Source organism: Mercenaria mercenaria, chromosome 11 (genome assembly GCF_021730395.1).
Source record: "Mercenaria mercenaria strain notata chromosome 11, MADL_Memer_1, whole genome shotgun sequence".
Lineage (NCBI taxonomy): Eukaryota > Metazoa > Mollusca > Bivalvia > Venerida > Veneridae > Mercenaria > Mercenaria mercenaria.
The window spans coordinates 66,444,347-66,588,525 of record NC_069371.1 but is presented as its reverse complement, the minus strand read 5'-3'; the positions used below and the strand labels follow the sequence as shown (position 1 = coordinate 66,588,525).

The following is a 144,179-nucleotide window of genomic DNA, read 5'->3' as shown; positions in this document are numbered from 1 at the left end:
TGATGCTATGTTGCCACGCAGGTAATAACTCAAACAGTTTAATACAGAATATTTGTTTGCTTTTAATAATAAAAAAAAAACAACATTTTTATCAAAATGTTGTTATACTTTAGTATCCACCGTCGTGATGGCATCATGCTACGCACCAGAAAAAAAAAGAGAATAGATGCAGAAGTCATTCTGAATCATTTGATGCATTATATAGGTGTATTGTGATATAATTATATACCGAAAATCACGCCGCCTGCGGTGTTATCATAAACTCATAGACATGAATCAAAAAGTTTGAATTATGCAGTTGTTTTAATCTTATCTTAACCGGACGATAAATATGTTTACGTGGAAATCAAAAAGTTTGAAATACGCAGTTGTTTTAATCTTATCTTAACCGGACGGTAAATATGTTTACCTTTTATCTGAGATAAAGAAAAATCACTTTACAAAAAGGCGACTGAAATGTGGTATGTTATGGTTAAAGCTAAACAACAGTGGTCGCCTGATGAACTTTTTTAGGCCTGCGATATCAAAACAGGAAGGATTACAGGTCGTGGTCTTTTACACGATACATCATGACTCAGTTTTCTTGTTTCAGTCTGCACAAAGCATCCGATCGGTTTTCTTTCATCAGTTTTTATTTACTTCTGTCTGATGTATTCCTTTTCATAATCTTGGCATTTAGCAAGGGAGCCCCTGGACCATTCACGTGTTTGTTATGGCGCGAGTATGAAGTGAACCGACTCCCGACTCTACATCTAGGCTACCAAGGTAGCCTCTTGTTTGTAGATACTCTGAAGCCTCAGGCCATATTATTGTTAATATTCATTAAAATACAAAACACCCTGAATATTTTACTTTGAAAACAAATAAAACATTCAAAGTTATAGGAGTTCTGTGGCACGTTTTCTATGTTTTTAGGGTAAGTTTATGTCTCATTCCTAAATGAGCTAAATTTTAATGTAAGTAATTATATATGCTTTGCGTTTGAGAATGTCTTACGTACAACTATCGCATATACCTTGATCTTACAATAGTGTGTATGTCCTTCTTGAAATGATTTAAGATAGTCATTGATTTCGCACAGTTTCGAAGAAGTATGCCCACTTCTTTTTCTGTCCTGGTTATTTAAAACTGTGGCTACCGTATCAACTAGGCATATTTAAATCATCTTCCCATGCGACCAGTACATTTAAGGGCAGGCATATGATCCCGATATCAAAGTATGTTATATAATAAAAGTCTGTGCTAGGTGCAAATTAAGAGAATATTAGTGTCATAGTTCTCAAAGACATTAGAGGATGCAAACCCGATGCACCTCATTTCACTACAAGTTGCCGAGCATAGAATTATGACAGCATATGCTTGTAATTTCGGTCATTTTGGAATACATGTTCGATCAGCTCCCCACGCAAATGCCATATCAGTAGATTTATAATTGCTGAAGTGGATGGTCTAAACAAAAGACATAAATAACGTTACAATTTCTTTCTTTGAAAATGTAAGATTTGAAAACATTATATTGTGTGAGCTATTAAAACTAATAATTAAATAAAATATACTCTAAATTGCACCATAGAAAGTCTATTTGCCAGTGTTTATTACTGTATACCCTTGAACCACCTAGAAATGATTTCACTTTTAGACTAAACCAAAGTCTTAGTTATAGGTCTTATAAAGGAAAAAAGAAAAAATCCATGTTTACCCCCTGCCTTCCTCTTGTTATCTAGGCATATTTGTATCGACGTTAAAATAAGAACTCCCAGACTGTAATCGGCATGTTGCAAATACTTTAATATGTCTGTTGAATATTCTTTAATAGCTGGTACAAATATACCGTGCCCGAAATCTATACACAAGAGACTAGTTTGGTCGAATTTAGCGGTCTCGCTAATTTACATCCCAACAATAATACAAAGGAAGTTAAGAAGAGAAAACGAACGAAAAATCCCTGTTTGTTAAAACTGCAGTGCGATTGGTGTAACGTTTTTTTTTTGTGTGTTTTTTTTTCTATTTACAAGGAAGATTTAAAATAAACAGATATACCAACAATGACCCTTGAATTTGTTTGAAATCTTAACAATCTATAGCAACACTTTTTGATCTACTAGTTTAAACAGATTAAGTATCACGCGACACCAAAAACAAACACAATAATGACATTCCATCTGAAACTAGATCAGACAAGTATATGCAAAATGTTAAATTATGTTTGGTCAATGTTAATATGGTAAAACAGATTTTTGTTGGGTTTTAGATCACATAGGTACAGTTATAGATCATACAACGACTTTCCAGCGTTAGAAGGTGGAGGACGATCCCAGGTGCCCCTCTGTTATTATTTCACCACTAGCGGGCACCTTGGCCTGGGTAGAACCACCGACCCTCTTCAAGTCAGCTGAATGGCTTCCTCATATGAAGAATTCAACACCCCGAGTTAGGCTTGAAGGCACATCGGTGAGGGCGAGTGAGTTAGAGTCAGCGATCTTGACCACTCGGCCATGGAGATCCCCGGAAAAGAAATGTAGTCAAAGTCATTTAAACAAATTGACCGTTAAATCATTAAGACAACTTCTTGCCCTGGTTTCTTCTCCACAAAGATGTTTTAGATTGCATCAACCGGTTGAGTATCCTATAAAAAGCCATATACAATGATGTTAAAAGAACACAGGCACCTAAAACGAAATCCCATAGCACTTTTTGCATGGACATATGTGAAAAACATCAGACAGTCAGCCAATGCGGAAAAAGGAAACAAATATATGAACAACGTGTGTCACCGCTTTAGAACGATCAGTGACCAAATGTGAAAGGAAATACATCTAATGTAACAGCAGCTGAAGATAATGCTTTGGGAATACATTTTTGTAAAATTAGGTCATTGCATTTGTATTTTTTGTTTTTGTTCAAGATGCTTTTCAAATAGATAGAAGTATTATACATTAAATGCTTATCTATATGCTGTAACATCGTAGAATTAATCAATTCAATTGTTCTTGAAGTATATGAAATCTTTAGAACGTACCATTACAAATAGTCCAGTAAAATCGTGATAAAATTCTTCAGAAAATGGGAAAAGCACATAACTTGGGACACAACTATTTTAGGGCAAAGCCAAAAAATGAACATGAGACCCACTAAAAAATACAATATGGCCAAAAAATCCAAGATGACCGCCATACATGTTGGAAAAAAGGTCATTGCCGCTTAATTAGGCAAATCAGATTTACATTTGCTATAGTTTGCTTTTGTCAAGTTAAAGCAAATTGCTTTGTTTGCTCGGGTGAACATTTTTTCAGTCATATAAATAACGCTGTCTACTTGTAACAGTGAGCACAATGCCAAGTTATGTGGTGCTACCTCACTAGAATATCATGCCGTAGATATGTGACATGATACTCCATCAAGTCACATTATACTGACATCGGGCTGACCAGTCCTAGCACTATGCTCTTAATGCTAAGCGCTAAGTAAAGAAGCTGCTAGTGTCATTCCATACGTCTTTTGTATCACACGGCTAGAGATCGAATTTCATAATTTCATGTCATCAGCATATAAAGTGTGTACAGTCACTAAGCTAGAGGCAGAATCTATTAGATCTACGAGGGTGTTCAAAATACGCAGAAATGTGCTGTAATATGCAGTAATATCTATATTTGGACATATTTGCAGAAATTAAAAAATATTATAAGTAAGGACATATTGAATACGAATATTTAAACTACAGTTTTCAGACTATTTGTGAGGTCATGTCTCTACCAACTTAGCTGTCCGATGTCAGAATGACGTTGCCCTGTCAAACAAAACCAGTACAACTCTTGATTGCCGGTGATTAAGGTTACTTGTCCTTTTATTCATTTTCGATACCTTCCTGCAAGCTAATAAAACCTTAATACTCCTGTGGTATTGATGAATAGGGACAATGAACTGAGAAAACTCGATCCATTTTTCTTAAGGAGAGCTTTAATTTTCAAAATACGACTCAACGTCGTATTTTTTCTAACGTTTGAAAAGAAATGCTAACTCTTTCATTTCATTTTTCGGATTAAGCTCAGTATTGTACATGAATCTACAGACAAACAAACCTCAGGTTTCTAATGTTGGCAGGGCCTTTTATGTACATCAAGTGACATCATGTTGTCTGGATGTATAATTGCAACATTCATTTGTTCCCAAGGAAAACACTACTTAACACTTGTGGCAAAAACGGATACAATGCAATTTCATGAAGTTTCTAGTTTGATCTGTCATTCTTTGATTTAAAGTTATAATTTTTCTTCTACATGCAAGCTTTGTATGATGCTTTGACTTCACAGGTTGTAATAAAAAACACGGGTTTTCTGTGTGCGAGGCAAAATAAATGCTTGGGAAACTTTGACCAGTTTATTTGATTTTACAACATCATTCTGAGTTTTTGTTGTTGTTGTTGTTGTTGTTGTTTTAAAATTCCTTTCTTAGCTCTTCTTAGATCAAATACCTAAGATAGAGTCTTTCAGTGCTCTTCTTAACAAAAGAATGTTAACTCAACAGTCAATACAGTATAATTGTTTTCTTCTAATAAAAAAGAAATACATTTTCATCAAAACGTCATAATATTTTAGTTTGCGATGTCATTATGCTACGCACAAGAAAATTGATTGATAATAGATGCATCAAACTGATGCATTATATAGGTTTGTCACATGTTTGATGTCGCGGAAGTGTAATAAAGCCACTATTTAACAATGATAATACACTAGTGTAATAAAGCTTTGACGTCGGCGTCGTTTATAGTATAGGAGACGTTGGTCGAATTGACCTGTTTATATTGCAAAAGAAATTAATATGTTTGAAGTTTCGACATGAAAAGCTAACATGTGATAAAAAGAATATTACATTTGTGATTTTCCACACTCGTTAAACAAACTCGATAAAATGCTCGGCAGAGCCTCGTATTACATTATTTTATTCAGCTCATTTAATAAATTCAGTATTAAAAGACACTCATGTAATATCCTCTATGTATTATATACTTAATTTATTAATCTTTATTTTTGGCAGTTTTATTAAGATTTACATTTTCTTTGTAGACCAATCATAATAACACAAGTCAAAATGCATACCACAGATATTTGTTATTGCATGACTACTGCATTGTTCATTCAGCGATAACACTACATTAGGTATCGACATAGATAGCGTAAGCTCAACAATAATGGCTGCCTTAAATTGTGTTTGGGATATTTTTGAAAAATATGGATACTCTCGTTTATCGGCAGACAAACGGGTAGAGATCTATAACAATTGTAATGAAATCGGAAGCTTGTTCTATAGACAAAAATCAAACGAGGATATCGATCTTGTAATTGCTGGGAGCCGTGGGGAAGGAATCGGATTACATTTCGACTGCGATATTGACAGACTCTTCATTCAGCGTTCAGCTATGGGTTTTCACTCATACCCAGTAACCTCGGACCGTAAGCGTTTTGATGCGGAATTTGAACTTGACTTTGACCATGCACCAAGCGGATATTGTCGATTAAGATTAATGTCAATACAAGAAAAAATAGATCCCGATTCAAGAAACGCAAGTTTTCTACAAAATATAGAAAATTCCCTCAATGAGCAAAATGGACATAAGTATCTACGGAATGATCGAATGCTGACATCTGCAATGAGTCATTTAAAACAGGAAGGGTGGCTGGAAAGGAGCTTTGTATATGATGTTGCTAAAGGGCCTGCGCAACCGTATGAATGCAAACTACCTTACACAAAGTTTTCATTAAACTTTGACGATGTATTGGCTTTACAATGCTCTTATCCCTCGATAGTGAATGAGTGGTGTGACCGTCGAAGACATCACGGGTGGCCAAGTTCAGATGTGATCGAAGAGGTGAGACGTTTAGATGTTCTTGCTGTACCGGTCGGAGAGACAGAAGATGACGTAATGCAATGGAGAATCAGCTTAGTGCTTGGAGAACTCGCACTAGTACGTTCTTTTAATGACACACAATTAAAAGTATATGGTGCATTAAAAATGCTTGCAAAGGCCGTTTTGAAGAAATCAAGTGAAAACCTGTCATCGTATGTGATGAAAAATGTTATATTTTGGATATCAGAGAGTACAGACATTCACAATTTTGAGAGAAATCAATTCTTACATCGGGTCATAGACGGGCTGAAATATTTGTGTAAGTGTGTGTATGACAGAAACCTTCCAAATTACATGATTCCAGGAAGAAACTTGTTGATACACAAGATATCAGAAAATGAAAGAGTCAAAGTATTACAGGACTTGGATAATTTCCTCTCAGACGGTGAAAGCGTACTATTACAATGTTCAGAGATCAAACATCTTCTTGGTCAAGACGCTCAGATAAGATCAAGGATGATTGACAAGAACGAAAACGCGGAGCAGGCGATTATTTCTTTGTTTTCACTCCCACCATTAAAGGGTTTAGAAATGATGCTACAGTTATTCATAATAAAGACAGGCGAAGATTTAATCAATTTCTATAGGAAAAACATTTTTCCAATCATAAGAGAGACAAATCCGTTTGAATTTTTCGACGACTTCAGCAGCAAGACTGACGAAGAAATTTTAGAGTTCGTAGAAAGGTAGTAAAATATATGTATTTACATTCACTATGTATTTTCTTAAAGAAAGAAAACGTTAATTTTCGTATAAACAAAATTTGTTCAATGCTATAAATAGACTCCTTTCCGGGGGATCAAAATTTGACGTCATTAAAAAAAAATCGGAAACAAAAATTTCAAAAAAGTATTCCATTACTGATCAAACTAAATTAAATTTCTGACAGGAAGGATCAAAATTGAATCAACACAACTAGGTGATTTTAGTCAATTTAAAGATGTTAAAGTTTATCAATTAGCATTATATCAGCTGTGTTGTTTTGCGAATTTCTAAAATAAAGAGAACATATCATCGAATTTGTTCTTTTATGGCTTAGGGTTAAACTACCCGGTTATGATAATCGCCTACTGTTAAAGTCCTCGGTTAAAAGTATCCCCAGGTAGAGCGTAAAAGACATATTAATCTCAATATAAATCTTTAATTGTACAGTTTTAAACCGAATCGTCTACTAAAGAAACAAATCATAATAAATAAATTTTGTGTAAACAATTCAAAACTTTAGAACGTCCCTTTAATATATCCAGCACTAAACAAAATAAATTTTTTAAAAAAAATTTGAAGGAAACAAAATCAGACAAATTACATGACCTGCAGCTACTCTACCGAGAGACATAAAACACTACATGAAACAATAAGCCATTTAATCACAATGACTATAGAGCTAATACGGTGCTTTTCATTTCATTGCATTCTGTTTATCATTGAAAGTTCCATGTACACCACCGTATGTATACTAGTACTTGAAATATGTTTCCAAACTGTCAAAATGCTTGATTTATCGAGAACTTATCAGAAAGTCACAAAAAGAACAAGTAAATGTTTCATAACTTTAATGATCATGAATATAATACAAGACACCTCGAGCAGGGAACAGGAAACCACATATCTAAGTATGTATAAAAAAACTGCTCTATCCGAAAACAGATAAAAGGCAGACTTTGATTAACTTCAATTCATTTTATATTAATATACAAATACAAAATATTGTCAGATTAAATCCAATATTCATTATGCTACACTGTCCTGAGCTAATATACACTTTACCAAATACGATAATTTACGAAAGAAACCTTATACCTGATCATTAAACGAACAAGTTAATACACTTGACCAAATTGTGAGTTTGTATTATTATCCGAATTCAGACATGTCCATACAATATTGACTATCTAAAGTTGGACAGAATAAAAATTGTGTTTCGTTTTTACTATCCAAATTCAGATAAGCAATTATGCAGTTCAAAAACCTAGCATTGGCTTTGCTATTTGAATTGAAATAACTATAAGTTTTGCATCTCATCAGGAATATATGGAATAGATCTTGTGTATGTATTATCGTTGTTATCCGAATTCGCCTAAGCCACAGCTTAAAACGATCTGGAACCGAATAGAAGAGAAACTGTGCTTTGCGTTTGCTAGCCGAATTCAGATAAACACCATTTGAGAGCAGGCAGTAGAAAAAACAGCATTGACTTTACAATCTGAATTATATAACTATAAACAGAGGAAATAAATAATCAATAAATGTGTCAATGTTGCTATCCGAATTCCGATAAGCCATTACAAGCGACCTACATGTATGTTGATATTGTATTCATCTATCTTAAATCAGATAAATAAAATGAGTGATAACATTGCACTCAAAATTCTAGACATTCTGAAATCTGATGAAAAGATGAGTATTGCTGTTGCTGTCAGAATTCAAACACTGTGTTAAGCACTGTGTTATGTAATCATACATGTATTTTCATTGAATAAAGAATAAAAACGACAGGAAAGCTAAGATAACGGGTAAAATTCTGATAAGTTTCAGAAAACTGAATGTCCAAGGTAACTGATACTGTGTGAAATAGAATACAAGTCCTTATGCATTCAACTTTCTGAAAACAGACAAAATACATGTTGTTTGCATGTATTGCCATTAGTCATCATAGAAAAAAATATAAAGTGTGAAAGATTACAAGATTTTCAATATATTCCATCATGATTTTTTTTTTGTGACTGTTTGCACATCTTACACAACGTGATATGGTTAGAATGTAATTATTGAATGTTTCTGTCCTGACATTTTCGAGAAACGTTATCATTTCACATTACGAAAACAAATGTCCATATATTTATAATATTCAAAGTAATACGAAAATACATCTACTTGAAAACACTATTCCAGTTAGGTAACGTGGTCGCTTTTAAAGATCCAACCTGAAAGTAATAAAAACATAATATTAAATATGATTTTTTAAAAGAAAAGTAGTTACTTTAACAGTTTCATCATGCGCGGTTGGTAAGAATAATACGGCTATTTTGATGTATAGGCTCTGATGAATTCATGGGTATTAACTTCCAAAATACATACCTTACCCTTATATATATTCATAAAGACAATTTATACGCTTGAGAATTCCTGGTTTCTTAATATATGACTGCATGATTTTCTATCACCTATCACACTTTCATTCTATAAATGCGAACATTTATTGTATAAATTGTGAAAGAAATTTTCGGAGCAGTTTATTGTTCAAAACCAGCTTTAACATGTTATTACAGAAGTATGAACGTTTTGAATAAAATGACTAAACACCATTTTTTAATCATTTATTATACACCTGAATAAAATTTGTGAATGTCAAGTTATTATTGGACAAAAGTGAATCAACAAAATCTGTAATATAAAGGAGGAAGACATTTTACTTACTTTTATTTATAATCTCAGAAACGACAAGAACAAATAACGATTTCCTCTAATACTGCATAAATAATGTCCGCTAAAACCGATGTATTTTATCCGAAATAGCTTTCAAGTGCGTTTATTGTAGTTAGCACTTTCTTATCAATTCAATTTATATTGGCGCCCTAATTTACAAAATAAATTTCAGTTGATTTTCTTATTTTGTTTACATTTTGGGAACATAAGCTAGTGTCCGTTGGTTTGAAGTAATGATAAGAATCTTGTAAATAAACATCCTAGTTATTATCTGTGGAAGCACAAGGTTTAACACGAAAAATAATCGTTTCAGGATAATGTTTCCGACTTGAGTCTAAATATATTATGTGCTACGATTTCCCGTGGTATAATGTTCATATCCGTGTGTAAATAAACATTCCGATGGATCGTCTAAATCAACACTGACAGTGTACAATGTATATAATCTATCATCATTTCGAATTGTATTCTTAATAAAAATTATTCTTATTACTTTTTAGGTATTTATTTCGTTTCATTATTTCTTGTATTATACCTGGCTAATCCTAATTGGATGTTTGTTCCTTATAATATTTCTTTTACTGAAACAATTCAAATCAAGATAATAACTACCGGAACATATGATATCCAACTTTGGTATTTTAAGTGGAACTTCAACAAGTGTGCTATAAATCATATATCATTGTATTGTCAATGAAAATAAAGCAGAGCAAAGTAAATTCTTTTAGCCATTAACTAGACACTAGACTGAAAATAAACAAAGATATTAAAACTTTAATTTTATAAACAATATTATGTAGTTTCACAGGAGTCATAAGCCAGTCAGTTCTGGAGATATCCCCTAGGGAAATGATTGTAAGGTTTATCAGTCTTGTCTGAAATGCTCTGAAAAGACATAATCGGCATTTGATTACCCACAGTTAATGTGGAACATGTTTGAAGCCAAACTACCTCAAAGTGTTATGCAGCGAACAGTTTCATATATTTCCCAACCCATCAGGTATTGACAGTTCTGACCGAAGAGAGAAAAAGCTTTCCTTTCATGGGGAAAATTAATCATTCTGTTATTTTCGAACTGACATGAAAAACATGTACATCAGGTTTCGTAAGTAGAAATGGCCGATTTTGTATTGTTACTTGTATCGTTACTTGAATACAAGAGCCGGATGTTTGTTATAAGATTTTGTATTCAACTGATTATCTATGATGCTTTTTGAAAAGGGGACTCCCACGAATTAGTAAATGTTGTGAAAAATGAATGAATGCTTGGACATTGTTCCCAAGAGACAGACCTGTCCAAATTTCCTGAGATATCTAAAATCAACCATCAAAGCTCAAATTATTATTATTTATTTTTTTTTTTTTTTTGAAAAAAAAAATCATCTATTTGAGCAAGGGGCAGTAAGTTTGAATATTTCAAAAATAACACTGATACGTGCGAAAATAAATCATAAAAAAGTCCAATATTGAAACATGTCTGTTTAACTCTACCACAATTAACAGTGTTTTATTGTACAATTTATTTGACCTGTCAAAACATGGACCAGGCTTTCCTTATTTTCTGTTCGAGCCTATATAAGATTAACATGAAAGTCGGGAACATGTTTTGACAGGTCAATTAAATAGTACAATAGTACCGTAAAAGCATCATTTTTATTATTTAGAGGATGGGGACATTTTTTATATTTTCAAAATGATGCTGTTCGCAAATATTATTATACGTTAAATCACGCCAGAAAATGATTAAAACATTTACATTTTTGTCTCATAGCGACAAACTTTAATTTTTGGCTCATTTTATGCATGAGGGGTGGGCAAGTTTAGACGCTCACATACAGACATCTTATCGTGCTATTGAAATCACTTGCATCTGGTTTAATTTGCGAATGATATATAGAAGTTAAAACCAGTAAAACTTGCTTTTGTTCATAAATAGCAAAATCATAAGTGAAATATTTTGCGCGTTTGTATATAGTTTACAACCGCTTGTTTGATATTTTAAAATTTCTGGGGACTACAAACGCTAATTGACGTCACAGCAGCAAAATTGTTGCTGTTTTTTAAAAAAAATCTTCAACTTAGTAACGTAAAAGATTCATTTTTATATTTTAAACCATCGTAGCGCATATTTGGCATTTCGTCATTCAGGGGACGTTTAGAGTGTGTGGACCTCATAAAATATGCAAATAGGGAGATGGGACATTTCATTTTCACAAAATGATGCGAACTGTCCTTATATCATTCCTAATTACGAAATATATTAAATTACGCTAGAAACCTATAAAAACAGATTTACTTTACATTCTTTATCTCATAGAGACAAATTGTAAATTTTGGCTCATTTTGCGCGTGAGGGTAGGCAAGTTTAGACGCTCTTATACAGACATTTTTTCATGCTATTGAAAACATATTTATCTCAGACAGGTTTAATTTGCAGAAAGATATACAAAAGTTCAGAAACTAGAAAAACTCTCAATTTTATTAATTGCAAAATCAAGTGGGAGGGTCCAATTTGGTATTTGACCCGAGTACATATTTAGAATGAAACAGGTAGATATACTTTAAAAGCATTTATATTCAACTTGTTGTTAACGGTGTTTATAGAACTAAGGATTCCTTCATACAAGTAATTCTTGCGTAAAATAAATATATGCTTGAATCCATTTTCCAAACGGCCGGGTCTAAAATCGTACATGAGGTAACGGAACTTAAACGGAATGGAAACTGTCATTCATCCATCCATCCAGATTTAGCTCAAATTTGTGAGAAAAAAACGGTTTTGAGGCACTGTTTTCCCAAGATTATTTACGTCTGGCCACAAATATTCATGCGTTAAAAATATCGTATAAGTACCTTTTTCGTGTCTGTTTTGCATGACCGTATGTACACTCAACAAAATTTCTAATTTATTTGGTCAGTTTATATTTTATTACTATTTTGTTGATAATGCATGTATTCACACGAAATTTCATATACCGACACTTGAATAGGTACTGCAGCTAGCTTTTGATTATTTTTGGCGACTCACAGCCGAAGTAACCGCATTAGGCGTTTTGACTAACATTGCATGTTTTGCACGTGCAGGGCATGTGCACCAACATGCACGTAGACGTTTACACTTTTGGCATTACTGACGAAAGTCCTCTTAGAAAAACACATATCATGGTGAAATTGACACAAAAGCAACACAATCAAGCTGTCAAAATATTGCTAGCCGTGACACATTTATGACACGTGTGTAACTATTTTTGCAATTTCAAAAGAATTTTGATACAATTTGTTTGTAGCTGTTACTTTGATGGTTATTTCCATTTTTAACCTTATTTCCGTTTACAAGAACCTTCAATCGTTGATTATCTATCATCCGCGCTCTTTTGGCAAAATTTAACCCAAGGACAATTCATTGAAATGACCGATTTTGAGTATTGTTGTAAAATTCCTACAGCCCGGGCGCGTTGCCCTTGTGTCAATTTCACAATAAAATGTGTTTTTTCTAGTAGGACTTTCGTCAGCAATGCCAAAAATATGTTCACTAACAAGTGCATATTGGTGTGCATGCTCTGCACGTGCTAAATATACAATATTGGTTAAAACGCCTAATGGGGTTACGCTGGCCGTGAGTCGGCGAAAAATAAATCAATAATCAGCTGCAGTATCTATTCAAATGTCGGTATTTGAAATTTCGTGTAAATACATGCATTAATAACAAAATAGTAATATAATATAAACTGACCAATTAGGAATTTTGTTAAGTGTATAAAATAACCTGCAACAATTCTCTAGGCGCTTGAGAAATTAATCTTCTGCAATTTATGAACAAGACAATAAGACTGCATATTTGAAATTCGCAGAAAATACAAGCCGCCATTATGATCCGGTTTAAAATTAATGAAACAATCGGTGAATACAGAACCGCAGAAATAGATCCCATCAACGTGAGAAGACAGACACCACAAAAGTAAGGTACGCAGAAATTTAATACCACCACATTTTTTGAAAAACAAATATATACTGTATATTAAGCCCGCAGAAGAAAGAACTTATACGATATACGTCTGTTTAGGTCAGTCATTTGTGAATAATACGGTACCGGTAGGGCAAGGTGCCCTGAACCGGTGTTTTACTCGTTTTCATCATCATCATCATAGAAACAACGGATTTATCACGCTTAAAATGTCACACGATAAAGTGCTAAGAATATACATTATGTTCGCTCAACACTTCCCTGGATTTTGTCAAAAAAGAATTTATTATCACTTTTTCTCCGCACTGGTATCAGCGCATAATACATTAACCAACATACGAAACTGGCCCCTGCCACTTAAGTGTGGGGTCATTTTTTGCCCTCAAATTTTATGTCATGAAACTAATATTCTAATTTTTTCTCAGCAGTAATATAGTTAGCAGACTGAAGATGTTATTACTCGCAGACTGATCAAACCCAGCTTAGGGAACTATATGATTGCGCTTTTTTCGACCGTCATTTCGTTTTCAGGTCCGTCCGTCTTGTCCACATTTCATTCATCATGGGATTTCAATATTACTTGGCACAAATTACTCAATAATAAGACAATGTGTCATGCACATTTTTCAAACTCCTAACTTTAAATGGTCAAGATCACACTTGGCAGTAAAATGCTAACATGGCATGAACAGGATCGGTTCTGTGCCCGGTCGACAGCTCTGTCGTCCATCAAGGGATAACAATATTACGATAATCAGACGACTTGTCATTTTAATTAAACAGAACCTATTTCATGTTCAATGTCACAGATGGAATTCAAAGGTTTTTTTGCTTTCAATAACTTTGTAATATTACTTGGTACAAATGTTTCCCATAGGGTGTAATGCAACACCCTTATCTCTAACTCAAAGGTCAAGGTCACAGTCATAAAACAAACGTCATTGACCTGATATCAGAATTAAGCTCCTACCGTATTGACGGACTCATTTTTACATCAGTTTCTTTCCAGACTGAATTTTATTACAGAGTCCAGTTTCGATGTTGCACAACATTTTTTTTTTCTAAACAGATTCTGTAATCTTAACAAATTTCCTTGAATATGGTTGTCTCTACTTTTATCACACAGACAATAGCACTGAATGACGTCATTGTGAAACGTTCATGATGACATCACAAAATTTACATGGATCGATTCTTGGGAAGGTTTACAATACACACAATACACTGTATGATATACTTATTCTTGATTTATGCCAAATTTAAGGCATGCACATTTTATTAAGTTTAAGTCTAGGATTCACTTCAGTGAGATTTTTCTAGTTAGAAAAATGTTTTTCTAAGTGTTTGTGTAAATTATTATTCTCGGTTCAGTTAATTAAAATTCATGCATCAGTGTAAAGGAACATGTATCATAAGGCACAATTTTAGCCCCAAATTTCGAAGAAAAAGAAAGTAAAAATACATCTCGATATGGATTATTTGAAAGAAAAAGGCTTAATCTTGCATTTTTTGGAAGATAAAATGTATTAGTTTTGCGTTAAAAGTCATGATCCATGGTCTAGTTTCATGTCATCAACACAGATTTTGTACATTTTTAGATGTTTCGTGCCCTTTATCAGCAAAGTACGATACGAGCGCAGGTGAGAACAATTTTAGTTTTTGGATGTGTTGAGGATTACAAAAACACGGTGAATAATACATGAAAGAAAATTGTTCTAAGGTGGGCTCGTAGTAAATTTTGAACAAAAACGGTATTTTTTCCAAACATTTTTACTCTAAAAATAGCCATATAAAGAGACAAAACTCTTGCTTTACTTGAACAGCTTGGTGTAATGGTACGTAAAACATCTTGTGACGTCATGCGTAAGTCATTTCTTTTGAAACTGGGTCGCGTGCGATCAAAAACTAGGTCAATAGGTCTAAAAATAGAAAAACCTTGTGACCTCTCTTGAATCCATACTCAATAGATCTTTACGAAAATTGGTCAGAATGTTCACTTTGATGATATCTAGTTCAAGGTCAAAATGAGGTCACGTGCCTTCAAAAACTAGGTCAGTGGATCAAATAATAGAAAAACCTTGTGACCTCTCTAGAGGCGATGTTTTTCATGGGATCTGTATGAAAGTTGGTCAGATTATCTATCTTGATGATATCTAGGTCAAATTCGAAACTGGGTCAACTGCGGTCAAAAACTAGGTCAGTAGGTCTACGTCGCCCGTGTGTCCATGCGTAAACTTTTGCTTGTGTACAGTTTTGCACACCAATCTTTAAACTGTCTTTCATTGTCCATAAATGTGACCTACTGATCTACTTTCTAATATTTTAGAATCAGTTTGAAACATGTGGTTCAATATACTCAGATGAGCGACACAGGGTCATCATGATGTTTTCTTTCTTTGTTGCTTCATAATTGATTAACAAACAAAAGGAAGTCCTTATTTATATTTTGTATGCAATAAATCTGGAAAACTGTACTAAATTAGAAAGGCAGCGCTTTTGAAATGCCATTCCCTACCGCCTCTTAACACAATACTTTGGCAGATGTCCTTGAAAGCTTGGTTGATTGGTAAGAAGTCGGTTTCAGCCACGATAGTAAGAAGTATACTAATGGCCTAAAATAAGGATAACGTGTGATTTATTATTGATGCAATATGCTATCACAGAATGATGTCAGAGTAAAATAACAAAGTATGTAAAATCTCTTCATATATACACTGTACATGTAGATAACTTTGCCTGTAGAAAACATTTCACATTCCAAATGTTTGGCCATTAGGCATTCCATTGGCCATCAAGATACAGACATCGCTAAGATAGTTTCAAATGATTGAAAAACGAAATGATCGGTATTATAAAAATATATTTCAGGGCGTAACAGTTTAAACAAAAGTAAATGATATTATAAATAATCAAGTGGTGTCAGCAACAATTACACATTAGACTTTTAATAAGTATTTAACTAGTTTACTTCCGAAAATTCTTCTGCATCTTTATATCAGGAAATAAGATATTAAAATATTTTACAACTTGCGATGTCTCAAGGGCCAATACGTTATTTAGAAGTTCCTTGTTCCGTTCAAGGGAAAACAATCATCTCAGTTGACTTTAAATGATCGAGAACAATCCACTAAATTTAGATTTCTTCTTTCGAAAAATTCGTGATCATTAACTGGAAGTAACGGCGTTTAAACACAATGCATCTCAAGTGCTGGTGTCATGTCCCTATTTCAAAAGTCCGTATGGATTAATTGTCTTTAACTATGACAAATAGTAAAACAAGGAAGACAAGTGTGGTATTCTAAGAAGACGGCTTTTAAACACAATGCATCTCAAGTGCTGGTATCCTGTCCCTTTATCAAATGTCCATGTGGACTAATTGTCTGTAAGAATAATAACTTCCGCATAGAAAGATTTAGATCACACTGAATTGAATTACTACAGCATTAAAAGATCTCACTGAACTGATTAACTACTGCCTAGAAAGATATTACTTAATGGATTAAAACATCATATAAAGATTTAGATCACACTGAATTTGATATACTACTGCATAGAACGAGCTCACAGAATTGAATAACTATACTGCCTAGAAAGATATCACTGAATGGAATAAAAACCGCATAGAAAGATTAAGATCACACTGAATTTAATGTACCACTGCGTAGAAGGATCTCACTGAATTAGATAACGATTGTCTAGAAAGATATCACCGAATTGACTAACTACCGCATAGAAAGATCTAGATATCACTGAATTGAATTACTACAGCATAGAAAGAACTTACTGCATAGAAATAGCTCATCCACTGGAATAATTACTGCCTAGAAAGATCTCAATGAACTGAATATCTACTGCACAAAAAGAGCTCACTAAATTGAAAAAAAAAAATTACTCATCTCACTGAAGTGAATGATTACAGTCTAGAACGATCTAACCGAATTAACTAACCAATGCATCAAAAAGCTCACTGAATTGAATATCTACTGCATGAAAATATTACTGAATTGGAAAAGTACTCAGTAGAAAGAGCTCACTGCTTTGTATTACTACTGCATAGAAAGAGCTCTCTCAATTAAATAACTACTGCCTAGAGAGAGCTCATTTAATTGCATAACTACTGCAAACAATGAGCTCATTGAGTGGCTTCTTAATGTTGATAATCTGTTATTTGCAATTATAAAAACATTATACTGTTGTTTTCATGTGTAAGATACTCAAATAGATCAGGAAGTGTGTACATTTCCTTTTCCATGTTATCATTTGTGTTTAAATATGTATGATATTATGAAGTTATTAAAGGTCTGAGATAAATAGTCTCAAATCCTTTCCTTTCGCCAGTGTGACGCCAAATAACAAAAACAGCATTGTCTTCTTTTGCATAATATTTGCATTTTTGTTAGTGTTTTGTCTGAAATGTATTTCATTTGAAAATTAATGTTTCCCTTATAAACACGCTTTTCTATTAAAGTTACCTCGGGTTACCCGAATTCATTTTTGTCTGTAGTTCACTTAATATAATATTGTACAATCTAGTCAGTCAATTTTATACAATGTTCGTTGCCAAAATAGTAACCGTCTTTTCATCGTTCAGGTCAGTAAGGCAGAAACATTTAAAACGATATATCATGGTCTAGGAGCTAGTATCTCACGGAGAGCATAGACTGGATCCATTCACTAGATTTAGATATAACAGACAGTTGTCCTAGCTACGTCTACTCTGATAATCGAAACTTACCTTTTTCGAAATAATTGCCATGCGAGTTTGAATTTTGATAATTCTTTATTGATTCTCCCCTGTATCAATAAATTTGTTGTTTTTTTTTTAAACTGAGTTCCGAGGAGCAATTATTAATTCTGAAGAACGACAAACTGACACTATTAGAATCCTAAGACGTTTATATAATTGAATTGCAAAATAGAATCCACACTATCTTATCATGCAGAGTAAGCACAGATGTGTTCATTCTGTTTATAGTTTAAAACGTATATACTGTATGTGTTACACTAACAGGACCACTTGAAAACTCGTGTCATATACTGCCCAGATAGCAGACATGCGTTGGCCCAACGTTGGGCCAACGGCAGACTCTTCGTTGGCCCAACGAAGATTTCCAACGTTTGCCCAATGCCATTTTGCTAACTGGCGCAACGTTGGCCCAACGGTTGGTACATCGTTGGTCCAACGACTGGAATCCTACACTTATCGTTGGCCCTCCATTGGGCCAACAACTTGTATCCTGCACTTATCGTTGACCCTCCATTGGGCCAACAGCATTTTTTCGTTTATCATGGTTGGTCCAGCGTTGGGCCAACGCTATCCCAACGATTAGGAAACTGAAAAAAGACTAAAACTAGCATTATTCATTACGTATTTTATTTTCAAATAGTTGTGATTTTGTTAAAGTTTAACAAAAAGAAATCTAACATTTATTTAAAGTTTGTTTGCAATTTTCCTGAAGAAATATAACAGAATATTTCATCACTACAACATGTCAAATATTGATCCCAGCCTTTTATAAATCTAAATATTTTTTCTTTTTTTCAGTCACTGATTAAATCCTACTAAAGTGAATTACTGTCTGTATATTAATTCATTATATATCCAAGTTCTGTTTGATTGTTTTTTTTTTTCTCACTGACGTTGCTGCTTTCTTTTTTTCTTCTTGTTTTTTTCTTGTGCACCACAGTGCTAGGCACTCTATTATTACTCTCTTGAACAGCACCCTGTAAAAAAAATAATGTTGTTTAAACCATCTACGTCAAATTGATAACAATATAACTAAAGAAATGCACATAAACCTCTGGACATAAACTTGCGTAAAATGTATGAAATTTATTTTTGTCTGTATTTAACCGAGAAAAATATGTTAGAATTAACGAGAATATGAGTTATTTTATTTAAAGAATTTAATACTCAACACAAGTGCCATCCGCTAGCTTTAGATAAAAGTATTTAACATATGTTCAAGTCACATGGATATTACTTGCATATAGGATAAAATTAAGAAATTCTCTGTTTACAAGATTCCACAACTTTATCAATAATATTCAAAAATTTCTACTTACAGTTTATAGCTGGTAGACCGGGTTTTTGTTAACTCTAGATCTATCACATGTATAATAGTTTCCTTTACTTCACATATATGCAGCTAGAAATCTGACCTAGAGAGTAAAATTAACCACATTTTCTGGGATTTCTTACATAACCCGGGTTAACGAGAGTTCATGTTCTGGAATACTCAACAGATTTATTGTAAACATTTTATGACTGTATAAAATTAGATATTTGTTATAGAGTTAGTAGTGAGTTGTTTTTTTTTTATCAATTATTTTCACATTTTTTTTCAAGGTAGTACATTTGAAATAGTTCAAAATGTCATTACGGCTGCAGATAAGTTTAAGGTTTAATAAGCCCAAATTTAACTGATTACGAATTGGTGCAGAAAAGTATTTAATTATTAATTAAATATTGCATGTTACACACACACATAACGTGTATACCTGTAGGGGCTTGTGATAAAACAGTCTCCTGTAAAATATATAATTATTATATTATTACTTCTAATGGGCCAACGTTGGGCCAACGATGTTTTCTCTATATAAGTCTTTCTCTGAAAATCAATATTGGCCCAATGTAAATATATCTGTGACTGAAATTCAAAGTTGGTTCAACGTTGGCCCAACAGCTGTATTTAAATACTTATTAATCATTGTTGGGCCAACAGTGGCCTAACCACGATTATCCTTTGACGGGTTTCCGTCGTTGGCCCAATGACTTCATGTTTACAGTGTGGCAACTAGGTCAACATTTTAGGACGATTTCGGCCATATTATCATTAACCAGCTGGACCACGTATTGTAAAAATGTATGTTGTTTTGATGTTTTTCAGTTAGTATATTTTAATACCCTTTTCACTTAAAAAATGTGTTTTCTTACATACATAGACGCATAGAAAGTGAAGTCAATTTAGATATCAGTTAACAATTTGCGAAATATTAGTTGATATATTCTATTATATAGTTTTCTCAATGTTTTTTTTTTCTTATGCTATCTAAACTTCATTCTTTTACATGAAGAACTAAATAATCAAAGCTATCAGCACACAGAAAACAGGTTTAAAATATCATAATGTAAATAGCTTTAATTTTCCATTTCAAGGACATCTTTAATTGCATGTTACGATATAGATATACAAATCATTTGTGATATCAAAAAATGAACATGAAATATAAAGTTAAGTCATGATATCATTAATGAGTGAACTATATGAAGACATCTAGATATCCCAGAAATGATATCTTTCTCCGGTGTTTAGGCATATATGTTATTTAATCTGTACGGGAAATCAGACAACTACAATAAATTCAATAATATTCACATATAATTAATACAACCGATGAGAAAAGAAAAAGTATTAAGTATTAAGATTTTTAACATAATTTAGTTAATCAGTTTCTACTTTCCTACTGATAGCAGAATCAAGAACAGGAATTTGATATAAGTGTTGTATTTATATGATTCTGTTTTTGAAAAATCTGAGAAGATATACAACTATTTGCAGTCTGCCAGAACACTTCGCTTTAATTGGCCTAAGTTGGGTTGCATGTGTAGGTAGCAACCATCTTAAGTGTTTTCATCAGCGTGGTTTCAACTTTTACAATCGAACTTTCAACTTTCATCCTTGTAGTTTCGAATTTCAACATCGTTGTTTCGACTTGAAAATCGAAATTAAAATGTTGAAAATCGAAACTTCGATAACGAAAGTCGAAAGCACGATGATGGAAACATGAAACCACGATAGTCAAAACGAGAAAAGTTATCGACTTTCACTATCGTAGTTTTGAGTTTTCAAAGTAGTGATTCGATTGTTATTATCACCTCATCGTAGTGTCGTGATTTCGGCTTTCGAGACATGTGGCTAAGTAATAAAAAATGATGGTCCAAACGGAACACAGTAAAACAATTTGACTGAATAACAATTGTAAAAAAGCTAGCACATAATGTTTTAAAAACAAGTTAACGCGGTAAACGCCTAAAACTACGTTCATGTGATTATTAGCTTTTGGTTGGTCTTTAAGGTTAAGGAGTAAATGGTTTATCAAACAAAGAAATATTTGATAAACAAACAACAGCTTTACCGACAGTCTACATTACATGTAATGCAGTGCTGTCCCGTACGATGGATCCTTGAAATATTTTGAAAAAGTTGTTCCCCTTTAAATCTAAATGGCATGAGTTAACTAATAAAAATTAATAACTGTTGAGTATGGTGGCACATTTTTAACATGAGATGATAGGTAGCTACACTAGCCACTAGACTGGTAATAAATATATTTCTACATTATTCCCTTTTTTGTATAAATCGATTTCATACAGACAAAATCCAGTACATTTAAGAGAATTACACAGAGAAATGGTGTTTCAATTATCATATTAAATTATGATACTGGACAAATGATATAGACTGGCTCAGTTCACTACATTCAATCATGAAAATGTAAAAAGATATATCATAGTCTAGGAACTAGTCTAATAAGTAGCCAGCGCAATACTTTTAAGAAGTTATCTTGATAAAGCGAAGTTATCTTAAAAGATTATCTCAATAGTCTATATCAATGCAATAATTTAAATAAGTATCTCGATTTTGTGTGTGTGTGTGTGTGTGTGTGTGTGTGTGCGTTAGTGCCCACAGTTGCCATTACTTAGCAAGACAGCTATGTCGATACTTTCAGCAATTATCTTGATATTTCGAGCTTTCCTGAAAATATCTCTCAATAGCCTAAAGTTTCCTAAAAAATGAAAAGAATATCTTAAAAAGTAATTTGTTACGATAATGTTTTCAGGAAAATGCACAACATTTCTGGAAAGCTTAGAATATTATCATGATAGCTACCAGGTATCTCGTGGCAGTTCCAAAAATTAACACAGCATTTTTGCGCTAAAACATTTTCAAAAATGATGCTGGAAACGTAACATATATTAGCAGAAACGAAAGTAGTCTGGTTGATTATGTCATTTGTAGTCCGTCAATTGTGGACTTATTTCAGAGTTTTAATGTTCAGGGACCAAGTATCTTGTCCGATCATTGTGTTTAGAATTTTACTTTACATTGTCTTATCTACACAGATGAAAACAGAAAAACCGATACCTCTTATAAATGGGATACTAATAAAACTGAAAAATATGAAGAAAAATAAACAGCGAGAATTTCATCTCAGAATTGAATAATTTAACAAGCTGTTTAAATGATGAAAGTAATCCATCTTCAATCGATAGAAATCTTTTACATTTTTCAAACATTATGCACAGTGTTTGCGCACCACATTTTAAAAAAGATTATAAAATCGGAGTTACGTAAACTTTCCGCCACGGATTTAAAATAAAACATAGTTTGATGAAGAATGTTAATTAAAAAGAGACAGATTTTATTGTGATTGAAATAGGTTTTGAGAAAATAGGTCAGATAGTAACAGAGTAAAACTTATTAAATCAATGTCGGATTATGAAAAGACTATAAGACAGAAACAATTTAATGAACGTAAGCGTAATACAAACAAATAGTTAAGAAGAAAATCATTTCAGCGTTTTATTCAGAGTTTAAAATATATGAATGTTAATAATTTGATATATAATGATTAAGTGACCTTGTGAAATCGATCAGATACAAGCTCTTGAAACTCTACTGAAATAAGATCTAAAATTCTGATAACTTGCAAACACATCTTTTTCTGTAGGTACTTTTTATTTACATTATAAGATGTATTATTATTAAATTTTGCTAAAGATATGTTTATATGTATTACCAAGCTAGTGTTTCGAGTTTTGGATGTAATGATAAGAACATAATTATGGGATGCATTAATTCCTCCATATGTAGATCAAATTTACAAATGGTCTTACAATTCTCTTTATCAGCAATATCAGAACCACATGTTTGTATTTATAAACAGAACTACTGGCCCCTTAAAACTCAAAAGAATCTTCTCACAGATAACATCAGCATCAAAATGCATGATGAGTGGCTGAGGTTATCTACATTTTACATAGTAACAGTTCAGTCAATCATTCTGTAGTAACCGCCTACTATGCACTTGCAGATGTTATTATCTAGGAAATGGCACAAGATTCGCCGAGGAAAATGTCTAAATCTTATACATGTAGAGTTTTCTAACAGTTTGCAAAATACATGTGACGGAATTAACGAGTAATTTTAACTCAATAAATGATGTTTTATATGATACTACGTTTTGGATTCACTGGGAGAAGCCAATAAAAAAGGTATTCAATTATTATCTTCTATTTTTTTTTTAAGATATGGATTCATAAAGAATATTGCATATGCTTGTTTGAATGTAAATAGTTCTTATATAAGTTAGCATATACAACTCATTAATAGTTCATACATATTGTGTTACAATTAATAGTTTGCATATTTATTTATAGAAATAAAGAACAGTAGCAATTAAAAGTAATAAATACATTACCGAGCATATAGTGCAGTTACATGTTATGAGCGTGGCTTATTCCTCACATAACACAATAACATAATGAATCATTTCTTCTGCTTTAAATATGTCCAAATTAAAGAGTGTAGGAAAAGACAAAGTCTGGTTATTGTCAGCAAATTATCAGTATTTTTTATTTCTATTATTGAATATAAATAATGTTCATTAGATCCATGAACCATATTTTCTTAGTATTTTTCCATCACATATAATATAAACTTTGTTTGTAGCATATTCATTACATTTTATGTAATACACTTATTAAATACGTTTCACATAGTTGTATAACTTTTAACTTTCAGGTTGATGTTGAACCTTCATATATGGTTACATGACAGGATGGGAAAAGATCTGGTAGACTGGCAAAAGAAGAATGTGAATATCTAACTGACTATGAGGAATCATGAACTATTTTCTCTAAAAGAGGAATAACGTTATGCTTAATTGTTTAACCATTTGCCAATTAAAGGACAGAAACATGTAGATACTTAATAATATTACAACAATATATTGTTGAGTAAGATCAAAGCTCATATGAAATAAATATATATTAAACTTTATTTCACATAGACATGCAAACATTTTCATAAAGCGATCATTCATAACATGTTTTGTTTCATCTTGTGTCACGTCATTTATTTTGCCTGCTCTTCCCAATACCGTAGCTTATAAGAATTTCGCCAATGACAACTTCAAGATTTTCTTATACTGAATGAGCTTATAAGAATTCGGATAGTAACAACATTACAAAGGTTTTTTTCTCTATCCAAATTCTAATTTTAGTCAACGCTCATTCTTTTTATAGCTAATTGTTAGGGCTTATCTAAATTCGAATAGCAACGCCATCAGTTAGTTTTGATTCATTCGATTTCAGATAGGACATTGTTGAAGCTTATCTGATTTGGACAGTAACGAAAAAACTCAAGTTTTTCTTCAGTACAATTTTAGATAGCTAAATGTTTTTGGCTTATCTGAATTCGGATATCCACTCAAACAGCTTATCTGAATTCGGATAGCCACTCAAACACACAGTATTTATTTTTGCCATTTGATACACATGTACAAAAATCATTTTATCTTAACTACCAAAATTCGTAGTGTGCATTTGTTACGGATGGTAAAACAGAACGAAAGTATGCGCATTATCCGATTTCAGATAGAGAAGTTCTAATATATATAGAAAGACATAAGTAAATTATGTTTTATGAATGAATATTTCCCGATCAAGATATTTCTTGAATTTTATTAATGCTTATCAAATATACGACACAACTGCTTGTTCTTTTGAATTTTCCGATAAATTCTTGATAAATCAAGCATTTTGACAGTTTGGAAACTGTCAAATACAAATGGATCGTGTTCGTCCCTGAATAGGCTTTATGAAACAGAGCCTGCAACATTTTCATTTATGTCATGTTGGGCGACCTGTGGTTTTCCACTTATTTTATTTTTGTAGTCGGTATAAAACAAATACAATGGAAAGAAAAGTATCAAACTGAAACAGCTATTTTTAGCTCGACTATTCGAAAAACAGTCTAGCTATTCTACCCACCCTGGCACCCTTTAACCTTGGTTTAAGTGTTTTCATGTAAGTAAATGTACATATGGTTACAATCTAAAGGCATATAGCTTTGAAACTTATTCCTTTTCTTTTTCTAGGTCAAATTACCAACCTCATTTGGTCATGTCCGATAACTCCCGCATGTAGTTTGGCCAAATTATGCCCCCTTTTGGACTTGGAAAATCCTGGTTAAAGTTTGACATGCAAGTACATATAGCTATTACTTAAAGGCATATAGCTTTGAGACTTATTCTCTATTTTCTATGTCAATTTATAACCTCACTGGGTAAACCCTTATAACTCTGACTTGTATTTTGGCCAAATTTTGCCCTTTTTGGGACTTAGAAAATCCTGGTTAAGGTTTTGCATGCAAATTACTGTCTCAAAAACTAATGCAGATATTGAATCGAAACTTCACATGTGTCTTCGGGGTTGCAAAAATAGGCAATAGCATCCAGTTCCATAACTCTGACATGCATTTTAGCCAAATTATATGCCCCTTTTTGTACTTAGGAAATCCTGGTTAATGTTTTGCATGTAAGTTACTATCTCCAAAACTAATGCAGATACTGGATTGAAACACAATAGATATTTTAACATTTTGGGTAATATTCCTGCTTCTGGGACAACTCAAATAGTCGAGCATTGGCTGTCATATAGACAGCTCTTTTTTAAAACATCCTTCTTTTGTCAGTTTTTGCTCTAAAGCAAACGTTAATAAATATGACTGTAAAAGTGTTTAATTCGATTGACAACCTGCACTTTTGCCTTTGATGTTAAAACTTAGAAGTTCTCATAGAAACAGAGTAACACAAAATTGTCAAAAATGTGAAATTACACATTTGAAACACAGAAGCAATCGTAGTTTTAAATTAAATCGAATAGGGATACTCACAGACAAATGGAGCATTAAGACACGCTGTTAACATTGATATAAGCAATATGAAGATCTTTGCAAGCACCAAACCAAATATTAGCAGTAGGTTTAGTTTGATTAAGACTGTTTATGAGAGGTTATAAAATGTGAAATGCACCTCAAGCACACATGCGCTGGATTATGCGAAATTCTATTATACAGATGAATTGAATGGATTTCATTGACTCAAAAGACCAAAACATATAGCAATACTGAGTCCAAGTACGGGAAGTTATGTAATTCTTGCAATAGTGATAACATCGGCATTAAGATCCTATTGAAACATAAAAAGCAACCAAACAAACTTATTGCGTCCTAGGTTTGCCTGAATCTGATCATGAGGGGTAGATACTCTTCAAGCCTTTAGCCCCGGCTTAAGTGGTACTCTATAGATATATTGAATGGACTTAACCATCCACAATAAGAAATACATGTAATGATAACAATCATTAACGTGATCGTATTTTGGCAACGTACGAGGTCTATGAACTGTTCATTGGCACAGAGAATATTTCTATAGAAAACAATGTAGATTTAATTATTGTACTTCATGTTTGTAACATATCAAATGAAAATACTATTTTGTCAAATATGTGCTGTCATATAGATCAGTCTGGTCCTTTTCACCAACAATTTAGCGTATACCATGTTGTTGATATCGGGACTTTGATAACCTTTAAAAAGAAAAACTACAACACACATGAAATAAAATAGAACAGAGATGATATCGTTAAATATGCTAGTTAAAGTTAAGAGACTTTTGTTTTACATTTTTCTTTACTTTCAGACCAGAGTCAACGCTCACCAGTAGCACAGAGGAGAATGTCTCGAAATAAGCGACTGAGATAGAGGTTTGTGAAGGCATTGATGCTTTGAATAAAAAATAGTCGCCGAAAGAAAAGAAAATGTTTGGTGCCAGCTGATGTACATAGCAAAGCTAAGAAACAGGAAACTATCGTTGAAAATACAGTTGGAAAGAATCAAGTACAGTATGAAGTTAAGATATAGATGCCAGCGCTAAAAGCATTGCATCAAATAAAACACACATATATCTGGATAAAACATTTAAACTGAGAAGTGATGTAATCTTTGAAAGATTATTGGACTCTTTTTAACAAATTATATATGTTTTACTTGTTTGATCGAATTTGTTGATCAAATGTAATAATATGTACAAGTCATCGCAATCCTCCCGCACCCCGCCCCCTCCCAGCAACGGTTTAAGCGGAATTCTATTACATATGAGAACTGAATAGACCCTATGATTTCTAAGGGCTAGGAATAATAATACTGGGCAAGAGGCTACTTTTTACTACCACCACACACCTCTGGGGATGTTACATACTCTTAATTATGATAAACCCTTTCTGTAAACAGTCGTTAGGTACCTTTCTGTGATTTGGAAAAAAAGTTTTAACTATGTAAGAACTAAGTAAGTGACCAGTCCATCAAACCCATCAAACTACTAAGATTCAAGTATGATCAAAAGTATAAATCAATGTAAAATGCAAATATTTATATAGACGATCACATACATATTTATTTAAACCAAACATTTTTCTTACCTAGCAAATACAGCATTCATGACGTATGAAAGTTTTGTAATGTTTAATATGGCCACTTAAGGTAGTTCTGCACGTTTAGATCGAAAATGTTTCTACAATGTAGAATTTGATAAAACTTAAATAAAACCTCAGAATCTACTTAGAAAATTCAGCAAATTAAAAATGATAGGGTCATGTGCTTGATTTTTTAGAAGACTGATTTGAAAATAAAGTGGACCTCACGCAAGTTTACATAATGAGAATTTGTGGGAAAATCACAGCTTTCATTACTTATTCGTGAATATAATTTTCTACAATGCAGATTTTAATGAAACTTCTCACATTTTGGTGAAAGAAAATGTAAAGGTCCTTGTGCTTATTTTTGAGATATTTGACCATGATTAAAGCGACCAGCACATTTCAAGCTTATTTTAAGACATATTTTAAATTATCTTACATGTCAAATGTTTTAACGTCATATTTTAACTTCAAAAAGATAGTAAGAGTGCCATTGTAATAAATTTAATCACAGGTTGCCATTAATTCATAAACTGATTTTCATTTCCGTACGCCGAATCTAGTCTTTATTCTACGTATTCGACGTTACGCTATCACTTCCGGTTTATCAAACGTGCAGAACTAACTTAACCTATCACATTATTCCCGATATTAGGCATAATTCCTGATATTGTGCAGATTATTTTTCATATGCGATTTTATAACTCATTTAGCTTAAACATCAGGCGATCTATCTAGAACCATCATGGCATTCTTGTTTTAAGCTTAAGTTATCACGAGTACTCGACTTATTATTTCTAGCGCACGACATAATGTTTTAAGCACGGGACTTATTATTTTGATCGCTCCAAATCTTATCTTATATGATGCTTACAGTAAAACTAAATGATTCTTACAATATATTGACCAAACAACCAATTTAAACTGATTGTGATGTTTTATATAAAACATCTTATTTATTAAAAACCTACCAATTGTAGATTGACTTTTACTTGCTTTAAAGGTTCAGCTGATATCATATCCCTACGGTAATTTAACAATATCTTATCCTGTGAAATCATTATTATTCGTGGGGGATTAATTTTCGTGGAATTTGTGGTTCAGCCCAACCACGAAATTAAGTCCCAACAAACAAATCGTGCCCGAGATAACGTAAATTGTACTCAATGTCGCCAAAAAAGACACCATAGCCGTCAATCTGGTCCGCAGTTGGGTCCATCTTGTGCCGTTTATTCAAACACTTATATACAGTCCGGCGGTGGCGGGTGGAGTGGGGGTTAGGAGAGGGGATATTTTTTGTCAGTTTTTGACAATATCGCATTATATATAGTGCTTATCGGGAAAAAAGTAATTATTACAACACTTCTTATCTAAAGAGCTACCTCTTAAAACAAACCAACGCAGTTTCGAGTGGGTCGCTACGCAACGCAGTCACGTGGATATCGTTCTATATCTTACTTGAAAAGTCTTATCCGTCATAAAAAGTCATTAGTATATTGATCCTGCCATTTCTAATCAATTACACTTTTAGATTTTTATGCCCGCTTAACAGTAGACGTATTTTGCGGACATTGTCAAAAAAACAAAACTTTAAGGAATATTGGATATCGATTAAGAGGCATGAACTAGTTCTTTCAAGAAAAGACGGCTCTGCGTGTATCGGTGCTATACACAAGGCACGTTAAAGAACCAGACTTCTTTCCGCAAAGAGCTAGGCTAAGTTAGCCGGACAGGCTTATATCTAAAAAGGATTTCCCTCTATCTGTTCTGGGGGCTTTATCTCACTCTGTCCCTCTGGTCAGATCGCTCTGTGTCTGTACTAGTAGAAGATGAATTTCGCACCCTGTGTGGCTGCGTTTGCTATATGTGAAGCGTCTTTGAACGAGTTTATCATGAAAAGGGCGCTATATAGATCTGGTAAAGTGATAATATTAATAAAAATATTATTAACTAAATATTAGTATTAAAGTAAAAGCAAGAACCAATTAACGGATTAACTCCACCACGCATGGTACTGAACAACGTAGTAAAACAGTCACAAACGGGTTAACTCTTTTAATCAGTATGGTAACATTTTCATCATTTTTACTCCCATGAAACGATGCATTGCTATTTCATTACTGATATATTGTACAGTTACGTTTTTCGTACAAAATAAATCAAATCTATGATCTATGGTAAAATGTACTGAGAGATAAATCACAGAGAAACAAAACGTTGAAAATGACGAGAAAACATAAGATTTTACTTGTCGTCAATGAAAAAAAAACAACGTCTAAATAAGCTTGTATGTTCACCATTGAAAAACTATAATAAACGGACTAGCTCGTATTGAGTATACAATATACTGTCTAAAGGTTAGGATAAGGTTTAACAAAGGTTTGATAGTGTACATTCAATGCGTACGTACACTGAATGCGGGAAATTTAATGCCGGCCGTTATTTAGTCGGTAAAGATTTGCTCTATTTCATTAATTAAACGTACCATTTTATTATTGTCTTCAGGAAATCATTTACCATACATATACTCCAACAATCATTGCATTTGTCTTATAAAGATATTCCATTGTTTAAGCAATACTTCCCTCTAGTAAACAACAAAATTACTACTATAGAAGTTACAAGTAAAAGTGCAAAATAACTATATCGTTTCTGCAGACGCTCATATGGTAAACGTTTGACTGACTTCTCGTTGATAGGTCAGCTCAACAGGGCTTAATCGAACAATCTTCGGCGTTTCCTGGGTTAAAAATAATCGCTCTCGGAAGAGAGTGGACTAATAAGAGAACAGCCAGGTGCAAATGTGACAACAGACTGAAAGATGAAGCATAATGATTTAGTTTCTGTTTTATAAGCATGCAAGTTATGTCTGAAATTTTGAAATGTTGGAGTGGGAGAGGGGAAAATTCTTTACTTTACCCATCCGGCCCCTATGTCTACGGAACAATAATTATAGGTTATTAACTTTGTATGTGGATATATGCACGAGTTCTGCAGCGGTAATATTGCGTGAAATTAGGTGCGCAATATTATCTGCGGAAAAAAACGAGTGTATATATCCACATATAAGGTTGATAACCTTTTTATTACATACCCGCTATCAAATGATTAATTCATGTCTAAATTATCGTTCTTAAACGAAAGACAGGAAAAATACGAAAAGAATTTCTCCAAAATGTAATAAACAATTCAAACTGACGCACATTAAATTTTTTCCGCGAAAATGTCGAAAAAAACATTCTACGTCCGATATGAAAGCGTTTCACGTCAATATGGAAAAGTATTGCACGATCGCAGTCCATTTAAACTCAATGGAAAATAACTTTAGGTATGTAATAAGCTAGATTTTCTGCTCTCCAGCTGTCGATTTTGATATAAGGCACTTGTAGTTTGTGTGGAAAGTTACTACGTCATTAGCATGGTAAGTCTGTGTTTACAATAATATGCATTCATATTATATGTATCGCATAATAGTGTACTTACATTGTTGTAATGTGATGCCGCAGGTAAACTGCATTCCGGAGTAAGACTGTGTAGAATTGTGGCTGTGATATAAACAGTTATTTTCAACACACAATTTCGAGCATACACGCTTTCATTGCACAACGAATACCTACTTTATTTAATTAAAACAAACCGCAGGCAAATAAGATTAACAAACACAGAAGAGCCATGACTGTACGTGATGCTTCTTTAAAAATCCAACATATTCGTATCCTTATTACGACAGCAAGAGAAAAGGATGTAGTAATCAAAATTATGCAAACCAAATAGCACCAGATCAAGGTACAAATAAAGTTTAATTTTAGCCCTCGCAACGGTCGCTAATAAACAAAGCGGAAAATTATCAGTATGCCTCCAGAATATGTGACGGATTTGCGTCTCGGTAACAATCTACCGAAATAGTTCACCAGTATCATCCTTTTATACTGTTGATGATTTACTAGTAGTTAAAAATTCACTTTTTACCGGGTTTATGTACGTTTCAACTAAATGACTTAAAACTAAAATATGTACAGAATGTTCCAATGTTTTCGTCTATGCTGGAAAAACTCGTCTTTCACGAGACGTGTAAGATGACTCGTGTATAGATGAAAATATGCTATAGACTTTAGTAAAATAGTATCTAAGAGAAATACACTATTTCCTTAGGATATCTGATGAGTACGGCATACAAAAAAGGAATTAATCACTGGTTGTTGGTATTGATTGCAATATCCGACACTCAGGTAGTTGTTTTCGTTAACTACAGAGCATCGTTACCATTTAAACAGTTACCCCAGAGCCGGATATTTCCATCTGCACCTACGAATAGTGCACTAGTTAGACGGAAAATAGAAAATGTGCTTTAAAATTTCTTATTTTTTTATTTTTATTTAAATTATTCTTGTCTTTGTTTTCTTTTGTTTTTTATTTATGTATTCATTTATATCTTTATTTGCTTTTCTAAAGTGTTAGGTTCTAAAATATCCTGAGAGATTATTTTAGAAGAAGGATGATATTCAATAGAATTGACTTCCTTATCAAGAAAGGAAACATAAATGCTGTTTATATGCGATTTTGTCACTTGATATACTCGGAAACGGTGACACGTTTTCATTTAACGCCAACGTGTAGTATTCTTGTAGAGATATTTTTATTTGTAAGATCTATTTTAAATTTCTATTCAGTGGTTTATGTAGAACAGGTTCCGAAAAGCGTTAGTCACCCATAAGAAATAAGATGTAAAATAGAAGGAATCACATGCTCATTTCATATCAGTTAGAACTGAACTGATATCAAAACTACTCGGGCGCAGTTTAAGTGGAAAGTTTGAACACAGTTGAAAACAGATGTGTACCTTACAATGACAGATAACAAAATAATTTCGAACAGGTGTGTAATCGACCGAAAACTGTTTAACCATGTTGATTATGGTCAAAGGGAATCTGTTCTTTTTCCATATGGTTACATTGTGTTGGTTTTGGTCATGACCTTTTACTAACCTTTAAACGTTTGATTCTTCTACCTAGGATGAAAGAACTATCCAAGACTTACCAGAAAACAACAAGAAATATACCTGCTGACCATCAATTTTGGGCTCTCCTTTCTTCCGGAAGCCGGTAACCCTCTGTCCGGCAGTAATGTTTTATTTATGATATGTTTTATTGATAAAACTTGAATATTTCTCACAGCAAATACACCTATCATGGATAAATCAGAAACGAGTTAACAGCATGATATGTTATATAACAAACAGACAATTGTACATATTACATGGTGACCACAGTCAGTAAATAACTATGATAATATTCTTATTTTTTATTGCTAGCAACAATTTGACGGTAAAGCTGATATTACGGACTTTCTAGCTTGTAAACAAAACAAACATTTAAAGGGAGATAAAAAGTGTAGCTAATGATACTGACTTTCTAGCTGAGTTGTTTCCCTTTGTAAGACTGCTTTAGATCACAGGAAAAAAAGCATTTACATATTTAAAGATGATAATCCATTATGTTGAAATATTCATATAAAACATATTTAGTCATTATCATTCTTTTAAAATTTGGTAGGAATAATTCAGTGTACCTTACAGTCATATTCTTATTCCTCATACATAGTTAAAGAATATATATCTGCAAAGGCCCAGCCAAACTGCTATCAATAATAAAAAAGATTATTATAAAGGTAAATTAAAATATAATATATATTAAAATATTTAAAATACTGATATGTAAAGTTGGCAAGTAGGGCGAAAAAGTAGAACACAGCTTGATAAAGATTGCAGAATCTTACATTGGGAAATAAAATTGGAAACCAGTGTAGGGTATGTGTAAAGAATCAAGAAGTATGTTACTATCCAATGATGACAAAAGCGTCTGTGACTACTTACTTCTTTTGAAACATAAGTTTGCAATTTCCAAACACTTCAATGTGAGGAAGCCATCCAGCTGGTTTCCGGAAGGTGGGGGGGCTTCCGTGGTCGAGTGGTTAAGGTCGCTGACTTCAAATCACTTGCCCCTTATCGATGTAGGTTCGAGCCTCACTCGGGGCGTTGAATCCTTCATGTGAGGAAGCCATCCAGCTGGCTTACGGAAGGTCGGTGGTTCTACCCAGGTGCCCGCTCGTGATATAATAATGCACGGAGGGGCACCTGGGGTCTTCCTCCACCATTAAAGCTTGAAAGTCGCCATATGACCTATCATGTGTCGGTGCGACGTACAATCCAACAATCCAAAAACTTCGACTATAAACCAATTATAACTTTTACACAAAATTTGATACACAAAATATAATCTTTCTCCTATACGTTAACCCCTTTAGAACTTTGATTTACACCACAATTCTTGAAAATATAAGACATTGATTCTGATAGATGTGATGCTTTTTTAATCGTCGACTGCTATTTAGTTGCTCAAGAACTACACTTCATGGATTTAGAAAATAAATGTCTTTCAACTAATATTGCCACCATTTAAGTAATATATTTGACTATTGAGTTTCAATGAATGATATGTAAACATTAGTAAAATTACCTGCTGTAATTTTCCAACACTATTTACAAAGTTTTGCCCCTTAAACTGCCTTTAGATCGATGCATATTTCTGTACTACTTATCATATATGGTGTACAAAACTGCAATGTTACAAAAGATGATTTGAAAATTACAAAACCATCGGTTATGAATAAAATAAGTATGTTTTACTGAATTCAATAATATCTATAATGCTATTAACTATATTATTTACAATGAACTTAATATACTTCTGTTACAAATGTACATTCTGTCTGGAACAACTGATACGGGGACTTCGCAATCGAAGCGTATGCCGTTATTAGGTTATTCCGCCATTATCCACCCGCTTACGCCATACAGTTTAAAGCGTCTTTTCAGTGAAAGTCACGGAAACCAAGTTTTGTATTTTTTGTTGGAAACAAAAGTTCTACCATGAAATTATTGCCTGCATCTGTTTTTGAATAGAAAATATCTACGTTAATGTTACATTTTGCTTTGTGAAAATGGCAAAATCTAGGCTTGTTTTACCCAGAGAGAAGATGTCGTTTTTATATGCTAATTGCCTTGTTGATTCAGGGTATTTAGATCAAAGATTTTATGACAAATTTTGATAAATCAAAGAGAATTCCTATAGTTTTTTTCCTTTCATAGAATTTTTTTAAATTCACATATATGATAGGAAAATTTGTGCTGAAAACAATAACCAAATTAAAACAATAGGTCACCAGGCTTGTTTTGTGAAAAATTGTTTTGAACACACCCACTGTTGCTGAAACTGCCAGCCATTTTTCAACATTTTCATAATTTTCTGCATTTTTATAAATACCAAGCAAAATATACATCCAGGCAGCACAATACGGGTTTTTCATTTTACAGATTTTATTATATACTTTTTTGATATCATAGTCATATTTGTAATACTATATCCTTACAATAATGGGTACAAATGAAAAAAAAATATTGTTTCATATTTACTTTTGTGAACTTTTTTCAATGAAAAATACCCATAGTAAAGAATATTTTTTTTTAATTTTGTAAAAACTCTTTCATAGAATTTTTTTTTGTGTATAGATACTTGTATTGTGAGCATAAAAATGGCTAAAATTGTATGGGTCACCAGGCTAAATTTTATGTTAAGACCGCTAGAATACAACACCTGTTCGGACGGAAATGGCGCGAACCTGGCCAAACTGATTACATGTATGTCTGCTAAAAGTTAAAAAAAAGTTTTAAAAATTCTTAATTCTTTCTATAATTGAATACTAAATAATCTGAAGGTGATATTGTCTTATCAGTACTAAGTCAATTATCTTACATTATATAAACAACACTGTCTTTGTACTAAAATGCGATGTGAAAACACAACCACAAAAATAGCAAGATACCTGTCAGGCATGATACTTGTCAATACAACATAAACCAGTATCAACATTTGATTACTGATATAACTTATGAAAAATGTTATTTCATTCAAAATTCCTCATATTTAAGATTGTCTGTAACATGTTTCAACAAGTGTTGACTTCAGTTCAGTTTTCCATAGAAAGTGTCGGCTGCGCAGAAAGATGCGCATAAAAAACAATAGGAATTCCCTTTAAGCAAGTTGTAAAACAGTAAACTGTTGCCTGAAATTATTTCTATCATACTGCTATATTCTTCACCATTTTAAAGTGTGTTAAACAAACTTAGGGTATTTTTCTGAAGATATATTTTCTGAAAGTTTGGAGTCAGTTAGTTTCAAAGTTCATTGTCGGCCTTTTCTTACATTTTCAGTGCAGTGGTATGATATTTTAAATCCATCGTATATTTCACATATCATATTTTAGATTGAATTATTTGTTAGAGTTTAAACATCAATCTTGTTTGGGTCATTCTCTACGAACAAAAATAATGTTTCTGAACAATAATTACTATAATTACTGCTAGGATTATAATCTACACCTTTTGAGTGAGAAAAGTGTCAGCTTTCTGTTGACATTTTAATTCTTGAAGTCACATGGTGAAGTATTTATATGAGCTACATACGTTAATCTAGCATGTGATTGATAATAGGGCAGTGGCAATAAACTGACCATTAACACTCAGCAGGTATATTCATAAAACGCGTAACCCTTATTTCTCTATCAGTTGTTTCTATCAGGCACCTGACAGATCATTATGTGATTTATTACCCACTTTAGGGACAGCATGCAGGGAGGCTGCCGCTTAGCTAATTATCATGTAGTTTGCGCTAGTGATAAGACTAACTGGATCAAAATACCAATCGCTAATGGCTGATCGATATTTACTGGTATGGCACAGATAAATGTACTGACTGATGTGGAGTGTCTACTCCCCGTATTAGACCTTCCTGATTCTGTTAAACACCAGTATCTAAAGGATGTGTAGTAAATTCGTTCTTATTTTTTTTTGTTACCCTAATAAACTGTTTAGTGTCGAATGGATTTTGTTGGACGTCTTGCATTGTTAGTGTAAAACCTTTTTAGTATACAAGAATGTCATCAAATGCAATTTGGCATGTCGGCCATAAGCTATATTTCACATTTAAAAAGTGTGCAAAGTTTTGATATTGCCATTTCGGATAAAATCAAGCTGTTGAATATTTTACATGCTAGTTTTTCCATTTCGTGACTAATATTGATTGAACGTTTTCATTTTTCTGATGAACATACCTATAACTTACTTTAGCCAGAACCATGAATTTATTTAAGTGACCAGTACATGTAAACTGTACAATTAAATGGATGGGAGCAGTGAAAATATTTGCCTTTTCGAAATTGAGTGTATATATGTGTGTGTGTTTGTGTGTGTGCGCGTGTGTGTGTGTGTGCGTGTGTGTGTGTGTGTATGTGTGTTATAGACAAAGAATCCAGTTTGTCCGGAAATTATACTTTTCTTATTCAATTTTCTAAAACTGATATGCGTTCTTGTTTGAATGTTTAATTTACACTTGCCTTCTCATTTGAAAATGAAACCTATGGTGAAAATAGGAAATACCTTTTTACACACCCTATATTGAACTAAACCAACTTAGAAATATATCACGTTCATCCGCGACCTCGTAACAATGACTGGTCGTTGGACCTGAATATGCCTATCGATTTATGCATATTTTCACACTGCAAATCGCCTTAGAGTCAGCCCTAACCCTACCTGCAACGTTACAAAGAATGGCTTGTAAATTACCATACAACAAGTCATGAATAAAAACTATTATCATGTATCTTGAAAAATAAATTTATCATGGTCCGTTCCGTTCCGTTTGTTTGTTTGTTTGTTTTGGGTTTAACGCCATTTTTCAACAGTATTTCAGTTATGTAACGGCGGGCAGTTAACCTAACCAGTTTTCCTGGATTCTGTACCAGTACAAACCTGTTCTCCGCAAGTAACTGCCAACTTCCCCACATGAATCAGAGGTAGAGGACTTATGATGTCAGACACAAAGTCGTTTATCAAATAGTCAAGGAGAACATAAGCCCCGCCCGAGGATCGAACTCACGACCCCGCGACCCGTAACCACGCTTTACCTACGACAAGCGGGCGGGCTTCCTTCCGTTGAATATTGTTACCTATATGGGTACGGGAAAAAAGAGAAAACAAAACAAAAAAACAAAAAAAAAAGGTCAATTTTTTCAAAACACTTACGACAAAGTTTGAAAACTGAAAAAGTCATTATCCTTAAATTTTTCTATTTTGCCACATCCGTTCCAAAGGTTACTCCGTTCTTCGCTCATAGTTAGTTTGTTTTATGCCCACCTTCTTCAAAGTAATCATGTAATGTTTTTGCATATTTCTTTTGATGATTACGCAATTGGTGGCTGTGTGCAACTTAGGGACTTTATTAATTGATGTTGTTTGGCAAAGGGGCATGCCATTGAAACGTCCTTTCCCCTTTCCCGCTTTTTGACAAAAAAAAGCACTACTCGGAATTTTCCCACTCGTTATTCATTCTCATATTTCTAACTTCTTGAGCAAAAAAACTTTCACCACACTGCAGCGTTTGTTCAAAAAGGGGCACGCAGAGAAAAAAAAACCGAGGGGCAAACAAATGAAAAACAAAAACCTGATATTTTTCAATCTATATAATTATTTTCTTTCTAAAGGGTTTATTTTTAAAAACATTTAATTTCAAAAAACAGCGTTTCCCTCTTTATTTATTCACTTAAAAAGAAAAAGGTCTCTGACGTTTTTTGCGTTGATTCGTTTTTTTTAGAAAAATGTTATACTGAAAAATGCAAAGTCATCACTTTGCCTTTTAAGCTTTAATGGGTTTGGGGGAAGATCCTGGGTGCCCCCTCGGGTGGGGCACACAGTAAAAACCTACCTTCCAACACAGCTGGAGTTTCGTGTGAATTTCAGAAGATTTGTACAATCACCAAAGAAAATGGTATGACTGCTTTGCAAAAATTAATACTATCTTTTTTGTAAGTTCTTTAAAATGTTAATCTGTGTTCTGTAATTCATTTATAAGCTTGTTATTATAAAAACTTTATTTGGCATTTGAAATCTAATTGACCTTGACCTAAAATCAAATAGCCTTATAACGCTCACTAGAGAAACGAGAATCATCTCTACTAACGTATTTTGAAATCTCGCTGTTTTAAAATGTTAACAAAAATATTTCCATGTAAGGGGAAAATTGTAAACAAACTACCCCCGTCCTCAACATTTCTAAAAAAGATCTTTTCCAAAAAAAATCCCCCGGGCAATTTACACCAAACTTCACAGAAAATCCTTGGGGGGGCCCCCTTTAAAATTTTGAAAAAATTTAAATTTCTACACAGAACTAGATATTTGGGCATCTGACATTACTAAAAGTTTGCTAAAAATTGTTCATTTTAATGCCCCGGGGTGAAAACATGCCCCCCCCCGTGGTCCCTAAAATTTTTTACATATAAGACATATATAGATAGGAAAAAGCTTATACAGCTTCTTGTCTGAAACCAAAATAATTAGACCTTGTTTTGAAGCATTACCGCTTGATCTTCAACCAAATTGTTTAAATTATAATCCTGGGGTAAAAGCCGTCTCTGGGGCCACAACTTTTATATAGATTTTTTATAGTATAAAAATATTCCTGAAACTGCAATCCTAGGTTTTGATAATGGAAATTTGCATCCCATGGTCTTCTACAAAAATTTTCAAATGATGCCCTTCAGTGAAAAAAAGGCCCCACCGGGGGCGGTCCCTATTTTACTTTAAAAGACTAAAAGGAAAAAACTTAAAAATCTTCTAGCCTGAAACTGCAAGGCCGGGTTTTTTCATATTTAGTTTGTTGCAGCATTGCCTTGTGGTTACTACCAAAATTTTTTTCAATTATGACCATGGGTAAAAGTGGCCTCCCCTTTGGGGGTCCTAATTTTAACATGTACTTACATAGGAACAAACTTTAAAAATCTTCTTATCTGAGAGTTCAAGGCGTAATCCTTTGATATAATTAGTATTGCCTAGTGGTTCCAAACAAGATTGTTCAAATACGCCCCTGGGGAAAACTCCGGGCACTTTTTGTATGATTATACAGGAAAAATACTTCAAAAATATTTATTTTTCCTAACTTTTTAATTACCTGATGACCCCAAATATTTAGGGTCACTTGACTGTGCCCTTTTCCCTACTGATCTACTTTCTTTTTTTTTTTTTAGCCACCAAAGACAAAATGCTAAAAGTATTTTGTGTGGTCTGGGGGTAAATTATTCCCCAACGCCGTTTTGGGGGCCGTCGCTCCTCAACCCACCAAAACCCCAGTGAAATTTTTAAGAAACTTCACAAGATGTATATTGCTGATCGTATTGAAATATTTTCAAAAAATTTTGATTTCTTCGAAACCTGGTTGCCAGGCAACCAAAGGGGGAAAAACTTTAAAAACATTTTTGTCCAAAACCCCAAGTAGCCATTTTAGGTCCTCAACCAAGACTTTTCAAATTATTCCCATAGGTCAAATAGGCCCCCGCCCTGTGACTAAAAGGGTTAACATTTTTTATATTTTTAGGGGGATAATTTTGAAAAATCTTGTCCAAAACCCGGGGCCTTAAGTTTTATATTGGTAGTAACATCTCTAGTAGTCCTCCCCAAGATTTTTAAAATTATTTCCCTATGGCAAATATGCCCCCCGTCCCGGGGGGAAACCATTTTATATAGATTATGTAGGGAAAACCTTAAAAAATCTTCTTGTCCAAAGACCACAAGGCCTAACTTTGCTATTTTGTATTTTACATCTTTTATATTTCTCAAAAGAATGCCAAAATTAATTCCCTGGGGTCAAACAGGCAGTTCCCTAGGATCATATTGTTTACTAGATTTATAGGGGAACCCAAACCTTTAAATCTTCTTTCCAAAACCACAGCGCCTAGGGCTATGATATTTATAAGACGCATCACCAGGGGTTCTCTACCAAGATTTTTCAATTTTACCCCCTGGGGCCAAATATGGGGTCACATGTTTTATAGAGATTATATAGGAAAAAAACTTCTTGACAAAAAACAGTAGCTAGGGCTTTGAATTTTGAGTAACATTATCTAGTGGTCCCTACTAAATTTTTAAAAATTTATTTCGCTAGGGTTAAATAGGGCCCCCCCCGGGTGACAAAAATAATTTTATAAATTTTTTATAGGGAAAAAAGCATTTAAAACCTGTCTAAAACCCGAGTCGGGTGCTTTGATATTTGGTTTGTGACATTTAATAGTCATCTACCAAGTTATTTAAAATTACCCCCCTTTGGGATTTAAATGGTCTGAAAGATAAAGGGTTAGGCTTTGATATTTTGTTTTATTCTTTTGCCTATTTGATCCTAAAAATTTTGTTCGAATTATGCCCCAGGGGAAAAAAGGGGCCTACCCCGGGGTCTTTTTTTATGTGAGTTATATGGGAAAAATATTCAAAAATTTACAGATCTATTTCTCAGGCTATTTAATTTAATTACCTGATGACCCCTAGAAGGGGTTACCCAACTTGACCTTGACCTTCTAACCTCCTTTCTTGTTTATTAAGATACACCTTTTAAAACGGGAAGACATGAAAATTTTTCACACCGCTTAAAACGCTTTCAGTGACCAGATGTCACCTACTGCCCCCTATTTCTTTTTTTTTATAGATACACCCTTTGAAATTTTGGGTGACTTTTACATTTTCACAAAATCTTAAACTGGCTACAGTGACCTGAAGGGCTCTAGTGCCTACTATTTTGTATTTTAAACACGGCCTTTAAAATTTGAAGGCATTTACATTTTTTGCATTTCGTCCAAACACACTTTCATGACCAAAACAAAACCACTGCCCCTACTTTCATTTTTTTTTTTGAAAACACCCTTGACACGGGTGACTTGTACAGTTTTGAAACCAACTTAAAACCGGCTTTTAGTACCATGAATGGACCTGCTGACCTACTTTTTTGTTTTGAAGATCAGCCATAAAATTTGGGTACATGTACAGTTTTGAAAACCAATTTAAAACGGGCTTTCAAGGACCAGAATGTACCAAACGACCTACTTTTTTTGTATTTTAAGGAAAAAAGCCTTAAAATTTCGAAGGGCATGTACAGTTTTGCTCATCGATCTTTAAAACTGACTTAAAAAGTGACCATAAATTGCCCCTACTTAACTACTTTCTTGATAAAACAAATTTAAATCCCCTTTCCCGGGAATAGTCTCATTTTTTACTTCTGCCTTTTTTTTCCTCCTTTTTAAAGGTACGCATAAAAATTTGGACCACATGAATTTTGATTGAAATGTCAGTTCTAATCTTAAATTTTTAACCTTGACCAACGATCAACTTTTTGTTTTTTTAAACTAGAGCAAAGAATTTGGGACCACCTTTTTAAATATTTGAAAAAATTTTCAGTAGTACTTGAAGAATCTTTACCTTGCCCACAGAAATTTGTTCATGCAAGAAAACCAAACTTAGGGATGATATGGGGCCCAAAAACCCCCTTTTTTAAAAGATCAGCATACACAGTTTGCTGACATTTAGGACCATCATGTGACCTACAATTCGCACAAGTAACCCAAAATTTTAGGCTTGTCTATGTAGATCATTTTTTCAAGTGAGCGATCCGAGTCACATGCCCTCTTGTTACTTTACCAAAATACGTTAAAAATTGCTATGGTTGGAAATCGAAGAGGTTTGTAAACAACTTCCACCAAAAATTAATTTTTTTGATACACATGCACCTAGACATCCCCTCAAAATTACGATACGAACAAAACACAAAAACCCCCCATTTGTTCATATCCCAAACTTTAAAACTAACAAAATTTAAAATTTCTTAACTTAAGCATAATCAAAGAACAATTGCTTCCATCGACAGGCGGTTAAGGAATAATGATGTATGGCTGCAAATAAAGGGAAATTTGGGGAAAGCTCGCCAAAATTGTGGTTAGGGAGCGTAAAAATCATGCTGCCGTGTTGGACGGCTCTAATGAAAGAAACAGACAAAAACAAAAATTTGACAAAATTTGGGGCCTTGCAAAACTACTTTTTTTTGGCTTGAAACATTGCTGTGCAAAAAATACAAATTTTTTTCTTGTCTATTCATGGGGGGTCATCACTGGCCACAACGTAAACTTTTTTTCTACCAATCTGGTTTTTAAAACCAATGCGAATCTTTTTTTTACAGTGTTCACTTTTTAAAAGCAGATATAATTACGCACTGTAAGTAATGCGATTAAAATGGTCAGAATGATCAATTAAAAGATTTTAATTACTATATTGAACATACAGGAAATATTTTTAATAGAACCAAATACTGTGTGATTGAATTCTCATGTAGGAAGCCACCCGCGGCTTACGGAAGTCGGTGGGTCTACCCAGTGCCCGCCGTATGAAATAAGCCGGGGGGGCGCCGGGGGGTCTTCCCCCACTTTTTAAAGCTGGAAATCGCCATATGCCCTACATGTCCGGTGCGACTTTTTAAATCCAACAAAACAAAAATAAAACTGTGTGAGGTATCCCTTCTTCGTTTTCTTTTTCCCAATTATGGCAAGCAGTCACAACGACAAAAGGGCCTTGCGGGGGGGTTTAAAAAAGGGATAGACTGCAGTCCTAAAAGCTATTTCAAACCAGAGGAAAAATATACTTTATTATTACAACAAAAAATGCAAATAATACATTGTTTTATAATGAAAATATGCAAATTTAAAAAAATTACCAACTTAAAAAATTTTTGTTACTGCAAAAATTATCGGACAAGGTTTTGGGATTGGATACTATGTATGAGTCAAGAAAACAAACTGAAAAGCAAAATACACTACACAATATTTATTCACAAAATACTTAACAAGTTTCGTAATATTTTTTAGACAATTTAAAGTTCCTTTTCTTTGTTTTTTCATAAATTTTTTCCTAAATGTGCTCATTTGTAAACCTAAGCAACTTATTTTGAATAACCAGAAATGATATGTATTTGTTACATTTATCTTGCAACTCAAATATTCATAGTTACTTTTTTTTAAGTTCAAAAGAAAATATATCTACATATTTTGGAGAATCTCAAAAAGTACAACAAAACAAATTTATTTTTTTTTTTTTAAAAATTACAACTACAAAGGGAAAAGGCAAAAGTCTTACCTTTCATCAAGTTTGAAAAAAAACCTACTTTCTTTTGAGCCCCTTTAAACCCAAATTTTTTTTAAACTGATTTTATCAGAATTTTGCCTGCTTGAGCAAAATTTTCGCATCTGCCTTAAAATTTTTTCCCAAGTTAGAAAGCGTCTTGTTAACATACATAAATGCAAAAAAACTGAACAATTGTTTTTTAAATACATGACCTTTTTCCCCCAAAACGGGAATATTTTTTTAAAATTTTGGAAACATTTTTTAAAATTTTTTACTTGTAACTGTAACCATCTTAAAATTAGTGCGGAAGACTTTTTTGTTCTTTTATGCATATAATACTTGTGTCAGGGCACGGGTAGGGATCCGAAAACATTTAGTAATGTTTAAAAAATTGTTTTTTATTTTTTATACATCAAAAGTTAACATTATTTGCATTGGCGCAATTTTTTAAAAAAACTTTTGCCGTGTCGTTTTTGTTCAATTTTTTTAAATTAGATTTTTCCCCTCAGCCAATTAAAACAAATCTCATAGTGAAATCACTGTACAAATCGTTCGCAAAATGCAATAGCCCCCAATAATTTTTGAATAAAAAACCCCCGAAAGAAATGGGTTTAAAAAAATTAAAAAACAAAAAAATAAATAATAAAAAATAAATAAAAAAAACGCCAAGAAATTTTTTTCTAGAGCTCTAGTAACAGGATGTAATCGACGAATTTATTTTAACCTAAAAATTTTTGCAGAATCCTTTGAACATTTAAAAACTTTGGGGCTCTCACATTCAAAAATAACTTTTGGGCAAATTAACAAACCTCCAACACTTTTTTTTCAAAATATGTTAACTAAAGAGAAAGGCAAATAAAGAACTTTATGCATTAACTTAGTATTTTCAAAAAGTCTAAATTCAATTTAAACAGACGAAAATGACATAATTTAATATCAAATGTAAAATTTTTCCCGATTTGTAAAAAAAATCAATAATAAGTTCGAAAATATTTAACTTACCAGAAAAAAAATAAATATAATAAAATTTTTTAGCCTAGTGCGGCTTGAACCTACCCCTCATAAAAAAACGTAAAAATAAGTTTAATATGGATTTTAGTACTCTTCTAAGGAGGTAAACATTACGGGTCCATTCCCTTTAAATTTTCAAAATTTTTAAAAAGCATAGTTAAATTTTATTTTCTTTAAAACATTAGGACTTAATGACGTAAAAGCAACTAATTTATATTCTAATGACAAGTACGGTTTTGGGGTACGGGGATACGAGGCCCAAATTCTAAAAACAATGACGATACGCGCTTAAAAGAGTTTGACAAAAAAAAATTTCCCTTTTAAAAAATTTATGATACACAAATAATTTTTTTAAACTCTTGCAAAGCTTTATTAAAAAACAAATTTTCGCCCCTTTTTTCTGAGATTTTTAGTTTCGATCGGGGTACCCATTACACTAAAAAAATACATATAGCTAAAAAAGCGAAAAAACGACATTAAAGACGGTTGAAAAAAAGGGCAAAACTTTAAATTTTAATAAAATGTTTACCTTAAATTGCTAGATACCATGATACAGAAAAACTAATTTTCAAAATAAAACAAAGTCCCTAACTTTAAAATTTTGATTTATTCAAATCACGCCCACTAAAAATTGATAATATGTTCCTACATTGTAAATCAATAAAAATAAAAAATGGCTTCTGGGCAAAAAAAAACTTTATTCTAATTAATTTTATTATTGTTTACAAAAAACGATGTATTCGAATGCATGCAAATATTTCAACGTTTAAAGATGTTTTTCTTTTAAGAAAAAAAAAATCAAAGCAAATAAATACATTATGCCTTATTTATAAATCTTCTACAATAAGACTTTTTTTAAGCAAACGATAAAAATTTTAGCACACACGATTCTTTAAAATAAATCAAATGAAAAGGTAAAACGGTTTTTTTTTGCCTTTAGCATATAAAGCAGTAAAAAAAAAAATGATATCATCTATTATGTCAAAAGCCCCCTGAAAATGCTTAATAAATGCCCTTTTTTACAAAGACTACAAACCCCCAAAACCAATAACCATGTCAAATTTTATGCTAAGGACAAAACTTAAAATATAACGAACTGAAAGTTCTGACAGAAACATGTCCTTTTCAGCAAGGTTTTAAAACACATTAAATTCAATTGGTTGGAAATAGTAAGCATTTAATACACTGGGTTTTAAAAAACGGGAGCTGCCGAAAAAAAAAGGATATAAATTTTCGAAAAATATGCGCATGATAACTTTATAATGGTAACGCATCAAACTTTTTTTTGATTGAAAAATAAAACTGTTTTTTTAGGATTTTGGGTACACAAACAACAGGTTTTTTGAAAAGTTCAAAGTCCCCACAGCCCCACTCCTCCGCCCAAAAAAAGAGACAAAAAAGGGCCCCAGACCTCAAAAAAATCATAGGCATAAAGCTTATGTCCATTTCATGTTAATTAACTATAAAAATTAGGGGAGAACTTTACAAGTAGTTGAATACATCGGGAAAATGTACGATATACGGCAAACGGACGAGCAAAAAAAATAACGCACACACCCCATTGCCATCGGGGTAATATATAATAATAAAATAAACAATTTTACTTTTAAAACCAACGATTAATAATGTTTTTTCCTTTTCAACAACTAGTACTTTTAAGCCGCAGCATAATATTATTTTAATAGTCGTCAGCAAAATTTGTAGTTTCATTTCAAGGGACAAGTTCCCATGGTGTAAATAATTACATTAAAAAAAGCGTGATGTGATTTGGATTTTAAAAAATTTTTAAACCCCCATAAGTAAACCGTTTAACATACACTTTCAACTGCCAAAAACGTTTATTGTTAAATTAAAAAATTGTGCTGAAAAAGACGTTTTTTGTTTTAATTTTGTCAATCATAATGGTTTTTAAAGTTAAAATTCCATAACAAAAATTTAAAACAATAACTTTTTATATCAAACACTGCATCATACCAAAACATACATTACTCAAAGTTGTTAACTCCTCACTAACATAAAAACCCAACATTAGCTATCTGACATTTTAACTTGCAAAATGTACATACAATTAAAACCAAAGATTAGGGAGAAACAGTGTAAAACAATATTAAACAAAAAACGGGCATTAACAAAAAAAAAAAAAAAAGCTATTTGCAGTGTTAATTAATAAAACTAATTATCGTGCTTAGCCGTAATTTGTGTTTAGTTTTTTTTTATACGTGACATTATTTTTAAAAATGAGTAAGATTTTTCAGGTCGTTGATATATCTTTTTTTTCGACTGGTATAAATCACTTTGTTTATTTTATTTCCTTATTCTTGTTAAGTATTTCATTTTTATTTCGAACGATTTGTCATAAGTGCTGTAAAAAGAGAGTGAAAAATTTTTTTCCTTTTTTAAACTTTTTCTTTTAGTCAAATGCATTAACCTTTAACTTCCGGGCGGCAAGAAATTTCAAACCTTTGCAAAAAGTCCCGGCTGATCAGGTCTGCACGTTCGCTTTTTCATCGTAAATTTCCAGGAAAAATTTTCTTAAAATAAAAAAGGGTACTGTTCAAATTAAAGGATGGACCGATAAATTTTTTAAAAATTTCAGTAGGTAAAATTAAAACGAATTACAAATAAATGCTTCTTATTGGGATTCCTGATAAAACCAAATTATAATGATACAGAAATTTTTTTGAAACTGATCTTTTTTGAATTTTTATAGCAAACAAACCCTACACACACCTTTTTTATATATTAAATTCCCGATTGAAATGACATTTTAACTAAAAGGCAATTTGTGTGTGAACAAGTTTCACAGTTAAAATAAGGTTGACCAAACGCGGGAAGGCGGAAGACAAACCGATTGGACAAAGCAATACTTGTATCGGAAGCAAAATAACGGGGCATAAAGTTGTACTTTATATAAATAAAATGTAGCTTTACCCATAACGAACTTTAAATTAAACGTTTTCAATATGTTTTCAAATACCAGTACATCTTTTTTAACTCATGTTGATTCAACTCAAGCGATAGTAAAATTTTAAATATCGAAATGATGTTTATAAACATTTAAAAGGGAAATATGCCCCCACAAAATTATCAAATAAATATTTAGATGTTTTTCAATATATAAATAAACACAAGTTTAAAAAATCAATATCAAATTAATAAGAAACAACATTTTAAAGCTTCATATTTACAGACAATACAAAAACTCCCGTACAAGCATAAACTTCTGTGATATTTTTTGCACCATATAGCTATACAGACAATTCCAGTTAAACTTGTACATACATAAATATTTAATGCCATTTTAGTGATAACCAATTTAATCAATAGATAATTGAATTATGATGTCTAACGATTGAATTAACAAGTAAACAAATGTCACATCTAAAACGTTAATCCGTGATTTTAAAATAAATCCTGAAAAAGGGGAACTTTTAAAAAGCCTAGCTGTTTCACTCCAAAACCACATCTTGGTTAAAAATTGTTTACATTGTTTTTATTGGGGCACAGTTTTACGTACCTTATGAAACAACTATTTAAACCTTTTTTTTACCCGTGTAACGACAATTATACTCCCAAGCTTTCCCCCGACATAAACCCCTTTTTTTTTACACATAATCAATTAAACCAGTGAAATTTATTAAATAAAAAAATCTCCTTTCCCCTCTATTTTACAAGGGGTTGGGGGGGCAGTAAACAACCCCAAACAAAAAATGTGAAATCATCTCAAAAAAAATGTTTTTAAAAACAAAATTACATAGTACACATTTTTTTGGTAACTACACCCAACTATCAACTTAAGTACACAAAATTGATTAAGATGCTAAAATAAGAAATTTTTTTTTAAATTTTTTAAGTAGAAATGAAAACATGATGTAAAAAAGCTTGGTAAAAAATTTTAAATGGGGTTATATTTAAAACATTTCAAAGCCTTCCCCTGGTAAAAATCAAATCTGGGGAATATTTTTTTAAAAAATTTTTGTTACCATTGAAAAAAAGAACATAACAAAAACGAAAATCCGAAATTTTTGATAAAACGGAGCTTATCGGGTTTTAAATTTTTTTCACAAAAAAATGAATATATATTATATATATTATTTCAAAAAAAGGCTTATTTTTGCAATTAAGAAGCAACTAACCACATGATACCATTTTAGAAAAAAAAAACTTTCTGCTAAACGTCTGTAAAACAATACAATTCTTTTTGGGTATTTAACTGAAAAAATCTACGAAAGGATTTGAGTTACAGGGGTAAATCAAAATTACACCTAAATTTTAAGAAGGCCCAAAAACGAGTACTCAAACTGATTTTTGGTAAAAATGGTTTAAAAAAAAGGGTTTTTCCCAAACCAAAACTTTTGATATTTTCCTTATTGGAGTAACGAAATCTTTTCTTTGGGTACCACCACTAAAAAACCAATTGCTTTCATCTCTCTTTTCCCCATCAAGCTAAATACAAGATCCCGAGTCTCCACTTCACTGAAGGGAAGATGTCACAAAACAACTTCATTTGTTCTCTCACCGCCATTCCGGGGAAAATTCTGCAAAGTTATATTTGGCTAATGCGTCCTTTTGTGAAACCAAGCGGCTCCATATTTAACTATGACGCTTTTTTTTGTCACTTTCTGGACTAATACCTCACCATTTTGTAACCAAACCATTAGCTATTCCTAAAAATTAAAATACCTGTTTAAAGAACTATGACCCAAATTTATTCACCTCTATATTTTTTATTCTTTACGGCAAATTAGATATTGAAATAGCGCATCTAACACCTTTTCCAAATTTTACATCGGGACCTACCCGAAAGATAATTTCATGAGAAATTTAGTGCGTGCAGCTCAAAAAATCTTGCAGTCATCCTTAGTAGAACTAGAATGAACTTATTTAATTTTTAGCCATGTTTAAAAAACCCGAACCTTTTTTAACCACATTTTTTTGTGATAATTTGTCATCATAACAATCAAAGTGAAAAAAGTACCATAGCATGACAGAAAGGACTCGGGCACTCCACTGTTTTTTTAAACGTCGGGAAAACGCCCTTTGTCGGCAATCTGGCCCAAAACAATTTTTCACAAATGCACATCTACCATTCATTGTTTTTTTCGCAGCTGCTAGTTTTTTCCGATCACATCAATTTCTTAGTTTGTTAGGGGTTTGGAAGCATTTTATGTGTGCAAATCAGTTTTCAGATGGGGCGCCAAGTTTTGTAATGGTTTTCCTCTAAAATGAGTAGCACACGGACGCCATTAAACCGCCTTGGGGTTTTGAAAAACCCCAAAGGTTCCAGGGGTTTTGTACAAAGGGTATCACCTGATTAGTGCTTTTCTGGCACCTATTTTTTAAAATCTGGTGAAGTGCGGTTGCCCCTTTTTCCCCCCACTTTTTTTTAACATAGTATGCACTCTTACATCGTTTTCAAATCCCCAAAACGTTCTGGGAATAACCTTTGAGAAAGGGACACCCCCTTTTCCTTTCCATGAAAGACATGCACGTTTTTTTTTTCGCCAAACATTGTCCCCCTTTTTCCTTTTTAATGCTTTGATTGTACTGCTTTCAGAAATTTCCAATAAGATTGCTGTGGTTTCTTTTTTAATTCCCCCCTTTTATTTCTTTTGGTTTTTTTATATATCACTGGGGTTTGTCTTCAAAAATTTATACATTTCCCTTTCTTTTTTTAAATTTTGGTTTTCCTTTTTTCATTTTTTATAATCGTATTCAACAGTGAATCCCTTAAAGCGCTTGGGTTTTCACGTCTCTATTTTTAACAAAACAAAAAAGTAGGTGTTTCCTGATCGCCAACAAAAAGCCAAATTTGGTTTTAAAACCCCACCGCTATGCTCAAATTTTTTTTGAAGCCCTTTGAAATGTTTTTTTCCCGTAAAGCGGTTCGATTTTAAATTTCTTTTTTAACACCATTCAAAATCGCTTCAGGCATTTATTCTCTCTATTTAAAAATTCTCAAAATTTGCCGATTTTTTCCCCTATTCGCTCGTCGAACACAGCTTTTCCCGAAGTCCTGTAAATATATAAACAAAAAGGGGGGATGATACCCTTTTTCGCTACTGATTAATTTCTTGCTTTAACAAAAATTTTTTGCTAAAAACTTCAAAAACCCAAAAAAAGTAGGTCTACTCACAGCATGGTCCCCTGAAAGTCAGTTTTAATATTGTGTGCAAAACTGAAAAATGTCCTCCAAAATTCAAGGCTGTATCTAAAAAAGCAAGAAATAGGTCATAGGCACATTCGGGTCCCTTAAAGTCAGATTAAAAATAAGTGGGTTTAAAAGGGACATGCATCCGAATTTTAAGGTTTTTAAATTTGACAACAAGAACGTAGGGTATAGGTCACTTTTGGTCACGAAGGTCAAATTTTAAAATCAGTGGCTAAACGACATGTCATCCAAATTGCAAGGCCGTATCTTAGAAAATTAGAAAAAAGATCTGTAGGTCAAGGTCATGTGACCCCTTAACATTTTTGGGCATATTTACACAGTCCAGGAAATCGATTATATTTTTAAATATTTTTCCTAAAATTCAAATAACAAATGACCCCGGAGTAAGGCCTCCTTTTATCCAAGAGTTAGAGATCATTTTGGCAATGATTAAAATTTCCCAAAACAAAGGCCTAGGGCCCTTTAACTTTAGAAAGGGAAAATTTTTAATTTGAATCCATATAAATTAGTTATTAAAAGTTGGGGTCCCTGGAAAGGGGGTCTTCTTTTTAAAATAAGGGGGGATAATTCAATAATATTATAGAGACCACAGGTAAAGTAACCTACCAAAAATCAAAAAGCCGGGGTTTTTCCTTTTAGACAAGAAGATTTTTAAAGTTTTTCCCAAAAGCTAAAATTAACCATGGACCCGGGGGTAGGCGGTGCCATTTTTGACCCTTGGGAATTTTGAAAATATTGGGAAGGCCACAGTAATGTTTCATACAAATTCAAGCCCCTAGGGCCCCTTTATTAAAAAACAAGAAATTTTTAAAAAATTTTCCCTATATAAGCAATTTTACCTTCACCCCAGGGCGGGCCCCTATTTACCCAGGGGGATAAAATTTAAAAAGAAAAACTTAGAGAGGACACGAAAGATGCTTCATGCCAAAAACAAAGCAAAACCCGGCCCGAGTTTTTGGGGAAGAAAGGTTTTAAAGTTTTTCTAATAAAATCATTAGAAAAAACATTTTGAAAAAAGAAACGGGTGTATCAAAAAAATCTGTGTCTAGAAAATTCTTATATACAAAATTAGATTTTAAAAAGAAACAGAGGTGTACAAAAAAACATGTCAATAAAAATTGTATTAATATATAAATAATACAAGGTTGTCAGAAAAAGAAATTTTTTCATTCATCACTACAAACCAAATTTTTTTAAAAAAAATTTTGAATTGATTTTGGCTAAAAACATTAAGTTAATCAGAGAACAAAGTTTTTTAAGGGGAAAAAAAAAAAATAGAAAAACAAAACGATTTAAATTCCCCTTTTATTAAGGGAACCCCCCGGGCTTTAACTGAAAGAAAAATAGAATTAAACTGAAAAGAGAATATATTTTATTTAAGTAATACAAAAAAGTGAAAAATATTTAAAATAAGAACAGACAATTTTAGCACTTTTTTGAATTGGATATACAATTTACTGAAGAACTTTTGATTTGAAACATGCGACATTGGAAAATTACAGTTTTAAAAAATTTAAAATTTAATGCATATTTTTTTAAAAAAGGTTTAGAAATTTAAGTGATGTTTTCATGAAGTTTTTATTTAATAAAACTGGGAAATTTAAAAAGTACCGGAAATAAAAAAAAAATAACCACGGGATGTGTAACGTTTCACCATTGGAAAAAATTTAAAATTGAACAACGCATTACTGAATAAAAAAATTTGATTTATTCAGCACTGCATTTGTGGTACAGTATATTAATTTAATGTTGACAGTAGCTGAAATGACCTACAAATTGAAAAAAGAAAATTAACTCGAGTAGAACCTGAAATTGTTCATGGAAGGATCAAACGTGAATCACAAATACCTAGACAGACATTCATTGGGGGATTTAAGGGGGAAATAAAGAAATACAGAAAATGTGAAGCAACTGAAATTTATTACCCAAAAAAGAGAATTTAAGAGACACTGAAGCAAATTTATTTGCGCGAAAGAAATTAATTAAAAAAACTGAAAGTGCCGCGTGAAATAAAAGATTGAAATCGTAAACTTGATTTCCCCAATAGTAACAAAGGGATTGAAAATTTTTGATTTATGCACAAGTTGAAAAAACCCCCTAAAGTGAAGAACAAGGATGAAAAAAAATTCATACATGGAACATTTTGGGTTTATAAGGACCAGGTTTTTCTAAACAGGACTGCAGCAGCCCGAGAGTGAGACGAGACAACATCAAGGAAGCAACTATAGCAAGCTCCCCGGATAGCTTGTTTTAGGGGAACAGGAACGGGAAAATTTTACTACCCCCATCTGAAAATGAATCTACTGTCTGCTAGAAGATAAAACTTACCAAAGGATCAGATTTTACTTCGAATTTGCAAGCGTGAAAGGAGAGGCAGCAAATAAAGTTGAAAAGAAGGGACTAAAGTACAATTTGATGTGCAAAATTTGAAAGACGTATGGGGAAATCAAAACGCAAAAAAAACCCAAACTAAAACGTTTTATGCCAAAACAAAACAGAAGGGAAATGTTTTTAGATATTTTGTCAAGTTGGCAGAATGCTTTTCTGCACAGGCTGGAAAATTGGGGGCGCTAGCCCAAACCCAAAAAACCTTTTAAATTTTTTTTTTTTATTTGGGAAAAGGCAGCCATTTAAACAAAATGTAATTAAAATTTAAAAAATTGACGATTTCGAAAGTTTAAGTTATCAGTTTTGGAAAAAAAAAAGTGAAAAGAATCCTTGCAGAAGGATACAACGGGAATTTTCATTCATAATCCAAAAAAAAAAGACTGAATCAGAAGATAAAAAACTATTAAACAAATAATAAAGAAAAACAAACTTAATTAGAAAGGAAACAACCCTTAAATACAAAAAGCAAGACTACAGAGGAAGGGGAATATGAGGGTAAATTTCTACCCTGGTCAAAGGGGTGGAACAAAAGGCCTTCCCGTCCCTTATGGACAATACGTTAACCGCAGATTTTAGATTTTAAACCCCACAGTTACCTTTTATCGTGCAAAAGAGGGGCGCACGCCAATATGTGAAAAATTTAAAAATATTTGTTTCTTCACGGACCAGCCAGCTGCCTTAGGAAAACCCGAGTCCATTTTTGTAGGCTCCAATGAAGTTGACTTTTTTATCAAAAACCTCAACTACAGCTTTATAGATACAGACAGTTGTATTTGTACTATTAAACCCCAAATTTTCTACAAGGACAACTTACCAGATAAACCTCTTTTTAAACCAAAAAAAATATTTTTAAAAAATGAATGTGCAGCGGAACGCATTTCTACACCAGGATAAATTGAAAAAACATTATCTTTTTTACATGGAATTTCCAACGCAAAGAACAACTTTTTTTATTTCCATTGGTTTCCCGAAACAAAAACAAACACCCATACTTATTTTTATTTAAAATTCTAGGGAAAGATAAAGAAACAAAAAAATTTTGAGACAAAAATTTTCAGAAAGCCAAGTAAAACCCCCTTTCGTTATTTTATTTCGTTGCTCACCACCGACGAAAAGGGACTCAAAAAAAAAGAAAAAAATTGCAAACTTAAAGTGCGAAACATCTCAAAAAACACTTGGGCCATGCAGTCTATGAATATTTAGGGGTTTTTTGGATAAAGAAAAAGTACAATCCACATGGCAATTCTAAAAACGATACGAAACCTCCCAACTGCAGATCCCTTTTTCAAAGCTCCTTCTGTCAACAAAAGCTTACAAAGATGGATAATCACAGTAACTTGTCAAACTTGACCCCGAAACTGTAACAAAATTTGCCAAAGCCATCCTAGGAGATACAACCAGACACGGTGGATGAAACTTTCAACAACTTAGAGAATACTTTACTCATCAAATCGCGTATGTACCATTGACAACAAATAAAAAAAAGCTCCTTCTGAAACCCAAAAAAAAAAAACTATGTCCTCAATACAGATATTGGACATTGCAACAAAACAAACAAAGAAATCTTTTTTAAAAAAAACCTGTTTTAAACAGAGACACGACGCATTTTTCCCCAGCTATGACGATGAGGGGAGACTTCATTAAAACAACCTAGTGGTGTTTTTTTGGGAAGTCTAAATGTCCTTGGGCCCTTTTAAGTGGTACTAGTTTGAAGGGAAAAATGGACAGTTTAAAAATGTAGTCGATAAGAATGCTTAAAACAGAAAACTTCAAAACCCCGTACGCTCTCCCTAAATTTAAGAGTTTTTATTTCTTCAAGAATCAAGAGTTTTTTACTACAGATATGAAAAGAATGAAACGCGGCTACCATCAGGCCGAAATGGAAGACACTTATAAGGAAAGGAAACTTTACTGTCGTAACTGTTGTTTTTTATATCTTTTTTTTTTTTTTCTTTTTTTTTTTTTTTTTTAATTAAAATGTCATTTAGTCTATCTTACTCATTCGCTCCTTTCCCAAACTTATGGAAGAGTCTTAGGGGACTTTTAACCGAAATCGTATTATAAAAACCTAATAACTCTTTTGAACAAAATCTAGAACGCCTGAATTTTATGTTACCCTTGGACCAACTTTAAGGAGTCAAAATTGATTTCTCAAGACAGAGGACAATATAGCCAAAAATTTTTTTTATTATGTCAAATTCAACTTTTATTGAAATACATGCTGGTTCTTTTTTAACTTTTTAAAAAATAACGATACACTTTGGGCAACCGTTTGCTCAAACTGAAAAAAGACATCAAATAAACCCAAAGTGAAGATCGATAATTTGGGAAAATGGGGTTAAGCAAAAAATGATAAACGCCTACCAGGAAAGAATTTTTATCCGCTAGAGAAGATAATTTTTCGAAAAAAAAAAAAAAAGTTTAAAAATGATAAAGGGGTTTTATCCAAAAAAAAGGAAAAGGGAAAACAAATTTCAAAATTAGTTTTCCCAGGGGGTACAGAAAACAGTCCTTAGAGATCTTTTCAAGAGTTGCCGTCATGGAAGAGACAGAGCATTCCTTTTAGTGAGATATTTTTTCTGGCCAGGGGAACGGCAGACAAAGAGCATCGGATATGTCATGGACCGTTGTCACTTTAACAAACAAACTTGCTTCCTAACAAAAATGGTGAGTACATACCCTCGTAATAAGTGTAAAAAATTTTTTTACAGTAGAACCTGCACAAGCGCCCTTGAAAATACCTATGTAATAGATAATTTTAAATAAATAGTTTTTGGGGGGGGCCCCCGTGGGCCCAGTGGTTAAAGGGCGCTGACTTCAAATCGAGCCTCACCGGGGGGTTGAATTCTCATGTGAGGGAGCCATCCACTGGCTTACGGAAGGTCGGGGTTTTTTACCCAGGTGCCCGCTCCTGAGAAATAACAAAGGAGGGGGCCCCGGGGGTTCCTCCACCATTAAAGCTGGAAAGTCGCCATTGACCTAACATTGTGGGGCGCTTAAATCCAAAAAAAAAAAAATGTATGCTTTGGACATTTCAATAAAAAAAATGCAGAATGCGAAAACAACAGCAGAAGCATTACATGGACATCTATTCGTGAATTACGGTATACCTACACGATTACATTCGATCAATGCAGGAAAATTTGAAACCCAAAAAGTAAAAAAACTTTTCAAATTATTTAGAAGAAAATTCGCATACAAAAACCAATCACCCATGGGAAATGGGGCCCCTGAACGCTGTTTTTCCGCACATTTCTTCAGTTTGTACTTTAGATCCAGAAAAAACCTTTGATTTGAAAATTTTCCCCTACAATCTACAACGTATAACAACAAACATGAAGTCACAAAATATTCTCCTTTAATGATTTTGGTCGTAAAACCAATTTTTTTTTGTAGACAAAACCCTCTTTGAACACTCCAGACAAGAAAAGGAAAAACCAACATCATAGTAAAAAATAGAAAACCCAAGAAAGGGATAAAAGTTACACGGAAAAAAGTTAAGAAAAATATAGAAAAGGCGAAAGTGAAGCAGAAAACAGGTTAAGACATAAAGGCAAGGACTCGAGAATCAAGATAGCAGAAAGATTGTTTAAAAATTAACGCATTCGATGGAAAATAAAAAAATTTCGTTTGAGAAAGAGCATTTGGGGGTAAAGGACAACCAACAAGGAAAACCTGAGCACATTAACTCATCAAAAAAAGAAAAAACCCTACACAAAACCCTCTTTTTTTCCCCCTGGGGTTCATCCAAAATGAAACTGAAAAGTAAAAGACAAACGTGGTGAAAGAGAAAGAAAACCTTTCCAAAACAAAAGATAAGTAAGGTCTGATAAAAAACACAGCTGCTAATGAAAAAAAATAAAAAATGAATGATATGAAGAATCAGAAGAAATGTACGTCCCAAAAATATTAAACAGAAGTGCTAAGTCTGTAGATGAAACTGTAGTAACACAAGTTTCCTAGGACGTTCGGGCTGCAACTACGTAGAGAAAGAAAGATGGCAGAAGAATCAGTAAATTGATCACTTGGGTAAGTTTTTGTAGAACAACGGGGAAAGCATGCATCTTACGACAGTCATACACACTAGTAATGAGACAAAAGAAAAAGGGGAAAAAAGCAGCAAAGATTTGATGAACCTAAAACACCATAAAAAAGATTTTGACACAAAAAGACACACAAGAACAAGAAAAGAAAAAAACCAAAAAGAAAAACGAACAAACAAAAAGAAGAAAGTAAACCAAAACAGACAAAGGAAATTAGTAAGAGAAAAGAAAATCCACAAGGCAAATTATTGTTATGTCACCAGCTTTTCAGAGACATTAAAATAATTTTCAAGCTTTACATAAAATTTTTTAAAATCAGGGAAATTTTGGAAAAGTGAAGCAACATTTCATGCAAAAGATAGATGCAATAACGAAATGAATTTTATTCTGTTTTTTTAAATATTTCCCCCAAACATTTTTATCCCAAAACACAAGCCCCCGATACGGTAAAATGACGTTGAAGTGACGTCACAAAATTAAAAATTTTTTTTCGTTTAATTGTTTTTAAAGCAAAAAGCCACTAGGGTTTTTAAAACAATAAAATCGGGCGAACCTTTTTTAAAATTTTAAAATTTCAACATTTATTAACGCACTGATTATACTTTTGAAATACACAAATAATGATGAAAACGAAATTTTTTCCCTTTGAAAAACTACACGCCATTAACGGTTTTTAAAATGTGTGAAACCCGGGGCAGAAAAACAGCAGTTTTTTGCCTAATAACGCGGATATTTTTAAAGTGCTGGCGGATATGGGAAGGTTTATTTCTTCATAAATTTTATTCGTAACTGAAGTAAAAAAAAAAAAAAAATGCAGACCGCTTCTTTGTTATGTATCGAAGATCAACTTGGCGCGAAAAATGGCCCTGTTTTACATTTCGATTTGACTGTCTGCTTCAAGTACTTTTAATACTTTTTCTGTATATTTTGAATTTTCATGATGGCGAATGATTGTAGCCCAAAACGTCAGGGGACTACTACAGATATTAAAAGGGAAAACACGGCGGATAGTTTTGCATTATTACAAACACAGCGGGGTTTAAATGTGTTTTCCCAAAACATGTGCTCATTAATAAATCCCAAAATCAAGTGAAAAAAAAGGGGTTGTTTTGTATGATTCAACCTGTGGTTCCTAATTTCTGACAAAAAACTGAAACAAAGGGAATTCGTACGAAATGGAAGACAAAAAGACAGTGAAGTAAAATAAAATTTTTTTAAATTTTTTTAATTACAGTTTTAAGCTACAAAAAGAAACCCATTTTTATAAAACAAACTGGAATTAGAAATAAAAAGAAAAAATTTAATTTGGTCATGATCCCATATACCTGTCAAAATTTTTTTATTTGTTTTCCCCCGAGCGTCAAATTACTTTTTAAACTCTCTATTCTGCAAATGCATTTTTTTTTGAAAGTACTTGGCCGGAAATTTTAGTGTTAACTTACTTTACATTCCCCATTAAAAATTTTTGCTTGAAAATTTCTTTGTTTGAGCTCACGACTCCATATGAATGTCATTGTTTTAAATTTACTGTCTGTTATAAAGGATCAGATCCAATATTTAAAAAAAAAATTTTTCCTTTCGGAAACAATGAAAAATTTTGGGGTTTAATCAAAAAAAAACAGTTTTTTGGGAAAAAAACTGAATATTCTTTGGCTTTTTGTTATTCACCGGAAATTCAAAAGGACATCACCGTAAGTTCATTCTGTCTGAAATTGTCTATCTAGAAATTGTAAATAAAAAAGGAATATTGTACTTTCTTTTTACTGTACAAATAGAATGGGGAATAATTGCATGGGCATTTTGCACATCTAAAAAAGTGCCCAGAATCAGACAAATGGGAAAAAAAAGACAATAACACAGGAAAAGTGATGTTTTAAATTTCACTTTTTTGAAAAACAACTAAAATAGACCTGAAAAATTTTTAAAAAACCTACAGCAATTAACAATAAAAACACAGTACTTTTTTTTTTATTCTCCTACGCCATGCTGGCAGACAGCATATTAGGCTACTAAATAAATAAAAATTCTTTTTTTATATTTTTCACAAACCCCCAGCAAAGAATATAAAAGGGTTTACTGCAATTTTTACTAGCCATTTTACCATACTATCCAGCAAGTGGATTGCGTGAAATTTTCAGCAGGATAATATTTTAAAATTAGTGTTTTTCATTCATACCAGGCCATTTTCCTGAAAACTCTAAAATCAATTTTAACTAGAAATCCTATACTGCAGTAAATAAAATTTAAAATTCCACAGTCTTCAAAACAAACATGCTCTATAAATAAAACTACAAGCCTACGTGCACATTTACATTGGAATTATATGACAAAACCCTTTAAACAGAAATTTGTTTTAAATTTTTTTTTTATAAAATACGCATTGCTTTTTAAAAAAGAGCTTTATAAAAAGCACTGTAAATTGGGAAATTTAATTAAATTTTGATAAACAAGTTGTTTTCAAGCATTTTTCTATAAGAAAGATGGACGCTTTTGGGCATGTTGTTCCCCTCCATTTTGATAGACTTTAATACATTTCTCATAAACGTTTTTTGTTTTTTTAAGGGCCCCAGATTTTCTACCAGTGATGAAAAGTAAAGTACTGCTGTTTGGGAAAAGGGGCATGTGGTTTTATGGTCCACCCTCACTTCAAGCATCAATGACATGGATGGATAAAAGAAGGTTTCATTACAATGGACAATTTTATTGACAAAATAAGAAAAGTGTTTCTAATAAGGAAAATTCCCAAAAAAAAAAAAAATATTTTTTAAGCCACAGAACTTGATGTTTAAGTATTTATTTTCACATGTGGGCATACTCTTCAGTTTTGAAAGTCACTGTTTCCCGTTTAAAAATAAAATGTCTATTTTTATGTAAATGAAAAACATAATCCACTGATTAACATGATTACAATTTAAATTGCATACTTACAAACATACTGTATTAAAAATTCATCTGGAGCTGGTATTAATTGTTAAATAAAATATGCTATTTTATACTAAGGGCTACACTATGCACTTAAAGTATTGGCAAAAAATCAGTTTAAAATACCCTTATTTTAGTTCTGAATTTGGCTTGTTATATGGGCACATGATATCGGGGTTGCAAATTTAGTCCCCGAACTGTTTGGGAATTTGGCTTGTCACCCTTTAAGCAGTTAAGATTTTTTTTTGTAAAACAAAAGTATTGATAAAACTTTCTGCAAGTTTATGTGTGTAAATAGGCCCCTTAATTTAAAAGCCACATTTTTCTTTTTTTTTATTTGTTAAAGGGGTCCCCAGCTCACGCAGGGAGTTCAACAAAAAAACATAATTTTAAAACAGTAAAATTTTTTTTTTTAACCGGTTAAAAACTATTTGTTAAAACAAGATCAAAACATGGCCCTTTCTTTATGTAAAAATGTGCGAGGTTTAAATTTTTGATGAAAAGTGGGTTTCCCAAAAAATAAAAATTTTAAAAAAAGTAAAATTTTTAAGTAATTATGTGGGCGCTTTTGGACAGCTTTGTTCAGGATTTAAAAAAAAGGTTATTAGTGTTCTTTGTCTTTAAATTTGATCATTTTTTCATTACAGAATGTCTTCTGCATGACAGATAGTATTCTTGAAGGGTTAAAAAAAGCAAAACAGAACGGAGATTTAAAATTTAGGGAGGGGATGGGATGACAGGCAAATTCTCCAACCGATTCCCCTTCCCTGACTGGATGTCAGTCGACGGGGTACCTTAAATGAAAACACCCCCTTTGCAGCAACAGCAATGTATGCTCAAAACCCATGCCAAAGCCATTAAAATTGAGAACTCAGCATTTAAAACAAAGAATGAATGGGAAAAAAAAAGTTTAACTTTAAAGTAATACAGAGAAAGAGCCAGCTCATTTGGTTTTTTCTGAAATTTTAATTTAATTTGGAAATGTTTTTTGATTTTTTAAAAAGGGGTACAACCCAAATTCCCTAATTTGAATATAACTAATGCTACTATAGTTTGTAAACATTGAATTAACAAATTTTTGGTGTCAGCAGTACTAGCATTGTTTTTGATATAACACACTGTAAACAGTATTTTGGCTGAACACAGATAAATTGAAAATTCCTCTAAGGGCACTGGGAAAATTTTTTAAAAATCTACTGTTTAGTACTCGAATAAAATTAAAGGGGGCTCTACATAACAATGATTTATACAAAAGCAAAGTTAAATTAAAATTTTTTGATGATTTTCTACATTTTAATTTAAATATCTAAATTTTAAAATTTTATGGTATATTTTATTCAAATATAAATTGAAAAAAGCTACCCTCCAGGGAAAATATTTGAAATCAACTTTTACTTCAATGACTTAGTGGAAAAAAAAAGGAATAGAGTTTAAATGAATTCTTTATTTTATAAAAAATGTTGTTGCCATGGAAACAGAACTTGAGAATTAAGTTTATCTGCTTTCATACCAGAGTAATATGACTTTTAATTATAATTATGTAAACAATTTAATGTTATATAATCATCACTGATACTTTTAATTTTCAATTGACACTGTCATTGAGCAATGCATCTTACATTTGAAGTTGAATGACACATTACAAATATTAAACATTTATGGAATTGCTTTTAGATATTTTTGAGGTGAATATAAATAACTAATATATATTTTATAAATTTACATTTTTTGCATCAAATGTAGGCTAAAATGTCTGTTAAATTGACATTTAAAGCAATTCTTGTATTTTGTTGCTATGGAAACATGAATTGTGACAATTTTTTGAATATAAAATAGCGTATTTATAGCAAGAAGGCATTATCAACTGTGCTAATCATGTAAAATACTTTTGATATTGATGACAAAATATGAAATTAAAATCTATGATAAAAGTAAATGATTTTAGTATTTGTCATTATTATTAAACAAAAAGTGCAAGTTTGCGATGGGGAGTTATTGTACAAAAATGCTATAATTTTGTTATTTTAAAACATGCAGGTCTAAAATTTTGAATTTATGTTAAGGACACATGTACAGTTCCGAATATATGAAAAACTCAGTTTCCATAAAAATGTCATTTGGGACCATTTTCTCATGGCTTGTCACATATATTGAAGTTTTGATTAATGAATGAACAATATAAAATTTGAGAATGTATCTGTAGTGCTCAAGAGAAACTGAATATTAAAACTAAAAGGAAATTAATTGAAGAGGCATAGAATTGTTTTAAAGGATATCTGAATGTAAACTTTCAGAGAGAAACACGATTTTTAAAGTTTTGTTCCACGGACTCTGAAACGGTGTGTTTCACTCATAATAAAACAAAGCGGACAAAAATGTTGCACTTCAAATCAACAGTGAAACAATTGTGAAACAGCTATTCATACTGGAAATACACATAAATATTGTAACTTAGTGACTGTATATAATATTGTGTTTTACATTGTATTGTATTTACATTACTTTGTATGTTTCATAGAATAGAACATTATTGCATGTTGTTTGAAATAGTAGGGACACACTTTTAAAAAGGGGAAGTAAGATATGTTGTATATTTCAGAGATGGCAGATGTACTTGATGCAGTAATCATTGTATATGAATGTTTAGATAGTTATTTTTAATATTTGTTGAGAATAAACATTCAGTTTGTTGTCGCTATATTTGTTGTGGATTACTGCTAAATGACAAGACGTCATTTTCTATGGAGCGGAAGTGTGCAGCCGAGTCTTATTTTCCAGGTCATATGGCATGTTGTTAATGTCTCTCTCATTGCTGATGTTCATTGTTTTTATCTCTTTGGTGTATATATTGGTCTTGCAAGTACTTTGATTTTATTTGTGGTCACATTATTATCGGAAGTGTATGACGTCATTCTCCCAGGGTTTTTAGTAGAGGAACTGACATGCTTAACTTCGTGTCACAAAGGTTTTAGTCAGACCACTTTCTTTATTTGCTTTATTTGTAAAGGCAGTTCATGCATTTACCAGAGAGTTCTGGGGTAACATTGCAATGGCTGACATGTTGAACTTCGTGTCACAAATGTTTTAGTCAGACCACTTTCTTTATCTGCTTTATTTGTAAATACAGTTCATGCATTTACCAGAGAGTTCTGGGGTAACTTGCAATGGCTGAAATGATTATTTGTTATACAGTTTTCGTGCAATCTGTGTTCCAAAATGGCGGCCAAACATATAACTTCTGAACTTCTATTTATAACATGCATGTATTAATGTTTAAATAATTGTTCACAGTATCAGCATCACGTGTGGCAGGTATGTTGTGAGAAACAGTGCATAACAGTTTGTATCAAGGGTGAAGATCCCCGAGATCTGTTAGTAGCCTTTTTAGTAATCTTTTTAGTAATCTGTGTGAACATTGTACATGTAATGTATTCATTATTTTATGACAGACATAGTTATGACATTAGACCACTATTGTGTGTTAGCTTTGATTTTACATATAAATGAGATATTTATCAGTATAGAATATTTTATTGAGAACATTACCAATTTACTAAGTATGTAACTGTTAATTTGGTTATATATAAAAATAAATGCAACATTTTGTCATTTCAGTGCCTGAAATGTATACTCTGCAGTTATAGACTTTTAAATATATGATATGGACTGATTGATGAAATGTTGGTACAAGTTTGTGACTGCTGATTAATGACAGTAAAAAGACAGAATTAAACACTTTTTATTCTACGGAAGAAATATATTTGTTTTCAGTTTTCAATTGTTTGTGAACACTGAGGGGAACCCACGTGACCAGAAGGTAATTTAAGGCACGGAGCCCGATTTGTGAACAAATCGGCTGGCTTCAGGTAACATTTTTGGTCGAAACTTTGTTAATACCCGATGAAATTTCATGAAATTAGGACGAACGCCTTCCTCTTTAAAATACAAACTACCGATGCTGGTAAGAAAACGGAGTATTTTAATACTTTTTGCATAACGTGCAACGGCGTATTTCGCTGGTCACAAAATGTTGTGCTATGGCACGGGGAATTTTATTTAAAAATTGTCTTGATTTGCAAATCATCTTCGAGCTACAATTCGCTACTTTCTAAGCAGTCCCTCGCAATGTTAGACTGATGAGTAATTTTTGTACGGATAACTTCCCTTAATATTACTATAAATAGCTTATTTTGTTACATTTTTTATTGGCCTTAGGGAAAAGCCGAAAATAAATGTGACTACCTATACCTTGTGTTCCTTCACAAATCTGCATTGTGTGCAAGCATTTATTTTGTATGTCGGTGATTTGGAGTAATATCTTAATTAAAAGCGTTTATAAAGGTGGTTAATCAGAGTTTGGTCTATCAACTGATTTGTTTAAAACTCGATCAACTGATCATTTACGCGTAATTGTTTTCACTGAGTTATATACGTCAGATTTTCAATGGAACTATTTTTAAAATTTGATTCTTCTATCCTGGTTGCCCAACAAAGATAGCGTTATTTTAGCATAAGTAAATAAACATACTTTGTTTAAGGAAAATATGAATATTAGCACTATTGTATTAAAGTTGTTTTAAATTTGCAATTAAATGTACACTGTATCATAAAAACTTTATTATCCGAGTCTTTTGATACACACTTGGTACGTGCGTGTATTGTGAGTTAATAACATCTATATGATAATTTACACTCTGGTTTTAAACAAAAATCTAAAATGTCTTTGTGATCCCTATACAGCAATAAGTGGAAGATAAATAAATAGAAAATTGCAGATCGTTGGGGGTTTATATAAACCTCTAAATCCTCCATGTCAGATAACTTGATTTCAAAGTCATTCCCATCAGCACCAAGATCTAAGGACTGAACTCATGCAAACCATGAACTTCGGCATCTATATCTAATCCTTTACAGAATGACTGGATAACAAAAAACCTAGTCAAACTGTAAGATACCTTCAGGTAAGTTTAATTTTCTGATATTGCTCTTCTGAGGAAAATATCAAAATATTACCTGTAGCGTCTTCGCCATCAGATCCGCCCAAGTTGTATAATCCTTTGTCCTTTAATGATATAGATGGTTTATCGTTAGAATTTCGCACAAGCATCAATTTATTTGGGTAAAAAAAGAAAAGTTGTTTATTATCGTAAGGCTACTAGTAGTATTTCAGACAAATCAAACATTTTATAAATTTAGCAACAAAACTTTTTTTTACATAGTTTGATGCTTTTTTAGTATAACGCGTTATTTAATTTAATTAGATGTTTTTTACTATTTGCTAGATTTCACTCAGTGAAATGATAGGAACGTATCGTGGATATAGTTAAGGAATATACGAAATAAGGCAGGCTTAAACATAGGTTATTCAAGATTGCCGGTTCAGTCTTTAAAGCATTTGGATAACACCACTTGAGTGACCATATGCGTTGCACAAGTACCGAGATGCTAGTTTTCTTGCTCCCGTATAGTTTTTTGTTGCTTAAGAAAGTGCTACTAGTACAAAATAGTAAAACAAATGCCATTTGATCTGTCATTTGAAATACCGTTAAGTTTCTGTTGCTATATTATTAATTTATTTGCACCAAGTGAGATCTTTATGTATAGCGACGCCCAGGTGTTTAGCAGCTTCGGTTGGTTTGGGCCTATAAGTGTTTTGAATTATTGTATTTCTATTTCGAGTATTCCCCCAACCCACACATTACTCCTTTTACAAATTTAAATCAATATCACAATTGCTAATTAATGAAAAAAACACTTGGATTGTTCTTTCCTAGACTAGATTCGAAACTGTGACACATTATATTCTTTATTAGTAAAACTGTGAATATGGCCAGTCTATATCCTATGTCTAATATCATGTAAAACTGCAATCAGTTCTCTGCGAAAATCTCTACGATTGACTGGCACGTGTTACTATGACATAAAATAAAAGAAAAATGACATAAGTTGATATTTTGTGACAAATTTTATGACATAAAATAAAATAAAAATTACAAAAGTTGAAATTTTGTGACAAATTCTTAATTATTATCAGTCTGGTGGCTAGTCTAGTTTGTTCTTAATAAATGTCAATGCTTATTTTACACCCAGTGTAAAATTTATTCGCTGTGTAAGCATGACATCAGTAAACTGATTTCCGCTTCTTAATGGAAGTTTCATGAGTTACAGAGTTAAGTCAAAAGTTACAGGTCTTCAGTCAGTACATATGATTTATACAATGTACATTACTTTCACATATAGCGTAGTTTAATTAATGTCAAACTAACTGCCCTTATTAAAACGTCTTCTGTCAGGTAGAATGCTACATTTCTCGCATGCACTTTCATTAAAGGTTTTTATTAGTTGCACTGTTAAATAATATACTACAATGTATATTGAAATTTGACTGGATAATATTCTGATTATGGATATTGCCTATTTGCTAAATTGTTGGATACTTTTTATCCTCGGGAAGAAATATGATAGGGTACTGCTGCTTCGTTTTAGGTTTATATATCTCTATTTATGACAATATCACACATACTTAAACTCATGACAAAATGGGTGATTTTGATTTTAGTATTGTATATATCCGAAGTATGGATAGGGTTGTACTTCAGGCAACATCTTATGGAATACATATTTATCGGTACTTCTCTTTAACAGAGCGTGTAGTAATGATGAGGATTTCAATGAACGTAATCAATAAACGAGGCCTTAGATGTGTTCAGAAATTACCTAGAAAAGTACTGGTATTTAACTATGATTTAAGATTTAATTTTTCTGAAATTTCAAAACAAGTTGATAGATAAGAATATATACCTGATTCTGTATCTCATCTTTATGGATCTGTTTTGTGTCCAAATTCAGTTTTGTATCGTTTGCTGAAGATGCTGGAAAAATTAAAAATGTTATAATAGGTGTGGAAAGATATAACAAACAAAAAAGATAGATAAGATCTTCTACGACTTAAGTCATACAATTTTCAAAAGTGCTGTATAGTGTATTAGTAAATAGCGTTCCTCTTCTACTATTTGTGGGACTAGCAGTTTTGCCTGTCAGTTTGAATTGGAGGTAATTTATTGTATAAGGACATCTTTGAAAACCGAGCTAGATATACTATTGTTTAGGATGAAAGCCCATGAAGTAACCATATTTACTAAACATATTTTTGACAATTTATACCAAAATATCAACTGGACCCTTGTTCTAAACAAAATTGTGACGCCATTTAAGGTAGCAAGCCGATCAACAATTGGATATTGCATAATATAATGTCTACACTGGAATTAATATAAAAGGTTTACTACATCACAAAAACCTTGTGCGATTGCATAAGCTGATAGTTATGCTGGATTTCTCAGACAGCACCGTGTTTAGAGAATTTCATCCTTGATAGAGACTTTCGTCATTGATTCTCCTGAATCGTAAAATTCTGGAAAGACTACTAAGGGACGTCTTGCGTACAAAGAAAAATCCCTCAGATAATGCAGTATGGTACAAGCTTGTTAAATGGGACAACCTTTTCAGATATTACAGTTAACCAAAAGAATGCATATCGGTCAAGTCAGTCATTTGACACTAGTCTGCATTCTAAGAAATTCACATGTTGATTGTAACTTATGCATATATTAATGCACATAATCAATTTGTTTTGTTAAACAGTATACATTTAAATGCTGAATCATAGCGAGTATATATACTGAAGCGTATTCAACACGTATCTGTTAATATCCTATAATATATGTGCTGTCTTTAGCAGTAGTTACATAAGATAAAATGAGAAAATTACACACGACTTACTTGAAAGGATCAAAATGTAAAATGGAAGTTCTAACTATTTAAAGAAAGACCCTTCTATCTCTCTCACCAATAATAAGATTTTTATAATGAGTATTGGAGCCGTTCTTTAACAAATGAATTGATGCTGACTACATGTATGAGCTTAGTTTAACCCTTAAATGACTAAATGATTAATGAAATAGTATTCTAGCTACAATTACTGTTTCTAATGTTCGAATAAGTTTGTATTATTGTCTTAAAAAGATTGACGAGTAAGAGTAAATCAGAGGTTACATTGACATTTCTGGTCTTAAGATGTAGTAAAGTCCTACCATATTTCGGATTTATGCACTTCCGAACCGAGCCATCTTCGTCTTCTGCTCCGCCAGCACTTTTTAATTCCTAAATGTAAGGAAAACATGTCTTTAATATGATACACATTTACCCCTTTTTGGCAATTAGATATATGTTGTATTTTTTTCAAAAAAGGTATACTTACAACATATGTCTGTTATTACTTGACTTGTTTTTGATGACTTTGTTAAATCCTCTCACAACTAACTTCGACAAAAGGAAAGACGGAGTAGAATTGCAACTTGCTTAGCCGTCCCCTTAAAAGTATGGCTTTTGGTGTTCTGACCTCAGAGTAGTTGTTGAATGCATTCTTGTAATTATACTTCAGATTGACCATTTTTATATGTTTAAATATATAATCTGTTGATCTGTCACAAACGTCCATAGCCTTTCTCAGCGGGGAACTATTTTATTACACTCTCTTTTCTAACTTGTTCGGTTTCTGTGAGTCGGCTAGTTTTTCGATTAATTACCCCCGAAATTTGGCAAATGTTCATCTACACCAGCCTTAAATGCATTTATTCCGGGACCGTTTAAGACCGTATGTCGCTTCCTACCTCATGTCATACAAAATTTATACTCGTTTTAGTAAATTGTGTTTGACAAAATGCGTAATTTTCTCCATTTGGATCTTTTGATAAGACAACGTGAAACAATTGCTTTAAGATTTATAATTTTATGTATTTTCTTGAAATTATACTATTTTGCAATCAGTGTATATATAAGACAGCGTGCGTACAAATGTAATACATATAGAGCATAAGCTGTTTTTAATACATCGAGCCAAGTACTGTTCCATTTAGAAAGTTTCGGGGTACCATTAGTTTTCTATTATTGCTGATGTAAAAGTAAGCTAACGTGTACAACTTTGACTTTTAGTACATGAAGATACTTTCAAATGTAATACCACAGTCACACATACGGCACGGATAGCTACGTTTAGCTACGGATAGAAACGTAGTAATCCGTATCGATCCTTACTTGACCCGTAAGGACTGGTACGGACTGATACAGCTTACTACTTTAAGGTACGGCTCAGGTACGGATCGATACGGATCGATACGGATTACTACGTGTCTATCTGTGGCTAGACGTAGTTATCCGCGCCGTATGTGTGACTGGGGTATAACAGCGGTAACCACTCAAATGTTCTACCTTGGAGAACTAGCAAAATTGAAAACACACCAGCGGTTGCATTTATATGTCTTTTTTTCGAATAAACCATGTTTACTTACTGGACATGCACGCATGGCCGTTATAATGTATTGTGTGCTTAATGATGCTACTGTACTGAATTACTGGATGTCGACAAATTACAGTAAAACAATGATACATCTTTCAGAATCACTGTAAATATCATAGATTAGCACTTTTTTGTGGTTTCTACTTCAGAAAAAAAATGTAACGTATTGATAATTAACTATAGATGTGGTACAGTACGTGCGAATGCCTGAATAATACCATCACAAAAAAAATAAAAGGACAGAAAATGGGGAAATCTAAGAATCAGACATACGTTACCTAATATGTTTTAAAGGTCGCTTATGCATAAATCATGCTATGTGGCATTGCAAAACCCCTACTCAGTCATTTATACAGCATGTATCTGTTTTGTTGTACCGTTGCGGCTTCAAGACAGTGGCTTTTGTATTTTCAATGTGTTTGTGTTTTGATCAGTTCTGTATTCTTACTATCATCAATCGAAGAGAATACGAGGGGCGTTCAATAAATAATGATACTCCGTGTGTAGTTCCGTAACCGGTGGTTATTGTTGAATGCGGTTTTAGCACATTATAGAAAAATTTATTGGGAACAAATTGCCATATAAATGATAAAATTAGGTAGATTCAAAGTAAAAAATATAATCATTTGAGTTGTACTCAGGTATACTGGACCATAGCAAAAATAATTATAACTTAGGTTTGTCCTGGGTATCCAGGGTCTCAGAATATTAGAATAACTTGTAAAATTCAATAGTTTTTCTACGGGGTACAGCAATTTATGATGAGTTTGAGTTTGTTTTTAACTACTTACTGCGTTTTTCATTTTATAACACAACTAAAACATCTAAACTCGTGGTTGATTCCATCTGGAATAAGTCTCGAGAGCAATTAATCTATTTTGTAAGAACTTGTTTCGCAATCGAGAATTAAGAAATTAGTATCAACTTTAAATACAAGAACTTTTTCAACGATGAACACACATTACAAAATTGCAAAGGCTTACTGTACTCAACTTATCATTTTTCGAGTAAAAATATACACACTCCATTTAATACTGTTATCATTTTTTTTAATTTTAGTTTTCAAATGTTTATTTTAAGATGATGATTTGTTTTAACTGTTTATACTGAATATTGAACTACAGTTCTAGTTGTTGAATAGTACAATCAAGGAATATCATATCAAATCTCAGTTTTTTGGACATATACATGGTCCAGTATACCTGAGTAAACCTCACTCAAATGATTATATTTTTACTTTGAATCTTCCGATTTTTATCATTCTTATGGCATTTTGTTTCCAATAAATAGCTCGATAATGTCCTGAAACCGCATTTAAAAATACTCACTGTTTACGAACTACACACGGAGTATCATTATGTATTGAACGCCCCTCGTAATTCATTTCCTTTGCCCGAACAATTAACACAAAACAATATTTCTACCATAAGTCTGATATACAAAAATTAAGCCACCCAAGTTGTGCACTTTGACCCTTACTTTTTAAAAACTATGCTATACACGGTTAAATACGGGGGTACAAACGAAGCAGCACGGTGACAATCATATTACTCTCACCAAACTACATCAATCTCTGTAAACATGTTCTTCCTTCTCAATAACGAATTAAAACGTTCAATGGTTAAACTACGATAATAGTAAAAAAGCAGCTTTCTCTTAAATCCAGTCGCCGGCTTTATATATCTATAAATGATAATATATATTACAAAAGAAAAATGGAAGGCATTTGGTATGCCAGACAACTGTAAATATATACCAAAAGCAATTGAACTACAAAATTTATTTTTATGTTTTAGCCATGATGAAAACACGTGAATAAATTAAAATAGTACCTGTTTTCTTGTAGAAATAAGCTCCTTTGGTACAACTCTCGGCACAGTAGCTGAAAAAAAAGATCAACTCAGCGTACATATGTTGATGTGTGTGGGTGTGATTTACAAATTTTAAGTCATATAAACGCCGTTGTATACGTGTGGCAGTGAGCGCAATGGCAAACTTTAAAGTTCTGCCTCATTGGAATATCACGCCGTAGACACACTACATAATACCCCACCCAGTCACATTATACTGACACTAGGCTGACCAGTCCTGGCACTATCCTCTTAATGCTGAGCGCCAATAAGGAAGATACTATACTCATTTTTCACGTCTTTGATATGATGCGGCCAGAGAACGAACAAACGACCATCCGCACTCAATCTTCTTTTAGTCTACGATAACGTTAAACGTTGTTTCTATGGATTGATTGTTTTTGTACTTTTTTGTTGTTACACAAATTGTAAATAAAAAATAGACTATTTAATAAAACGTTAATTTAACATTTTACACTACAGTACGGAGATATATTTTACAAGACACAGCTAAAAATCGTATGGAACTCGCTTCGTCCAGTATTCTATTCGTGCACTCGTCCTATCGTAGCTTTTTATTTAACACGACCGTGTGTTTACCCTAAAATTATTGCAACATTTAAGACACAACACAACTGTAGAACAGAAAATATGCATTACTGTTATAAAATCTTACAAAAGCAAGTCATTCGTTATTGAATTTTAAATTATTATAAGACGACGTTTTATTTTGAATCGGTTCATTTAAAAACAAAACCAACAACACTCTTGATTCTATAAATGCATGTTATATAAAGTGTTTGTCAACCAAAATGAATAAATTGTCAATTGCAACCAAAGTGAATAAATTCATAATATTAGAACATCTGAAATCAACGATTTTTCGTTTCATCTACACGGAGTTCAGAAGCAAAAGACGAAAATTACTACAGTATTATAATCTTTTATAAACCTAATGATATACTGGTATGAAATACATGTGGCTGCTGCGACTCTGTAAAACTGACTAAAGCTAATGAATGATATATGAGATACATGTGGCTGCTGCGACTTTGTAAAACTGACGAAAGCTAATGAACGATATATGATATACATGTGGCTGCTGCGACTCTGTAAAACTGATTAAAGCTAATGATATACATGTGGCTGCTGCGACTCTGTAAAACTGACTAAAGCTAATGAATGATATATGATACACATGTGGCTGCTGTGACTCTGTAAAACTGACTAAAGCTAATGAATGATATATGATATACATGTGGCTGCTAGGGCTCTGTAAAACTGACTAAAGCTAATGAATAATATATGATATACATGTGGCTGCTGCGACTCTGTAAAACTGACTAAAGCTAATGAATGATATATGATATACATGTGGCTGCTGCGACTCTGTAAAACTGACTAGAGCTAATGAATGATATATAATATACATGTGGCTGTTGCGAATCTGTAAAACTGACTAAAGCTAATTATATATGACATACATGTGGCTGCTGCGACTCTGTAAAACTGACTACAGCTAATGAATGATATATGATATATATGTGGTTGTTGCAACTCTGTAAAACTGACTAGAGCTAATGAATGATATATAATATACATGTGGCTGTTGCGACTCTGTAAAACTGACTAAAGCTAATTATATATGACATACATGTGGCTGCTGCGACTCTGTAAAACTGACTACAGCTAATGAATGATATATGATATATATGTGGTTGTTGCGACTCTGTAAAACTGACTAAAGCTAATGAATGATATAAGATATATATGTGACTGCCGCGAATCTGTGAATCTGACTGAAGCTCATGATATATGATATACATGTTGTTGCTGCGACTCTGTAAAACTAACTAAAGCTAATGAATGATATATGATATATATGTGACTGCCGCGAATCTGTGAATCTGGCTGAAGCTCATGATATATGATATACATGTGGCTGCTGCGACTCTGTTAAACTGACTAAATCTAATTATATATGATATACATGTGGCTGCTGCGACTCTTATAAACTGACTGAAGCTAATTATATATGATGTACATGTGACTGCTGCGACTCTGTAAAACTGACTGAAGCTAATGATATATGATATACATGTGGCTGCTGCGACTCTGTAATACTGACTTAAGCTGATGAATGATATATGATATACATGTGGCTGCAGCGACTCTGTAAAACTGACTTAAGTTAATGAATTATATATGATATATATGTGGCTGCTGCTGCTTTGTAAAACTGACTAAAGCTTATGAATGATATATGATATACATGTGACTGCTGCGGCTCTGTTAAACTGACTGAAGCTAATTATATATGATATACATGTGACTGCTGCGACTCTGTAAAACTGACTGAAGCTAATGATATATGATATGCATGTGGCTGCTGCGACTCTGTAATACCGACTAAAGCTGATGAATGATATATGATATACATATGGCTGCTGCGGCTCTGTAAAACTGACTTAAGCTAATGAATGATATATGATATATATGTGGCTGCTGCGGCTCTGTAAAACTGACTAAAGCTTATGAATGATATATGATATACATGTGACTGCCGCGGCTCTGTTAAACTGACTGAAGCTAATTATAAATGATATACATGTGACTGCTGCGACTCTGTAAAACTGACTGAAGCTAATGATATATGATATGCATGTGACTGCTGCGACTCTGTAAAACTGACTGAAGCTAATGATTTCTTGCATACCAGACTCGGATTTCTGGTTATTTCACCGGTGCTGGAGAACACCATCTTATACCCCGGGGTGTAAGATGACTCTCGTGCAGTAAATGACGTATAACGAACTACATCTGTTCAGTAGATTTTTGTAGTAATAAGAATGTTTTACGTCAAACGGAATAAACATCAGATACCTTGATAGTTTCACTTTGTTACGTATAACATATTTCTCGATTCAAAAAACGTCATTTTTCGGAAAAAAAGCATAACGTTTCACTGCAGATGATAAAACAAAACCGGAACTATTACGTTGTTTCAGTCTTTGTAACGTCATGACGTACTTCCTGTTTACGGAAGCAAAGTTCCCGCGCTTTGTTGATATGCCATTTTAAGAAACAATTGCTATAAGAAAATCATTTGTTTGAATTTATTTTTACTATTATTTGTTGAATATGGCATGCAAGAAAAAGATTCAATAACTGGTGGTAGGTGCAGATGGAAATATCCGGCTCTCGGGTAACTGTTTAAGCGGTAACTCGGCAGAAACCTCGTTTCCGCGTAAACAGTTACCCTCGAGTCGGATATTCCCATCTGTACTTACCATCAGTGAAAGAATCTTATAATATGATATACAAGTGACTGCTGCGACTATGTAAAACTGACTAAAGCTAATGATATATGATATACATGCGACTGCTGCGACTCTGTAAAACTGACTAAAGCTAATGATATATGATATACATGCGACTGCTGCGACTCTGTAAAACTGACTAAAGCTAATGATATGTGATATACATGCGACTGCTGCGACTCTGTAAAACTAACTAAAGCTAATGATATGTGATATACATGCGACTGCTGCGACTCTGTAAAACTGACTAAAGCTAATGTTATATTATATACATGCGACTGCTGCGACTCTGTAAAACTGACTAAAGCTAATGATATATGATATACATGCGACTGCTGCGACTCTGTAAAACTGACTGAGGCTAATGATATATGATATACATGTGGCTGCTGTGACTCTGTAAAACTGACTAAAGATAATTATGTATGATATAGATGTGGCTGCTGCGACTCTGTAAAACTGACTAAAGCAAATGAATGATATATGATAAACATGTGGCTGCTGCGACTCTGTAAAACTGACTAAAGCTAATGAATGATATATGATATACATGTGACTGCTGCGACTCTTTGAAACTGACTGAAGCTCATGATATATGACTGACTAAAGCTAATGAATGATATATGATATACATGCGACTGCTGCGACTCTGTAAAACTGACTGAGGCTAATGATATATGATATACATGTGGCTGCTGCGACTCTGTAAAACTGACTAAAGATAATTATGTATGATATAGATGTGGCTGCTGCGACTCTGTAAAACTGACTAAAGCAAATGAATGATATATGATAAACATGTGGCTGCTGCGACTCTGTAAAACTGACTAAAGCTAATGAAAGATATATGACATACATGTGGCTGCTGCGACTCTGTAAAACTGACTAAAGCTGATGAAAGATATATGATATACATGTGGCTGCTGCGACTCTGTAAAACTGACTTAAGCTAATGAATGATATATGATATATATGTGGCTGCTGCGGCTCTGTAAAACTGACTAAAGTTTATGAATGATATATGATATACATGTGACTGTTGCGGCTCTGATAAACTGACGGAAGCTAATTATATATGATATACATGTGACTGCTGCGACTCTGTAAAACTGACTGAAGCTAATGATATATGATATACACGTGACTGCTGCGACTCTGTAAAACTGACTAAAACTAATGACATATGATATACATGTGTCTGCTGCGACTCTGTAACTGACTGAAGCTAATGACATATGATATACATGCGACTGCTGCGGCTCTGTAAAACTGCATAAAGCTAATGAACTATATATGGTATACATGCGACTGCTGCGGCTCTGTAAAACAGACTAAAGCTAATGATATATGATATACATGCGACTTCTGCGACTCTTAAACTGACTGAAGCTAATGATATATGATATACATATGACTACTGCGACTCTATAAAACTGACTAAAGCTAATGATATATCATATACATGTGTCTGCTGCGACTCTGTATAACTGACTAAAGCTAATGTTATATGATATACATGTGACTGCTGCGACTCTGTAAAACTGACTAAAGCTAATTATATATGATATACACGTGACTGCTGCGACTCTGTAAAATTGACTAAAGCTAATGATATATGGTCTACATGTGACTGCTGCGAGTCTGTAAAACTGACTAAGCTAACTATATATGATATACACGTGACTGCTGCGACTCTGTAAAACTGACTAAAGCTAATGATATATGATCTACATGTGACTGCTGCGACTCTGTAAAACTGACTAAGGCTAATTATATATGAAATACATGCGACTGCTGTGACTCTGTAAAACTGACTAAAGCTAATGATATATGATCTACATGGGATTGCTACGACTCTGTAAAACTGACTAAAGCTAATGATATATGATATACATGTGACTGCCGCGACTCAGTAAAACTGACATTGTGCGGTCATACATATGACATGTAAGTGGGTCGAGAATATAAGAATCATATAAGCAATATACTACATATAAAAACTCACACTATACTGTACACACATGTTTCTTTCAACAAATCGTGAGATGAATGCTACAGTATTCTAAATCCTATTTTAGCCATAGTTAAGTTAGCCAAACTCCTTATTTAATCAACATGGACATAGAACACAATTATAATAGCAATTAAGCGACAAAATATACAAGATAATATTATATTAATAAGCTATTCTAAAGCAGAATACAACATTTACCACATTTACCTGTAGTTTCGGCTGCAACTGGAAAAGAAATTATTTAATATATTTACAATAACAATATTGTATGTTAATTATTTATAACAAAACAAGTATAAAGACAACTTTTTGAAACTACAGTTCTGGCTTGTTCACATTGTTACATTTGGTTTATATTGAAGTCAGTTTCATAACAGGGCCATGGCGGCACTAACACACCCAGATAAACACTTGATTCATTGTGAGAAGATTAAAATGTTTGAAATCCAATTCCGTTCCCTTGATCTCGTTTACTTTGACAAAAACAGCTTGGAATCGTGTTCAAAGGCCAGACAAATGTTATACAAAACTCGATTAATTTCTGAATCTGTTGAGATTAGCATAGAGAAAAATGAGGTTTCGAAAGAACATTTTTGTGTCAGTTTGTAAGAATGAATAAATTTACAAGGATTTCAACAGATCTTGTATCTCGAAAACAAGAAAGGCCAAAACTAGTTTGGATTATATTATTTCTTCACATTAGGGAAAATACAAAACCAATGAAATATAAACTATATTTGCTTCGCGGATAGTACATTGGAACGTTGGGATCTTGTTAATTTATAGGTGATATAATAATATTTTTTACCTGCAGGTGATTTCATTCTCGGTTCCATTTTTTCCATAGTTTGTTCCTACAATATGTTAAGACTTCGGGTATGTATTCCCTATCTTCTATCAGCTGGACTTTTGCAGTTGCCCAAATGTTCTAAGGTACAGATATTATCCCCGAACTGTTTCTCTTTCGCGCTGTGTAAAGTTGATCTTCTTTGTATCTTGTTATTTAGTTTATAAGTGTGCTGAAAAAAGACGTAAAATTAATTAAAATCATTTAATTTGATCACGTGATATCATGTTTTAAGAAATAGCAGGAGCTATGACTACCTGAATAACTCGCGACACCTTACATTTTGACTTATTTAATAGAAGAATGGTGTTGAAGACTTCTTCTTTTTATGCCCCCGAAGGGAGGCATATAGTTTTTGAACCGTCTGTCGGTCTGTCGGTCTGTCAGTCTGTCGGTCTGTCAGTCTGTCCGCAATATTCGTGTCCGGTCCATATCTTTGTCATTGATGGATGGATTTTCAAATAACTTGGCATGAATGTGTACCACAGTAAGACGACGTGTCGCGCGCAAGACCCAGGTCCGTAGCTCAAAGGTCAAGGTCACACTTCGACATTAAAGGATAGTGCATTGATGGGCGTGTCCGGTCCATATCTTTGTCATCGATGGATGGATTTTCAAATAACTTGGCATGAATGTGTACCACAGTAAGACGACGTGTCGCGCATAAGACCCAGGTCCGTAGCTCAAAGGTCAAGGTCACACTTAGACGTTAAAGGATAGTGCATTGATGGGCGTGTCCGGTCCATATCTTTGTCAACCATGGATGGATTTTCAAATAACTTGGCATGAATGTGTACCACAGTAAGACGACGTGTCGCGCGCAAGACCCAGGTCCGTAGCTCAAAGGTCAAGGTCACACTTAGACGTTAAAGGATAGTGCATTGATGGGCGTGTCCGGTCCATATCTTTGTCATCCATGGATGGATTTTCAAATAACTTGGCATGAATGTGTACCATAGTAAGACGACGTGTCGTGCGCAAGACCCAGGTCCGTAGCTCAAAGGTCAAGGTCACACTTAGACGTTAAAGGTCATTTTTCATGATAGTGCATTGATAGGCATGTCCGGTCCATATCTTTGTCATTCATGCATGGATTTTAAAATAACTACGCATGAATGTGTGACACAGTAAGACGACGTGTCGCGCGCAAGACCCAGCTCCGTAGGTCAAAGGTCCTAAACTCTAACATCGGCCATAACTACTCATTCAAAGTGCCATCGGGGGCATATGTCATCCTATGGAGACAGCTCTTGTTTTATTGTGTATGGCAGTTTGGTTTCAATAAAACAATTTATTGACATATCGACTTACTGATTGGACAAAAATTAAATATAAAAAAGAAAATGCTGAAGAACACAACTGAAGTGTCACGACTCCCATGACCTCTTGTGGCAAGAAATGGTAAGCGATGAAAAGACCCTTCAGTATTTTGTGTAATTCTTGCGATTAGGATATCTTTTACTTTGGCGGCGAACTTTGAACAATATGTTGAATTACCAAAGTAAGACTCTGTAATGGTTAGCCAGAGTCATTTTAGGTATAAATGGTTGAATGTAAATAATTTACTATTATGAGCTGAAAATTATTAACGCAAGAATAGCAAGGGAAATACCATTCTACTCTCAGACTGATAGAACCCTATTTATGACTATGTTACTAATATAACATAATATAATACTACATTGCTAAAGAATATAACAGTTCAATCGTCAAACTATTTTTCAGTGATGTTTTTGTCTGGCAATTTAATTGGTCATGTAGTACACTTAACAAGGTACCACTGTGCCTTAGTGGTTGTAGGTATAAAATAACATGACCATACGCATTGAGCTGTAGGTTCGAGCCCTGCCTAGGTCAGCAGATGAGCCATCTAGTTGGTTTGCAGAAGGTCAATGGTTCTACCAGGCGGCCATCCATTTCTGAAATAATGCAAGGAGGATCATCTGCGGCCTGCCTCTACAGTTAAAGAAACTTACAATATTCTCTGTTACTATATCGGTGTGGCGTAAAATTGTAATTGTAATATAATTGTACAAAATTAGATTGTTTTCAAGAACTTGGCTCTGATTCACTGTTTTGTTGAGTTTTATATCAAACCGAAACAAGTTAGGAATATGCCGATTTCTTAATTTTAAATGGTAGAGAAAGGACCTAGGTGCGGATCTGGGAATTAGGACAGACTGGGTAGAACTAATAATTTCCGGTAAGCCTGCTGGATTACTTTATCACATGAAAACACTGTACATCACTTGAAGGGTTTCAATCCCACAGAGATTACGGGGGGTGATTCGAAAGCAGCTTCCTCTAACCACTCAGCCATGCATTGGTCTGAGATTGCCGCCATAGAATAATCATGAAAAAACACAAAATGCACCATAATTTGATAATAGTACAAATTAAATATCTTAAAATTACGTCAATGTATTTCCTATCTATTTCATTTAAGTTAAAGTTTTAAAAAAAAAACACAACAGAAGTTGATTCATTTAGCTCAACAATGGAGAGAGATAAAAAAAAACTACAACCAGAATGTTCATTCTGAAGTATCGGGACATTTTATATAAATGATTAAAATAATAAACATTATGTAATACAAGATTTAGATTACCAAAAGGTTCCTTCTAGCACATATAAAATATTCTTTTTAAGGGATATTGTTTAAGCATTATGTTACAAATGTTTAATAATGCAATGACAAAAATATGTTTTGTCATTTTTTTGTGTGCAAACTTAATTAGATCTATTTAAGAACTAATCTAAGTATTAACAGTTTTATCATAACCCAAAGCTGTTTTTTAATATAAGCAAGTGCAGTACATATTATGCTATTAGAAGCATTGGTTTTGCAGTCTGTATTTCACTTCCGGATATTTTCATCACGCGACTACACCAGCGAGTACCCGCACACTTAACACAAACAAATTTCGTACATGCGTTTACGATTCGAAAAACAAATCAGGAAGTAAAAAAGTACGCAAAAGAAATGACTTGCAAATTTGAAACGTTAAAAGCTAAAGGAATCACGTGACCAGGGACAAATTTATTACGTTTTTTTTTGGCGGGAGTCTATTTTTAGATGATGCATATTCATTTCATTAATCTCTATTCTTTACTATGATATATTCAGTCGAGGAGTAACATGATTTAAACTTTATAATTGTGTCTTCTTGTTCTGTTAATTTACGTAGTTGTATTGCACTATTTAAAGATTGGAATAAAGATTGATTATGCGTAAACACATATTGGGCTAGAGGCTATCTGTAATGAATATGCATGAGTCCAAGATGGCGGCGCCCTACGGGAAATCGGATTCCTTTGACGATACCCTTGTATCCATTACATGCTCAGTCAAGTGTGACATGTTCACCATAAGTGTTCCTTCTCTTGCGAAGGAACAATGATACACGATATAGTTGGTTAAGAAAATTACCTCCCTTATAAGAGAACACCAATAAAAAAGAAATATTTAATTCATAAATTACAAATTGTGATCAAAATTAATTGGGACCATTTTTTATTTGGCAAATATAGCAACCAATTTGTTGCACGATTTTAAAATTTTAAAACTATCAACAGAATTGTTCACTAATTATTTGCATCCTTCATTAACTAAGAAAAAGTTAATGCAAAACATAATATCATATTCAGTGAGAAATAAAAGGATCACACGCCTGGAGATGAGATGGAATGTTTGCATAAAAAAATGATTTTGCAAGGGAATGAAAAGTCATATATTTTATCATTTATGGTAAGACGATTAGACGGTTTCAAATTAACTATACTTTATAGATAACCATTACATAGAGACTGTGACATCCAGTGTTTCCAATTAAAATAGGTTTTTTATTTCTTTAAAATAACTGTATCTCTCATCCCAAAGTCACAAAAAAAATGAATAGACATAAGTTCGGAGTGATGTTAACAATAAAGCTCTAATAGATGTAGCAGATGCAACTGATTAAATAACAGAGGACTGAGCATTGGATGACAAATATATATCTACATATATGAGATTATTTGCATCTAAAATTACATGAAAAGGTGGAAGCAGATAGATGAGAAAGAGAGTAAACTGCGAAAGCAATGGAAGGAGAAAGAGAGGAATTAACAGAAGTAGAGAAAAATACCTTTAAAGGCTTTAAATGTAGAGGACAGCTTCTTTACACAACATGCGGGGAAAATTATTCCCGTCTTAAAGAGATCTAAGTGAGATAAAGACAGATATGCAGAGAGAAAGAGAACAAAGAAAGAAGGAAAAAGATATGAGGCTAAAATAATAGTTCTTTCAAAGCAGAAGACAGTTTAATAACATACTAGGGAGAGGAATACAATTCAATATAGATGCAATATTTCTGGTCACAATCTTATTGCCATTTTCTGTATTTCCAGTCTATGAGTTACTACATCAAACGGAAGGAGCAAATAATAACTTGTGAATGTTGTCTAAGTCTACAGGAACAGGGCATACTTTTAGTGATTACTTTTAGAAAGTAAAAAACAGACACAAACTAGAAAATGCTTTTGTAAAAAAGCGCATGTCTACCCCAATGCAAAGTCCTATAGGCAAGAAGTCAATAGGGGTCAGGAGCAAAAATCAAAGAGACACTGATGGTTGGCTGCAATAGGGATCATCTACTTGGCATGTCTAGTCATCCCGCTAAATTTCAACACTCTTGGCCTAGTGGTTCTCAAGTCACTGTTCAGGCTCCTGTGACCTTGACCTTTGATCAAGTGACCTCAAAATAAATAGGGGTCATCTACTCTGCATGTCCAATCATCCTATTAAGTTTCAACATTGTAGATCAAGTGGTTCTCAAGTTATTTCCAAAGAATGATTTTACATGAACAGGCCACTGTGACCTTGACCTTTAACAGACTGACCCCAAAATCAATAGGGGCCATCTACTCTGCATGTTCAATCATCCTATGAAGTTTCAACATTCTGGGTCAAGTGGTTCTCAAGTTATTGATCAGAACTGGTTATCAATGTTCAGGCCCCTGTGACCTTGACCTTTAACGGAGTGGCCCCAAAAACAATAGGGGTCATTTACTCTGCATGAACAATCATTCTATGAAGTTTCAACATTCTGGGTCGAGCGGTTCTCAAGTTATTGATTGGAAATTGTTTTCCATGTTAAGGCCCCTGTGGCCTTGACCTTTAACAGAGTGACCCTAAAATCGTTAGGGTTCATCTACTCTGCATGACCAATCATTCTATGAAGTTTCATCATTCAGGGTCAAGTGGTTCTCAAGTTACTGACCTGAAATGGTTTTCAATTTTCGGGCCCCTGTGACCTTGACCTTTCACAGAGTGACCCCAAAATCGATAGGGGTCATCTACTCTGCATGACCAATCATCCTTTGAAGTTTCAACATTCTGGGTCAAGTGGTTCTCAAGTTTTTGACCGGAAATGGTTTTCCATGTTCAGGCCCCTGTGACCTTGACCTTTAATGGAGTGACCCCAAAATCGACAGGGGTCAATTACTCTTTATGATCAATCATACTGTGAAGCTTCAACATTCTGGGTCAAGTGGTTCTCTAGTTATTGATCGGAAATGGTTTTCCATGTTCAGGCCCCTGTGACCTTGACCTTTGACGGAGTGACCCCAAAATCAATAGGGATCAATTACTCTTTATGACCAATCATCCTATGAAGTTTCAACATTCGGGGTCAAGTGGTTCTCTAGTTATTGATCGGAAATGATTTTCAATGTTCAGGCCCCTGTGACCTTGACCTTTGACGGAGTGACCCCAAAATCAATAGGGGTCATTTACTCTTCATGACCAATCATCCTATGAAGTTTCAACATTCGGGGTCAAGTGGTTCTCTAGTTATTGATCGGAAATGGTTTTCAATGTTCAGGCCCCTGTGACCTTGACCTTTGACGGAATGACCCCAAAAACAATAGCGGTCGTCTACTCTAGCAGCCCTACAAACTTATGAAGTTTGAAGGTTCTAGGTCAAATGGTTCTCCAGTTATTGCTCGGAAATGAAGTGTGACGTACGGACGGACGGACGGACGGACGGACAGACGGACGGACGGACAGGGCAAAAACAATATGTCTCCTGGGGGAAACATAATTACGTCATATGGTGAATTTCTAGCTGAAAATTGCTGTAAGTTTGTTATCTACCATTTGAAAATATATAGTAAGTATGAAAAATACAATAGGAGGTTACAGCATCATAATACGCGGCTAGATTAAATCTCTAGATCTTTACTGGTAGGTTTTATCATTCAAAGAATAAAGCCTTGTTTAATCTTTAAATTTGAATGAAAGTCTTGCAAAATCATGTTAAATTACGATCTTGCTCATACAGTAAAATAAACTAAACATATCATGTAACCACTATACATACCAAATGAAAGTTTTGAACACCTTTTTAAAAACAATGCATCACTGTTTCAAAGAAATGAATTAATATTAGTATAGCAAAATCGTGTTTACCTAAATTAATACACTCAAAATCGGTTATACGCCTCCAGAATAACGCCCTCCTGATTCAGGAATTATTCCGATGACGTATAACCTCTTTCCGTGTATTAAAATCGTTAAAACACGGTTTTTATACATTATTTCTTAAATAAGTCGTACAGCATTTTTTTCCAAAAGCAGGTGTTTACCGATAGTATCTTCAAAAAATGAATAGTCGTATAGGATCCATCAGTGTTAACTTCCCATCAAGATTATGATTGTAATTAACTTTGTCAAAATATTTTATCGTTATCAACAACCCCTTAAAACCATATCTCAACTATTATTTTGCAACCTTTGATTACAACCTCAAACATAATGTTTTGTTTCCTTTGTAACTGCATTGATTTCATACACAATAGGTCACGCTATTTTAAGTTTTAAAATACGAGAGGTGTCCCACCTATTATTGAACACAAAATAAAACGCAATAATCTTACTGGAAATTTTATTTCAATATAACAAATGCTCAATATGAGATCCGTGACAGCTGTATATGAGACAACAGCGTTAAGGTCATGATTCCAAAGTCTTATCTATTGTCTTTTGGTCAAGTTTTTGCCATTCGCCCTGAAGCGCTCATTTACGGCCTCACAGGGTGTTAATTGTCCGTTTCTGTCGTATTCTTTTCAGGATCACCCATTTCCCCAAATCCATCGGGGCGGCATCGAGGGACTTAGGCATCCATTCCTCAGGCTTTACAAAGTTCACTTTATTGTCTTTTATGAGCTGCAAGGTGTGTTTTTAAGTATTTCTTGATGCGTTGTCCTGATGGAAGACCATATATTTTTATCCCTCGGGAAAAAGTCCAGGTACATCATCCTTCAAAATGGCTTCAAAATCTTGTCGATATAATATCTACTATTGACCTTTGTCCCTTTGTCGATGATTCGAATCTCCGTTTTGCCTCTATACGACACGCCTGCCCATGCCATAAAACCAGAGGCAAAATAATCTCTCTTAACGAACTTCAACTTGTCACCCGGATCTTCACCTTTTCTAATGTAACACACACTTCTTCGACCATAGCTGCCCCCTAAATAGAACATGGCCTCATCAGAAGTAACATGATTGTTCCATCTGCCATTACGTAGCTTGCAATACAGTCAACAAGATCGGGCAGGTCTCTTTTTGATCTGAGTCATGTTCAACTGATGTACCTTGCACATTTTTTTAGGCAAGCCTCCAACGTTTCGGATATTATTCGATATACAGTTCCTTCAGATATACCTAGCTTGGATGCAATCTCCTGATGGGTTTGCGGATTCACTTTCGAAATCATACGAGCGAACGTTGCGAACTACGTCAGGTGTGGCCGCTGTAGGCCGTTTTCTGCACTTGGTATACTGGCTCCTAAATAAATCACTTTGGATGTAAACCAACCCTATCACGAATATTCTTAATTGTTCCCATTGATATGCTATGCCCCAATTTATTATCTGAACAGCTAATATTTGGTAACTATGGATTATATATCACTGTGAATGGAAGTACACTTTTCCTGACAATGGTTTAGGAAATACATCACTTTGTGTCATATGTAGTACTTTTTCAAAAGCTGCATCCATCACAGTTTAATGATAACTTTGTCTCAAAAAAGTATCTTAATTCATGAAGAGGTGCTGAATTGATCTTCGTCCGATATAATTCTCCTATAACGTTGACCTAGCTGAAAGGGAATCCGTCCTTGATTTTTTTCGGATGACGTTGAAGACCGACGGCAAACAGACAGTCTGATGGATTTCATGACTGTTGGACAAAGAGGCGTGAAACTCACATCTTATATAATAAAGGACAAACCAACGCGGCTATTTAGATTAAAAATTCGCATAATTTAACCCCGAACTATAATGCCATACGAAAGTAAAACTAAGAACGTCCTTGGTAAAATAAACCAAATTTTATGAAAAAGACTACATGTCAGGATTTATATTTTATTCGTGTGTTTCAAGCATGTATGGTATTTGTATCATTAAACAATTTTATATGAAAGGTCCTATTGTAAAATTGTGTTGTAAGGTAAAGTCAGTATGTCTTAAATCACAAACTGGTTATTTGCGCGAAACATTTGCACATCTCCTACCAATATAAATACGCAAATTACACAAACGGTAATTATTGCAGCACACTGAACAAAGTATTTAGAATTAATTAAATTTTAATCAATATTGGTAAATTGGTTAGCCATTAGGGAACTCATTCACATGTTATAGAGTTTAAGGATCGAAACTATTTCTTTCTGGCGCATTCATTTGAAATTTTGCAAATTAATAAAATCATTTGCACAGTCATTGGATAGTCAGAAATCTATCACAAATACGCTGCGCCTGTGAGCACTGAGTATAATTGTTGATAAATAGCCTATATTAGCCCGTAATGTGAAAAAAAACTTCATAGAGGGATAGTAAATTGACAACCCTAGCACAGGCTTGCGCGGAATTCTGTTTTAGAAATACATTTGACGGACTCCAATACATCAGAAAAGATATCAACGCTTATCCAACAAATTGCTGTTGTAAATAAATCATATACGAAAAAAGGAGTTATGTATCCAGTATTAATTATAGTTGAACATGACATCTATTTTTAATTTATAGTGTAATACTTTACACTGACAAGATATTACAAAATACCTGAACTACAGAATTAATTACTGTAAACACGGTCTCAAGAGTAGTTGTTTTATATTAACATAATAGATAATAACTGTAAACTATGATGATTTGTACGCCAGAAAAATAAACGCTGTAAAAATAACAAAGGAAATTCAATAGACGAACTTTTATATATATGATTGTTTTGCAAAAGACATAGATTTAAATCAACTCCAACCCAAAGAAAAAGTATTCTTAAAAAGCAATATTGTTATTTAAAACGAACATTTTTGTCCATGTATCTTTAAACATCAGTTAAAGAGAAAAATATGAAATCTTTAACGCTAATTTAAACCATAATGTCGAAGTGTTTACAACGATCTAGAAAATACTGCAATATTTAATAAATGATCTTTCATGTTTTGCTTTTTATGCTAGTTGATCTTTTGAAATGGTTACACAATCTACAGTTTGGTTGAAAATTTTCAATGCGTTCATTTTCACCAAATTTGTCAGAGCATGTATAATTTGGTATTGAAAAACGATTAAATGAGTGAAAATAAGTTTTAGTTACGAGTCGCTTAAGTACGGTATAGCGCCTCCGATAATATAACTAGAAGTATTGATTCAGTTATCATGGTCAAATATTTTACCATGAAAGCAATGCAAGTTTTGCTCGAGTGGTGGCTCGAATTATGCAATATCTTTAACATTGAACAGATTTTAAAAACATCAAAACATTATTGAATGTTTTACAGGCTTATTTAAAAATAATATGGCGTAGGCGTTGCGTTGTTGTCAAAACGATAAGTATGTTTGCCCATAGAAACCTTCGAAATTAAAAAAAAACATTTATGTCATGATACACGGCTAGTTTAAATCTCTTAATCATTACTGGTAGATTTAATCATTCAAAGATTAAAGTCTTGTTTAATCTTTAAATTTGAATGAAAGGCTTTCAAAATCATGTTCAATTACGATCTGACTCATACAGTTAAATAAACTTAACATGTAACCACTATACATACCGAATGAAAGTTTTGAACTCCTGTTTCAAAATGAATGCATCACTGTGTCAAAGGAATGAATAATATTAGTATAGCGAAGTCGTATTTTACCTAAATTAATACACTCAAAATCGGTTATACGTCGCCAGAATAACGTCCTCGTGAAATTATTCCGCGGAAGTATAACCTTTCTCCGTTTATTAATAACGTTAAAACAAGGTTTTTTACATTATTTCTGAAATAAATCCAACGTGCATCATTTTTTCCAAATGCAGGTGTTTACAGATCGTATCTTCAAAAACATGAATAGTCGTTTAGGATCCATTAATGTTAACTTCCCGTCAAGATTATCATTGTCACTAACATTTTTCAAAATATTTATCTTTATCAATAACCCCTTAAAACAATATCTCAACTATTATTTTGCAAACAACAACAAAGTTAATAATGTTTTGTTTCCTTTGTAACTGCATTTATTTCATACACAATAGGTCACGCTATATTAAAATTAATATACTAGGGGTACCCCACTTATTTTTGAATACAAAATAAAACGCAATAATCTTACCGGAAATTTTATTTCATTGTAACATATGCTAAATATGAGATCCGTGACAGCTGTATATGAGACAACAGCTTTAGGTCATGATTCCAAAGACTTATCTATTGTCTTTTGGTCAAGCTTTTTTCATTCGCCCTGCAGCGCTTGTTTAAAGCCTCACAGGGTTTAAATTGTCCGTTTTTGTCGTATTCGTTTCAATATATATCACCATATCTCAAAATCCATCGGGGCGGCATCGGGGGACTTAGACATCCATTCCTCAGGCTTTACAAAGTTCACGTTATTTTCTGCGGATTCACTTTCAAAATCATACAAGCGACCTTGAGAACTACATCAGGTGTGGCCGCTGTTGGCCGTTTTCTGAACTTGGCTATACTTGCTCTCAAATTAATCACACTTCGCTGTAAACCAACCTTTTCACGAATATTCTTAATTGTTCCCAATGAAATGATAAGCCCCATTGTTTTCAATGTTTTCTGGACACTTCTATATGAATGGTTAGTCCTCAAAGACCAAGCACCACACCCTCAACTTTATCCGATATTTTAGGTCGTACCACTTTGACAATACTGACATACGGTACATATACATTATCTACCGTATAGTAATATAGATAAAGCAATGTAAGTAACTCGAAAAACTCGTACATCTTAGCCACAGTAGCGATATCTATAGTGTTCAAATATAAATGGGGCACCTCTCGTTCTTTGAATAACGATACATTTTAATATCAAAATATAATATTAACACAACAATTTGTAATATTTACATCGATCAACGTATAACTGACTGTCATTTGAGAAAATTACATTTCATTATAGTTAAGTGTATTATAGTAAAGTACTAACGAGCAAGTCCTTACTAAAATAAACGATAAACAAATATACATCTGACAAGAAAAAATGAAAATTATTTACTGACGTCTTCAGCATGAAGTCGCAGGTTCGATGAGACAAGTTAAGTCTTCCAAATGAAATACCTGAATTGAATTGAAGCAACTTCACATATCTTAGTAATATTTGTGTGACAATAAGGTCATAAAAATGCAATTTTGGACTGAAAATATGTTTTCTAAGCAATAGAATTTATATGTATATATTCCAAAGTATGCTAGAGGTAGGTACAAGTTATATTCTGTGCAACGCAGCTCGGAACTTATTTTGGTCTGAAATTACGTCTTCAAATGGAGATGCGTAGTTATACAGAACTAGTTTTTGTTGTGTGATTCGTCTTGTCCGTACGCAATATTCGTCGACAGGTCCCGACAGCATGGCTGACAAAAACGTCGAAACTTGTGGAAAAGATTTGGAATCTACAATTAATTACCAGGATAATAGTGACTATAAGGAGTTCGCGCAAGTGATTAAACGTCTTGAAACTAGGTTAGATCGTTTAGAGCTGAACACCGAGAACCGTTTTCAGAGCTCTCACGAGGCGGATCACCCGCCACTTGCAAGTAGTTCGTTTCCGACGCGTCCAAATTTGGCTGGGGCGGATGGATCAACCACTCCCTACAGGCGCAAGAGTTCTGGGACCCCTGGGTCCAGAAACAAAGTTCCAATTACCGAGAACTGTTAAGTGTATTAATGTGTCTAGTGTCTTTCCAAAATCACCTCGAAAACAAACATGTACAGATATTATCAGACAATATCACTACAGTGGCGATGATAAATGGTTTGGGAGGATCGAACCTAGCCTTAGACAATCTCACAAAGGGCTATTTACAAGTTTACAATCCAGAGGGGCAATATCGGCCAAATTTTTTGCAGGGAAGAACAACGTCAGAGTCGACAGGCTATCAAGATCAACTTACGAGTGGATGCTTCATCCCCAATTGTTTCGTTACTTAGATCGAGTATGGGGTCCTCACCACGTAGACAGGTTCGCGTCGATGAATTCAACGCAACTTCCAATTTACAATTCCCAACATCTCGACCCATTCACGTCAGTGGTGGATGCCTTCGTGCAGGCCGTACGCAAGGCTTATATGGATATGGATATTCACCTATATTTACAATGGAAATATACCGGATACACACAGCCAACATCTATACTATACTCAGTTGCTGTTGGGACCTAGGCTTATGGACAAGCACAGCAAAGTAGAACAACAAAAACAGTAAGTGACCTTATAACGGAGATTTAATGTAAAACATAAAAGTGTTGACGCTAAAATCTACTACGAAATATTAATAGTATTTGTCATGTGTTTAAGAATCGATAGAAATATCCGTCCCGAGGGCACCTGCTCATTGGGCGGTAACGAAGCTTGCCGAGCTCAGGCGGCCAAGAACGGGTATTTCTATATCCGATTCGTAAACACAGGAATGATATGTTTTCTTGCATATCGTTTCCATATAAGCATTTTATTCTGACAGATTATTTTTGTTGCATACCGTATTTTACAAGGGGGCCCTCCTTGGCCGAGTGGTTACGGTCGCTGACCCCTCATTAATGTGAGTTCGTGCCTCACTCGGGGTGTTGAATTCTTCATGTGAGGAAGCCATTCATCTGACTTACGGAAGTCGGCGGTTCTACCCATGAGCCCGCTAGTGATGAAATAATGTACGGAGAGGCATCTGGTGTCTTCCTCCACCTTCAAAGCTGAAAAGTTGCCATATGACCTATAATTGTGTTGGTGCGACGTTTAACCAAAACAAATAAAGTATTTAAAAAAATAGAATAAATAAAGCAGATAGAAATACTTTCTTTGTAACACTCTTTGTTATAGTAAAGTATGTACAAAAAGCGCGGGAAATTAACGTCCATAAGCAGAAGTGACTTCATGACGTTTCAGTGACGAACAATAACAAAGTTCCGCATTAGTTTTATCGTTTGTAGCGTAACGGTATGTTCTTACGGTAACAGTAACCGTAAAATAACATATTTTGAATCGAGATATTTACTGTGAGGAACGGAGAGAAACTATCGAGGTACCTGATGTTTGCGTATTTTACATAAACGATAGGTAATGAATCATGAATCACTAGTTGTCATTAACAGCACGAGAGTCATCTGGCATGGGCTGCCAGACGGGTTTTGCCGGCATGGTTAAAATCAGCGGAAACGCCAGTCCGGTATACAAGAAACGTATTTATGTACTGACCTCTCGCGCAATATTTGGTAATGTCTTTTTATAAAACAACGGAAATTTAATTTCAAGTTTACATTTGTACTAGCATGTTTGTGAAGTTTATGAACGATAATCGAATAACTAAATGATCAATACTTAAGTAGATTTATAGTTTTATTGTAAATAAAAAGCATATCTGGTACTGTTCAAATTGTGCATCGTTTGTTAATATCTTTTATGATAAATAATAATTGGTTATTAGCTTTGTATCGGGAAATATGCACGAGTTCTGCAGCGGAAATAAATTGCGCGACTTTAGGAGCGAAATATTCTTTCGCATTTTAACCTGATTTTCATGACACTTATCATACTGTTTATTTCTTATCTATTCCAGGTTTTAAACTTGGTTTTCAGAGATAAAAGCTAGATCAAAAGAAAGGTTAGATCATAGATAAACCTTGTTGACACTTTAGAGTTCACAATTTTATTGTACCTGGTCTTCAGTAAACTTAGTCCGAATGATGACCTAAAAGTATCTTGGTTATGTCTGAAACTTAATTTCCTTATCTTAGATAAAAAGATAAGTCACTAGATCAAATTATGGAAAATTCTTTGTTTACACACTTGACGGAATTTTTATAAAATATAGCCGGAATAATTGCCCTAAGACATATCTAAAACAATCGGGTATAGTTTTGTGAGCACCTAATCTAAAGTTTTATTTCAGAAACAACTACATCTATTAAATTATAACCGACTGAAATAAATTAGTATGATAACTCTTGATTGAATTTAATGATAATCATGGCTTTTTTTTTAACTTAAATGTTAAGACTGCAAAGCAGAGCCCCATCTGTACTCTCAGTGCTTTGATTAAATTAATTTGTGTATTCCATTTTTATGAGATTTCAGCATACTTGTGAACATAAAATTAAATTTCATAACTGTTTCAAGTAAGTAGGTCTTACATTTTTTGTGAAAATGATGCAGTAATCATTTGAAATCGTCTATGGCAAGCAGTTTCTAGTAAACAAGGAGACCAAGTAAGCTGTGTGCTAAAGTTACATAGAAATATTGCATCATCTAGTCAGAGCCATTTCTATATGCTGCAATTTTATTATTGAAATGGTCCGTAAATGTTTGCCAGATTTTATAATTGAGATTACTATTTTTTGTTTCACAAGTATTTTCTACTATTTAACATAGAACTGACACAAATTTAAGGCAAACTATCATCGCAAAAACGTGACACAAAATATCACATCGAAATCAAGGGTTGCATACTCGTCCTATGACCATCTCACCTCAGGATATCTTTGCAAAACCAGGATTTTGGCAAACTTCACTGCCATTTTTAAGTGACTTAGAAACTTCTGTTTAAGCTTGGATGGTAGTTTAGGGGCCAAGGAGCAATAAATGATATAGTTTTGTATTATTATTAATTTTCTTATGTACAGAAAAGTTGATTAAAAAATTGTCCAGTTGGATTTTTCCATTTCCAGTCGGAGATATGGCGTCCAATTGGAATTTTTGAAAACCCAATCGGACATTTTTCCAATATTTTGACAGGCTGGATTTTTTCCGGGCGGAAAACAATAATGTTTTTATAACAAAATTAAAGGCATATTTGCGTTTCTTTTGTGTTTTATTGTCTTTTTGTCTGAGTTTGAGATCCATAGTATGGTAAATAAAAAAATCCCATTTAAAAAGCTGGAAAAAAATCCGATTAGACATTTTCAGAAAAAACCTTCAGATTTATTGTAAACACTTATAAATAGGATCAATGAAAACCCTTAAACATAAATAGTGAATAACGATGTTTTTAGTCAGTTTAAAATGGGGTTTTTAAAAAATCTAAATCCAATTGGATTGTTTTCCAAATTTAGGAGTTGGAATTTTTTCCAACTTTTAAAGTTGGAAATTTTTTCCAGCTTTTAAAGTTGGAAATTTTTTCCAGCTTTGAAAGTTGGACTTTTTTCCAGCTTTAAAAATTGGAAAAATATTCAGATTAAAAAATGGGACTTTTCCAATTTTGAATGACTCTGGTCATTGTAAAGCTGAAATACTTCTTTTCTAAGCATTTTTGAACTGCATTAATATAAATTTACTGACGGGTAAATACTGTCTGTTATTTGATACCTATATATAAATTATTATGAGTTCCAATGAAATCTGATACGTCAATATTTTTCTAATATAATGTTGACGTCCAAATAAATGTCACATAGGGCCTGCGACGTCATTTGTGACATCAGTTTCATGTATGCCATTGCGTTTAAAAGTTTCTATAAACAGGAATTTGTACCATTCATATAGAAATCATATACTTTTGTGAATGTTACAAAATATTTGTATTGCATCTAGAAATTGGCACTCCATATTTCTCGGAATAATATTCCACCCATTACGTCGCCGAATATCCGAAGCATATTTCAAGCGTATTTTCTCAAATCTTATACAAATCTAACCAATCATTATTCCAAGATAGAAACTAAATATAATTTTCTTTCGTATTATGCTATAGCGCAACCATACCGTATAAAGAAATAAATTTTTTGTTGCGCATCAACATGTGACATTTTTAGCCTGTCGAACGGATTCTGTTGTTTCTATGATAGAAAAAAGAGTGAAACACCAGTTTCAAGACACTAAATTTTGAGATAGTAATGGTCCAAAATACAATCCTTGTGCGACATGTACCTTATTATCTGCAAATGACTGGCCTAAAACATATGTATACATTGTATTTATAAAGCGTGCGACCATATTTGTACCCATGCTCTTTCCCCACAAATTTGAGCTAAATCTGGATGGGTGGATGTATGACTATTTCCATTTTATCTGAGTTCCGGTATCTCGGGTAAGTTTTTAGATCCGGCCATCTACATTGAACTTCAAGCATAAGTTTATTTTACACAGTTATTACTCGTACGCAGGAGTCCATCATTCTATAATTATTATGGATAACCATTTGAATATAAATGCCTTTACAGAACATCTACCTCTTGTAGTAAAAAAAGATCGTACTAGACCATAATACGAACAGGCCCCTGCCACTTAACTTAGCGCAGGTTTTAATTCACACAAAGCGATAACACGTATATTCGTCAAATCCTTACATAGTATTTACAGAAATATGAGGAAATGGCCTTAATGTCAATTATTATGTAGAATACTACTTACCTTAAATATTTCTTTAAGAAATTCATCGATTTGTAATTGAATGACAAGTCTTGGACATAACCGAATTGTTTATTTTTATTTTTTATTCCATTTGGCGCATTTAATTTATCTAGTAGAAACATTAATAAGATGTCAGTATCTACTCGGAAAGCAGGAGTGAAAAGGCTTTTCGCGGTTACGGTTGTATTAATAAAACCCGGCCCGGTCCAAACCACGGAAATAGCCGATTTCGATTGTAGAGAAGCCACCAGAAACTTACGGAGGGAAGGCTAATATAAATACGAATGATATCGTGTCGATATCAAGTTACATTCAATCACATATATATATAGAAGTTAAAGGCATTTGTTTATGTATTTTGATATTCATAGCTTTATAGTCACGTTCTCTTGTAAACCAATAGCCAAAGTTTCTAATCTATCTGGCATTTATTAAGATCAACGATTTTCACCTGCTTAAAAATTGTAGGACATTTCTTTTTTTATATTTTCTTTCTTTTTATTTATAAGCGTGTTGCTTTGCAACTTTTATCATTAATACATGTATTTTTTATGAGGAAGACAACTTCTATACATCCTTGCAGTGGTTGCAAATGCACAATTTAGTATTATGCTTCTATTTTTCTTTTTATCATTTTGTTTTTTCTTTAAGTTTCAATATGTTAATCAGTGTTTTCGCTACATATTGATGTGACATTGAACATATCTTCCAGGATATAAACTTTCCAGAAAATGCTTCTACGTAGAGGTTCGCAATTGCTGTCATTTTTTCACGTTGTGAAAGTAGTAGCTTAGCTAACTTCCTTTATTTTGGACTTGAGGAGACGTTGAACACATTATCGTAATCCCATGAGTAGCTGTTTACGCAACTCTTCATGTCATCACACTACTGTACTTTTCACCGTAATCGCCATGATTACGCGCAGAGGGCCGTAATAAGGCACCTGTGCATGTCCGACAATTTTCTGAGGATGAATCAATAAAAATAATAAAAAGAGAAAACAATGAGTGAATGAATAAGTAAATTCATAAATTTATTCAACAAAAAGTAGAGTAATTTATTGTTTTTCCTCTATCATTGCAAGTATTTGGTATGCAAAAGACAAAATCTCCACCAAGCGCGGCAATATACGCCCACAATTATATCAGAGGAAGGCGGCAAATTTTAAAGAACTTAACTGTTAAAACCCAAAGGAGAGTAACAACAGATGAGAAGAAATTCCTCAAAAAGTCCAGAAAAAATCCTTACCAGGTACATCTACGTAAAAATACACCTAAAATTGGAGGTACTAGCCATGTTGTACCAAAGAAAAGTGTTCTCTGTTTTCCCTAAGACCAATAATAAAACATCAAAGAAAGCTCTCAGTTTATAGTAACATAAAAGGAAGTACTGAAAAAGTATTGTAAGTAAACAAAAAAAAGATCTGTCGAATAAAGATAAGAGAATCGCAATGCAGATCAATATAATCACGTAACAAAGTCATATGAAATTTGATCCCTAAGTGTGGCCTTGGCTTTGATGCAAGCCATCCAAAACAAGTGCTCTGCACAAACCTTGGTTTCCGGTACGTGTACAGTAAGAAAATTAAGAACAACCTCGCGTTCCTACTTTTTAAAAGCCTTTAAGTTGGGTTTAACGTCACACTGACATAACTATAGGTCATATAGACATTTTCCAGCTATGATGGTGGAGGAATACCGAAGGTGCTCCATCCGTGCATTTTTCCACCGACTTCCCGTAAACCAAAATGATGACTTTCTCGTATGAAGAATTCAACGCCCAGATTGAGGCTCGAACCTACACCAGTGAGGGGCAAGTGATTCAAAATCAGCGACTTTTACCACCTGGCCAGGGATGTCCCTTATAAAAGTCAGTGAAATGGCAACAAGTGAAGTGGTAATTACTTTTGTTGCTGTGAAACCGATAACAAAGCAGTCTGACTCACGCGCCATAGTCATAGTGGCTACGGGTAACTGAAACCAAATTTAGCCAGCATTGAAATAACCAGCTCCAGCATCAAAATCAACATCCAAGGTGGAGGTATTTTTGTAAAAAAAATGAATGCTCTTTAAAAATCCAGTTGTATGAGTTTTGATGTTTATATATTATTGACTATACAATAAGTCCCTACAGAATTTGTAGAAACATGTAGAAAACGCATTTATTTTATGTTTTCCAGTGAATTATAGAGTTTTCTCAGTGAAATAAAAGTGATAATCCATAGTTTTGAAACAGTAGATTATCATTTGTATTTTTCACTGTTTCTGCCGAACTTGTTCCGGTCCTCCGTCGTGAAATAAAAGTGATAATCCACAGTTTTGAAACAGTAGATTATCATTTTTATTTTTCACTGTTTCTGCCGAACTTGTTCCGGTCCTCCGTCGCGACTGAAGCCAAATTGTATACCTAGCGTTATGAATACCGGGGACCATAATGACGATGACGTCGTTAAAATGACGTCATTTATGTTATGCTTCCTGCTGACCTTTCCCGCGATTTTCGACATTTTATTAATTACGCAACAAAAGTAGAGTTTTACACATGAAATAAAAAGAAAATGTGTTTGTGTCAGTGAAATATCAATTTTATTTCACTCGTGAGCACCAAAAAAGTCATTTTCACTCGTGGCTACGCCACTCATGAAAATATCAGTTTTTGATGCTCACTTGTGAAATAAAATTGATATTTCACTGAAACAAACGAATATCCTGTATTTATTACAAACCGTTAGCTTGTTCATTACATTATATATATATATATATATATATATATATATATATATATATATATATATATATATATATATATATATATCTGAATAATTTAATAACAATGTTTATTACGCCCCTTTGAGAAAATAACGTCAAAATTACGTCCCTTTATATTGACGTCGCGTCATTACCATAGTAACGTCACGTTACATTGTATGTACACTGATGAGCCGATAGGGGAAACTAGTTTTTTTATAATTAAATAAAGTTGGAAAGGCATGTGAAGTCATTTTATTTATTTAATTTATAGACTTGCATCTTGTGCCGAGTCTTTTCATTGTCAAGTTTATATACAAGACTCCAGAAATGATATGGGAGAAGATCAGTGTATATATCTCTCATACCCAACATCCAACGCAACACTTTTATATGACTTCCATTGTTTCCGTCGTTGAAAGTTTGTAAGGTTGTATGTGAAAAATAGATTTAGGGATTAATCCAAATAAATTCATACACCTACAAATAAATGCTTTGAAAAAGAAATTACCGTTACCAAAATGTGTAAAACTTCGACTAAAAGGTGTATATAAGCTACAGTTGCAACATTTGTTTCCATTTTAACAGCTGTCAATTTTTACAACTCTTTCTATTTTGTCATTGCACAGCTGTAGAATTAAATCTACATGTATGAAAATAGCAAATGCTTTACTATGGTGGCATATTTCTGCATCAACTTTTAAGCAGATAGTTATCGCGAAAATTCGTAGTGTTCATGAAAATATAAAAACTTTTCAAGATAAGAAACGCTTGTTCTAAGTTGAAAAAAATCACGATAGTGCCAAATACTAATAATAAAGGAAGTTAAAAAAATACGTTGATTTAGTAACCCATCTAAATGTTTTAATTAAATATCTATAAGTTTAAGACACTCTTAGGGGTAGTATTTGAAAATTGAGATGGATATAACCAACTGCATTCCGTAGATGGGACTATTGAATTATCTTTATGCAGTACAAGACACTATTTTGACATATAATCCCGATAACCAGAAAGTTTTTTTCCATGAAAACGTTCTCCTAATTTTACGGAATTTTATTTAATCTTTCGCGAAACCTATTTTGTTTTCGCGAAAGTATCGTATTCATATGCCACCATACTTTACACCTGTAAAACATCTGTAAAAGACTGTAGTTCAAAATTACAACTGTAGAAGATCTGCAAATTGATTATAAACAGAAACGAGGTTATACACTTGACAGATGTAAAGAAAAATTCAGAAAATATACGGATAAAAGATACAATTGAAAGTTACAGCTGCGTCTTAAATATTAACTAAAAATAATTGGTATTAATAAAGCTTCCTTTATCTGAAAACATGAAATTTAATAACTGACTTTATACAATATAGTCAATAATGTAGTATTGTTACTCTTTGTATATAATTGCATATTGGTTATTAACAGACGAACATTATGTAGCTATTACAAACGGCATGTTTACAGCTAAAACATCTGTAAAGGTTGTATTTACAATGAATTATAGTGTAAAACGCAGGTAACTGAAAGTGAAAAGTTACTTAAAAAACTGTGTAAACTCAGCCACAAACACAGCTATTTAAAGTCGGAAGGTACTTGTGTAAATCTTTTTGTCTCAAAAGTTCAGCAATGTATTTATATTTTCTTGGCGGGAGATTTATCTATACCTTGAAAATGTCAGCCATGTTTAATAAGGTAGTAAAAAATGGTAGCGACATAGTTAGAGACGAAGCAAGGGATTTTGTAGAGTTGGTGGTGTCGTCGCAGATGATTACACAAGTGGCTACACCTAGCACAGGCAGGAAACGTAACCGGTTTCCCAGTGATATGGACACGTTTGATATCAGCACGGTAAAGTAAACCAAAAGTGATAGACATTAGTAAACGTAGTTTTAGTTTTACAGCCCGACGTAATTTTACAAACACCATGTCTCCAGAGAACAGTGTGATTGTGACACAGTTCATGTAAATGGGAAGCCTACCGTTAAACAGCTGTTTTCCAAACTTTCTACCGACATGCATAATTATGCTGTTCGACTCACTTCGGGATAGGATAGAACAACTAGAAACTAGCCTTGAACAGAAAATTACATTCAAAGTGTCGTAGATAGTTGACAAAAGGTTGAAGGCTGCGGTTGGCAAAATACGGAAGGAGATGGAGGACCAGCTGACGGAGTTCCGGGATACTATTCGTGCAGATGTTACTTCGGATATCAATGAGATAAATGACAAGGCAGATGACTTTGTATCTCATACGCCTGCTGCAGTTCCAGGGAAGGATGATGTCACTCGCAACATTGTTGTAATTGATCTACCAGAAACATCCGGTGAAAATGCGACTAACAAAGCCAACTCATTAATTAAGGATAGGTTGAAAGTGAAAGATGTATCATGTGAAAGTGCTTCGCGAAAAGAATCTAAGAGTGCAAACAAACCAGGTGTTGCTGTGGTGAAATTTAAATCGCATGATGATAAGCGCAAAGTGACAACTAATAAATCAAAGCTTAAAAATTAGCGCCAATATTCAAAGATATACATCAATCATGACCAATCTCCGGCAGATCGTGTGTTATCACACAATTTCAGAGCAATAGTGGGTGCATTGAAAAATAACAATCTGGTGGTTAAGGGTAACCGTATTGTGAAGAAAGACCAAGGTTCTGACCGTAATTCTGATTATTCCAGGAGGGATAGTCGGCATGGAGCGCGGAATGATCAGTATCGTGGTTCTGATATTCGTGATGTTTCTCACGACAACAGGAATGACAGAGACACAAATGGCTGGCGTGAACAGCGAGGGCGGAACAACAGACAGGGGAACAGACAGGGTGGCACTAGAGGGTGTGGGGGTTAAAGAGGGCGAGACGGTGACAGACGCTAGGTGCTCGAGCAAGTGGGGATGATATGATTGTACTTAACGAGCACCTTGATTTTCACATAGCAGCTAAATTTGTTGCCCAGAGTGCGAGCCGTGCACTTGGTTTGGTAATTGCTCAATGCAAATCAATTGATGGAGTCCCGTATAATGTGTATACAAAACTGTACAACCTCATTGTTTGGCCTATTATAAATTACGGTGCCACAGTCTGGGGTTGTCGGTCATTCTCTTCCATCAACGCTGTTCATAATCGGGCTATGAGGTTCTTCTTGGGTGTTGGAAAGTATACCCCGAATGTAGCGTTGGTGGGAGAGATGGCATGGCAGCCTACAGTTGTCCGCCAGTGGAAAAGTGTGATTAATTTTTGGACTCGGCTGTGTAATACAGGTAATGTTCGTATGAATAAGCGGGTTGCACTGTGGGCAGCATCTAGAGCAACCAAACTTTCGTAAAACTTGGTACACCGTAGTCAAGGCTAAACTGATTGAGTGTCATTGCATATGTTTGTGATATTAGGAATCCTGCTTCAAAACAATATATTACTGAGACAGTCTGTAAATCACTCATGGACAAGTTTGTAAATGATTGGAAGGAAGTTTAAACAGTCAAGTTGGTAATTCGAGACAAAGCAGAAATAAGCTTAGAACCTATTTTCAAAAGAGAACTAAGGGTAGAAAAATATTGTCAAATGATATTACCACCTTCACACAGATCGGTATACTGTAAATTTAGGTGTGGGGTAGCACCAATCAGACTGGAAACTGGTCGGTATGAGAATTTAGCCATTGAAGGTAGAAAATGCCCATTTTGTGATATTGTTGAGATGTATTGTTAAATTGCTACTTGTATGATGACTTATGAAAAAGTCTGTTTGAAGAAGCTTTATCTGTATATCCTCTGTTTGAAAATATGCCAGAATCCGAAAAGCTATCATTTATTTTTACAAATAAGGAGACAATTATATCATGTGCCAGAACCTGTTTTCTTATTCTTAATAGAAGAAAGTCTTAACTTTGTAAATAATGTCATTGTAATTCTTAACCTATATACGTTTTAGCTCATCTAAGTAACAGTTGCTAATCAGTTCATCTTAGATCTGATCTGGGTGATATATGATTTTTTAAAACGTTTTTAATATAAGCGCATTAGTGCCAGTATTTCTTTTCAAAATTGTAATCATGAACTTCGTCTTAAGGACGCTTGCTACAGGTTCGTATTTTTTTTCAATAATAGATTTTGATGAAATGTTTTGTATTAAAAGATCATGTTATGATGTATTGAAAAATGAAATAAATATACTAGGTCACCAGTTTTGTTTCAATTTAATTTGCCCCTAGATATTGTGCTATTTTTAACATCTTTCAAAATTTCTATAATCCTAAAATATATTTTAGTAAAGTACAATACTCAGTATAAATTTGATATCTAAGCATTTTTTCAACGGAAACAATCTATTTGAAACATGCTCAAAGAAATCAAAATATAATGATTTTGTAAAGAAAGGAATACTTGTTCAGCAGACCCAAGGGCTATTTTTGCATATTTTTGTCAATCTTAAGTTGGTACTTCTTCTATTTTATCGAGTTTTACATAATAGAATTTAATCAAACTCTGTACATACCTTTGGTAATGTCTGCCTAATCTAAAACAAAACGAAAATTGATAGGTCACCGAATTAGATTTCGCTTAAATCAAATTACAACGAGGTGGGGTGTGGCGGGCATTTATACAACGCAGGTTGGTACGAAATACTCTTTCAGTGTTTGAGCAAATGACTTAGAGATATATCAAATTATCTAACGGCAGATTTCTTAATAAGCGGATTTAAGGTGTTTCTTTAGCATCTTGATGTCATAGAACGATGAAAGTTTCCGCCTTTCTCCGAACAAAACCTATAGTTTACGAATACGGATGTACAATATGGGTACGGCACTGGATTAGAAACAGTTGTGACTCAATGCAGAGTTGGAGCGCCGGTATAAATTACAGACCCCAGTATATGTCGGATTGAAGCAATTTGAACTAAATGTACTTTAAATGTATATATTCTGTAACCATGGTGATACTTACCCTAACATTTAGTCAGTATATTATACATATTTTACATTAAATGCATGCGAACATACAATAAAAAAATTGCGATTTTTTGCCGTACACGACATTAGATAACCACTTCCGGGCATGCGCAGAAACCGCTCCAACTCTGTAGTGAGCTACATCGATTAGAAACACAACCAAATTGGCACGGTGTTGGGGGTAAATATCGACCCGTCCGGAAAAACTGTAGCGAGTGCCTTTAACTGTGTTTTAATGAAGAATAAGCAGCTACTACTTAGTTTTACTATGCACTATAGATTATATATCAATTTTATTATGTACCTTTCAAAGTGCATCGTTTTGAATTGTAAGAGGGAAAATGGCCACTTCTTGCTGTGGCGCATTGGAACGCACGACTCGGAAGCAATTTCATGAATTTATTAGCTTGTCTTTTCGAAGGATATGTAGAGCTATTGCATTCACATGTGCGGATAAAGTCAAATGTACACCTGGAGAATCAATCCCCATAACTAGATTTGAATTTGACAGAATTATGCACCTTTAATTGTAACTTAGAAGTTTGGGTTAAAGTTTCTGATAAAGTTACATATTATTATCACTATTAAAGCTTTTGACTTGAAGCTTAAAGTAGTAATTCTCATAGGCTACACCAGGAGAAACAACCTCCATAACTCTGCTTGAATTTTGATAGAATTATGCGGCTTTTAAGCTCTAATTCAGAGTCAGGTACTGAGAAAGGTCGAGCGTGCTGTATTACGGACAGTTCTTGTTTGCATTAGTGGACTCTGAGTGGTGGGTCACAGGTGCGTCGGAGCAAGCGGTGTCACAGTTAATATAGTCTCTTATAGCTCTACTTATAGAGCGGCTATGTACTTAGTTTTATTTATGTATAATAGAATTGTAAACTTACATGAACGTTTATAGATGAGACTTAAATAAATAATAAAACTAAACTATTTGAACTCGGAATAAACACAAACCCAACAGGGGTCCGTAACGGAGGAATGTTACATAGAGATTTTTGGAACTTCGTCAAATAGCTCAAAAGGTCCCTTTCGATGTTGTCTGAAAGTGTCAGTATATGCCTCGGATGTAAGATATTTCCGTATTTGAGAGCTGCAGACCTACACATTTCAGAAATATTTTAAAAATGAATTTCGTGTAATAAATGTCGATTCTACGGAAGCGTGAATAGGGCCATCAGACGTTAATACGTTTTATCACGTTACAGGTGCGGAAAGGATATTTCAGTACGTTATTTTCAAACAAATGACTTGCATTATATTTAAAATGACCTTTCTCGCAGGACAACCGCTAAAATATCAATACAGATATGAATTCACGTTTTGTTATATTTTCTCTTCCTGTTTTAACTTTAGAAGAAATATATTGAATATGTAAACACTCGCATATATAAATGTTGGAATTCGAAACTACCACTTATCTAACGGTATAAAGGGTCATCTGATAACATTATTATTTTTTTACAACTGAAATTATTGCAAGTGATCACACAAACAGAATGGAGAAAGAAGGGTAATTCCAAATATGAAACTGATTAATTTGGAAATTCGTATACCGGAAGGTTTAAAAACAGAAACGCTATACTCATGGGGTAGACTGCGTGATATATCAGAATATAGAAAGACGCTAAAGTATTTACTATATTAAGGAATATCAAAGAAAACTGCTACAAAGGAATAAAACTCTTAAGAAAGCAAGTAAGCACTAGAAATTAACGTTGTACAAAAATATGAAAACCGTATACTGTTTGGAAATCCGCAGACTTAGTATAGAATATGTTAAAATATTTCACTAGAATTAAGGTTCAATTACTAAAATACAAAATAAAACCAAAAACCTAGATTTCAAAAGACGTTGATATATCAGATTAAAAAGAACTAGAAATGTCATAAAACCATCAGAATGGATTGGTAAATAGTGTCATTGCTTGCTTTGTTTCGAAGATTAGAGATCACATATTATCAAGTATCAAGAAATGTTTGTTTTTCGCAGGGAGAAGGGGAGTCAACAAGAATAATATCATTAAGTATTACACTAATGAGCTGTAAGCATTTTCGACTCATCTTGGATTTCCATGTGTTTGCCTATATTGGCTAAAGTCAAATATAAAGTACCCATTCCCTGTTTGAATAAAAACAAGTCCACTAAATTGTGACTGAAAGGTACTTATTCCATAAACTGGTATGAATATCCACTGGATAATATCATAATATAATTTATAGTACTATAATGTTTAACGGATTTTACAAGGAATTGAAATGTCTTGTTTATTTATCTAGTCAGCCATGCGTTCTAGTTACGCCTATCTGTTTTACGTCCATCAGAATCATGAACAATTACATAGTAATAAAGGAAATTAATTGGCATTATTAGAATGTATGGTACACTGTTAAAGTCGAAAATGCCGATTTAGCTTTAAGACATACGCCCCAAGGTCGGACATATTCTGTTTAATATGACCCTGGCTGGGAATTAGCTTTAAGCTATTTCATTAAGTACGACCATGGATCAGGCATAATCTATCAGTATGATACCAGGATCATATTAAAACGAAATAGTATGACCCTGAATTAAGATAATAAGTTATGAGTACGACCCTAAGATCATACTATTTTAAATAGTATGACCATGATTCAGACATATTCCAATTAGCTTATAGACGATTCCGAATTAGCATGACCCTCAATTACAACAGCCTTCTTTATTTACGACCCTGGATTGGACATAATCCAATTACATGTAACAAAACCCTAGTTCGGACATATTCCAATTAGTATGACCCTAGGTTGGACATACTCCAATATACCCTTGGTCGTACTAAATATGCAATCGTTTAAAGCTAATGCCAAACCAGGGTCGTACTAAATAGAATTTGTCCGACCCCGGGTCATACTAAATCGTATTGTCTTAAAGCTAAATCGGCATTTTCCACTCTAGCAGTACGTCATTTGAATGCAATTAACACCCTTCAAAGGGGACGTTGCAACAAGTCACTGCCTTTTTTGTGTCTACTGATATGAAATGTCACCCGATAAACTATCCAATTCACAATCGTATTTGTTTGTATTATGTAGCGTTACGTGATAATATGTGGGAATTTCCAAATATAAGCAGAATTACTCATAGTTAGTAATGATAACGAATGCAACACGTTAAATTAGTAAGGTGCAGTTAGGTAGCTATTTCAATAATAAATTATATTGGTACAAGAGACATGCAATAATGTAGATCAAAATGATTTGGACGTTTCTTTATTTTAGTTGTATGATTATATATTTCCATTTAGCAACAGGTAAGCTAATCAATATATTGATTGTTTTAGTAGTAATTGATTATTGTATAATATCATTACACACTTTAACATGGTAAGGTGTTAAAAAGTGGTTACCGTGTGAAAGTGTTATTACTACGCTTAGTGTTTTATGACTTCCTGTTTTTTGTACCCAAGCACAGTACTGTATCCATACTTTATTGTCAACTTCTACATACCAGTAAGAGGTGAAAAATGACTGGGAAGCATCAGTTGAATTGTTAAAGCTGGCAGTATGATTCTGATCATGACGTTATTAGGAAATAGGGTTCACTATGGCGATCATTTTCTAAATTTGATACAGTGGTAACATTATATCATACCATAACAACGATTATTTGATGGAACAGGTAAATAGATTTGAATGATAGAAATATCGTGTAGTTATTGCCTTTTATGCACGCTTTTCCGTGCCAAAGGGAAAATATGTATAATGCCTACAAATTATTTTAGCGGTGTAGTCTCTATTTTCATGCTCATCTTCTTGTGTTTCTTATTTATCAACCCCTTAACGCATGCAAATATGATGATATTCAGAGCTCTTTTACTTCTGCATGCAAAATCTCAAAAGTGTTTGCTATATCAAGCATAACAGACATACCCATAGCTTTAATCAACGTTTCCATACCAATTGTTGAATCAGAGTTCGAGCCCAAGTGTTGGTATGCATCGCGGCTTCGCTCCTCAGTAACCAAGCATTGCGAGGGCTCAGTTTGGTATAGAGTTTTACACCCGCGCTTTTGGCGGTATCTTTTGTATAGCAATCCGTCTCATAGGTGAGACATATTTATATAATATTTGCTGTACATAAGTTATGTTGGAAGGGGAAGCCCTTCTGCGTTTTAATAGCATGTTTGACTGCATTAAAGCTATCATTAGTTACCTTCACGTGTTTCTGAGCTGCGTTTCATGACTCTGTAGGCCTGTTGAATCTGAAAATAAAATCATATCGGAACTTTAAGACAGCTGTCAAATTTTGTCAACGCCCAATACATATGATTGACATTTAACACTTGACTTAGCAGGTAATTGATACAATAGTAATGTGAAAGGCATCCGATTGCCATTAGGGCGCCGCCATCGTTGACTCATGCATATTCATTACAAATAGCCTCAATGCCAATCTGTGTTCATGCGCATCATTACGTAAATCTATTGTAAAATGCAGGCTGACATGGAACAATAATTCGTATAGTGTTTTAACACGTGCGTTGGAAATTTGATACTGAAGAACAGATATTAATATAATGAATATGCATGGTCTAAAATAGACTCCTGTCAAATAAGTATGTAATACAATTGTCGCTGGCCACGTGATATTTTATAGCTCTTCAAATATATGTGTGCAATGTGCAAATGTTGAAGTAAGGATTGCAGATGATTCTTTTTAGTTTCTACCTATGTAGAACTTTTCCTTGCGTTTCGTTAAGAACGACAACTCATGCCTTAGGTAAGTACTTACAAGCAGTGATACCTATTCTTTCACTTCTCTTGTAATCAAACACTTGAGTGAGAAATGAAAAAGCTTTAAATCATATCTTTTAGCACAACAAAAATATTCATGATTTATTCATATGTATTTGATTTACCCTTTAAAACCTGCTTCATATGATTTTGCCAGCATTAAAAGCCGGTAACAAAATGAAATGCCGGTAAGTATTTTGTAGAGCAGATAATACAATTTTGTTTGTACCGAAATGTCACAACAGAAGCACTTTTGAAATACAAAAACGATAGGATTAGGAAATGTGCAATTATATTGTTCTCTATTCTTATGCCTACGCAATGTATGCGTCACAGTCACCAGTAGGCTAGCTCCTAGACTATGACATATCTTTTTACAATTTGATGATTGAATGTATTGAACTGAGCTAGTCTATATTCTATGTCCAATATGATAATAATACAATCAGTTTCTAAAATAGACAGGCTTTTGTCTCTATGAAATTAAACTAGACAAAAAAGCGCAGAAAAATGTAGAAATATATTTACTAACGGTGTAGTGGCTAGTCTAGGTCACCAGCACAATAACAAGCGTGTATTTAAATTCTTTAAATTATTTATTTCTTTTAAAGTATAAGTGAGAGTTCAACATTTCTAATTAAGGTACAGTCACATATACGGATATGTCCGTGCGTTGAGGTACGGTGCGGATGGGATTGACCTGTGGAGGGGGTGGACACGGATAAGTACGTAGCAGTACGTGTTAGTGCGGGAAAAAATGGGGGAGAAACGGCGAACAAAACAGAAATACAGGACGCGAATAAGTACGGATAGGTACGGCGTACTACGTTGAACTACGTTTTACTGCGCCTGGCAACTCAGCGCGTGAACGGGTCTGCGGTGAACCACGTTGAACTACGCTTAAGTACGGGCAGCCTCGAATAACTACGTTCAGCTACGGATCAGTACGCATGAACGGAAAGGTACGTTTCAGTACGGATAATTACAGATCAGCTCACGCGGGACACCCACATTCCGTCTTTCCTCGAAGGAAAAATATTGCATAGCAAGGAATTCCTCCGAGTTCTGTTTAATTCTGACTCGGAGTACTGACTGTTAAAGTTTTATTACTTTAACGGAATTTCGTCAAGTCACTCCGAGAAATTACCTGACGGAACTCCGAGTCGAAATTATACAGGGAACACTATAATGATTTCCGGTATTTTATGGCCGCTCCGCGCGACTCAGAGTCTGTAATAAACAATAAATTTCGAGTGCCGCAAGATGATTTGACGAAACTTCGAGGCAGTATTTTCTTACTTGGACGGATTGTTTTTATATAATTAGCTTGTTCTTTTAAATGAATATATAAAACTGTTTTGAATTTTTATATTGAAATAGTTTCTGACCATGCGAATTAGATTAAGAAGTATATTTATGTATAATAAACTAAATTATTAATCATACGAAATTAAACAAACTTTCAAATCACCGCCGTTAAAGACAAGTGATTTGTTAAATTTTGATATTCAAATACTTTCTGACTTTGCGAATTAAATTTAGGAAAAAGGTCGTGTAATAATTTATGCATTAAATTAAGAATAATTTATAAATAGATAAACTTTAAAATAACACCCGCTAAAAGTAAATTGTTTAGTATGATATTCAAAATACATGCCGATTAGATTTAGAAGTAAATTTATGTAGAACGGACTAAATTATTAATAATTAATATAATTAAACAAATTTCCAAATGAGCGCCGTTAAAGGAAACTGCTTTGTTTAATTTTAATATAGAAATAATTTCTGACTTTGCGAATTTAATTTAGAAATAACGTCATGAAAATGAACTACATTATGAATAATTTATAACTAGATAAACTTTTAAAATACGCCCGCTAGAAAGGTAAATTGTTAAGTATTAAGAATTATATAAAACTAAACACAATTTCAAATAACTGCCGTGAAAAAATAGTGATTTGTTAAATATTATATTGAAATAGTTTCTGACAGTTCAAATTAGATGTAAAATGGATTAAATTAGAAACTGTATAAGACTAGATAAACGTTAAGATAGAAAAAAAAATATTTTAAAGTAAGATAAAAATGCTACAGTATTATTTGTATTTACAAATTCTGTGTTATTTCGCTTATCACTTTGTAAAATAATCGCCCTGCTCCGAGTAATCTAAATTCTCTCCTCGAAGTTACTCGAAGGCCCATTTAAATTTGTATAGGTAATTAATTATTCGTCTCGGAAGGAATTCCGCGAAGTAACTCGGAAACAAAAGAAACCAATATAGGTGTGTATTCCGCTAATTGGATTCCATCTCGAGTCACTTCGAGGATTTCCTTCGAGTCACTTCGCATAAATTCTCGGAGTTAGATAGCGAAATTCCTTGACGGAAAATGGCTGACTCGAAGAAACTTCGTGTCGGAGCCTTGGTACACGTTTTGGCCATCCTCCGAGAATCGAGTAGAATAGGTTTTCCGCGTGAGCTGATCTGTACGTTTTAGTACGTTTAACTACGGATGATTAAGTTTCAACCAAGTTGGACTAAAGTCACGCTCAAATGGCTACGGATAGCTCAAACTTGTGTGCATGTTCAAAGTTGGAGAAACTTGCAAGTTTGGGGTAAGTCTTGAATACGTTTTGACCAAGTGTTGGTACGGATTGATACGGATTACATCTTTGAGGTACTGCTCAGGTACGGATCGATACGGATTACTACGTTTCTATCCGTGACTAGACGTAGCTATCCACGCCGTATGTGTGACTGGGGTGTTACACGAATATGTAATGTCGACTTAAAATCTTATATACGCACAAAATACAGAAGGCAAATCATGAAATGCACGTGCAACGTTCCCGCCAAAATACGTATGAAAATGTGCGGATCTTAACAATTACAAGCGGAATGTGGTTAACCAAACACTGTATATAGCACTAATTCAACAAAATACAATTTTAAAGAATTTCAGTCAAGGGAATCTCAACTTTAAAAAAATGGCATGCATGGCATGACGCCGGAACGACTGACGATTCCTCGAATATTAGTCAATGGTTCGTTCTTTACATTTCATACAGTTCCATATGATAAAGGATTCGGATATTGTGTGGTGTATGCCTCAGTACAAAAGAATTTTAAAAACATTTTTAAAACCACTTAGTGATATATTTTGGACACACGATTTCTAATATTGACGAATTTTTGGATTACAGGACAAAAAAGCATATGAAATTATCCGCAAGTCTAAAAATATTCTTACTTTTGTTTTGATCAGACTCCCGTCTACAGGTGTGATAAAAATTAGGCAGCTGCAGTCAAATACCGTATCTTTCTGCTTCGCCTGTAGTCGTGTTTTATAATACTTGTTGTGTGAAGCTCCTATATCATAATGTTTGTAATTTCAAGCATAGCAAGTTAATCAAACAAAACTACCTTTTGGCAAAGATATATAAATCATTCAATGAAACTATTGAAGATTTGCTTATCATTCATTGCCGAAAATGCACAACTCAGTTCCGTAAATATGTAAAAAGCCTAAAAGAACGATTTAAGACAATTTTAGCGACGATATGGAATAAATAAAAGTTTTGAATGACAATCAAATCAGTCGGGTAGCAGAGATCATTCTCTTTCCAGCGATAGCTTTCTCAACAAATTTTACCTTGTAAAATTCTGTGGGTTTTAACGTTTTTGAATCGTCTGTTTGTTAAAAAAAATTCCGCCACAAAAATGTCACACTTTCCCCCAGGGCAGTAAATGATTTGATCTTTACATGTTTTTCTTTTCAAAGTGCTGAATTTACCGTAATTGCTACTAATTATGCATTTTTGTTTTGTTTTGTGCATTGCCCAGAGGTAGAAAGAGCATGCTTTACATAATATACTATGCAAATAGCCACTTAAGCATACAATACAGTTTTAGCAGAGTTGTCTCTATTTTTTTATTATCATTATTATTTTGAGATATTTTACCCAAGATCTTTTTTTCAGCTCAAATTACCTTTTTCTTTTCAGAAAATGATGTCCAAAGTATTTTTTTCAGACTGCGTACTTTGATGCAGTCAGCTACATACATATATCTAAAATGGATAGTGCATACTTGAAGTTTGTATTTTTAGTTACAATGCTTAATCAAAGAAATCGGAAACTAATAATTTTGCAATATAGCCCTAAGGAAATGTTATGATGGATTATCTTTGAACACCGCAAGACTTATTGGACTCAACTGCCACATTATTAGTTTATTAGTTTAGGTCGACCACGTTTTTTGAGCCGTGACTAATTTATGCAGGACAGTTGATTCGCCAAAAAGGGGTAGGAACATATATGTAAAACATAGTGAAGCAGTATAAGTTATCTATTAATGTAAACGAATGCATGGTCCAAAGGATATGGCTTTGGCTTAACAAACGTGCTTTTTGGGGTTCGAGCTTTGAAAAGTTCACAAATTTTTAATCGTTTATTTCAATAAACTCTGCACAAGAAAAGTGTGCAGTTCATTTAATCGATTAGTTATCTATCTTCCACAGACGTCAAACCCCTTGCGGGAACGTAGACGTTTTGCGCGTCAAAATCATAAAGAGAAAGAATATAGTGATTTAGAGTGGAAGAAACTAAAAAATAACTTTGGTGATATAAAAAGGTTAAAACTTGAGTTTGCAGGATAACTAGGACGAGGCGTGTTCAAGGCTGCAAACTGCAACACTGAACTGCTCTAGGGTAGAGAGGTGGGTTCCAATGGTACATCGTTCTCGGAAAATAAGAAAACTTGTAATAGTCTGTGATTGCAGAAATTAACCTAGGGAATGGCCATAGCGGTCACATCGGGTCATTAGAGTAAGGTAATCTACGATTGGGATAGCAACCAGATCATGATGAATCTTATAGAAGAGTGCTAACCCAGAATCTATACGCCTTAAGTCCAGTCGACGAAGGTTTAGGGAGTGTAGTATATCTGTTACACTGGAAGTACGGCCGTAGTCGGTCTTGATCCAACGGGTGGCTCTCCTTTGGACGCTTTCAATTTGGGCAATTTGAGTTTGGGTGTGGGGCGACCATACCTCGGAGGCATATTCAAGCTGGGGTTGGACTAGAGTCTGGTAAGCAATGGTCTTAATGAGTTCGGATTTGACCTTAATGTTTCTTCGTAAGAACCCTAGGGTTTGGTTAGCTTTTTGGTTTGTCACAAGATAGGTCATTTGAAATATCCACGCCTAGGTATTTAGCTGAGCTGACCGATTCAAGTTGGACTCCATGTAGGTAATACTGGGTAAGGATATGATGTTTCCTTCTAGTGGCGTGGATCACTTGACACTTGGAGGGGTTGAACTCCATATCCCACTCCAACTTTTCTAGAAGTTTTAGGTCATTTTGGAAAGTGACAGATTGGTCTGCAGATGGCGGTGTTAGATATGTTGCCGTGTCATCTGCAAACAGACGGAATTTGGAACTGACGTTTTGTGGAAGGTCATTTATGTAAGCTAGGAAGAGCAGGGGACCAAGTACAGACCCTTGCGGGACACCTGATAATACTGGGATAGCATCAGAGGTAGTGCCATTAAGGACTACTGATTGGATCTTATCATCTAAGAAGCCTTTGACCCATCTTAGTGTGTTACCTCTGACTCCATATTCGTGCATTTTAGTAGGACTTTTTCATGGCTAACCGTGTGGAAAGCCTTACTAAAATCTAAAAGTATAGAAGTATAAGATCTACTGGTTTCTTATTGTAGACTAAAGTGACCAGATCATTTACTAACATAACTAACTGAGTAACGCATGACCTTTTGTCCCTAAATCCATGCTGTAGGTCATACAGAATACCATGGTTGGTGAAGTGCTTAACAATAGATGAGGAAACAATGTGTTCAAGAACTTAGCATAGGACACATGTTAATGAAATTGGCCTATAATTTACTGGATTTGACCTATCACCTTTTTTAAAAAAATGGGGGCAACATATGCGGATTTCCACTGGGATGGAAGTGATTCTTCCTCCAGGGATTTCTGGAATATGACCTCAAGAATGGGGGATAGTTCTACAGGGAGTGTTTTAAGTATTATAGGCTTGACTTTGTCACGAACACTGGCCTTATGCAGGTTCAGGTTGCTGAGAAGTTTCTCAATATCATTGGTACCTATCCTAATATCTGGCATAGTAGGGACTGAATTACCATCTTGGGTAAGTTTCATTTTACTGAGAGAGGCGAGGTGTAGTGGTGATTTGGGGCTAAAAACAGACTGAAACTGTTCAGTACTGTTGCCTTAGCTTGATCATTCAGATGGAGTTTATTTTCATACTTCAAGGGAGGGATAGAGGGAGATTCCTCTCTCGAGTGTTTAATGAGCGAGTACAGTTTCTTAGTATTTGGTTTATTTGGGAGTGAGGCATCAGTGTTGTTCAGGTTTAGGATGTGCTCAAGATACTGGCTATAAACCTCTTTGACCTTTTTTCCGCACTAGATGCTTTAAGTCTAGAAATTTCTTTCGATCAGAAGATGAGCTAGTTTTCTTAACCTTTTTAAAAGCTCTGTTCCCCCTTCTGATGAGTTTCTTTATGTCCTGATTGACCCATGGAAGGTGGTCTCTTATAGTTCACTGTTTGGAAGGAATCCAATTTTCTGTAAGGTTATTTAGGGTATTTGAGAAATTTTCCCATAACTCTTCTGTGTTTAGTGCGGAGTATTTACCTTCATTGGTCATAACCTGGTGGTAGCCAATGAATGACTGTTTTATTTCCTGCCGGTTTGCTTTTTTATACAAGGGAATTTTTCGAGGCTCCTGGTAACATATCCTTGCGGATGTATTGACTTTTGTTTCTACTATATTATGATCACTGATGCCCGGTATAATGTTGACCTGATTTACTAGAGTTGTCTAAGTCTAGAATATTATTTCCTCTAGTTATGATGTGTTACCTAGTCACAAATACTTCCAGTTAGTCTTAGTTACCGTATAATTAATTAAATTGAATTGAAAGAAGCAAACTATATTAAAAATATAGAAACAATGAAAAACAAATAAGTGAAATATATAACATGGCTTTAAAAAAGAGTTCAAAGATTCTTGACTAAAATAAAATAAAAATAATGTATACTAGAGAAAAAGATACGGCCGTGATCTTGGTTTGAACTCGCACTTCATGCTTGCTTCTAATAGTGAGCTATGTCTTTTTTTCCATTTCAAGAAAAATGGCTTCAAAGTTTCAACATCCCTTATTCTCGTTATAGTTGGTCTTTTTGAAAAATTAAAAATGCAGGAAGAAGGTGTTTATTATTCTGTCTTGACAAATTAAATATAAAGAAATTATATCAAAAGATAAAATAGCAATTTGATTTTTAATTTGGATATAGATCAAAAATGAAAAATGTCTATCGATATGTCTACCTATTATAGTGCGCTAAGTGATCATAGCGCAATATGAAGTTAAAACAATTGCTTCTAAGTTTTCTGTTTTTAAAAAGTGATATATCTCCAGTGGATGTTTACTAAATAATACTAAAGGATTAAATACTAAATAATAAACTTTTGAATGTACTTTAGATTTTAGCAATGAATTATTTCAAATGGTGATTACAAATGTTGTTGTTGTGTTGAATTTAACGTCATTTTCAGCAATCTTACAGCTAAACACGTCTGTTTCAGCTTAATTTTATCTATTTTACTTCGATCATGAAACAAGATTTATATAAATCACGCTCGACGCTGCTTCCTGGGTCTCCAGTACTCGCGCATATTTAAGAATTGGAGAGGCAGTGGAAGAAACTCGTCTCTGGCGGGATTGGAACCAACGACCTTTGGAGACTAAGTCCGGCGCTCTAGCCCTGGCCCATTACGCTTCACTCATTTAACCAACTCACAAGGTTCCATTGCAGACTTAACCGACCTAAACCATTTACCAGAACTAGGTATTTCCAGATGTTCATATTCGGATATACTTTGTGTTTCCGGAAGACCATACTACATGTACCAGCATTTTGTTCGTTTGTTTGTTTTTGAAGTTTAACGCCCTGTTTCAACAATCTTTCAGTCATATCAAGGCGGTTAGTTCAGCACATACAGTTTTGGCCAGGTCACACAGTTTTTAAACTTGGTACACAACGTCCCACACAAACCTGGGGCTAGGGGCAATGTCAGTGTTGCTCTTTCCATTACTGTCAATGAGCAATCTAAATTTAACTGAAACTGCTATAATTTTAGAATGTATTTTGTGCTTGCGGAAAGTAATCTTACCAGAAATTATTTAATTTCCGCAATCAAGAGATTCTTTAATGGGCTTTAAACATATATTCAAATACGCATGGTTTGACAGTAAACTTTATTAAAACACTGAACGCAAAATACCATGGCAACCATACCGAGATTTATCCCACGTGTATTTCAAAACATGTATTTGCCAAATGACACAAAACTTTGATTTAATATATTTCTTTTTTATTAGCCCACACCTCCTACCTTCTAAGGTATCTTGCGTTTGCACGGACGGACAGACGGATGTATGAAATATAGGGTATTTAACGATATAAATCTACTGGCTTGATTAGGTTGTATGGAATTCAGTAACGAAACTGTTATACCCGAATCTTGGTACTCTTAATTCACCTAAAGATCACAGAATTTTCAAGTTATTTAACAAACGTTTTTGGAATATTTATGCAAAGAAGAATATATAGAGTACGGAGCAAAAAGCCATTGTCATATATTCACATTTACCTTAAAGTTTATAATACTGCAAAGACACAACTGTTTTTATGTTATCTATATCCATCATGCAAGACTACGGCAGGAGCATGCTGTTACAAACAATAACTTTATTGGCTGAATTGGACATAGCTCACTACAAAACACAAGTGCAAAGGAGTTAGCTCACTACGTGATGAAGCAAAAACTTATCACATGACTGGCAACTGTACTGTGATTGGATAAAACGTGGGTTTATAGAGGATATTTGTTTGTTTTGAGTGAATATGGAATATATCTCACTGAAAAGTAACGTAGCGCGAGTGAAAATATGAAGATTGTTTCATTTTGAGGTGAGATATTATATTTACTCAAAACAAACAAATTTTCTTTTTATTTTATGCTTAATTACATTGAGATATGCATTTTATAGCAAATTTTAATCTCAGCACGGGAAAAAGACGCGCGTCAGCGAACATGACGTCAGACGTGTTGTGACGTTAGAATGACGCACACGACATAAAGTTCCATTTTTATTTACTTCTTGCTGCATAACGTTATAAACTTCTCATTAAGTAAAATAATTTGAATCGAGAAATATACTATAAAGAACAAAGTGCAACTTCAGTTTTCATCCTGTTTTATGGCTTACAGCGAGTGATATGCAGTGAGTGATATGGACTATATCTCACTGATAAAATACAGTATTTCATCAGGTTGCATAAAATAAACTGTTATATTGTGTTAACTCCAGGCCTTAGCTCACTATGATATTTAAACATGTTTTTTGTATGTGGAGATAGCGCAGGATGTGACTGAAAAACTTTCTTACGGGACTTTCAATCTTGATAAAAAAAGGCACCAGGAAATAGCTCTCTCTGAGACAAATTCAACGGTATATATATCTTAATCTCTTCAAAAATGGCACTTAACTTACAATAAGATAAGAGATACCAAATATCGATATAACCCAATTGAAAAAAGTGTATTATTCCGCACGCGTTCGAACTCTAGTACGCATTGGTTATTTTGTACGTTGTCTTAAACATAACAGGGAAATATTGACGGTGTATTTATCTTATCGTACTTTAATACTGTAAAAGGATTATGTTTCTGCAAATTTAAGGTATGATAAGTTTACACTTTGCAAGTGTGTAGAATGTAATTTAATCCTGGTTTTAAAAGCTTCAATACATACTAAGAATAATTGGCTTATCACGAACTGGCAAGTTAAATAACGCTACCGAACGGTCATATATTAAGATGATTCTAAATTTTCTTGTAATTATATTTTATGTATTTTCCCATGATAGAAGATATTCCATAATGTTATTTAATCAGAGTTGTTACACTTTTTATGTAAATTCCAGATTTAGCAATAATATAATAAAAAAAAATGACAATTGGCTTCTATAACTTCACTGATGGAAGCTATAGGTGGGGATGCAGTTATATTTTATTTATGGCGGGGATGACATTAGTAGACCTGGTTGTTGATTGCTTAAAATGAAATATTATTTAATTCCCCTCCCCACCCCCCCCCCCCGCCCCCCAACTACCTGCATAAAGCTCCCACATATATAGAGTTTTGTAAACGATTACACCATCTGTCAAACACGAAACGATATCGTTTAAACGGCCTTCAACTGTTGTCTGCAGTCATGACATTGCATGGGTTTTTGCCCTTCTATAACATGGGCCAAAAATCGTATCTGCATTAGTTTATCAAATTAAACAGGAAAACAATCCCAAATTCACTAGTAATGTTTGGTAAATTTTTTGCAGTCCAGGCTGTTTTGACGATTCCGCATTACGTTTGGCACAAATACAGGATATAGTTCAATCCCAATAACCGAATTTATTCCTTATCAGACAAGTGCACAAAAATGGCGTCTTACTGTTTACCATAAAATATTCTTAACAGGCAAGAAAACACTTATTTCGTTCAGATTTATGAGCAGGGAATGACTAGTGGCTGTTTTGTTTAACTGCGTAGAAATATTGTAAACGTTTAACTGCCAAACAAGACAGGACTCGTTTAAACGTGTAAACTTTGGGAGACTTATAGATTGTATTTTGTCATAAATATGAAAGCAATAAAATTTTAGGATATGAAAGAATATCTTATTCCTTTCAGAGTCTGCCTGTATTTGCCAGGGCATAGGTGGGAAAATCAAGTGTCGGACTTTTGCAGCTTTACCAAGAGCCTGTAGGGACAAAATAGAATTTCGCCCTATTTTACAATATAACTATTACACGCACAAGTAGAAAATTGATCTTTGAAAAAGAAAGACATAATTATATATCAAAATTCAGATTTCACCGCCCCTGCACAAATGACAGCAATTAAAATGATATTGCTGTTTGGTATGACTCAGACATCAAATACCTGAGTGATAATAACTGAATGCACACAGTCATGTATGAAAAGCATATTATACACATACTTAACAAGTATTAGTTCAGTGGTGAGAAAATAGACTTTCAATTTTACAAAGTTAGTTCAACCATCTTCTCAGTCATATCTAAAAAGCATTCATTTAATACCTTTAGGTTGCACGCTCACTATCAAATGATGAAATGTAGTATAAAATAAAACTGTATTTGAATTTCATTACATGTATAAAGCAAGTCTAAGTAACTGCTCGGGTTGAATTTCATGGGTTTTTTTTTATATTTTTCTATGCCCCCGAAGGTGGGCATATTAAAATCGCACTGTCCGTCCTGTAGTTATTATTAATATGCAGGAGACAAAGACTGAGCAAAAATATTACACATGGCATATTTTGAATATTTGTTGATTAGAGTTAGATTAAAGAGAAAAGAATTTTATGATAAATTATTTCCCTACATGTATCTACCAAGTCTTTGATACCATGGGTCGTGAGATGGAAAGCAATTATTTTTAAGGCTTGCCTGTTGTTTTGTTGTGTAAGACCATTATAAATTATGAGAAAAACAAACCGTAAAAAATCCATTTCAAGACCAATCGAGGTATTTTCAACTAAGAACTGACTCTGTGTGCAGGTGGCACTTTAAGAAGGAAAAATAATTCTTGCATTTATTTAACTTGTAAATGGCATTCTTTTTTTTTCTTGTCTAATTATAATGAGAGTTCGGCAATCCTTCAAAAAAAGTAATACCTTTGTTTTAATTAATTTGCACATTTAGAAATATACAATTACAAACACCCATGTTCATATATTATTTTTAAATGATCAAATGATAGGACAGTTTGATTTAATATTACTTATTTACTAGGCAATGTCCTTAACAGGTTCAGTTCTTACAAAGTCACAACAATGTTGAGGCTGAATAAATTACTTTAAGGATTCCATCCATAGCTAAATAAAGCTATATAAGTGCATTAAAATTCAGATTTGCTTTTTAGAATACTAGTTATTTAGTCACCACTCAACTGATATTTGAGCTGCGCCATGAGAAAACCAACATAGTGCGTTTGCGACCAGCATGGATCCAGACCAGCCTGCGCTTCCGCGCAGTCTGGTCAGGATCAAAGTTTTTCGCTAATGGTTTCTCTAATTGCAATAGGCTTTGAAAGCGAACAGCATGGATGCGCAGGCTGGTCTAGATCCATGCTGGTCGCAAACGCACTATGTTGGTTTTCTTATGGCGCGGCTCATTTCTGTTCCCATTGAATCTACCATGTTAATGGTTATTACTTCTGGTAGTTATTTTAGATACATTATCAACATTTAATTTTAAATTTATCTTAGAAGTTCAAAACTACTGTCTCCTCTTCTTATGGAAAATATTCACATTTGATACACTGCAGTTAACTGCTTTTTCCTTCTGTTCCTTATTCAATTTGCCAAAACCAAACAGATGTCCAATTTGTATGTTTTACAACACAATTTTACCGGGCAACTGAACTATTCGTAGTTTGACAAGTGTCGATTCTCAAAAAAGGTTTAAAAATGCTGCACAACATAAATTTTAAAGTATTTACGAGAAAATACATGTAATATTCTCGTCCTATTTTAAAATAATCACAAAAACTTGAATTTGGTCGAAGAATTTATATTTCTTGATGAATTGCAAGAATTTCAATTTCTTGAAGTAAAATGGTTGAAGTGAAATAGGCATAAATATACATTTTCACTTTGTGGTCGTTAAAATGTTTATAAATTTATTCTGATTACAGATTAATATTTCCAGTTTTACAACATTTAGCTTTAGTCTCTACAGTTTAATGTTAGAATGCTTCTTACACCATGTAAGAAGAAGTCTGAGTTCAAGTCTCAATGAAGAGTATCTTACTGTAAAAAAGTACAAAGACTTGACAAAAACGTATCTGTTTCAGTAAAAAAAAATTACTAAAAGGAAATGTGGAAATTATAGTGTAATCATGTTATAATAACTAAAGGTTATAACTTACATGTATATAGATTTACTGAAACAAAACATATAAAAGAATTAATTATACATTTTTGACTACAACCGTGGAGATGTATAGATGAAATTAAGAATTTGTTCATATAGATTACTTCCACAAACAGTTTTTACACATTTTTACTTAAACATCTACTGTTCAGAAACTATTGATCAGAATCACACCAAACTTGGTTTGCTTGTAGAATTCTTATATTACTACTTATTAGATATATAAAATTTCACCGAAAAGAACAATGTACTATTCATTCAATTGGAATACACTAAGTCTTTATACAGAGATAATATAGTGCTTTAGAAATTACTGTTAAGTTACAGGAAATTATTCCGAAGGTCATGCATGGACATCGTCCATAAAAACAGAACCTGTTCTGTTATTTTTTCTTGTTACATTAACAATCGGGTTGCTATAAATCCATTTGATCCATCATAGACGTCTCCAAATATTTGGTCAATATATAATTGTACCCCCCGACAACAAAGTTGTAACGGGGGGGGGGGTATACTGGTTTCAGGTTGTCTGTCTGTCTGGCCGTCTGGCCGTCTGTCCGTCTGTCCGTAGACGCAGTCTTGTGCGCACCATCTGTCCTTATCCCCTTGACAGAATTTAATGAAACTTCACACAAGTGATCAGTACCAACAGTAGTTGTGCTTGGGGCATGTTAGGTTCTTTTAGAAAAAAAAATTGCAGAGTTATGGGACTTTGTTTTTTTGTTACTATACTATATACATAGACACAATCTTGTGCGCACCATCTCTCCTCATCCCCTTGACACAATTTAATGAAACTTCACACAAGTGATCAGTACCAACAGTAGTTGTGCATGGGGCATGTTAGGTTCTTTTAGAAAAAAAATTAGCAGAGTTATGGGACTTTGTTTTTTTTGTTACTATACTATATACATAGACACAATCTTGTGCGCACCATCTCTCCTCATCCCCTTGACACAATTTAATGAAACTCCACACAAGTGATCAGTAACAGCAGTAGTTGTGCATGGGCATGTTAGGTTCTTTCAGAAAAAAAATTTGCGGAGTTATGGGACTTTGTTTTTTTTTGTTACTATACTATATGCATAGACACAATCTTGTGCGCACCATCTCTCCTCATCCCCTTGACACAATTTAATGAAACTTCACACAAGTGATCAGTAACAACAGTAGTTGTTCATGGGGCATGTTAGGTTCTTTCAGCGACAAAAAATTGCAGAGTTATGGGACTTTGTTTCTTGTTAACATACTATGTACATACCGTCTGCATATGCAATCTTGTGCGTGCCTAGTCTACCAAACCCTTACACACAATTTAATGAAACTTCACACAAGTGATCAGTACCAACCCTAGTTGTGCATGGTGCATGTTACATTCTTTTAGATATATATTCTGCATAGTTATGGGACTTTGTTTTTTGTCACTATACTGTATACATACAGTCTATATACATACAGTTCACATAATTATGCAATCTTGTGTGCGTCAAATTGCAATGTACTGTGTCAGTGCATGCTGGGGGTACATTCATCACCTTTAGTGATAGCTCTAGTTCTATATTGTCTAGATAAATTATGTAACTTCCGGTTCCTCAATCTTTCAAGTGACCACTAAACTCTACCATTTAATTAGGTGCCAAAGCAAAGCGACGCGAAAATGACGCCTTTGCACATTTAAATTGCCTTCCTAATGCTTTGCGAGGACTGGTATGTGCTACTATAATCAATGGTCTAAAAATATTCTGGCGTTTCCTTAAGTATAGAAGTTTTATACAAAAATATGTTAAACATGGTGGGATTCTGTTCATAGAGAAAATAAAATATTTTATAACAACAAGTAAATAGATATACTACCTCAGTTTCCTCAACAGGATTCTACGTTTCAACGATTGGTATGAACTCAATGGCGACAATTTTTAATTCTTATCAAGCAAGAGTTGTCATTCTTTGCGGATCACAAATAAAATTTCTGTTATTGATATTAACAAAACTGTCATAAATTTCATATTTGTAAAATCGTTTTTGGCTATTTTAAGGACTTAGAAATCAATGTCTAGACTTTATTAATCCCCCGCCACAAGTGGTGGGGGGTTATAGGAATGGTCTCCGTCCGTCCTTCCGTAACATTGTGTGTCCGCTCTGTATCTCCTAAACCCCTTGAAGGATTTTCATTCAACTTGGGTCAAATGATCACCTCATCAAGACGATGTGCAGAACCCATGAGTCAGCCATGTCGGCTCAAGGTCAGGGTCACAACACAAGGTCAAAGGTCTGATCCTACCATTTCGTGTCCGCTCTGTGTCTCTTAAACCTCTTGAAGGATAATTATGAAACTTGGATTAATGATCACCTCATCAAGATAATGTGCAGAACTCATGAGTCAGCCATGCCGGCTCAAGGTCAAGGTCACAACTTAAGGTTAAAGGTTTGAGCCTTCCATTTCGTGTCCGCTCTATATCTCCTAAACCCCTTGAAGGATTTCCATCAAAATTGAGTCAAATGATCACCTCATCAAGAGAATGTGCAGAACCCATGAGTCAGGCTCAAGGTCAAGGTCACAACTGAGGGTCAAATGTTTGAGCCTTACAGTTTGTGTCCACTCTGTATCTCCTAAATCCCTTGAAGGATTTTCATCAAACTTTGGTCAAATGATCATCTCATCAAAAGCTCATGAGTCAGCCATGTCAACTCAAGGTCAATGTCACAACTCAAGGTCAAAGATTTTAGCTCTGTATCTCCTAAACCCCTTGAAGGATTTTCATGAAACTTGGGTCAAATGATCACCTCATCAAGACGTTGTGCAGAATTTATGAGTCAGCCATATCAGTTCAAGGTCAAGGTCACAGCTAAAGGTCAAAGGTTTACCCTTTCACTATCCATAACAGTGGCGGGGGATTTAGCTGTCCTTCAGACTGCCTTGTTTAATTTATTTCTATCGTTGAAAATTTTATGGTCTTTCTCTAAAACCACGCACCAATTTCAAGATTACAGATGCATACAAACACTTTACACACAAAACGAAATTTTTGCAGAAATGACAACTTTTGACTCTAACGTATTCATGTAACATCTTTTCATCATTCTTATAGACAAATACTTTTCTATTCATGCATGTATTTGTTCGCTCTATACAAAGTCGGTTCTTCCTTTCTTTTGATAAATACTGAGGGAGGAAATCTTTCAAAAATAGGTTTTGTCAAATCACAGGCTCTATAGGTAACAACACACTAAATAGCTGTTCTTCTTTATTCTATATAAAATTGGTATATTTCCAATTATCTGCCGCGTACATCTGGGCCCATTTTGAATGTCTATAACTTATAATTTATTTGAAGAATATTGTCAGTGCTGAATGAAAATCAAAAGAAAAGTTGGGGTCATGTTTGATGCAAGAAAACTATTTCAAGTCAAACACACAAACTGCAAAATCAGCTAAAAAATGAGACCCCAAATTGTAGTGGTGGTGTATTATCTAAGTATCTATGACCAATTCTGTCCTGTGATTATTTCATTACATTATGAAAATGCTACCTTCGTGTCAAGCATAGATCTGTCATGTGATTTCAGCATAAAAATTGCAAAGAAAATAAGGAAATTAGCTCTACAGAGCAAAAAAAAACAAAAAAAACTGAGGACTACTTGAATCCACCATTATGCGACTTCCATTTTTTTCGCGCAATTTTCCTATTTAGTGTCTGTATATCTATAATATTATTTTTTCTCTAAGATTAATGTACAAGCAACCTAAATGCATGCAAAAAATCAAGGGTTTAACTTGATACCAACAGTTTCTAAAGTTTTGTATGCCTATAAAAAAAAGCTTTTTCTCTACGATTGTGCCAGTTTTCATTTGAAATATACAAGCAACCTAAATGCATGAAAAAATGCAAATGGTTTAGCTTGATACCAACAGTTTTCTGGCATTTTTAGTAATGTAAGACATCGCGTCAAATTTTGCCAAAATAGCTCTTGCTACATAATTTTCAATCAGTTATCCTTACTTTAGCCTAGTTTTGCCCTGTTTTGTCATTTTCTTCTCTGATCTGCAAATTACACTTTAAAACTATTGAATATATTCAACTTTACCTCAGACTGCTAGAAATTAGCAATCATTAGGCTACAAATATGCATTTTTTTTTAAAAAAATACACCCAAAACATTGAAAATGTGATATTTTATTTATTTTTTTATTGATGTTTAAAGCAAAATTCAATAAATCTGTCACTTTCTATCAAATTCTAACCAAGGTAGCCCATATCCACACTTATCTGCCCAGATTTAATGTTCCCCTATAGGTTACAACACACTAAATAGCGGCTATTCTTTATTCTATATAAAACTGACATATTTCCAATGGCTGAAAGACTCATTTCAAATGTCTGTAACTTACATTGTCTTGAAAAATATTTTCATGTTTTTATTTTATTATGAAAATGCTATCTAAATGTCAAGCATAGATCTGTCATGTGATTTCAGCAAAATTAATGCGAAGAAAATGAGAAAAATAGCTCTACAGAGCAAAAACATCCCTGAGTACTATTTGAATCCACCATTATGCAACTATTCACATGTATGATGGGAAAATTTGTGCTGAAAACATTTTTACCATCTGATAACTCGAACAGCATCTCTATTACCAATTTAAACCATTTTATGTTACACCGAGCAGGCGAGTGCAACTTTCAGAGGTATATTAAAGTCTTTCACTTTACCAATTAACTGACAATGCAATTACCATTTTGGACCAATTAACTGACAATGCAATTACCATTTTGGAAGTCCGCCATACCTTATACAGCTTCCGGTTGTAAATACCAAATAACAACGTTGGCGTAATTCAGCGCCATCTAGCGTAACGTCAAACATTATGCTTGACGACGCCATGTCTTTGCGTTCTAAACATTGACGGTAAACAGATTGTATGCTAAAGATTTCATTTCGCATCCAGCTTTTCGTCATATTTCAACAATTAAATATCAGCTTGTAGTCTAGAAAAGGATTGGATATAACTACTGCCTATTTAAAATATATTTTCTGATATATTCTTTTCCAAAAAAATATATATATTTATTTATTTATTTTTTAAGTTTAAGGATATAAAGATTTTGTCAGCATTTGCCTGTATTCATATCTAACACTCAGATAAAACTTGCACCATTTATATCAGTATAAATGCTTTTTTTTTCAAATTTGAATAACGTGGTTATTATAGCTGGATATAGCCGCTTAATCGCTGTCATTTTCAACTCTAGCTTGAAACAAAAGCGGGTGATATGAATGCACTGAAGTATAGAATATGAAAGATCGATGCCGTTTCCAAACTTTTACGCAAAAAAAATAGAACCCGGGTCCCTCGAAACATGATCGCTCAGAGTCTGTTTTAAAACGGCACTATAAAAAAAAAATGAAATTAAAACATTGATATGAATAAACGGGAGGGGGTAGTGATAACAATGGGCTTTCGCGTTTTAATAATTAATTGATAACTTCATTTTTTATTTTAATCATATTTGATGGCTTTTTGTTTCATACATAAAATAATACAAATGCGTGAAAGAAGGGACCAGAGGTAAACAAAAGTAGATACATATGGGATCTTTTATTGGGGAAAAAAGGCAGACACAAAGATGAAATAGTCTGTACTTAGAGAAAGTGTCAACTTGATTATTTGTCCAATTGTTTTCTTAAGTACATCAAAATATGATCCTTGTATTAGATGAGGAAAGTCCTCAACTGTCAAAAATGTGCGATTTATTTTTGTTATTTGCACACACCTTGACACGCAAGATTCCTCAACCTTTTCTTTAACCAGTTCGCTTTAGCAAAGTGTTTTAATATGGTTAAATAACAATTTATACATATTATTGAATGAAAAGATGGAGAGTAAATTATCCGTATTTCAATCTTCTAGCATGTTAATCAAAACTGACAGCGTAAGCGAAGATTAATTTAGAAACTGACAGTTTCATATCGGGATTTTTATTTCAATCAGATGTGATAGATATAAATTTTTGAGTAAGCTCTAACTTACTTAATTAGATAGTTCCTTGCTTGTTACTTTTATTACCTTTTCACTGTAATAAAATTTTAACACCATTCATGGATAATTACGGGGGTGATAGTGGATATTTCGCACTTTAATAGCACATGTGTCTTTGAAAAAAGGAGGCATTTAATAACGGCAATAAAATGGGAATTAATAAAAAGACAATGCTTATGTTTTATTCTTTATTAAAGTAAACAAGACATTACGAATGATTATGTTTTTTTCTCGACTGCTTCATTGTATTGCTTGTTCAAGATCATTATCTGTTCTGTTTATTGCTTATTCAAGCGACACCTAAAAACATTTGATTTTTAAATGTAATGTTACAAATTCTGAAGTGTGCAGGCTTCCGTAGATGAAAACAGGGTACATCGCTCCGTGGGCATCAATCTCTGAATAACTTTGTCCCCTTCTTTCAAGTGCATATTTCGCACGTGCAACTTGGGTGTTAGGTGCATAGGAAACTACAAATTTTGCCGTTTTCTACGTTGAAGTGGAAATTATTGTTATTTCTTTATATTTATACAATGTGTCTATATATGTCAAACTTTCTTATTTGAGAAAATATTACACGTTTGTAAGCTATTGATGTTTATATCCAATAAACAAAACGTATTGCAACTTGACGTGGGTACATGTATTTCATCTCTATTTTTAAAATAAAACCGTATTTATTTCTTATACATAGCAATGATAATTTGAATTATTTCAAACAGATAGTCCCTATACGTTTTATTAGGCCAGTAAAGAAATGGACAAATTACACAGTGTTATATTTCCTTTTTAGTTAAATATCTTCAGTTAGTTCCCGAGTTTAGTATACTTAACAAAGTTATAAATTAAAACTAACATTTGACTTGACTGTGAATTAAGCGATTCTATTTTCATACCAATATATAGAAAAGAGAAAAGTTGTTAACATGCGTACACATTTATATTTGCATATGATATTAGGTTTTCAGTATTCTACGGTGATACATGAAATGTTCTGTTCTGTTCAGATATATTTTCGCATTTGATTCACGGCTTTGTACGATTTTGACGCTATATTTGATACTTATTTCATCAGTTTAAAAGCGAAATCATAGTAAACATATTACAGAAAATATGCCAACAGTGATGTTCAATTTGTGATAAAAATAACAAAGATAGATCTTTTTTTTTGGTTTCATCGCCGTCTTCAAAGCAGTATTTTACTTATGTTACGGATGACAGTTAACAAGTGTTCCTATATTCTGTACAAGTACAAATACATGTTTTCACCGAAAGTAAATGACAACTTTCACTCATGAAACAGATATCATGACGATGTTAAATCATTGCGGAGAACATACGCCTCGTACAAGGATCAAACTCCCGACGCTGGGACCTTTAGATCTGCGCTCTTCCTGTTGAGCTAAGTAGGCAGGTCAAAGATAGATTAATAAAAGTAAAGAATATTCAACATACCCATTAATGTTTAATCAGTCCCTCTATAAAAGTTTGTACATCATTTATATATATAACCCTTGAATTGGGTGTTATTAAGATATGTCGTTTTATTTCATTTAGCAATTAAAGAAATAAATCATGGAAAATATCATTCTCAAATACTTAATAAAAAGAATTGAGGCAGTGTATGAAATAATCTAACCGTCTGCGATCTCTTCGTTTTTCACGATTCTTTTGATTATTACTTCATATCTTATCAAACAATTAAAATAGAAAATAGGTGGTGAGCATAAGTTTCTATCTTCGATTTGAAATGAAATACATACAATATATAAAGCTTTATTAAATTAGGGCTAAACAAACAAAGTGATAAGATACAACAGTGTTTTTTTTTTTCTTTGTTGTTTTTTAATAAATCAAGAATTTTCTTACAATCATATCTCATCATTGCTGGATTTTTTTTATTAAACATAAAAGAAAATACACTCAAGAACTTAGCTTTTATAAATAATTTTGTTTGTTTGTTTTGGGTTTAACGCCGTTTTTCAACAGTATTTCAGTAATGTAACGGCGGGCAGTTAACCAAACCAGTGTTCCTGGATTCTGTACCAGTACAAACCTGTTCTCCGCAAGTAACTGTCAACTTCCCCACATGAATTATCAGAGGTGGAGGACGAATAATCTCAGACACAATGTCTTTTATGAAATCGTCACGGAGAACATACGCCCAGCCCGAGGATCGAACTCGCGACCCCACGATCCGTAGACCGACGCTCTCTCTACTGAGCTAAACGGGCGGGCTTTTCATAAATAATGAATTATGTGTAATTTGAACAATGTTGTCTCTTTATTGCTTGATTATGTTATAAATTATTGCTGACTTACGCAAGATACCAAGGTTGTTCAGCGTCAATAGAATAATAAAGATCTAAAGCGTCCCAAATGCTGCGCTTTCTATACGCATCTGCGTTTCACTGGTTTTGTTTTTGTTTTATTCGTTTTTGTTTGTTAACGTTGCGCTGCGTAGTTATGACTGTTTCCAGTCAAAGTAATTAATCGTAGGCCTAGCGAAATTTGAATTTTGAAACCCGTTCCCGAATACAGGTCGGTGCCTGGATTTATTCCAAAGAAGTAGATCTATATGATATAATAAAAAGGGGACCTTAATTCAAGGCCCGGATGTTAAGTTTTAGAACATATCTGGGTGCTGGCTGGAGTATCTTTATTGTTTTTGTAATGTTTTAATTGTTATTTCCACCTGAATTTTTGTCTAACTTCCCAAAATATTGAATAGATTATGAAATATATAATTAACTATTTTAAACAACATCATCCACGGTAAGACCCGCGATTACCTTTCTTACTCACACACATGACACGCTAGGGAAGAACTGCAACTAACCATGAATTATGTCTGTACTCTACTACTTTATTTTATTAACCTTAAAACTTTTAAAAACTTTAAAAACACCTTTAATAAAAGCCATTTATATACGTATGTTTGTTGTCAGTACACAGGTTATTTATAGATTACACGTCACGCCTACTTAATGTTTTCAGATCTGTTTTTTGCACTTTCTAGCCGAAAGTCTAAATTTAATGATCATACCGTATTAATTACTTTACTTAATATAGAAAAAAAAATTATTTACGATCGCGCTGTATGAAATTTAACAGTTGATTTTATCAAAATTCGACCGTTTTTATGAAATTTAGCTTATTTTTATGTTAGTATTGTACTATTTTATTGAACTGTCAAATGCATATTGATTACATGGCGGTGCACAGAATATTTTAATCTTCGGTTCATATTCGGTACATTCCGTATAGTATACGGAAAGTAACCAGCAATTAAAATGGCTTATATTGAAAACGCGCATACGAATGTACGCAAGTCATGATAGCTCAGTGGTCATCGACAATAGCTTGAAACCTGGAGATCTTAACATCGAAACCGTTCAGTGTCCTTTTTTTTAAAAAAATTTCAAGAAACACTTTGTACATGTACATTTTTATGCAATGTTTCCTTCATTGTATTTTCACAAGTATTTTTTAATATTTTTATCTCTTTTTTTTTTTTTAATTTCTCATTTTTTTATATATGTTAATGTTATTTTTATTCACCGTTCATTTTACTACATTACAAATTTCATATATATAATTTACAACTAGCTTAATTCATCATTCAGTTTCGCTCGCGGTGTCGGTACTGCTGTCATCGGAGTCTTATAAATCATATATAAACAAATATTAAAAATGAAAAATAAAAATGTTTTCCCCCTAATTGGCTCGAACCAGCTATCTCCAGCATCAGAGTCATGTGATGTAACCACTGAGCTACAGATACGAAATACGAGTACGACTTTCACTTACAATACTAATAATGAAATGTGGACACCTAACCAAAATTTCTTTCCGTAAAACATACGGATAGCACCGAAGTTGGGTCGAATATTATAATATCGAATGCACAGAGCGTGTAATGCATGCACATTTGACAGGTTAAAAAATAGAACAATATCGTACTAAAAATGCCCTAGTATTCTAGCTATATGTGTTCTTTATCGATACTGAAAGTTTTAAGCAAAACTATGAATTAATAAATGTTTTACACGCGAATCCTGTGTACGTGACGTCTAAATTGTGTGTTAGAGTTTTTACCTAAAATTTACCTGTTTACCTGTTGTTTGTTTACCATTGTCTGTCGCCGTCTGCATGTTTACTGAACATCATCACTTCTGGATATTCCTATGGTGGCGTCTTTCTAGTACCTTATTTCTCGGACTGGGCGTTGTTTATGCCACCATAGGTCCCTACCACATATATATACTGCTTGCCTAACTTTAATTAAACAGAATACATGTATTTGACATTTCCTTTATGTTTCTTTTCAGATATTATCGAGGATTTTATTATCGTTTCAGTGGTGATTTGTTGACATATCTTATCATGCTGATCACGTGACGCATAAATCTCTCTTTCACACAAAGTCTATATCGGCAGACAAAAAAAATCCCTTTAAACGTGCATCTGAGTTTTAATTTAATTTTCCCTGTCAGATAATTGATATTTGTCATAAACAATGTAGCCCTCCAGTTAACATAAATATGTATTAGAGAGAAGGTAAATTCCTTTTGCTAAATTTTGAACAAGTTGAAAGAAACCCTCCTATAATAGTTTCATAATTTCTTTTATTATCCTAAGATACTTTCATTGACAGTGAGATGTAACTGCACCGGCCTCCAGACCGAAAGGTAACAAAAAAGAGAGCAGTTATTGTTTGTACAGATTTAATGTATCGGTTAAGAAACGCTATATTTTTCAAACTTAATTACTGTAAGACTTTTATTATGGAAACACTTGAGGATTGTTTGTTTTTGCAATATTTTTTACACTTAAAATTGAAAAGCGTTTGTAACCCTTTACTCAAGGTAAGTCGCATAAATTATGTTAATCTTTCTTGGTGTGATGGTAATGACAGCAAAAAAAAAAAATCAAAGAAAGCATGCTCATTTTCATACGCGTTGTTTTTGTTATAAAATATAGATTACGATAAATTTGTACTTAAGCAGTGCATTTCTTTGATAAAGTTGAATCTCAGAAGCTTTCTGAAAGTTAAACAGACTTGAATCACGTAAAATTTATGGAGGACAATGAACTACTTGTTCTTCGGTTTCGGATAAGAAATTTTGACCGTAAATTTGTGGTATGGTAAATCTGTGGTCACGCTTCGCTGCCCACAAAAAATCTTGAGGACTCAGACTCCGGCATCTTTTTCTTCTTGAATTGTTATTTTCAAATCAGTTTTGAAAAAAAATCTCACATTCTACCAATGTTCATACTGTGACCAAACTGCGCATCAGGCCATTTTTAGCCAAACTTTGTAGATTTGAATCGCTAAAAAGTAAGATAGATGTCTTACTTACAGGTAGATTTAAGAGAGGGATTTGCCCGCTTCATCCGTCATGTTACATATGGGGTGTCATTTTTAACCGCCATCCCGATATTAACGAATTCCGATTTCTACATGGAATTAATTTGATAAGTAGGGCTTGAGTTAGAGATGTCCCCACTCCCTCCCGCAATAAATCCTTATTTTAAATGATACCGTTAATTAAAATTGTTTTCAAAAATAATTTGAACATATTCAAAGTCTTAAAGTCGAACACTGACAAAAAGGAAGAAAAAGAAAACACAAAAAAACACAGACACATCAACATAGTTATTATTTTCACATTTACGCATAAAAGTTATCAACTGAAATCGCATTTAAAAATACAAAAGTCATATAGCATAAATGAATACCTTCTTACAACACTGATACCGGTAAGGAAGATTACATCAAGGTTGTCCTAATTAGAGGACCCTCAATTCTGATTACAAGTAATTCACAAGCACCGCAAAGGCGGTATTGCACTTTGAACTTTTTGGGACCGATATTGGTCACATGTCAATCAATGTAACATATTGCAGTGACGCCTGTTCGGAACTGAGCAATTTTGTGCAATTCGAAAGAAGGCTATGTTCTTTTATATGGGTATTTACTTATTGCTGTTTTCACCACTTTTTATTTCAGTTTTCTTTTTCATAACTTATTTTGACTTTAGTTTGTCTTTTGTAGTAAGCTGTAAGAAATTTAGAAAATAAAACGAAGTTATGAAATAATAATTTTTTGGAGGCAATTGTCAATTTTTCGACAGGCTGAATGTAAAATCATTTAAATAAAATTGAAAAAAAAAGCGGTAATAAACGGCAGGGAGGGGGATGGGGGAGAGAAATTTAACGTTAAAGAGCGGATTAAGGGGTGGGGAGATGTGTGTTGTGGGGGAGATGGGGAAAGGAATCCAGCGGCGGCGACGACATTGTTTTCAGAATTATAATATGTTTTGATTTTTCTATCGAAAACTGCGATTTTACATTGAAGGAAAGTATAAGGTAAATGAAACAAACGGATGCAAATTCGGCTGAAGTGTAGCTTCAATCCTGTTAAAGAATGTTATAATAATTGTTACATAAAAATTATATGCATCATTTAAGAAAAAAAAACATCAAGCATATATATACGAAATTAATTTCATTCTCGCATTCGCAAGTTTTTTTTTTTTTTAATGATTTATTACCTCATTCGGATCCGTAAACAATTTTATGACTTTAATCCTTTTCATGCCCATGACAGCAGATAGTTAACTACTGTTTGAATCAACATGAGAGGGTCAACTGTCTTTCAATACAGATTATTGACCAGTTTATGTCATTATGAAAGCTTGAACATTATACTATTATTTATTTTCGAATCCGTTGAACACCGTAAATTCAATTCAGGCGCCACTGTGACATTAACGCTATCGGCAAAAAATATCTTTTAAGTATGTGTGAACAGATCATTTGATTAGAATTTACGTTTCCTTAATTGTCGGCAAAAGCAATTCAAAAATTTAAATCTTATTTTCTTAGGCGTTAATTAATTGATTTGTGGAATTATGCCGCTGATAATAAGTAAGTTATTAACGTGACAAGTGCATAAGCAGTAAAATACATATATAAAATATAATACAGCAACCGGCTAAATGTGCCTTAAAGTCACCTAAAATCATATAATTATCTTAAATTATATATAGCGAACATGCTTTACCCCAATAGTATATTCTGTGGTTCATATTCATATGCAAATTTACTATCAGCGGAGAAATATATATCACTGAGGTATGCAGACAACAATAAATTAGAACGTCTTTTTATTAGCTAATGTATAAAACCAATGTATGTAAACGATGAAACAAAATAATTTGAAGGATTACATGTTCAGAAAAAAAAGTTTGATTATATTGTTAAAAGTATATTCTTTACGTTTCTGTGGTTAATTTGCTTCCTTGATAGCTATCGTTCACATTTTCAGTGAACTGGGGGGAATTCAAAGTTTCGCTAAGACTTCCTTAATTCACGAGATCACTTAAATCTGATTTTATTGACTTGATACAAAAATTCAACCCTGACACAAACCGTCTATGGTAATAGATGATAATTTTCTATTGAATGAAACAATTCAGATTTTTCACGGTTATCGTTTCTTTTCTCGCTCTTCTGACCATGTCAGATTTTTTTTAAATGAATTTTGAGCTGGACTTTAATTTCGAGCCAGCTCGAAGATCGAAATTCAGTTTTTGAATAATTTGAATTTCGAGCCAGCTCTAAGATCGAAATTCAATATTTGAAAAAGTTGAATTTCGAGCTGAGATTAAATTTCGAGCCAACTCAAAGATCGATATTCAGATTTCGAAATAGTTGAATTTGGAGTTGGACAGTTCGAAGATCAAAATTCAGATTTTGAAAAAGTTTAATTTTGAGCTGGAGTTGAATTTTGAGCCAGCTTGAAGATCCAAATTCAAGTTTTGAAAAAGTTGAATATTGAACTGGAGTGTGTTGAATTTTGAGCCAGCTCGAAGATCGAAATTCAGATATTCAGAAAGTTAAATTTCGAGCTGGGGCTAAACTTCGAGCCAGCACGAAGATCGAAATTCAGATTTTAAAAAAAAAGTTGAATTTCAAGCTGGACTAAAAGTTCAAGCCAGCTCGAAGATCAAAATTCAGATTTTGAAAAAGTTGAATTTCAAGCAAAATGCAGTTACAGAACAAGTCCGACGGCATGTAGTTTTATTTTTAACTTTGACGGAGTAAGTTTAGGTCTACACGTATGAGCACGATATCAGGAAAAATCGTAGATGAAGTTTGATAAAATGGAAATTGTATAAAGTTTCTATAAGTTACTTATGTGTTACTTCATTTAAGTAAAAATAAAAAGAACCTGACATACCTTGTACACTTTCAGTGAATACTTTATGCTTCCCTGTATGGAAATCTGTATATTAAAATAGAATTCACGAAGCAAAGCTTTTATAGAAAAAAGAATCGCTTAAACACTTATGTCAGTAAACGCATTAAAATTTACAATATACATGTACTTCGTAAACTTTTTTATGTTATTTATGATATTCTCCTACTTGTAAATGTAACTATTCCTGCACGTGTTTAAAACACATCAAACAGTCGGTTTTAATACACGTCAGATTTTCACCTAAAGTATTTTAAAACTTTGATTTTCCTATCTTGGTTGCCCAACCAAGATGGCGTTATTTCAGTTATTTTAGCATAAGTCTCAATTTAATAAACATATTTTGCCTAGGAAATGGTATGAATATAAGCACTATTGTAATAAAGTTTTCAGAGATGTGCATTACGGCAATATCACAATTATAAAGAGCACACATTGGTGGCTGAGCATGTTATATAGTAATTCTGATGAACAGCATGAAGTAAGGTTTCTTTTGTGGTGATTTATTACAACTTTCTGCAATTCATTAACCAACACAACAAACGGGGAGTGAATCGGTCAACATTCAGGCATTTTATGATGTGTTTATACCTCTAAAAATGACCCACGATTGTGTTATGCAGGGACTTTTTATAAATGCTTAAAATTCAAAGACGCCTTAATTGTACATCTTGGTCAAAACAACGCTAATTTTGGTCTTTGGTTATTCAGTTAATGTCACGGTAATACCAGAATATGGAAAAAACCTGGAAAGTAACAGAATAAAAAAATACAGCGCTTAAGGTATATTGTGTGATGCGTACACAAAACGTTCTTCTATTGGTTGGCAATTGAAAATTTGCAGTGTGATCAAATATAGCTCACAAACCGACGTTGAAGAATTTCAATGGGTTTGAAGGTCTATATACACATATAACTAAGACTAAGAGGTGTTAAAAGCAGCAGTTGGGCTGTCCACATAAAGCGTGTAGGACACGGCTCCCATGCAGATTTCCTACTTTCAGTGAAGTTTGAGTATTTATATTTTACCAGTGTAAATATGTCTTTGAATGATAAGTAGAGGGTACATAACTTTTAACTTTCTTGTTTTGTATAGCTGTAATGAAGCGGTTCAAAGTAATGTGTGTAGGACACGGCCCCGTGTAGGAAATAGCCCCACAAAATCAAATTTTTCAATATGTCATAAATTTTAGTTTGGTAAAATGTTGCATGAAATAGATATTAAAGGTTGTTACCTAATCAATATTACAAAAATTATATTTGTTTTTTTTTTTCAAAATACTGTGATTTGAGTATTGTAAACAGAACAACTCTAATTATAAAAGCATAAATATCATACATACATACATACCTAAAAATATACAATACAAAAAAAAAATACAATAAATTGCAGTAGTTATAAAAGCAAAAAAATAATAAATACATATGAAGAAAAACAATAAATAAGTTGTACACCAAATTACTACGTTGTTTTTGCCAGAAATGTTGATCGAATCAACCGTGCAACTTTGTGAAATATACGTTAGAATGGCATCTGGCAAATATTAAAGTTACTTAAATAGGCAGCCGTGGACTTGCGCCATGTTGTAACATAAGGTAGAACAGAAAAGTTTCAGACCTATACATGTACGTGTGTGTACATGAACATAATTATTGTTCATATAAATTTCATTCGAATATGATTTTTAAACAATTTACGATATTGTAACATTATTTTAGTTTGGCCCGTAGGTACATGTACATGGAATGGGTTAAATTTTTATTTTAAACACATCTTTAATTTGTTTAATACCTGTGTTTATATTTGATCTCATTTATGCATATACAAAATCCATTATCAATTTTACCATGATTTGTTATGAAATAAACGAATAAAATACTTCAGTGCATTTTGGTGACATTAGTGTGTAGGACACGGCCCCTTGTTGTAGTAGGTGTAAAGAAGTCAAAATTTCGATACTTTGTGGATATATTTGTGCTATTCCAACTACGTGCCCTGATGCATAAGACATTATAAACTATAAAATTATAAATAATTTTCATTTCCTACTACTTCATAAAATGGCATATTTTAGGATATGTGCGCACTTTCGTGTGATTGTGCCGATTAACAAGTACATATTTTGCTAAAATTCATTAGAAATGCAAGTTTCTAAAATTACAATTACCTCCCTTGTCTATTTTGGTTACGCAACCAGGATAGACTGAAAATAAATTAATTCCGAAGCTACACGTTGTTTTAAAACTTGCCTTATGTATCATATAGTTGAAATATTCCAATATTTATCAAATGCAAAAGTTAAACTAGAAATTACATTGAAATCAAAAGAGATGATCCACTTTATACACACCTGCATTTAAGGGAGATAATAACAAAATTTCAAAAAAGTAATAGATTCTATATTTCTAATAGGAATCGATCTCTGTGTAATGGGTCATGTTTTTTTTCACAGAGCTTAAGGGCCAGATTTTGCTACATTGTTTGTATTTTGTCTTTTGAACACGATAGAGACCACATGTTGCAATTGATTTTAATAAAACTTGCCCACAACTTGTTTTGGCATAATATGTCGGATCCTTTCGAAAACTGACTGCATCCCATCGTGGGTTCCAGAGTTATGGCCCCTTAAAGGGCCAAAATTTGCTGTTTTTGCTTTTGCAGCCATATAGAGACTTCATTTATGGTTTGATATGATACAAAATGTGCACAACATCTTTGATAACATTAGATCTTGGATTCCATGATGAACCCGGCAGATCCAATAATAGGTTCCGGAGTTAAGGCCCCAGTTTGACCACTGACCATTTTGATGTTCATCCTTTTCAAGAATAGGAAGTTGACAAGAATTTCATGCATTTTGAAAAGATAGCTGAAAATCTTAAATGGCATACGGAAAATTGGAGTCTTCTTTTACAAAGGTTTTAAAAGGCAAAGCCCGTGCAATTTATACACAGCTGACTGTAGAACAAAGCTCAGATTATGATTATGTTAAAAATTTAATCTTGAAAGTTTATGAGTTTGTTCCTGAGACTACAGGCAAAAATGTCGAAATTGCAGAAAGGAATCTGACCACACCTGTTGAATTTGCCCGGGTGAAAGAGCAGTTATTTAATAGGTGGTGTAAATCAAATAAGATAGGTACTAGTTATGACAAACTTAAGAAGTTAATGTTAACTAAAAAGTGTGTTGGCACCGATGTCAAAACTTTCTTGGATGTAAAAAAAAAAACAAGTTGAAAATTTACAAGAGACTGCTAGATTGGCTGATAATTATACTTTAACGCATACAATTTCTAAAAAATAAAAGTCCGCAGTTTAAAATTGAAACGCATGAGAATTAGTCAGAATGTTTGTCTTGATGACCGCAAGGTCAAATTCGAATCTGATCATGTGGAGTCAAAAACTATGTCAGTAAGGTAGATCAAAGGAAAAGCTTGTTAACACTCTAGAGGCCACAGTTGAAATTAAATGTTTATGAAACTTAGTCAGAATATTAGTCTTGATGATTTCTAGATCAAATTCGAAACTGGGTCATTTGGGGTCAAAAAATGAAAAGCTTGTTGACACTCTAGAGGCCACAGTTGTAATCCAATCTTTATGAAACTGTCAAAATATGTGTATAGATGATGTATAGGTTAAGTTTGAAACTGGGTCATGTGGTGCTAAAACTAGGGTCAGTAGGCCAGATCAAAGGAAAATCTTGTTAACACTCAAGAGCCCTCAGTTTAAGTTTGAAACTCATGAGAATTGGTAAGAATGTTTTTCCTGATGACCACTTGGTCAAGTTCGAATCTGGGTCTGTGGGGTCAAAAACTAACTCACCAGGTCAAATCAAAGGAAACCTTGTTAACACTCTAGTTGTGACCCGATCTTTATGAAATTTTATCAGAATGTTTGTCTTAATGATTTTAAGATCAAGTTCCAAATAAAACTAGGTCAGAAGGCCAGATCAACTCAGGTGAGCCATACAGGGCCATCTTGGCCCTTTTATCTTTTCAAAAGTACATGACACCTGTGATTTATTGCGCAATACAATGCAATATACCATGTAAATGATTCAAATGAATAAATCAGATATGGCAGCAATATTAGCGAAAAACAACAAAAAATATAACCTATGGATTCAAGAAAATTCTAAAAATTCCTGGTAGTCCAGCGCTGTACGATGATGGCAATTCGGACCCTAATTTTCTTGGTATGTTTTAGGCATCTGTGGTAGGCCTCAGGTATACAATAGAGGTAATAGCATCTCCCAATCCCAATTTTTATGGTACGCAGTCTTCGATTATTGGACGCATACATACAGTAATGTATCAAATATGTCTTCGATCATTGGACATATAGTTAATAACAAAGTCTGTGCGATAATCAAATACATTTTGTTTTTATCTTCGAACAAACGTAATATGAAAATTATTATTTGTATGCGATAGTCGAACAGAAATATAAACAACTAAACGCATATGTGTCCGATTATTGAACATAATATAAAAATCGAACATACACATAAATCTACCGCCATACTTTAAGGCGCTATAGTAGTAGTGACCAAAATAAAAGTAGAAAGTTGAAGACCAAGCTGCTGCAATGCCGACACTATTATTTGTTGACACATAACCTCAATATCTAAAATAATCATCCAATTATGAAAGCAAGTTCCATATAGGACAAAATTACAGTACCAGAATAGCCTGTCATTGCTCTTGACCATCTAGTAGACTTTGAGATAGGAACAGTGGCAATTCATGTTTCATTAAAAAGTAAACATTATCTCTGCCAAATAGAAATGACTGCGCAACGCATGTCCAAGTTATGGCTTAGACAATATTCTACATGTCCTTTGACCCCTAAGCGGGATTTTGATCTTTGAGATCGGGGCCTAGAGTTTGCACGCGACACTTCGCATCATTAAGACAATTAGTTATGCCAACAACAAAGTTATGACAGCAAGCTCGACAATTTGAGGTCATTCCCCTTAATACTAGCTTATAAAACAAAAGCTTTAGCAAGTTTTTCTCTGTTGAAAAAGGGGCATATTTGCCAAATTATGAAACTTGTCATGTGAGGTCATCCTATGATACCGAAGACGTGTGAAGAATTTTCAAACATTTGGTCATGTAATTGAAGAAACATGCAGACATGAAAAACTGTAAAGTGGCTACTTCTATAAAATACATCGTTTATTTTAAATTAAGTTTAAGGAGAAGGTTCACTTTTGCCTCAAAATGGCCTAAAATCTGAAAGTTTCTAAATGGAGTAAAGAACATGTTTTCTTTCATCAAGAAGTATTCTTTTATCAAACTGCACGAAATAATTTACAAAATATTCATTTATAGAAGAAAATATTTGACATAACTGTTAATACGTTTACCATTATGGGTATGGGAATCCTTCAGTTTTTATCAGAATTCTGAAATTTTCACTACGGGCACAGCTATCGACCACAATAAAAAATGACCATTAATTCTGTGAAAGAAGCTGGACATATGTTCAAAATATATTTGTGGTCCTTGAGTGTGCTCACCACTAAAAATATTCCTATGTGACCTAAAATATGGCAAAAACTGCCCATTTTCTTAAAAATCTGCAATTTCAGCAATATTCAGTGATATGCGTAGAACAAAATAATATATCTGTTTATAAAAACTGAATTTCTTACAACAGATAAACATTCTGGTAGCAAATAATATATTGCATAGGCTATATAAGGCTTAAGTGAACTTTGTCCTTTGATAAAGTAGCCCTAAGGCTTATGCCACTGAACAAATTAATTTCAAATGTCCATTAATATTCTATTCCTAAATTACTCGACCTTAGGCAGTGTTAATAATTTGCCGTTACGTAACATGTATTATAATACATTCTAATATGACTAACAATGCTTTAATCATCACAACGATATAATGTTGACGTCACGTGAAATTTAGCGCCATGTATACATCTAGAAATAGCGCTTTCCAATTTGATCAAATGTTTTATCTAATAGAATGTTTAAAACGAAATGTCACATTAAACAACTGTCTTGATTAATTTACACATGTATTAAGTTGGTTATTCGCTTTGCAGAATAATTCGCCATCTTTTGCGCCCAAACCGAACTTTTCCGCAAGTCGAATTACCATTTCCGGTCCTGGCGTGCATAAACGAAGAAGCGTGACGACCTAACAGTTGGCGCCATGCATGCGCGAAGAAACAGTTCTGTCATATTTGATCTAAAGTTTACAACGAAATTATATTAGAATCGAAATAATTTATAGCAAAACGTTGTTTTAACACTATTTATACACTCGGGCGGTTATACGTCTTTCGATATAATTTGTTGTAATTAACATATGGCCTATAATGTGATGAGATAAAATGTATATGTAAGTTTGCTTATTTTTGAGATATTTGACCGTGATTAAAGTGAATCGCACATTTCACGCAAATTTTAAGACATTATTTTGAATTATTTAACATGTCAGATGTTTTAATTTTGAAAGATAGTAACAGTGTCATTGTAATAGATTTACTTACAGGTTGTCATAAATTCCTAAAAAAATATTTTCATTTCAGCACTAGTGTATTTAAGAGACATATTTTGGGTCCCGTGCGATTCGAAAAAAGATTAATGGCGACATAAACAATTCTGTTCCGTTATGCCTGAAGTTCATTCTAAGCCATGTTGCCAGTCTGAATTCTGCGCCTGGATCGAATTATGACGTCATCAAAACGGCGGCCAATTTTTATCATTAAATCTGTCATCATCTTCAAAATGATTGATTGGTGATTTTTGTTTAATATTAAAATCAAGTTTATTTTTGTAGTTTACCTGCTATCTTGCCGCTACTAGTAGCGACCTATCGCTATCAGTTGCAAGAACCTGCTAGCATAGCCAGAAGGTAGCGACATAGTGATTTTGGTGGCACATCAAATCTAATAAGATAGCGGCTACTTGCTTCCATAGCAATAAAGAAGCAATAAGTCAAACTTAGGTAAATTTAGACTATAAATGTTATCGCTACCATAACAATGAAGTAGCAATAAGTCTAACTTCTTAAGAAATAGAAAGTAGCGCACACGAAATCATAAAAAAATTACGTTTTCAAGAGTGCTTAACTCCATAGGATTCATGAAAACAACCAAATTTCTGATCAATGTGGTCAATATCCAAAATAAAATTAAAGCACATGTTGACCTTGTGTGCACTATAGTGCTATTTTTGAACATTTCAAGGGCCACAACTCCTGCATGCATTTTCTGATATTGCTGATTTTCGAAAGGAACCAAGATCTTTTGCCTGTTTAATTTTTGATCACCTGTGGTACAGATCTATTTTGATCACCTTTGGTACAGATCCAACAATAAATGAAGGAGCTACAGCGCTCACAAGCCTAAGATGGCAAATATTTGGAAATATCTGGAGTCATAACTATGTCACTTATTGAGCCAATATGGCTGGTTGTCGAAAGGAACCGAGATCTTTTGGATATACAAGTTGTATTCAAGTTTAGTTAAAATCAAATAAAAAATGAACTTGCTATTGTGAACACAAGAAATTGTGGATGGCCGAATGACAGACAAAATAAGATACTAAGAGCATCACCTGACCTGGTCATGTAAGCTAACAAGAATAATATGCAAACCAGCACGGATTTGCACTGCATGTGTTTTTACCAGGAGGATAATGTGACCAAATAATGTGTAAAAAACAACAACAACTAATGATTTCCAAAAGCACTCTCATAAACACAGTCTCAAGACAAAGTATGCAGTGATAGTTCACGAAGTCAGAAAATAGTTATGCAGTCAATAGTAATCATCTTTTTTAAGTTTTTATATTAACTAAACACAAAGCTGAAATATTTTTATGGTGCCTGATAAAAATGGAACCTGAAATTAAAGAAAAGCTCAGTATACACAAAAAGAAACTAAACGATATAGATAGATTTTTTACTGCAATAGTCCCAGCACATGGAAACTGAAATTAAAGATTTGTACTTGATAAATTACAACAGAAATAAATATGAAAAGTTTAAATCTTTGCAGTAAAAGATTCCATTATCCTTTGTTTGTCTCTTCTCCTTTGTCAGTGATGTCTGGTATGCTGATTGCATTTTGAATATGTGACTTTAGAGTGCCGAGTGTTTCAACTGAATAAAACATGTTTAAGGGACCAGAACATTTTCACAAGGAATGTATGTCATATTTGTTTGAGTTTTTCCAGCACAGGCTAAACAGATAGATAATGTCTGCAGTGCTGGCTAAGGATGTAAGTAACCTTACTGATAGCAACTAGGTAGCAGCTACTTAACTTCTACCTAGCTGCTATTGGTGGCGAGAGGCCAGTTATTTCTGTAAGGGATATTATTAAAACAAAATAACCACACACTCTTCAGAAATAGAGTTATTGTCGGTGTAACGAATACATAACAGATCATTTTTGGACGGGAAGGATTTCCTCTAAAGCATAATTCTTTAGGAAAAAAGATACTCAGCCATAGTACTGACAGAATTAGTTACAGTTACGGGTGATAACCAAATCTTCATGAGAAGTCCATACCTATTTCATTGCACGCTTTCTGCATTGGTTGAATCTAGGTCCTTCCGCGGAAAGCACGTGTGACAATTAGAACATGTCATGGACTGTCGCGTTTCCAACTCGTCAAAGTCTCTTATTATTGATTAATAAAGTTATGAGATCCTATGGAAACTATTAATCCTAACCTTTGAAAGGCTTCTATCAAATTAAAACGGCAACGAAACGTTAGAAGAAAGGTAGGGGACTTATTTTCACGAATGCTAATCATAACATTTAATTAAGCGCGTATCTTTAAAATCCTTGTGCGGTTCAATTCGATACGAATGCCGGGACTGCAAATTGGTATAGAATAATGTTCATGTGTAGCAAATAATGAGCTTAGTTCAATTACAGGCTATATCAAAAATCGAAATTGACATGTATACATCCCTTTAGGACAGTTTAAAGCACAAATGAAGCCACAAGATGAAATTTGTATATTTTGACGGATATACGAAGCAAATACATCCTATAAGAAATAAAGTGGATGGGGTAACATATAGTTTGATTGTTTCACATAATTTAATTATTCATTTACTTTAATATTGCTATTACATTGACAACAAATATTTTAAAATGACAAATCAAAGATAATAATATTAGATATTGCAATGTAACTTATGTAAATTTTAAGTTACGCAAAATTATATTTTCAAACTTGGCCGCCATTTTGATGACGTCATAGATCAGTCCAGTTGCGGAACTCTGACTTGCAACATGTCCTTTTGTGACCTTCAGGTTTGGTATATGTCGCCAATAGTATTTTTCCGATCGCACGGGATTCCCGTTCTGTATACACTATACGCCTAATTTAGGCTCTATTCTACGTTTTCCGGATAAAGACGTTACGCCATCACTTCCGGTTTACGTGCAGAACAACCGTAAGTGCCCAATTAAGAACAATTGTCTTCTGTTTGTTTAACTGAACTCTAGACTGAACAGTCAATGATGAACAACAGATTATCTGGCGAGACATTTGAGGGTATGGGTGAGGTGACAAAGATGATGTATACAGTATAGATGAAGCCTTAAGTTTCGAGGCCCACATGAACAG

At 33.5% G+C, this 144,179-nt stretch overlaps 2 protein-coding genes and 2 long non-coding RNA genes across 4 annotated transcripts; 2 read left to right on the top strand and 2 right to left on the bottom strand.

The window, feature by feature from the left end:
* Positions 1-5,119: 5,119 nt before the first annotated feature.
* LOC128546627 (uncharacterized) lies at positions 5,120-28,819 on the top strand. Its single transcript, XM_053517627.1, has 2 exons — positions 5,120-6,591; positions 27,066-28,819. The coding sequence occupies exons 1-2, from the start codon at positions 5,189-5,191 to the stop codon at positions 27,112-27,114; spliced, it is 1,452 nt and encodes a 483-aa protein (XP_053373602.1). The 5' UTR covers positions 5,120-5,188; the 3' UTR covers positions 27,115-28,819.
* LOC128546632 (uncharacterized) lies at positions 18,653-20,225 on the bottom strand. The gene is made up of 2 exons (XR_008366117.1): positions 19,362-20,225; positions 18,653-19,019 (listed from the first exon to the last, which is right to left on the bottom strand). It is a non-coding gene; the product is annotated as an uncharacterized LOC128546632 (long non-coding RNA).
* LOC128546631 (uncharacterized) lies at positions 23,335-24,425 on the top strand. Its single transcript, XR_008366116.1, has 2 exons — positions 23,335-23,574; positions 24,104-24,425. It is a non-coding gene; the product is annotated as an uncharacterized LOC128546631 (long non-coding RNA).
* A 36,559-nt stretch (positions 28,820-65,378) lies between the features above and the next one.
* On the bottom strand, positions 65,379-134,655 carry LOC123531919 (uncharacterized). Its single transcript, XM_053518162.1, has 8 exons — positions 134,548-134,655; positions 106,607-106,655; positions 77,772-77,982; positions 77,171-77,188; positions 71,612-71,661; positions 68,515-68,584; positions 67,223-67,293; positions 65,379-65,483 (listed from the first exon to the last, which is right to left on the bottom strand). The coding sequence occupies exons 3-8, from the start codon at positions 77,806-77,808 to the stop codon at positions 65,379-65,381; spliced, it is 351 nt and encodes a 116-aa protein (XP_053374137.1). The 5' UTR covers positions 77,809-77,982; positions 106,607-106,655; positions 134,548-134,655.
* Positions 134,656-144,179: the final 9,524 nt, after the last annotated feature.

What these genes read in the sequence shown, in the direction of transcription:
- LOC123531919 (XM_053518162.1), bottom strand. Translation starts at nt 77,808, where the DNA reads ATGGAAAAAATGGAACCGAGAATGAAATCACCTGCAG. An exon ending in GTGCATAAATCCGAAATATG is followed by an intron (nt 67,294 to 68,514) that starts GTAGGACTTTAC and finishes TAATTTTTCCAG; the next exon opens with CATCTTCAGCAAACGATACA. An exon ending in AAGATGAGATACAGAATCAG is followed by an intron (nt 65,484 to 67,222) that starts GTATATATTCTT and finishes ATATCATTAAAG; the next exon opens with GACAAAGGATTATACAACTT.
- LOC128546627 (XM_053517627.1), top strand. Translation starts at nt 5,189, where the DNA reads ATGGCTGCCTTAAATTGTGTTTGGGATATTTTTGAAAAATATGGATAC. An exon ending in ATTTTAGAGTTCGTAGAAAG is followed by an intron (nt 6,592 to 27,065) that starts GTAGTAAAATAT and finishes CTTTACTTTCAG; the next exon opens with ACCAGAGTCAACGCTCACCA.